This window comes from Ambystoma mexicanum, chromosome 5q (assembly GCF_040938575.1).
Source record: "Ambystoma mexicanum isolate Mex_15411 chromosome 5q, UKY_AmexF1_1, whole genome shotgun sequence".
Taxonomy (NCBI): domain Eukaryota; kingdom Metazoa; phylum Chordata; class Amphibia; order Caudata; family Ambystomatidae; genus Ambystoma; species Ambystoma mexicanum.
In genome coordinates, this window is record NC_090933.1 from 1033853129 (window position 1) to 1033997307 (window position 144179).

A 144179-nucleotide genomic window follows, 5' to 3' on the forward strand; every position below is an offset into this window, starting at 1 on the left:
AACACCACTAGTCAACATAGAACACGACACCATCCCAATATAGGTGGATAACACCGACCTAAAGAGTATCACTCTGGGCGCAGGCACCATTATTGGAATGGCGGTTGATGTCCGTTTTTCCATAGATTTAGGTAACAAACTGTTAGGACCAATCCCCAAGGACTGTTTTGACAGTGATAGCGACAATGACACAACACCAGACAAGTTCTTCACCCGGCATGGGGGAAATTTCCTGGTGTACTCCTCCTGCCCTTATGGTAAGGAAGATGTGACCTGTGACTTCAGGAGTTATGAGGTGATCTTTCAAGTCCATGAGGACTGCCTTCCCCACGTGAAGCCATCAGTCCAAATCAGTACTTTGACCAGGGACTTCTTAACCCAGCTGGAGGTGGCCGCTGAGATAGCAAAACCAGAAGTCTCTCCAGGCTTCAGGCAGATGGTTGAAGAGAGAGTCAACCTAGCTGATGCCTGTGAGACCCTGGAGGAAAAGGAAAAATTGAAACAAGTTTTCTTAGATTTTCAAGATCTCTTTGTGGTGGACTCATATGACTGTGGTCGCACCGACATCCACACAACAACAATTCCCACGGACCTTGGCATGACTCCAGTGTTTGTGAAACAATATTGCTTGCCTCTCGCATCAATGGAGTCCCTTACTGAAATAATTAAGAACCTTGAGTCCCTTGGGATAATTCGTCCAGTCCACAGCACTTTCAATAATCCAATGCTGTGGATTTTGAAACCAAACGGCCAGTGGAGACTCTGTGCTAACCTAAGGGAGCTCAACAAACGGGTCCATACTTCCCAATGGCCCAGATCCAAGGGTCAAAGGTATACACTGCCATTGACCTGACCAATGGGTACTGGACTGTACCTGTCAGTAGGGAGGACAAATATAAACTGGCCTTTACCTTCGGGGGCAGCAGTACACTTGGACCCGGACTCCCTTCGGATACATCAACTCCGGCAATTCATTTAACATCTTTCTGCATAAGGCCATGCCCGATTTGGGTGAAAGGGGCAACTGGCCTATGTATATGATGTTCTAATCAAAAGCTCAACTGTGGAGGAACACATAGCGGAGATCCGTTATGTTCTGACCCAGTTGAGGGCTGCCGGAGCACAACTCTCTTTCCAAAAGGCACAGTGGTGCAGGACCCATGCCAATTTCTTGGGGCATGACATAACTCCTGAAGGTCTCTGTCCCCAGGAAAAGAAAGTAGAAGCACTCCAGAAAATAAAAGACCCCACAACTCTGCGGGAATTAAGGAGCCTCCTTGGACTAACTAATTACAGCAGAAAGTTCATTGAGGATTATGCAGAGATCACGAGACCCCTGATCCATCTGTTGAAGGGGGGGGTCAAGTGGGAATGGGGTCCAGAACAAACTGAGGCAGTAAGACAACTCAAAAGAAGCCTCTCACAAGCAACGTGCCTAGCTTACCCTGTCAAAAACAAGGAGTCCTTCTTGGAGACAGGGTTCTCAAATGCATGCTTAACTGCAGTATTATATAAAAAGCATGACAAGGTCAATAAAGTAATCTCCTATGCGAGTAAGACTTTATCCTCTGTGGAGGAAAAATTCAACGATTGTGAGAAGGCACACCTGGTAACGGTGTGGGCATTGAAGAATTACCGCCCGTTTATCTAGGGGGAACACATCATAGTGGAGAATCCACACCAACCTTTGCAATATCTTCAAAGTGATAGAATCTGGGCCGGAAATGTGAGTAATTCCCGAATTACTTCCTGGATTATTTCAGTGCAAGGCTTTCCTGTGGAGGTCAGATATGGCCAAAACAAGAAGAGTCCCCTCACGCAAGGTCTGGCTGACTTGCATGATTGTGCCAGAGAAAACTGTCTCGAGGACGAAAGTCCTAAAATCAAGGACAACATGGAGGCATACCTTAATTCCCCACACAAGGTCTATGAAGAAGACAAGTGTGAGGGAATGCCCACGGTCTATGTGGATGGGTGCTCCTACCATGTTGACAACAACGGGGAAAAGGAACTTGTGGCCGGCGTGGGGAATGCATGGGTGAATGATGCCCCAGAACCCTCAGCTGGGTACAAAATCGGTCCCTGAAGTAGTCAAGTGGCAGAGCTGATGGCTGTGCATCAAGACATCCTCACTGCTGTCCAACACCAACTCCACAAACTGGTCATAATCACTGATTCAGATTATGTACGGAACGGGTTTGTGGAGCACCTGGTTAACTGGAAAACCAGAGGCATGCTATGTGCTAATAATAAACCTTTAAAACACGGAAAATTAATACAAAATATTGATGATCTGGTCACCTCGAACCGGATGACCATCTACTGGAAAAAGATCAAGGGTCATTCTAAGGTAGTGGGACCAGACAAAACTGGAAATTACCTAGCTGATCAGCTGGACAAAACCAGAGCCATCCAGGGGGATCTACTTGAAATCGAGTCCCTGTTGGGGGAATCCAGGTCACTGCTATCACTAGGTCCCAGGCAAATGCTCACAATTAACTCTCAACTGCACAGCGGAGTAAGGAGACGCCAGATGCTGATTTGATTATGGCTCAAAAAGGGGATCCAATAATTGGTAAGTTTTATCAACACATTGAGGACCCTGAGATCTTTCCCATAACGGATACCGATTACATTGGGAAAGAGGACCTCAGAGTGTTTATGAAATGTCCAAAAATGTTCCGAATCCAAGACGGTTTGTTGATGAGGAGACATAGCTGGCCATGACCAGTGGGTGGTCCCCACCTCATTCCAAAGCCTGATGCTAAGTCACGCCCATGATGCAGCCACAGCCGGTCATTGGGGGTTTCATATGACATTAGAAATCTTGCGAGAGGTTGCACACTGGCCACACATGGGGCAGGACCTTGACCAATACTTGAAGGGGTGTCTTGTGTGTGCACAATTTCAGCCAACATCACTCACACACCATGCTCCCCTCCAAAAGAGGGGGATGACACTGCCTTGGTCAGATTTACAAGTCGATTATATCGGGCCCGTGATTCGCTCCTCTAGGGGGAACAAGTACATGTTGACCGTAACATGTTTGTTCACTAAATGGGTGGAATGTCTCCCGGTCCCAAATTGCAAGGCAGAAACTGCAGCAGCCCTGATGATCAATCACATCTTCTCGTGTTTTGGACTACCCCAAAGGATTGAGTCAGACCGAGGTAGCCACTTCACCAGTGAAGTGATGACAAAGATGTGGGAGATACTTGGGGTCAAGAGGAAACTACACATTGCCTACCTCCAGTCCTCTAGTGGCGGAGTTGAGAGGTTCAATAAAACTACTGTGAGCATATTAAAAAGGTTTGTGGCAGATTCTGGCCAAGTTGGGACATTCGATTACCCCTTGTCCTGATGGCCATCAGATCTACCCCTTCTTATGCAACAAACATTTCTCCATTTGAGCTCATGACTGGACAAAGGATGGTGCTACCCCAGCATCTGCTCTACAGAACTCAAGAGCAGACCTTGATAAATGCCTCCACAACTCATGAGAATGTTGAGAATCTGTGAAATTACCTTCAACATGCTTTTGCCTACGCTCAGCAGAATCTAGAGAGATCTGTGGACAGTATGAAGACCCACTATGATCTCAAGACAACTAAAAAGGAATACCAAGTAGGGGACCAGGTCTACTTGTACAATTTCCAAAGGAACCAAGCCAAAGAGCGCAAATTCCTCCCAAATTGGCGGGCCCCTTTTGATTTTGTGGACAGAATCTCACCAGTCGCCTACAGAATCCGCATCCCCAAGGGCAGTTTGGCAGAAGGTGGTCCAAATAAACCAGATGAAGAGTTGCCATTCCAGGCATACTTTGCGGCAAATAGTGGAGCCAACCGGAAACCCAGAGGGGGAAAATCCAGACACATAGAAGAATCACTAAATGTTCACCGTGTAGGTGCAAGAAGAGTGTTAAGACCAGTAGTAAACATAGATGGGGAATATTGCCGATTATAACCAATGCGAGTGTCTTTCCCACTGCTGACATCCCCAGATGACGTGTGGACACAGTAGTGGGAAAATATCCATAACCATGCTCTGTTCTATCTTCTAGCATCTGGACTAAGAATCATCCAAAGGAGGACCACTCGGGGACCGGAAGGAAAGACCCAAGGAGCCCGGAATGCCGCTCCATACTCCCAACCAGAACCAGCAATACTCCTGACCAGAACCAGCAAGGAGAGCGGGTCGCCTCCAGCACTGACGGGAGAAGCAGCTGAATTTCACCACATGGACAAAAGAAAACAACATCCCAATCTCCCATCTTCCCCTTAACGGTAGGTCAAAACCAAGTCGGGAGGGGGGCTCTGTTGGATGTAATTACTCACTCTGCTATGCTATGCGGCATCACCCTGCCAGTTATGGCGAAAGAAACAGCAACAATGGCGGCAAAACCCTTTTGCGCATCAAAAAACGCCAAAAACCTACAAAAAACTATGTGCTTCAGCACACAAAAAGAGAGCTGCACAACCTACCACCTATGATGCAGGTGCGGGGAAATAGAGTACACCCTGCAGAAAAGGTGCCAGTGGGCTCCATGACCAACAAACAGAGTGCAGAGAGAGAGAAGCAACACTTTGCAAGTGAAACCCCAAAATGCGCTTACACATGACATTTGATTTGTTGATAAAAACTCCTAAATGCCGATACACAACTCCACATTCAAAATCTTGCCTGGTGCTAAAATTCATGTATCAAATGAAGCATTGTGGAACACACAAAGTCTGAAAACTGACAGCATCTATGCCAAAATCTGGGTGCAGTACCCCGGGCTACCGAAATGACAGCTTTCAGAGGAGTACTGAGGAAACTTTAAAATGACCTAAAACTAAAAAGTCTGTTGGATTAGCAAACATAAAAAAGATTGTTGCCAAAAAGGAATACAGATTGTAGTTGTGTTTTTCCCACACATTTTAAGGCCAAGAAAGAAATGTATTTATAGTTGATGTAACAAATTTGGTTTTTGCTGGGTTTAAAAAGTTAATTAGCTGGGCTGAAGCTGCAAGAACTGGAAAAGCATGTTTTTCTCCCAGAAGGAGGGCCTTCCTCTCAGCAGAAACTCACTGGGAGGTGCTAATTGCTGGTTAGCCCAGGACTGAACAATGGACATCCTTCAACCCAGGATATTGAAGGAGTGAAAGGTCATAAAACTGCTGCAGCACAGGAAACTCCTGGCTGACAGAAGAAAATTCCAAAGGAGGGGGTTACCACATGCTTCAAGGAGTGACAAATACTGACCATTTGGTGTTAATAGGATATGTAATGGACATTTTTAGAAGGTGTATAACTTATTATCAGAAGGGGTGAAAAATCTGAAAATGGCAGATTAATTAACCAAATTTTTAGCACTATCTTTGAACATGTAGTACAACCATGTAGCTTATTCTGGACAGGAAGGGAATTAAATGTGGGTTTAGGGGGACTGAATTTCTGCTAGAATGGTGAAACTTTATATACACATTCCCAGGGTAAACGTGCATATTTGTGGAAATTTACAGAAATATTTCAACATGTTCTCATTACAAAATGGACACAATTCTGCTGAAAGTCAAAACAAAGTCTCAGAGCTGTGGAATTTTGATGAGCAGATACTGCATAAAATATGCAATCTGTGTATGTGATTTTTATAGAGGTTGCACATGTGTAAATATGTATTTTTCCAAAGTTAGACTTTGTGTTCCAGTGGCTAGGGGTGGATTCTCAGCATCATAAAATTATACCATAAAGATGATACTCTGTTTCGCTCCTCCTATCAAGGCAGAGAGTAGACTCTGACCCAATCACCTTTCACAGGTGCAAGCTTAGCCCCCCTTTGTGATGTCATTTTAGAGGATACATAGAGACAGCTGACAACATATAGGGACTCACTGATCCAGCCACTTTCCTGATTCCGGCAAAGCACTCTGATCCAGCATCCTACATCCAGCTTTAATATTCTTCCAGATTCAGATGCCAAGACTCTTGCCAGCAATAGAGACTATTGATTTCAGCAAGGCCCAAATCCTCAAATTTATTCTCTCTACCCAGTAAAGCTCTGGGTGGTGTGAGAAGGCCTTTTGAACCAGTATCCTGAAATTCTCTGGGCTTGCCTGAGAAATTTGCCACCCAGCTGATTCAAATACCCCCAGACTAGGAGGACAGATCCTGTGCCAATCCTCCGACCGGCCTAGAGGATCCAGTCCCGTGCCTGATGTGCTGTCTTTCCTAGACCAGACCCAATCCATGACCAGAACTGATGGTCCAATTTAAAAACTGATCCTGTGAGTATTAATAGGTACAACTGTGGGCCATAGTATATTTAATGTGTCTTATCCCTATTTCCAACCCATCCTATCTTTCATTCAGAACTAGTATTGTTAGGAGTATCTTTGCATTGTCTTATCCCTATCTTAAACCCATCCTATCTTTCCTTCAGAACCAGTATTGTTATAATTATCTTTGCGCTGACCCTTTTCTAATCTGAAGAAGTCGAGTTTCTTTAGCAGGCAGGTCACCCTGATCAAGTGACTGTAAGAACCCTGTGTGGTATGCGCTTTTTCATAGTCATCCTCTAGTGAAAGCAAACCCATTTTTCATTTTCAAAAGTGCATTTCTGTTTTCCATTCTTGCGCCTATCTCGCAAAAACAACCTTTACTAAAACCTTTATAACTCCCTCAGTTCTTGTGATAGAAACGGAATTTCAACTCCTATTTGTACCTAACATCTATAGCTATCCATAGAACCCAATACAGTGTGATTCTCCTGTTATCAAAAATATCGCACAATGAAAGGATTGCTGCGATTTAAAAAATCTGAAAGGTTTACACGTGTGAAAGAGCTCTAAACTGCTTCCAACTTGGCCTTTAAGTTTTCAAATGCTTTCTTTGTACTAAATCATTGCTTGTGCTTGTATACAACTGTTCAAAGCGGCTCCCATAAGAATTTATAACAATGTAAGTATTTTTGACCACATTTGGTGTTTTTTCCTAGTCAATTCCAAAGATAATTTAAAAGCCATGCTGACAGCTAAAAAGTCAATTCCGTTTTTCTCTTGTGTTTGCTGGTGGAAAGTGGGACTGCTATTCTGTTGATTTGTGCTATTCCTGAATATCTGCTCTCTCCTCCCATCTCTTTACATTGTCTATTGGGGGTTGAGGGGTGTTGCAGGGGGAACCTCTAACCATAGTACTATCTGATCTGAACGAACACATAAGTATTATTTTCTGTGCTGCATTTGTTTTGCTCTTACTTATTCCTAGTGTATTAAAGATATTATTCAGTGTTCTGTCACCCCATTGGTGATTGTTGTGTACCTATTAAAATCTACTGTGATAAAATTTTAAATACATAAATAAATATTTACCTTTGCCAACTAGCCTGAATCCTGGTTCAGTGTGACCTGGGGGTTCCAGGAGAAGGGTGTGATATGAGTGGTATATCGTTCAGAATATTGAATTTATAGACAAAAATAAATAAGGGTTTCAGTTGTGCACTACATGCTGGGCTTTGACTTGGGTGTGTGCCGGATTGAAATCATTTACACCCACAAGCCTTTTACTTGGGGTGTACTCTCAGTCTCCTCTTCACCCCTTAATTCTTCTTCTCCCTGTCCCTCATCAAATGTGCCATTGTTGCCCTACCTCTCATCATTTCCCAAAACCTCATTCTCCTGTCCCAAGAGTATCCACTCACCCTTTCTTCCCTCCTTCTCAACACATACACTTCTTATTCCTTCATTATCCATTCTGAGCAAAATGTCCCCTGACTTCCATCCTCCTGATCCATTGTGTGACACCCTTACATCCCTCACTTCTCTTGGGGATGCCTGCATCTTGTTCAGCTCTGCTAGGAACTCTGCCAACCTTTCTTCGAACTCTCTTGAACTGACATCCGCGTTTGCTGATACTTCAGGCTGGTTCGTATATGGGGGTGTGGCTGCAGTACCTGTGGTGTTACTGATGCTGAAGGGGTCCCTATCATGGTAGGTTTATAGGTTGGATTTGTGTACTCGACTGCGGGACACGCTGTCAAGGGATATAATCCCTGCATTTTGCTGGTGCCCCACCCTCTCCTTCTCCCCTCCTGCACTTTCCATCTCTCTGTATCTGTGCGCCTGCTCCCTCCCCTTGGTCCTCTGTGTCCTCAAACATTCGCCAGATGTATAAAAATTATTTGATCTTCTCTAGCTGTTTCCCCTTATACATAGCTACTACAAATATGGACATATGTTCCAGGACGCTCTTATTGTGAGAGCCCTGTTCTGGCCATGGGCATTGCATAACCCCTCCTCCTGTCTCAAAGAGCAGAGAGGACTTCTCTTAAAATGGCTCCTGCTAAACCACTCGGAACACGAGAAGCGGCCCAAAGCCTCTGCAAATAAGTGGGGTGCTGTGATCACGTCAGTGTCTCCAATTGAAGGCACAACCCTGAATGCTCACACCAGGGAGAATACAAACCGCTAGGGAAGAAAGGCCCAAGTCGATCTTGTAAGAATAACACGTTTTAATCTCACACAAGGATGAGAGCAACAGCAAATAACTTTGCTGCTAAGAACCTTCTGCTGAAAAAAGGGTACAAACAGGAGCTTAATAGAAGACATCATCATCATGACGTTATACCATACAGAAATAACCCACGTGGCTGGTTGGTGTGCGCCTATACAGGATCCGCCTGCTCCCTAAGGGATGCCAGGTTATTAGCTCCAGCCCAGTCCATCCATCTTCCATCACGTGGGTGCTGCGAAGATCATCTTATTCTCACCAACGAAGGTCAAAGAACAAATTAATTACACTCCTAACACAATGCTACTTCATCATTATACTGTTCACCTGGCAGGGTTTAAGACTGGCACAACGGAGGTTCTGTGGCTCTCTGACCGCCACACACACACATTCACTCACTCCCTTTTGCGCCATCTGGCTCCAAGTTATCGACCCTCGTTTTGAACTATAATGTATCCCTCCCAGCACCTCGCAATACAAATCATATGATTGTAGCTCAAAGACATGCAATGTCCGTTCCCTTTGAACATTCAAGACTTGTTACTTTAGGGTTGATGGTCGAAGGTCACCTGGTGCCATGGAATTCAGGGATAATTATGATTATGATTGGTTATTTATAGCGCTGATCCAGGGATCGAACCTGTGTTGCTCCACGTCGTCTTGCTTCCAAGACGAGAGCTTTGCCCCCAAGCTATACTCCCGATGTCAAGCTATCCTCTCGATGTCTTGGATCTTGGGGCTTAGTCAGTTATATGGGCTATAACTCGTGGTTGCCTGGGGTTGGGCCGGGTCATGCTTTGGCCAGTGTGAGAAAACATGCACACCAGGCGCCGGTCTATGATCGTGGCCTTGTAGGGCACATTCTTTTCTTCTGAGTAGAAAAACATGTTTGCAACAATGTTAGAACAAGTAATGAGCTTTATGGCGGTAGGGGGGTGTGGGTTGTCCTCGTGGGAGCTCGGGTATAGCTGGAGGTTTTCCGCATTTCACACTCGGGACCTAGTACATGAAATGTCACATCCATGGAGGCCTTGTCTCCCAACTATAGTTACTAATATCTACGCAAAATGCACTAACATCTATGCAAAATGGCAGTCGTGCTTGTGCCCTAGACTACACTATGTGGGTTGATTATATTGGGGTAGGGCCCAACCACCATCCCCCCTGGTCTATCATAGTGCTTCAAATGCAGCTTGCCTTACTCTAAAGCGCTTAGGGGGGTGGGATGGGGTTGCCCCCTTCCCAACACTGACCCACATTGTCACACATGGTGTGGGGCTACCTACCAACTATGGAAGTGGGGGGACCAAGGACCAGAAGGGTGATGGACTCAAAAAGTCGAGGACCAAATGAGAGTGAAATGACCAGTTGGGTGATGGACCAGCATACATGCCAAACTCATATATGCCAACCGTCCCGATTAAGGCAGGAGACTCCTGCTTTTGAAGTGAAAAATATTGATATTTTTCAGTCTCCTCCCTAAAATAAATGTAGCCCCAATGCATTTCTATGGGAAAATGTAGGTCCCCCGATATGCCTGATGAAATCTCCCACCGAGGTGCATCCGAATGTTGGCATGTATGCAACCCTCACGATTTTAAGCTGCAGACTCCTGATTTTTCAATTAAAAATACTGCAATTTCTTTTACGTTCTCCTGTCTAACATAATTCAATCCCCAATGCAATCCTATGGCAAAATTCTGATCTCCCGATTTCTGTGGCACAATCTCCCTCCCAGGTGCCCGAGGATGTTGGCATTTAAGGGACCAGAGATGCCAATGATATACTTTTAAATGCTATATATACAAGAAATGGAAACAACAGGTACTAAATGTCCGAAAAATGGAATTATAATAACATATTTTTGTTCTAACACTCTATGCCCATCTCTCTATATTTATGCTACTGGGTTCTGTTTCTTGCTTTTGCGACCTATCCAAAACATTTTAGGGGTGCGCTTGTTTTTTCAACTTATTTGGAAGGGAGTCGGCTTGTTTTGGATGGGCATCAGGGTTGCCACGTCCGCTTATAATAAGCGACTTTGGGCTTGTTTTTGACCAAAGCCACGCATTTTTTCATCGCGGATTTTCTCCGCTTATAGTGTTAATTGGCTGCTTATTGTTGCGCTTGTTTCTTCATAAGCACAACAATAAAAACAGTTCAGTTCCCCCTGCAGCTAAGACCAGCCCGTCCAATCAAAATGTAGTACACAAAACTGCTAATGATGGGCCATTAGTCACTGAATGGTTTTGTGCCTGCATTCTGATCGGAGGGGAGGTGCAGTCGGTGGGGTGAGGGTAGTTGGCATGCATTGTAGGACAGCTTTTCCTCTCTGCAGGTGTGCGTGTGTCGTCTTTGACATAAGACTTGACACTCTCTGACTCACTTTGATACAGGTCACAGTTGCAGGAAAAGCAAACTGTAACTTCCACTGGAGACCCTGTGCAAATGGTCACAAGAGGAAGTTACAGTCCTCAGCCATGACCGGGTTTATTTATTTATTTATGCAATGTTTGTCGGATACATGGACCCGGATTATTTATTTTTTTATTTATGCAATGTTTGTCGGATACCTGTATTGTGGGATGTGTCAACCCACTAGTCCAAGCCCTGCAACATTACTGAGCATTGTTTGCAGCAGAAACATCATAATGGCCGCCGGAAGGCAAGCTGCTCGCTAAAAATTACCTAAAAGTGCACAGTAAAAATCTGCAAAAAATAGGCTGCCATCCACTTTTGCCTATCTTAGTGAGCACAGGAGATCACTGCCAAAACCCACCATTGGGCTACACACAAAGTAGCCGAATTCACTTGAAAAAGCAATGCTGATTGCCAAAAAGAAGCACAGATCTGTTTGGAAATCCGTTTTCTTGATTGTCAAAAATGTGCAAGAATCATGGCTCACAAACCACCTAAAAGATCCATCCTCTTTGTTGGGTGTTCCACATTATTCTACTGCAAGAATCCACATAAATACAATGTCCACAGGAGTACAGTTATCAAAGGAAAATCCACATTGAAGATTGCTTGCTGAAAGAAATCTGTCAAAAATGGGTGTAGTACCGTTACTCACCTCTGTCAAAAGCCAGCAATTTAAAACCTATCATGTGTAAAGTTGAACATTGAACTCAAACTATGCCAAAGAAGAGATTTCCATCAAGATGCCATATAAGAGTGCCACACATTGATTTTCATGTTGAAAAAAGGACTGGAAGTAAAGATGGGTTTGCTTATTTTAAATTTACAAATGTATTTTTTTCACAAGGAACTATGTTATAATTGACCAGAAGGTAACCTGATTCAGTTAAAACTTCCAAGAGGCCTTCTTCCCCTGGGAAACTCACACCTTGTTCATTCCCACCAAAAGGAGGATATCACATTGGCATGTTAATCAGGAGGGGAGGAGATTTCCCCTGCTGCCCAGACCAAGAAACAATGGATTCCTTGGGATGAATAGGAATGCTAATTCGGGTGTGACTGACAACAAACTGCTCTGGTAGAAAGGCAGGCCATGTGACCCTCTGACTCAGCCCAGCTCTGGAGGCGGGCCAGATTGAAATTGTTGATTTGACATTAGATTAAATGTATGTTTAGAAAAATGCTTATAGCAAAGTGTACTGAACTGACAAAAATATGAAACTTAGAGATTGTTAAAATGAAAAATTTGCTCACAGTTTAAGACTAAGTTGGAATCTGTGCGATGTTCTTAGACTGAACCGGAAATTATTCATATTGTAGCCATGGTGTTTATGTTAGGAACATGAAAAATTACAGGAATGTGCCCAGAGGGGGCGTGCATGCATGTGTAAAAATTGGTGCAGAACTAACATTGAGAAACCCACCAAAAGTGTGAAAAAGTTGTCATTTATGAACTGAAGCTCGCAGGAAGATGGGAGTTGAACAGAAATGTACCTTAGGTAATCTGTCATGTAATTACGTATTATGAACAACGTGTGTATCTTGGAAATATGTTTTTGGGGGGAAATAGATTTCCTAAGAAAAAGCAAAGGGGAGGGATTTCCTTTGGGCCATAAACACAGTATCACTCTGACACCTGATGACACACTGCTCCTGTCTCAAATCAGGAGAGGGGAAATTCTCTGACCTATCAGATCCTTAGAGGGATGGGCATAGATAATCAGCCTCCCTACCCACTTTGGAAATGGATAAATAGGGACTGCTGAGGAAAGACAGGACAGACCCACTTTCCATCCTCAACTGATTTCTTGGCGAAGCACCCTGCAGGAAGATCCAGGCTCCAGACATAGATCCAGAGACCAGACTCTAGAACCAAACTCTAGAACTTTGAAGCAGGAAGGCCTAACCCAAGAAGCTGAACCCTTTTTCAGCAGGCCTCAGAATCTTTTGCAACCTGGCTGAGCTGTTTTGCTATTCTAGCTAAGAACCCTGTGCTAGAACCAAGATCCAGACCCGCAGAGCAGAGCTGTAACCCAGAACCAACCCGTCAGATCCAGTCCAAGAGGCAGCGCAGACCAGAGGGCCTTGCTGAGAGCAGAACACAGTTCCTGAGACCTGTCCGGTGGCGAGAGAATCCCAGCCAAACCCTTGACCAGATCTGTGACGGGCCCATTCCATTCCAAAGCCATAGGAGTGAGTATTTAGTATAGAACCGTCCATAGCCATCTCTTATTTTAAAGTAATCCTATTCAATCCATTTCAACCTATCTAGAACTGCATTATAGAATTTTGTGTCCATCCTGAATTCTTCTCATTATATAGTCTGTGATAACTGTAGCGATAATCATCTGTGCGCTGATATTTCTGAAGAAAGTCAAGTGTCCTGGCGCACAGCAATCAGAGCGGAAGGCGCCCTGGTCTGGTGGTTGTCCCTTTGGGTATCTTGTACTTACCTAGCTCCTTAGTGTAAGTCCATCTTGGTTCCTAACTTTTAAAGCGCAATCTTTCATTTTTGAAATCTTGACTCTGTTTCTGAAAAATCTACCTTCACAAACACCTCTGTAACTTTTGAACCGTACGTCTTAGAAATGAAACGTAAATGTCATTTTGAAGCTAACATCCTCAGCTTTCAACCGAATCCAAAATGACATTCCAATTCCTTATAGTTTTTCTGCAATCTCGTTTCCCGCACGCAGAAAAGTTGCCACGATTTGCAATTTGGCTCAATTTCATTCTATGTAAAAATAGCTATTTATTGGTTTCAACTTCTGCATTTCGTTTTCCATCTGCTTATCATTCTACAATCATTGCTAGTGTTGACCTGACCCAATCTAAAGCAACTCTCACTAGTTCTGAATCCATTTAGTGAATTAAAATCATATTAGCATTTTCCCATTCATTACAAATCACATTCAAAAGCATTTTGACCTGTTTTTAAAGAATTCCTGTTTCTCTCTGCTTGCTGAGGGGAATTGGGATGGAACTGCATTCTTTCATATCAGTTATTCCTGAAACCTGTGTGCCCTCTTCCACCTCTTCATATTGCATACTGGGGGGAGTGAGTAATAACAGGGGGAAAGAGTGATCATATTGTCTTTTGATTGAAGTCATATCAAGTTTTATTTCTGTGTTGCATTTCTTCCTATCATTACAATCTCTTGAACCCATACAAAGTATATTCTGCTAGATTATTCTTCCTATTCCTATTCCTAATTGATTAAAGAAATTGTCGATATTGTAATATTACCCATTGCTGATCATTATTCGTATTCATAAGAGTGATATTCAGATATTATTCATATTCATAAAAGTATAATCTATATATTGTTCAATTTTTCAAATAAATCTTTTAATTTGCAAAACAAACCTATCTCTTGGTTCAGTGAGACCGGGGGATTCAAAGAGAGGGACGTTATATAAGGGTACATCATCCAGAATTAAACAAACTTTGACATAAAAATATATAAATAAGGGTTTCTGTTAGGCAGAATCCTGTGCAGTGCCCTTAGGGACCACTACGCCTGATTAAGACCACAGGTGGCAATACAAGTTTTACCTTTGGTACAAGCCTGTACTACTAAGTTATAGTGGTAGCAGTAGCAGAGCAGCCATGCTTATCTCAAGAGTATATGAGCAGTAGCAGAGATTACACAAAGGGACCACAATTATTTTGACTCAAGCAAACACTGACTCAAGGTTTCAGGTAAAAAATATAAGTACATTTATTTTTGAACCATCAGTTATAAACACAACACCTCTATTTAACTTTAAACAAAACCACACTTTAAATATACTACAACTAACCAATTCACTTTGTACAGTAAGTCTCAAGGTAAATACCCTGTGTTTGAATGAACCGGTGTTATGAACAAAACACAATACCGCGGATACGGTTGTGATCACTTTTTGACAGTTTGGTCTACTAAATAAACGCGTATCCGTGACATGAAATGCTACCGGGGCAAAAACACACTTAGCACCTGAGATACCCAGAGGGAGTTGGAGGCAAAAATCACAGGCAATATTTAGGTTAGGCAGACAGTATCGAGAAACATTCAGAAACAGGAGTTCAAAAGTCAAAGGGTCGGAGCCAGGTTTAGGTGACAACGGAGACCTGTGCCGAAGATCACACCGTTAGACAGTTCACAATTCAGTGTAGCCAAAAAGTACTTGGATATTGTCAATGTTCAGAAGCAAAAGTTATAAGAAGGAGGGAAGACAAGGACGAGCCTTGAGGATGAAGACAAGGGATTCACCCAGTTTCCTCGAGTAGAACACATTACCTTATTCCCACAATGCAGCTGGTGCCCTGGCAGTTGTTCCTCTTGGTTTCCCGCAGACCCACGATTCCTGGAGCTTCATTGTGAAGGAGGACATCTAAAAGGGGTCTGCACCACACATGGATGAAGCCGGCAGCAGCGACAATGCAAAGGTGTGCTCCTTAAAAACAGGAAAGGCTCAGCAGGTGGCTATGCGGACCACTACAGCAGTGTGCAGCGATTTTGACCACAGCAGAGATTTCTGGCTGAAGAAGATGAGCTGGTTATCCCCACCAGGCTCATGGGAAGAAGACTCCGAACTGGATCTTCTCTTATTCGTCGAAGGGAAGATAGCTCAGGACTGCAGCAGGGCTTCAACGGGACAGGGTAATTGCAGCAGCCGTCGTTCTCTCCACTTCTCTTCAGTTCCTTGTAGTTCCAGAGGCGACTCTGACTTCTAGCCCAAGAGACCTGCCTTTTATGAGCAAAACCCCCATTCACACAGCCTGGCTGTCAATCACGCAGCAGGGGGGTTGTCCAGCTGGGACATCCACCTCAGCCAATCATGGCAAAGTGCGACTTGGGTTTCCTAGGATACCCTGTGCAGGGGGTGACTACACCCCTTCCCCACATTCAGTCTACCTAGACACCCAGGCGCCAAGAGGAGGGCTTCTCTGCAGAAGCCCGCAAAAAGACGGTGAACAAAGAAGGCGAACCTAGTTTGCCGTGCAAAGTAAAACACAAGAAGGACTTTAACAAAAAGAAATGGTGAATAAACCCAACCAGAGCCAAAAGAAAGACGATTTGGCCAAGCGGGTTTATGTTCGAGGCTAATATAATAGCCAAGAACAGTACCACGTTTATCTTATATAATCGCGGTAGAAATGTTAGGGTAGATACCACTTCCACCAGCCAAGTCTAAAAGTTAAAAGAGCAAAACAATGCTCAGGGAGGTGAAGACAGAAGAGGGGTACAGATTAGCCCTTTCAAGTACTCCATGTAAAATGGGGTGTACTGGGTCTGTGGTAAAAATGACTATGTAAAGTAAATGGCAACTTTAACTTTCTCTGGGGGACAGTAGTCAGCCCCAGCGAAATGGAGTCAAAGGGAAGTCTAAAAGACAAACCTGGGTTACTACACTAAAGGTGCTGTGTAACCCATACAAGAACAGGGGCACTTGGAGTGGTGTGCTCCAGTGCCCAAGATCACACAATGAGTAACAACACATAGGCCAAAACACATGTAAGAGTGGAAAAAATAAACTCCAGAAATCCAGCAGAGCTGCTGGGGGACTCACTAGGTGAGGGAAATTAGCCCTAGAAGGAGAATTCTCCCTAACAGTTTCCTTTGGGCATCCCATACTAGGCATTGACTTAGTTGGAGTGCCAGATTGAAATCACTTACAGATTGGGGGCTCGTAGCGGGACTTCTGGATTGGGTCTACCACTTGTGCAGCTTAATACAATGTGCTAACTGACAGGATACATAAATCCTGTGGGGCTTCCATGCTGTGTTACGCTGTAAAAGCACCCCTCAAAAGGGAACGCTCTAAGGCAGGGGTGCACAACTGATTTTGACAGAGGGCCGAAAGTACCTTACATGAGGGCTATAGTGGGCCGAAAAGTAAATGTGGGCGGGGCGGTAGGCGGGGCGTGGCAGCAGGCTTTTTAAACCCCCAATTTGTACTAAACACATGGAAAAAGAATGTTTTTGAGGGGTAACGATTTTTATTTGCATTTCAAACTTACATTTTGTACTACACATTTTCCATTGTTATAATTTATTTCTATTTAGTTATTGTATCTCGCCTGTTTAATTAACTTATATATATTTTATTGACCCTAGATACACTATGCCCCATGGCCCCCCCTCACCCCAACCAAACACTATGCCCCATGTCCCTCACCCCCAACCAAACACTATGTCCCATGGCCCCCTCACCCCCAACCAAACATTATGCCCCATGGCTCCCTCACCCCAACCAAACACTATGCCCCATGGCCCCCTCACCCCCAACCAAACACTATGCCCCATGGCCCCCTCACCCCAACCAAACACTATGCCCCATGGCCCCCTCACCCCAACCAAACACTATGTCCCATGGCCCCCTCACCCCAACCAAACACTATGCCCCATGTCCCTCACCCCCAACCAAACACTATGCCCCATGTCCCTCACCCCCAACCAAACTCTATGCCCCATGGCACCCTCACCCCACCCAAACACTATGCCCCATGGCCCCCTCACCCCAACCAAACACTATGCCCCATGTCCCTCATCCCCAACCAAACATTATGCCCCATGTCCCTCACCCCCAACCAAACACTATGCCCCATGTCCCTCACCCCCAACCAAACGCTATGCCCCATGTCCCTCACCCCCAACCAAACACTATGCCCCATGGCCCCCTCACCCCAACCAAACACTATGCCCCATGTCCCTCAACCCCAACCAAACACTATGCCCAATGTCCCTCACCCCCAACCAAACACTATGCCCCATGGCCCCCTCACCCCCAACCAAACACTATGCCCCATGGCCCCCTCACCCCCAACCAAACCCTATGCCCCATGTCCCTCACCCCCAACCAAACACTATGCCCCATGGCCCCCTCACCCCCGACCAAACACTATGCCCCATGGCCCCCTCACCCCCAACCAAACCCCCCAACTCAGCACACACACAAACATGCACCAATACAGACCCGAACCCCCACCCCCCAACTCAGCACACACACAAACATGCACCCATACAGACCCGAACCCCCCACCCCTCAACTCAGCACACACACAAACATGCACCCATACAGGCCCGAACCCCCCACCCCCCAACTCAGCACACACACAAACATGCACCCATACAGACCTGAACCCCCCACCCCCCAACTCAGCACACACACAAACATGCACCCATACAGACCCGAACCCCCCACCCCCCAAATCAGCACACACACAAACATGCACCCATACAGACCCGAACCCCCCACCCCCCAAATCAGCACACACACAAACATGCACCCATACAGACCTGAACCTCCCACCCCCCCAACTCCAAACCCCCACCCCCAACTCAGCACACACACACTCAGGCATGCACCCTTACAGACCCGAACCCCCCACCCCCCCAACTCAGCACACACACAAACATGCACCCATACAGACCCGAACCCCCACCCCCCAAATCAGCAAACTCTCAAACAAGCACCCATACAGACCCGAACCCCCACCCCCCAACTCAGTACACAAAAAACATTCAAATCAAAACATTCATACACATCCGACACACATCCGACACCCCCTCACCCCCGCATCTCAACATACACACAAAATACATTCAAATACAAACATTCACACACATCCGACACCCCCCCCACCCCCGTATCTCAACATACACACAAAATACATTCAAATACAAACATTCATACACATCCGACACACCCCCTCACCCCTCCATCTCAACATACACACAAAATACATTCAAACACAAACATTCATACACATCCGACACACCTCCCCACCCCCGCATCTCAACATACACACAAAATACATTCAAACACAAACATTCATACACATCCGACACACACCCCCACCCCCGCATCTCAACATACACACAAAATACATTCAAACACAAACATTCATACACATCCGACACACCCCCCACCCCCGCATCTCAACATACACACAAAATACATTCAAACACAAACATTCATACACATCCGACACACCCCCCCACCCCCGCATCTCAACATACACACAAAATACATTCAAATACAAACATTCATACACATCCGACACACCCCCCCACCCCCGCAACATACACACACAAACATAAAACAAAACAAACCCGACACACAAACACAAACAGACCACTTACCGGAGACGTGCTGGAAGGCAGGGAGGCAGGCAGGTAAGCGGCAGGTAAGCTGGAACGCTGGAATCGCACTACGACTGGCGTGGTGGTCCAAGGCTGAAATGCCTTCCGGCATCAAGCCTTATGGACCATGCCAGCCGTAGTGCTGGCCCTCCATTGGTGCAGCACACACGCATTACGTGGCTCGTAGGAGCGACGTGATGCGTGTGTGTGCTGAGCCAATGGGGGCCAGTGTTTTCACCGGCCCGGAAGACAACAAAGACTTTCCTAGCCGCCCTCCATTAGGAAAGTCTTTGTGCCTCGCGGGCCGGTCAAAAGGGCATGGCGGGCCGCAACTGGCCCGCGGGCCGTATGTTGTGCACCCATGCTCTAAGGAAACGGTCTGTTTTGCAAAATAAAATAAAAAACTTCTGTAAGTCAGGAAGGAAATCAATATTTCCAAAATGGCGACATTGGTAGACATCAAGATAGCTAGAGAACATCTTTTACATAAGTTATTTGTGAGAGGTGAGTGGACTGAGCAGGATCAGAATGTGTGGTTGCAGGCAATCACACAACAGATCACTTCAACTGGGTTAGATATCTGGAGAGACCAGGGTCCCTTACAATTGGCCCTGAGTGAACTATATATGGCTCCTAAGGCCAAGGATGAGCAAAATAAGATTGCCAAGATAGCGGCATATTTATATTTATCTATGGGAGACATACAGGACAAATATGCTGAAGGCCAAGATTTGGCAAGTAGGCAACTAATGGCGTTAGAAAACGCCTAATCTGATCTAGACTCTTCTAAGCAGAGGCTGCAGAGGAGTCAGGAGTCAGAAAACGAAAGCAGGCAGTATGTAGTTAAAATAAAAGAGGATATGGGTATCCTGCAGCAGGAAAAGGCAGACCAGGATACCAGAATTCTGGCCTTGCAGAAGGAGTACCAAGAAGGTTTGGACTCTCTACTGCAGAGCCAGACAAAACTGGAGCAACAGATAGATTTCAACAGGGCATGCACAAAGCAGGTAGCCACCCTGCAAAGCCAATTAGATAGTGAAAAAGAGGAGAGCAATAAATTGATTTTGAAAGACCTGGATACCCAGGCAGAGTTGGATGAAGAGTGCCAGAAAGCTGGTGCCCTTCAAAGACAGAGGGACGACCTGGCGGCACAGAGGCAGACTCTTGCAAAGGAAAGGGACACCTTAGGCCAGGAAGTCTGTCAATTAAAAGGGAAACTGGAAGAAAATCACCTGGCCCTCCAGGGACTGGGTGACCTCCAAAAAGAGCATGATAGATTGTTAAGAGCACACCAGGAGGGTGGAGGATGCTCTGGCAAGAAAGGAGCAGGCCAGTAGGTACGGGACTCAGGAGGTAACCTTCCTGCAGCAAAGACTGGCCCAGTGCTCAAAAGCAACCCAGGAAGCACAGAGAGAAAATGAGGCTCTCTATGAGAATAATGACAAGCTCCACAGGCAGGTAGCCATGCAAGAGAGACTGATAGAGACTAGTAAGGCCTTGATTGAGGAACAGAAAGCTCAGGTTCTTGCATGGGAACAAGGAGCAGGGGCTGATAGAGATGAGGTTCGCTGGGAAAGGGAAACACCTGAGCATAACCTCAGGAACCCTAGTACCAGAGGCCTTCATCTCTCCCAGTCCCTGGACTCTGCCACCCCTATGTCCCCTGGCGCACATGAGCCCAGGGCCACGGGGATGGCAGATTACTATCTAGTCAGAAGTATGGGACTCATAGACCAGCACCTCCCAGGAAATGATGGACGGGCATCTGGGTATGGCTACCCAAGTACAGTGAAATTTAGTGGGGAACTCCAGGAGAGTAGGCCCACTAAGGGCATCCTGAAAACCTCTGCCCAGCTAGGACAGTGGGAGGGGGGGGTGTACCCATCAAATCCTGGGAGCAAGGAGGAATCAGAAGACTCCTCTGAGCGCCCCAGGACACAGGAGACTAGGTCTCCACATCCTGCCAGCCATTCTCAGGCTCGCAGAATCCGGGAGAACCTAGAAGATCAGACGGGCACCTTCGGGAGCAGTGCCTCTGAATCAGAGGATGAATGGACCAGGGTTACCCGAACGAAGAAGGCCAATAAGGCAAAAAGGCCCTTGCTTAAGGACCCCTTAAAACAGATCAAGGCAATAAGGAGCGTCATCACGCCTTATCATAAGAACACTAAGTATTCTGCTTGGGAACGCTTAGAGCTCTTTAGGCAAATGATGGAGACTTTCCATTTGAAAGACAGCGGTAGCTGCATGCAGTATGTGAAATAGACATTCTCCCCAAATACTCCAGTTTCTTTGCGGGGCTGGAGGACCAAAATCATTCAAGATGGTCCACATATAGGGTGGCCATCTTGAAGCATTTTTCTGTTCACAGAAATCCCCAAGAGGGTCAGAAGGCAGCCTACAACTTGCAATGTGGGGAGGATCAGGCCCCACAACAATTTGTGCAGGAGTTAAAGCGTGCCTTTGCGCAGACTACCAGAAAGGTGCGCACGGTCAGCAAAGAATGTGTTAATACGTTTTGCCATGCTCTACCAAAATACATCATGACCCAGCTAGTGAGAGATTTTCATGAGAAAAGATCACTAGACTGGGTCATTGAACAGGCGACCCGGATCTATGAGAAGCCCATAGAAAACAAAAATAATGCTAAAAGCCCCAAACCAACCAGCACCCCTGCTGCTGCTAAGGTGGCACAGGTAAAGGTTACCCCCATTTTGGATTTGGAGATGGGGGGGCCTAAAAACTTGCCTGCACTACAGAATAATTCCAAGCCCAGAAGGCCCTCATGCCAGTCACAGACAGGGAGCCAAGGAAGTAGTCCCACTAATGGGATCCTTCACTCCCCTGACTAAGTAAGTCCCCGCTACAAGGGGAATAGACCCATCCTGGGTTATATGTGGACTCCTCCTGCCCAAGGGGGGTTGGGGGGATCCAACCAAGCACCTAACCCAGGGAACTTCCCTCCTAACTTCCCACAGGAGGGCAGAAATTCACCAAATCCTGGGCAGAACTTCACCCAATTTCCAACCCCAAAATCATCCATCCTTCTTTCCCCACTTCCCTGAGCACAGACCACCTAAACCAGAAGAGGGGAGGCCAAGGGTGGAGGGGTACCCAAATCTTCCCAATCTGGGGTTTTACCAGAGAAGGGATAGCTACCCTTCCCGGGATCAGCCCAGGGGAGAAATGAGAACCCCGTATCAGCCTGAGCGGGTGTCACAGCTAGAGTGCCAGGTCCAAAATATGGCACAGGATCTGGTTCGCATGCTGAGGGCTCAGCAGAACCCCCAGATGAGCATGCCGGCGCAGAAAGCCCCAAACTCTGGAACTGGTGCTCCAGAACAATGATGGAGGCAGCACCCCAACAACCAACTGGTTCCCAGGGAGGAGGCACAAGGGGAAGGGGGGTGTAAAGCCTTGGAGGAAGCTTCCTTCCCCACTTGTAAACAGCCCCTGGAAACCCAGGAACCGGAAACGAAATCTCCTACCCCTGAAAGCCTGCCTCCCAAGGAGCAGAGGGGGGGTAGGAGAAACAAAGGACCCAAACAGACCCACTTTATGGAGGAGGTACAGATCTTCCAATTTGAGGGAGAGGGATCCTCAGAGGATTCTGGGAAAAGGATCTTCTCCTTTAGAGATGGGGGAACTCCTCCCAAAGAAAAATGGGTCCCAAAGGATTCAAATCCAGACTGGGTAGATGTGGGGACTGAGCTAGCGCCGCCCAATATCCAATCCCAGAACCAACAGCTTGAAAATCCCCTGGTTCAAACCCATCCTGGTGACTGCCTCCAAAAAGGGGGTGGGGAGGCGGCCCAGAACCAGAACCAGGGGAACTCAAAACTTCTCCTATCTCTAGTTGCCACCTTTTTCTTTCAGGTTCCCAAGACTCCCCACAGAATTCTGCACAAATCTCTTCTCTCTCAATGTCCAAAACTAAAAAACTAGCCAACCAGTTGTCCAAAAACGTGCATTATCTGTGCCCCCTTGTGGAGAAGGAGGGAAGATACTATGCCCCGGTTCAAGTACAGGGGCAGGGTACAATTTTGGCACTGGTGGACACTGGATCCCAAGCTACTCTTCTGTCCAAAAAGGCCTTTGATGAACTAAATTCGGGAAGGGGGAGAATTACCAAATTCCTCTCATCTCTCTTCCTGGACAACTTCAGAACTTTGACGGGAAGGAAATTCCCATCGATGGGACTGCGGATTTGGACATTAAAATTGGGCAACACAAGGTGAAGCACCCGGTCATAGTTGTGACTCCAGAGAGCACCCCGTGTTTACTGGGGAATGACCTCCTGAGAAGGTTGTCACCCCTAATAGATTGAGTAAACAAGGTCCTCTGGACCCAGACTAGCCGACCAATAAAATTGAAACAGAGCGTCAACCATGTTAGTTTAAACGGCACATGCCACATGGTTGAACAAAAATATGACCAAGTAGAATTTCACTTCCAGAACAACCAAATTCCAGACATGATAGTAATAGCAGTAGGACAACAGACTGGTGATGGGGGGTCTTCTCTATTTCTGAAAATCAACCTTCCTTCCAGTCTAAGGTGATATTCCACACTGGCAGGAAACACTCTGAAATTCTTTACCAATCCACAGTCAGACATTCCCACTCCTATAGTCCAGAAATATGAGAAATCAGCTCAGAGCCTGGCTGATATTCAGCAAATTGGAGAGCAGTTGTTCATCCCTGTTCAGTTAAATGAAGGGAAGGACTCTGTTCTCGCCCGAGTGTGTGTGAACGACGGTAAGAGCTTCATCAGCGAAGCCATGTTCTGCCAACTCCGAAAGATCCAGCCATTCCCACATTCAAACTGATAGACAAATGGGAAATGGATCTGGAAACACCCAACTCCAAACATCTCCTGCCATGCAGGTGTATGCTCAAAATCTCCATAGGCAACAAGAGCATAGTTCATAATTGGTAGGTCGTGCGAGACGTCACTGCCGCCTTTTACTTAGGCAGTGATATTCTCAATCACTTTGCCATTAATTTGGACCTAATAAACTTCATAGCTTGGTCCCGATTAGCGGATAATCCCATGAGCTTTGATGATCCAGAGAAAGCATTTAGGTCAGCTCAACTGCTGCCTCATGCAGTTGAAATTCAGATTGGAGAGGAAGTCACCATCCCAGAAAGCGCAGGCATCCATACGTAAAATCTTCCCGCAGAGAGTTTTTGCCGGGACTGGTCGTTACAGGGGTCGCTCGACCGGTCGCCAGCAAGGAGGCAGAAGACCCCATAATCACAGAGCCCAGTACTGGGAGAACAGACAACAAGACACGTTCTTCCCGGCCAGAGGTCGCAACACCAGAGGGCGACGAGGCAGAGGTTTCGGACGAGGCCAAGGGTTCACACAGGTAAGAGTTATAACCTACCCTCCAGTGGGAGGGAGAACGATTATGTTCTGGGGAAACTGGCGCGTGCTTTCCAGCTATGCCTGGATTTTGCAAACTGTCAGGGGTCTGCGGCTAGAGTTCATTCAAGACCCAGTGCAGACGAGATTACCCCATCGCCCGCGCCTAGCGAGAACGGAGCAAGCGGCCCTCAATACAGAGTTAGAGCATTTAGTGAGGAAAAGAGCCATAGAAAGATGCCCCGGGGCCCCGAGTTTCCTCAGCAACATGTTTCTCGTTCACAGGAAGGAGAAAGTATGCCCAGTAATAAATTTGAAGGAACTGAACGGATGGATAGTGTACCAACATTTTCAAGATGGAAGGGATCCATCAGCTCAGAGACTCTCTGAGAGTGGGAGACTGGCTGACCAGGTTAGATCTAAATGACGCCTACCTTACGGTCCCAGTACAGAAGGATTTCAGAAGATTCCTAGCTTTTCGCTGGAAGGGACTATTTTGGCAATTCAGGACGATGCCATTCGGGCTTGCGTCAGCGCCCTGGGCGTTCACAAAACTGATGAAACCAGTAGCCGCAGCCATCCGAGAAAAAGGTATTAGGCTGATTATATACTTGGATGATCTGTTGCTTCTAGCAGAAGATCGAGGGGCACTGGAATATCAGACGCAGTGGGTGCTAGACCTGTTACAGTCACTGGGGTTTCTAGTAAACACAGAGAAGTCGGATACAAAGCCAGCACAAAGGTTGGACTTTCTCGGCTTCATCCTGGACACACGGAAAGCCACCCTGGAGCTTCCTTTAAGGAAGATCCGAGACATCAAGAGAGAGATCAGAGCATGCTTAGGGAAGAGAGTGATTTCTCTGAGAGTTCTAGCGAGAATTGTGGGCCTCCTAGCAGCCTCCATACAAGCCATTTTTCCAGGTCCCTTACACTATCGAGCCTTGCAAAGATTGAACATCAAACACCTGCAACAAAGGTTAAGATATCATCAATCGATACCACTAGATCAGGAATCTATCACAGAACTAGAATGGTGGTTGCAGAATATGGATGCCTGGAATGGGCGTGCCATATTCGGGGACCGGCCGGACCTCGTGATAGAGTCAGATGCCAGTCGGCTAGGATGGGGAGCTCGATGCGGAGAGTTACAAACTGGAGGGAAATGGAGCGCAGAGGAGCTGAGCCTGCACATAAACTGCTTAGAGCTTCTAGCAGGATCCTTTGCGATAAAGACATTCACGAGAGACAGAGTGAAGTCTTGCGTCCCGCTAAAGATGGACAACATATCGGCTGTACGTTACATAAACAACTTAGGAGGGATGAAGTCCAGGATGCTAGCCGAGTTAGCGAAGGATTTCTGGCATTATTGCCTGAGGACAGGGACATCAGTGACAGCAGAGTATTTACCAGGGGCGCTGAATGTGATAGCAGATTGGAACTCCCGATATCTCACAGACTCCAGCGATTGGAGGCTAGATCCAGCAGTGTTTCAGATTCTGGATCAGAAATGGGGTCCATTTCACACAGATCTATTTGCGTCTCGCCTCAACGCTCAGATACCCAGCTTCTACAGCTGGAAGTTTGACCCAGACGCAAAAGGCACGGACGCATTCCTGCAAGACTGGGCAGGTCACACACATTACACCTTCCCCCCGTTCATGATGCTGAGCAGAGTGCTGGCGAAGTGTCGGAGGGAGAGAGCGGAGCTGGTGCTAGTAGTGCCATTGTGGAAATCCCAGGTGTAGTTCCCGACGCTGATAGAACGATTAATAGATCTGCCGAGGATCCTCCCAGAGGGGGAGCGATTGCTCACAGACCCAGTTGGGCAGTGTCATCCTCTGAGAGTGAGAGGGACACTCCCGCTCATCGCGTGCAGGGTATCAGGAGACGATGGGATCTGCCAGGCATTTTGATGCAGGCAGCAGAACTTATCGCCGAATCCTGGGCTCCATCAACTAGGAGGATCTACGACGCGGCTTGGGCCAGGTGGACGAATTGGTGTAGAGGGAGAGGTTTTCATCCCATTTCTGCACCTGTAGTGGCCATACTAAATTTTCTAGCACATCTGCTGCAAGATGGGAAAGCATTCCGCACTATTGGAGTGTACAGATCAGCGATTTCCGCCGGTCACGTACCAATTGAAGGAGTGCCAGCGGGTGAACACCCAGCGGCTCATTAGAGGAGCTAAGTTTAAGGCACCGCCGGTTCCCAGATATACAATACTTTGGGACGTCACGAGAGTACTGAAATTATTAGAAAGTTGGTCGGGTAACAGATATTTGTCTCTCAAGCAGTTATCGGGAAAATTAGCGATGCTGTTATGTCTCATATCCTGTAAGAGAGGATAAGATGTTAAAGCACTGGAGGTTAATAGAAGGGCGTTTGGCCCAGAAGGTGTGACCTTCTTGGTGGTACAAAGGACTAAATCAAGTACATCCACAGTGCACTATCCATATTTTCCGAATAATGCCAAATGGTGCGTAGCTAGTTGCATCAAGGAATACGAGGCCAGGACGGCAGAGAAAAGAGCGATGAGTACAAGTCAGTTGTTAATAGCGTGCAGGAAGCCTTTTCAGGCGGTAAAGACAGCTACCATAGCAAGATGGGTCAGAGAAGTAATGCTAGCGGCAGGGATTGATTTGCAGCGATATGGTGCGCTTTCAGTGAGAGGGGCCATGGCATCCAAAGCATATAGGACAGGGATTCCTTTGCAGGATATTATGGCAGCAGCATACTGGGCGAATGATCGTACATTTAGAGAATTTTATTTTAAACCAACAGAGAGCATAGCAAGTGCAGTGTTGGGACAGCTTTGAACAAGCATAATGCTTGTCTCCAGTCTGGTCATAGAATAAAGATTGCCCCTGCTAGCTGCGCAGGGAGTATTAATTCTATTAAAGACTAGGAGGCGAGCATTAGATCCCACCCACGAATGTTTGATAATCATATGATATGTGATTGCATAAGAATATGATGACAAACTGGATTCCACCCTGATATTATGTTTATGTTTTCCCTAGGGGAAGAACAGAAGAACAATTGAGGGAATGGCCCAGAAAGGCAGGCGAGCGTTCTGCCATCGTGAAGTTGTTATGTTGAGTTCAAGAAGTCCTTGCTCGGTTGGCGGGACGAGAAGTTTGGTTACAGGACAGTCAGAGCATGTAAAAGCAAGGAGGAGCTCAGGGACAGGATGTGGTCATTGCTGAGCTGGAGAGAGAGAAGGACTACAGAGACTTTGGGATTTGTAGTTTTAAAAGTGAAAAGTCATATGGACATTTCTTTGTTATTGATTGATATAGTTTGTTGAAACTGCTGAAGGGTAGTAAATAAAGAAGTTGAAGCATAATGCTCGCCTCCTAGTCTTTAATAGAATTAATACTCCCTGCGCAGTTAGCAGGGGTAATCTTTATTATTCTTCCTATTCCTACTCCTAATTGATTAAAGAGATTGTCGATATTGTAATATTACCCATTGCTGGTCATTGTTCATATTCATAAGTGTGATATTCAGATATTATTCATATTCATAAAAGTATAATCTATATATTGTTCAATTTTTCAAATAAATATTTTAATTTGCAAAACAAACCTATCTCTTGGTTCAGTGAGACCGGGGGGATTCAATGAGAGGGGCGTTATATATAAGGGTACATCATCCAGAATTAAACAAACTTTGACATAAAAATATATAAATAAGGCTTTCCCTTGGGCATCCCATACTAGGCATTGACTTAGTTGGAGTGCCGGATTGAAATCACTTACAGTATTCGACAAACATTACATACATAAATAAATATACAGGTATCCAACAAACATTGCATAAATAAATACCTCTATTAACATTGAAACTATCCCACACGATGCAACCATCCAAGTGCTTTCAGAGGGGAGCTGCAGGAGTTGTGCCGGGTGTGGTCAAGTAAAAGAAAACATTGCTTATGTCGAACATGAATCAGTAGGTTTTAAGAATGAGGTTCCCGGACAATGCCTCGATTTAAACCAGGATTTCCCCACAGATTATCTGCCCTTTCACCATCAGCTAGAGTTATTGCTCTTCTTAATGATTCTTGCACAGTGCAGAATAAATTGCTGTTGGTAGTTTAGGTGCACAGATGGCTGGTAAGGTTTGCTCCCGTGTACATGTGCCGATCATCCTGTGTATACAATTACTGAGCAGGGTCAGACTGGGGCATGCAATTGTCTCAGGCACCAATGAAAAAGTGGACCATAGTTGTAAATGGTAATTCGTTCCTTTTCTGACCCTGTTTGAATAGTATCCAAGGGGGAGTTTTTTTTAATAAAATGGGATGCAAATTGTGCTTTTTAAAGTATATTTACTCGCAATACTGGTCAAAACTATTACCTGCCTAGTGAAGTAACTCATCAAACTGCCCCACATGGGTTAAAAAATGTGGCCCACTTTGACCAAAAAATGGTCCCACATTAACATTTTGTGTTATTGGTTCGGCCATGTGCCTATTTCCCTATAGGCCAGTCTGAGCCTGTATGTGGATGAGTGTTTGTTTTAGAAAGAGGAGGTTTGGTGTGGTTTATGAATGTTCTGCCTTTAATTGCAGAGAAGGTGATGCGGCGTGGTTGCAGCCTGCAAGGCAAAGCTGTGTTTAAGGTGGCTCTCAGCCCCAACAGCCAGTGGGCAAGCGGCTCTGAAAGACTGAGCTGGGAGGTACTCAGGCTGACGTTGAGGCCCAGATACTGAAACTATGTGCCTAATAATGAGATAATTGTGGATCACAGGCATGACATGTACTCTTGTTCTGTCACCAGATCTCCAGTTCCCACAATGCCTAGTAAGGGGTACGGCCAGCCCTCATATGCCCAGTAGCATTTATTGCAGCTCCCATGGCCCGTACTGCTCTCCCTTGCCATACATTCTCCAGTGGATATCTTGTGTTCTTTGTTGGTTGTATATACTGCATCCTCTGCCATATTCATGGTCTCTTGGTGTGCCCAGTCCTCATTGCCTGCAGCCTAAGTGGGACTGGGGCATAAAATTGTCTTGGGCACCAATAAAAAAGTGGCCTACCGTTGCAAATGGCAATGCATTCCTTGAGTGACGGACTGGTTGAATAGTACAAAAGGTGGGTGGGGGGTCTGATAACATGTGATGCAAATTCTGCATTTTAAAAAAAATGCATTCAGTAAGACTGATCAAAACTACTATCCGCATGCTGAACTGATAAAACGAACCACGCATGCTACATACTTTTAGAGATCTGTTAAGTGATTTAGACGACAGCATTAATTTTACACACATCTGAATGCCCTATCACAACGTTTTCTTTTCTTACCCTTGGTGTATGTAGTGTTTAAAAGACTGGCTTGCATGCTTAAACCTCTTGTTGTACCTGGAGAGCCTGTGAGGCCAGATGACTAGATGAGCAGCGGACCAGAGAGATGACGTACCAGAGGACCATATTTACCGCGGACTAGAGAGGTGACAGACCAGACGAGCAGCGGACCAGAGAGGTGATGATCCAGATGACTAGATGAGCAGCAGACCAGAGAGGTGACGGGCCAGAGGACCAGATGAGTGGTGGACCAGTAGGGTGACCAGACATCCCAGTTTTGTCGGGACTGTCCCAGTATTTGGTGCTCCCCCTTTCTCAAGATTATGTTCCCATTGGACACTGCAGTGGTCCCTGTTTTTTGTAGTAGGTCTTCATCATAGCTCTCAACTCACCTGCTTTTGGCTGGTGTCACCCGCCTTGAAAGCAGCTGAATCCCCTGCAAAGTCCCTCATTCACCCATTCACTTCTATGGGCTCTCATCCGCCAAAAAGAAAATCGGGTGTTTTCACCCGCCTTAGTGACACAAAAGGTTGGGAGCTATGTCTTCATAGCTGGCAGGCAGGAATGCAAAATCTCGCCCAGAAGAAATGCTGAATTTTACAATTTAAGATAGTGTTAGTTTGTGATAAATTAATTATAATATGTTTTTCTTTGAACAGTAACACTTCACCCCCCTTCTCCTCCAAACGCTAATGAAGTGTAGTGGCTTGACAGCCATTTTCAAGAGTTAGTCCCACTTTTATGTTAGTTGCCCAGCATAGCTCTCAACCATTTGTGTCACAAAGGCGGGTGAAAACACCGGATTTTATTTTTGGTGGGTGAGAGCCCATTGAAACAAATGGGCGTGCAGGAGGCTTGGCGGGTGAGTCAGCTGTTTACATGGCGGGTGACACCCGCCAAAAGCGTGTAAGTTGAGAGCTATGTGCCGAGTCCTGGTTTTTTACTTTTTAAATCTGGTCACCCTATGGACCAGAGAGGTGGCGGGTCAGAGGACCAGAGACGTAACGGTCAGATGACTGACAGACCAGAGATTTGATGGGCCAAACAACTGCCAAAGGAGACGAGGATCACAGAACTGAACTCTAGACAATAATTCACAATAAAATGCCCAAAGAGGCGCAGATCTCAAGAACTGAATTTAAGACACTGATTGCCCATAAAATGCCAAAGTAGTGGCAGACTGCAAGGACAGAGGACATGAGGTAATGCCAAAAACATCAAGATTAAATAAAGTCTTTTTGTTGTTGTTGTAACATACTATGTCTATGTCCTTTCTGTATGTTTATAATTTAGTGCATAGCTCTCAACTCACCCGCTTTTGGCGGGTGTCACCCACCTTGTAAAAAGGGCTGACTAACCCGCCAAGTCTCCTGCACGCCCATTCATTCCAATGGGCGTCTCACCCGCCAGAAACAAAATCGGGTGATTTCACCCGCCTTTACCAGACAAATGGTTGAGAGCTATGTTAGTGTGACGATTCTGACATTTAATTTTGTGACTTATCCGTGGCATTTTAGGTGTGTGCTTGTTTTTTCAGCTGATTCATATGCGAGGCAGCTTGGTTTGGGCTTGTTTTGAAGGGACATTCTGCTTGTTTTTGTTCTTTCAACCTGGCAACACTGAAGGGCAAACAGATTATTTTTTAAATTCCGACTGCTGCAAACACTGCTTCCATCTCCCAGTCCCACTCTACCCTGCTACCCCCAAAATTGGTATTCATGAGCATTTTTTTCTCGATTTAATCGTAGCCGCTATCTGCCCGAAAGGAAGCGTTCTTAGATTTCAGGCAGTTGATTTACATATATATATATAGGAGAACAGTCCGTTTTTTGTTTCTTTGAATAGAACGAGCGTGGTGATCGTTTCACTTCCGGGTCATAGCTGTGCATACTTTGTAGTTGTTAGAGGTCCATAGTTTTGATTTGGAAGCATGAAGATCCGACGGCAAAAGCATGCCAAGAAAACATTGTCATTCTACAAACACAACTTTGGCCTGAGGCAGCCGTTCCAAGTGTTACTGGACGGAACTTTCTGCCAGGCTGCACTACGCGGCCAGATCCAGATCAAGGAGCAGCTACCCAAATACTTGATGGGCGAGGTGGCACTCTGCACGACAGGGTGAGAGTCTCCTCTATTTGAACACGGAGTATGCAACTGTTCGGTGGTGGTATTCAATCAGACATGTATGCCCCATTTAATTTGGAAGGTGGTAAAAAAGTTCTGGTTTAATTAAACTTTGCATTCTGGATTTTCCTATTGTAAACCCATGACTACATGTTCAAGGATGTAAAGTTAAAACCAAGACTGGATATTATCTTCTCGCTGGAATGGGGCATTTTTGGCACGTATGATCATGGGAGGCTGCGTGTTTGATCTCGGAGGCTGCTTTACTGAGTACCTCTGCTACACAAGGCTGGGCAGACATTGCTAAAAAAAAAGTATAATTGGGGAGCATGGATTTCCACACGAGGTGATATACAAAAATAGTATGGTGTGTGAAGTCCAGTTCGGACCAGATTATGGAAGCCGGGATATGATGGTACTAAATGCATAGGACAGTAATGGCATTGTTTACTTTTTGCTTTTACGTGTTTGTACGTTATGTGATTTGAGGGCAGGAAGATCGGCCGATTTGTGCAGAATCACATGTTTTTTGCTAACTTCCCTAGCTGGCAGTACAGTCTAGTTTTCCAGATTCCAAAGTTAGCATCTTGGCCACAACACTAGGTAAGTGTGGTGTTAGTGTTGGAGTTATGTCAGCTGGTCTAGTGGGTTTACATCACGTGTCCGTCCTGCACACCCACCTGTTACTCACTGGTAATTTGTTGGTGCCTTTTTGTTTTCAGCTATTTTGTTTCTACCTAACCAGTCTTTCAGGCTCTTTTCATATCAATTGGTCAGCTGGTGCAAGTGGAACTAGGTCAAGCAACCTCTGATGCACCACCTGCTTAGCCACGCCCCTTCCTTAACTGTCAGATCACCCTACATGTTTGCGTCGTCCTACCCCAGGGCTACAGCATACAACATACTGACCACACAGGAAAGACTAGAGGTGTGGTGGCAGATGGACTTTAAGTAGGCCATTCTCTACCCTGTCTAACTGCACTCCACAAGTGTTAAAGACCACACGCTCAACCTCGTCCTCACCTCTTCTCGTGCTCACTCCCTCTTGAATGAACCAACCCCCTTCTCATATCACACACAAAGGCCAGGTTGACCACTGTGTGAGTTAGTGCCACTAAATGAATAATTTTCCACTAGACACACTTGACGCAACCTTGCTGCATTCTCCAGTGAATGCCTCAGCCCTTCTGGATGCATTCAACCACTTTGCCAAAGAAATACTGGGTGCCACGCACCCCTAAAGTCTAGTCTCGACAGTCATCCATACGGACCATGGTACACACCCAAGCTTGCCCCCAGCCAACACTCAAGTTAGATCCCTTAAGAAGCAGTGGCCCAAGGACCACAGTCCAGATGTGCTCTCATACCTCAAATCGTTGTGCACTCAACACACACATGATCTCAGTGTCTAAACCGGCCACTAAATGTTTAAAGATGTGTTGTGGGCACCCCTCCTTCCTAAACACTGCTTGGAAGAATTCAATGATCTTACCCGACTACACCTTCACCATTGGGACAGCCTCTAACCGGAGCAAAACCTTAATGTAAGTAGTCGAGCACTGTACCAAGCCAACACCAATGTCTGAGTTGTTGGCTTCAAAAGAGAAATGCATTGGTATCAATTACTTCTTTAACAAAATTGATAAGATCAGTCATCTCATTGATGCCTCAAAACCAGAAAGAGGCGCAGTATCGTTCCCTCAACACTGCCATCCTGGATTGGCTTTACCTTCCTCTCTGCTAAGGATCTTTCAGACACATTCAGTTCCCTTAACCTTGCCTCTTGTTTAGAAAACTTTCCACCCAGCGCCCCTCATTAAACAACTTGCTGGCCCAGCGTTCAATGCACTCCTTGGTATTGTGAAATGCTCCTCTTGGCGAAGGTGCATTTCCAGACACACACATCCCTTGCGTGGCCCAGAGGACCTCTGCAACAGCAGACCCATGAGTAGTCTCCTTTTCATAGGGAAGCCTATCGAGAAAGTAGTTAAGACCCAACTACTTGCTGAAATCGATCAGCAGGGTCTCTCCTGCAATTGTCAATCTGGCTTCTACCCCAAATGCAGTATTTGGACCACAACCATCCAAGTGGTGGACAATGAATCACTGACAAGGTCCTCTTTTGACCTTTTGGCTGCCTTTGACACAGTCGATCGACCCCCTAACACTCCTCTGACGACAAGATGGGCTTCCCCCGGAAGCATCCTAAAATGTTTGCATCCTACCTATTCGACAGACAGTCATACAGATGGGCACATCCATATTCAACTGACTTCCATTCACTTGTGATGGTCCCCCAGGGTTTAGCCTTCTATAATTGTCTTCAATCTATACATGACCCCCCTTGGGAACTCTCCTAAATTACCCCAATATAGCCATCCATCAGTATGCTGATGACACTGAGCTGTACCTTGAAGTCAGTGTCCCCCAGAACATCTCTCTCGTCCACAATCGCATGGCTACCATCCAAAGAATGATGTTGCATGCCAGTAACAAACTGAACCCCACCATGCACTTGAAAGGATTCACCCCACAGCTGTACAACTCCGCCAAATCCCTGGACTTCAATGTTGACCGCAGCCTTCCTTTTCAAAAGCACATAAAAGGTGCAAACCATGTGGATACGTAGCAAAATACAGCACAAAATCAAACCCTGCATGCACTTCATGACTTCCACACGGTTGTTCAAGACCTCATGCTCTCTCAGATCAACAGGGGAAATGCCTTGCTTTCTGGGCCCACTCTAAGTAGCCCACCACTCTGCAGTCTGCCTCATTACAGGCATCTGCAAATTCAGCCGTTTATCTACTACACTGCATGATGCTGCATATATTACCTACAAACTAGTCTCAAACGGAACAACCAACAGACCTCTGGTGGTCCTCGCGCTTCACGTAGCAAAACTCTTAAAAGGTTATAGTCTAAGCTAGCACATAAAGAGAAGACGCACAGTACTTTTCATGCCAGGAGCTCAATGCGGCCAGAACCTCGAAATACATGCCCCTCCATCCCCAAGTTCTGCAAAACATGAAACTTGGCACTTTAAACAATACCTGCCAGATGAATAGAAATTCCTCCCGGCACCAACAGTACTGTGTTTTTTTATAAAATGTCAAGTCCAGCACAGGCACCATCCTGTGATAAAGCACTCTGCTGATCTCAAACTAGGTTCACGTTATAAGCAATAAAATAAATGGATGACTACAGCACTTGGGCAATATACAGGGCTGTTAGCTGAAGGTGGGTTTTTCATGCCACATTACAGGAATGGAATCTACCCGACCAAGCAATGTATTTGAACTTTGTAAGGGGAGGCAGAGACCCAGCACCACTAAGCAACGGGAACCACTTACTGTTGAGTTGGGACTATCGAATACTAGATAAAGGTGAAACAACCGTGCTACTGCAATATAGCATTATTAGCTAGTGGCTGAGGGGCAGAGGAAGGGAGTTGTGCTCAAATAGGCAAGCAGAGGCTTTACAAGCAGCAAAGTGAAGGAGAACTTTCCAGAGCCACCTCACCCATTTTTGTGACCGTGGCAGATTTGTCAGAGGTAGTTTTGCAATCACATAGAAGAAAATTGCCTAAAACCCTTGAAGAAAGGCAATTTGTTGCCACACAACATCAAAGGTCTTCAGCTTTCCTCCTCAGCATTTCACAAGCAGTTGACACCAAAGTGCTTCAGTGGCTCCATTCTAGAACCTAGGTTCTTGCCAGAGTGTCAACAGGAATAGGGATACCACATCTCTGTTCCTTTTCTATAACTGCCGTATCTCTTATGTGTTCTATGCTGAAGATAAAAAAAAAACTGTACAGAGAACATCTATACCTGCATTGTAAGTGTTATGTTAATTATAGTTATAAAACGCATGCTGAAGAATGATACAGACATTTTTAAAAACTAGCTGACAAAAAGAACCATTTTAAAACAGGTAGGTTTTTAAAAGCCAACGGAAGGTAAGGAGATTTTTGGTGGCCTGAAGTGATATAGGCAGAGAATTCCATAATTAAGCAACCGCCACGGAGAAAGGGCGGCCACCCGCATGCTCAAACTAATAGCAGGGGATCGAAAGAAGACTGTAGCTTTAGAGCGTAATTGGCGAGAAGGCACATACTCTTTGATATAGTTGAATTTTAAAACTGTGATTAATCTCACCCTGTGGTATAGTTGAACTTAGATTATGTGGATAATATCACCCTGTGGTTTAGTTAAACTTAGAAACTGTGAATAATCTCTCCCAGTAGTACAGTTGAACTTTGAAAGTGCAAATAATCGCTGTGGTACAGCCATAGTACAGTTAATAATAAAGAGTGAGTACAATTAACATCTGGTGGTATAGTTGAAGTGGGAAGGTGTGAACGAAATCATCCAACGCCAGCTATAACACAGTTTAAACTAAACCAAACCATGAGTCCACCCAACATTCCAAGATCTGCTGGAAATGAACCCCTTGCGCCCGCCCGCCTTACCTCCCATCCCCGCCTTCCCCCTACCCAAACACCAAGCCAGAGGGGCATGATGGTGAGCCAACCATCTTAAAACCACTGCTGCTCCCATCCCCTCCACCCACCGCCTATCATCTTAACCGCTCCCCAGACTAATGGCCCGCCTAGCCTCCCAAGCACACCCAGCCCCGCTACCATCCACCCCCCACTCACCTCATGAACTCCCACCATCATCCCCCCCCCCCCGACTCCCACTCCTTCCCCTCCCTAAAAATTGCACGCCTTTCCCCCCTCTGCATTATGAGTGATGGCATGTCCCACTCTTGGTTGGAACTGTGGAGGGCAGCATGCGCCACATTTGGACGGAGTTCCGAAGGATATCATATACCACATTTAGAAACAGTTGTGATAAATAATATGTGCCCTAATAGCATCACTGTGCTAATATTGTATCTAGAAGGTATTCCCAACATCATTGAGTGTGCTCGAATAGCGTCACTGTGTTAAAGCTGAACTTAGAAAGCGTGCCTAATAGTGTCACTGTGTTAATGTTGACTCTAGAAAGTACGCCTAATAATGTCACTGAGTTAATGTTGAATCTAGAAAATGTTTGTTTATTGAATTTATATAGCGCTTTAGGCCAAAGCGCTTTACAATATAACAACTGGTACAAAAGTGAGAGAAGCATATTTACAAAAATGAACAGGTCATTAGAACTATTTACAAGGAGGGACGGTGGGGGGAGGGTAGATGAGGGGATAGGTGAAGGGAGTTACGGTGGAGGATTTGAGGGAGGCGGAGGGAGGGGCTCAGGGTAAGCGGGAATGATCTGGTGTCCTCGTAGCCCTTAAGTAGTATTTGTTACCAATTTAAGGTCAGCCGGCATCATACCTAACAATCCTGGGTCCGCCCACTCCTTAAAAAAACCTAATCTAGATCCTGCCATCCCTACGAACTACCGTCCTATCACTACAGTGCCATTTCTCCTTAGAATTCTTGATAAAATAGCATACCAACAAATTCAACACTACCTCGAACTTAACCACCTTCTAGGAGTCCGACAGTCGGGTTTCAGACCTCAACATGGGACTGAGACTGCGCTTATAGGTCTAAAGGCGCAGATCGATGAGCTGAGAGACGAGGGCAAGACAGCACTTCTGTTACTCCTCGATCTCTTAGCTGCATTTGACCTAGTCAACCATGAGATCCTCTGCACACACACTTAGTCGGCAGCACATTTCTCCCAGGAGGCAACTGAATGGATCCAGTCCTTCCTCAATAACGCACGATGCGAGTCTTTTCACCATCAGCACCTGCTGACCCCATGCCCATCACATGTGGTGTGCCACAGGGTTCCTGCGTATCCCCTACACTGTACAACATCTTCACAAAGCCCCTTTTCGATGATCTAGATGGCCTGGGTATCACCTACACAAAATATGCCGATGATGCCCAGATCCTCATCCCGTTGACTGGGGATTAAGACAAGGATTTGGCCTTTGTAAATCATGTGTACCTCATCATCCAGGCATGGATGGCCTCTCATGGTCTATGCCTGAATGATGACAAGACTGAACTCCTCATTTTAGGCACTACACCTAACCTCAACAAATTGGGCCATTCCTCTTTTGTCATAGACAATAACATCATTACCGTAGCCAAGGAGGTCAAAACCTTAGGATTCTATTTAGACTCTACACTCACCTTCAAAAAACAAGTCAATGCCATGGCCTATGCTACATCGTATACTTGTAAACTCATTAGAGCACCTAAACCATTCCTCTCACCAAACAACTGCATCACTATAGCCAGAGCATTGATCCTATCCAAGCTGGATTATTGCAACACGCTCTATGTAGGCAGCAATAAATACATTACAAAAAAATCAAAATCCTGCAGAACAATGCCTTAAGAGCAGCCATAAGCCTCCCGAGGAAAGCACACATCTCAGAGACTAGAAGATCGTATAACTGGCTTTCTACAAAAGACAAAATCTTCCTTAAATCGGTCTCCCTGACCCATAAATGCTTACACCAAGCGGTCCCACAATATTTAATAACAAGATTTTCCAGACCGACTTCCTGCCGCCCCTCTAGAAGGGCTAACTCAAACCTCCTCCTCGTCCCAAGATTCAAACGCACTATGGCTGGAGGGAATATCTTTCCTGTTAAAGCAGCACAATTTTGGAATTCCTTACCACCACCGCTAAGAGAAGACCTTCCCTACCTACAATTCAGATCCAATACCATCTGCTGGATCAAGGAACACAATACCTAATGATAAGACATTTAACCACATCCACTGCGGCACCTATTGTAAAATGTATAAATCGTATATCTTCTCACCTTTATGCTTAGATATATCTATAAATTGTAAACTATATATATTCACATGCAAATTATACTTTGATGTATTGACCCAAATGTTCGATGCTCCCAACACTGTAACCCATTGGGATTCATCTACTGCATATTCTGTAACCTAAGCTGTACATTCCTCTTGTTGCTTGCGCCCTGCTACCCACGGGTTAGGTGCGCTTTACAAAAAATAAATACAAAATACAAATACAAGAGGGGAAGGAGAGAGGATGGGGGGATATGAGGGGAGGTAAGGGTAGGAGGGGAGGGGTAGGGAAGGGAAGTCAGGGGGGAGAGTGAAGAAGATGGGCTTTCAGGGAGTGGAGGAAGGATGAGTAGGTAGGGGTGGAGCGGATATGAATCGGAAGGGAGTTCCAGTGTAGGGGTCCAAGAGTTGGAAGTAGTGGAAGCGTGAGGATGCATATTGGGCTGGGGATACAGTGAGGAGGTAGAGGTTTGCTGAGCAGAGAGAGCGGGAGGGGGGAGTAAAATGAGAGGAGAGAGGAAAGGTAGGGGGGTGCCAGGTCATTGAGAGATTTGTAGATAAGACAGAGGAATTGAAATTTCAGTTGTGAGAGGAAGGGAAGCCAGGCAAGTTGAGGGAGAGAGAGAGAGGAGGAAATAGTCTTGAGAACTGAGGAGGCATAGAGTACGGATAGAGGAGTGGTAGATGGATTTTAGGGGAGTTAGGTGAGAGACAGGGAGTCCAAAGAGGAGAGAGATGGCATCCCCGTGATAAAGCTAACTTAGAAAGCGTGCCCTAATACCATCACTGTGCTAATGTTGAATCTAGACGGTATTCCCAACATAGTGTGCCCCAATAGCGTCACTGTGTTAAAGTTGAATTAAGATGGTATTCACAACAGCATCGAATATGCACTAATAGCTTCACTGTATTAAAACTCAAGTTGGAAGGTATTCCCAACATCATTGTGTCCCTGGTCGCATACACTTTACTGATTACCACAATTTCACACTACTACGCTTACTCTCTCCTATACACCACCATTCAACTAGAACACAGCGGTACTGTGACATACTCGGTAAAGCTGTTCTCATACTAACATGACTCATCAAACTACCCATCATCATAATAAAACACAGCTAGCTAGCACATACCGGCTAGCTTGGGCGTCTCCTCGGGCCTAACGCAGCCAAACCTCCGTCTAGATGTCCCCCTCCAGACTGAACACATTCAACTGATCTCCTCAGAACCACACCTACCGCTAAGAAGCAGCTACCGTGCAACAACCACACCAGCTGAACACATTCTCCCTCTCTACCCCCTCTCTCCCCCATGATACATAAGGCGCTATACAAATGCAAAATAACATAACATAAGGACATAACTTTTCCTGCAAGTATTCAGTGCTAGATCCATAAATCCTGGTGGGCTATCACCAGCGATTTAAAGCGAACCCGCTGAAGGATAGGAAGCCAATGTAAAGACTGAAGGATGGGAGAAATATGGGCACCATAAGGCGTACCTGTACAGATGCAGGCCGCATAGTTCTGAGCTGCAAGCGATGAAGAATATAGAGAGGTTTGGATTGGAAGAAAGGGTAAGACCTTACAAAGAACTCTGAGTTGAAAGAACCCAGCCTTACAGATAGCCCCAACTTGAGGGTCCGTAGGCGGAGAAGCTGAGATAATCACTTCAAGTTTTTGACCTCCGACACTGGTGAAGGGCACGGGCCAAGCTTAATGGGCCAAAAGGCCGAAGACCAGGTCGAAGAAGGGGAAGAAGCAACCGAGTGTGAGCCATACAGGGGGGGGGGGGGGTACACCACCGGGTCCTCCATCTTGTCCCCATTTAACTTCAGCCAATTGTCACCCATCCACTTACTCACGGCCAGCAGGCACCCCCTAAGCTGAGACGCTTGACCCGGTTGGGTAGAATCCAACTGGACAATTATTTGTGTATCATCAGCATAGGAATAGCACCTTAAACCGTGAGAGCAGATGAGCAAAACAAGAAGCCGAATATAGATGTTAAAAAGGGCCGGGGACAAGGCAGATCCCTGGGGAACCCCACACAGCAGGACAGAAGCGGCCGAGAAGAAAGAAGTGAGCGTCAATGTTTGTCCACAGTCAGCCAAGAAAGAGGCGAATCAAGCAAAGACCTGACAACCCAGCCACTGCAAGACGAACAAGTTATACGTGATGGTGAAATGTATCGAACGCATCCGATAAGTCTAACAAAATTAGGGCTCCCACCCCACCTCTGTCAGCCAGTAGACAAAGATCATCATGCACTGAAACCAAGATGCTCTACGTCCCTCGACCAGGACAGAAGCCAGATTGGAACGGATTCTAGAAAGGAATGCTCCAAGAAAGAGGTGAGATGAGAGATTCCAACAACTTCATAAAGAAGGGCAAAAGTGAGATGGGGTGAAAATCAGCTGGCAGGGAGGGATCCAATGAAGGTTTTTTCAAAAGAGGGATAACAATCGCCTGTTTAAGATCCTAAGTCTGATGCAGACTTAGGTTACCAATAGCGAGCTCCACCTCCTGAATTCAGAATATAGGAAATACCGACCAACTGTGGTCAGATAGGCAGGGGAGAATCTCCTGCTCAAGAGTGGCAGAGCAAGATAGGCGAATCTGGTAAATAAGGTTAACTTTGCTAATAAATAAAAAGCCACCAGCTCACCAGAGCGTTTGAGAGTGAATGACCTGGGACCCCAGTGTCAGAGGGGAGGAAAGTGACCGAACCACACAGTACAATTCTCAGGGCTGGTTCAGGGTATTTTGAACTTTGCGAGTATAGAAAGTGCTGTTAGCCACTCAAATTGCAAGATAAGAATTGCAGATCAGGGTAAAAGCAGATTTAGCACTGGCAGAATAGGTACGTCGTCATTTCTGCTCAGGCTGCTGTTTTTTAGTCTGTAATGCTTTGAACTCGTCCGTAAACCAGGAGTAGGAGGGGCGACCCCTCAACTTAACGCAGGGTGAGCAGAGCTAGAGTGTCTGCTAGATGGGTAAAAATGTCAGCATGAAGAAATTCATGGCACCTGATGCCATATAGTGTGCCTCAATAATGTCCTCATTAGAGGTTTTAAGCCAATTGCAGCATAACTGATATTTGCCTTCTGGAGAGGCACGGGAGACCTGAGCCTGGACGAGGAAAGGCACAACCAACTGGTCAGACCAGAGAATGGGGAAAGTAGAAACCAAGTGCATGGGTCTATTGTTGCCTTCCTACTGTAGGAATGCCCCTGAACACTCGCACCAGAAAAAAATACAACCTGCTAGGGAAAAAGGCCCAAGACACATCTTGCAAGGATCCAAAGTGTTTTATTCCTAAATAATAGGAATGCACCAGCAAAGAGCTCTGCTGCCGGCGAACGTTCTGCCAAAATCTGCACTAGCAGTACATTAAGAAGGTACATAGTTTCATCAGTGACATCACATTCAGTAGAATCCCACATGGCTGGTTGGTGAGACCCTAAACATGGGCCACCTGCTCCATAGGGAATGCCAGGTCATTGGTTCCAGCCCCTTCTCTCCACCTTCCATGTCGCCGATGCTGCATTTGTCATCAGTCATGAGGTGGCAGTTGATTATGGACAAAAGAAATATCTCTCCATATAGCAGTGCACCTGGTATGAGAAGACGTGGACCCAAAGGGAAAAGCTGAGGTCATGCTAACTCACAAAATTCTCACTCACAGACAGGCCGACACCTCTCCAAGGTCTTACACCCTCGTTCTGGGCTATAATTTGATCCCTCCCGGCACCTCGCAGCACAAATCACGTGACCCAAAAGTGAAGGTGAGAAAGCCCCACTTTCTGATCTTTCTTGATCGATCAGGGGTCGACCTTGGAATTCGGAGTTCTTAAGGCTAGGGCATTTGGGTGCTATAACGTAGAGTGGGAACTGGTGGTGGTTGGAGACCTGTGCCCTCCGCCTCGTGGGATTTTGTTGTATCGTACAGAGACACTCGGCGCTTCTGATGCAGCAAACATGTAGTCTAACCGTGTGTGTAGGTCCTGTGGGGCCGCATAATGAGAATATTGCCTGTCTTGTGGGTGGTGCATCCTCCATATATCTCTACTAGATGAAAACCTCTCAACAGGGTCTGCAGGGCTTTAGCCGCCGGGGTGGGTTTCACTATCTTCCTGTCTGATCTATCTACCTTGGGATCCAATGTGCAATTAAAGTCCCCTGCCCATATAACTGCCCCTCCCATGTATGGACTGATCCTGCTGTATAAAGTCCTGAAGTAGCCTACTGTATCCTGGTTCGGGGTATACGTGTTGATGATACTGAACTCTCTATTCTCCACCAAGCCCCTTATCAACACCATCCTCCCATCTGGCTCTATGGTAGACTGTAACAGTTTAACGGGATATGCAGCACTATCCACGTTATAACCCCTCTAGCGTACGCCGAGTATATTGCTCCTATTGTGGTACCTCTCCATTTCCTTCCCACTATTTCCTGTTTTTCTCTCATTAGGTGAGTTTCCTGCAGCAAGGCGATATCAATTCTCTGTCTCTTCAAAATCATGATGAACCTATTCCTTTCCAAATAACTGTTGAGGCCTCTGACATTCCAGGTGGCGATCTTCAGGTCTCTCCTCTTATCCATACCCAGTCCCACATCTATCCTCCCTTGTCTTCTGCTCCACGCACAGTGGTGTATAGGTGTAAGCTTGCACCCTAACTGTTAATCCCCCCTCAAACTCCACAACTCCCATCCCGTATCCTGCCCCCCACCCTACCCTTCCCCAACTGTCCAACATCCCTCCCAACTGTCACCCAGCTCCATCCCTGGATCTCAGGCTACCCCGCATCTAGTCCTTTCGCGGCCTCTGCCACTACTCGGGACGCAGCAGGGGGATACTGTACTACTAGTATCCCTACTAACTAACTATTGGGGTGAGAACTCCACTTCCTCCAGTCCCCCGCACAAATGCAGCATTTGTGGGTTTCCAGAACTTTAGCGCTTGCAGCTCAAAGAACCCATGTTATATTCTATATTCTAGTCCAAAGGTGCACATCAATATGTATGAAAAATACCTTCCTCGCTTAATGCAAGTCTGTGGTAATGCAACCCAATGTCACGTATCCAATCAGCACCCTCTTGATTCTCTGCATAAGGCATATCCTTCTCACTGTATTGCTTGATTGTAGTGGTCATAAGTTCACTTATCTCCATCGCCTTTCGTCTTCGCCGGGCAATTCTGCATATCCATCCATCTCGTCACTTCCTCCGGAGATTCGAGGACATATGTTGTCTTTATGTAGCACTTTGTCTTGCCGGGTATAGTAACATGTATTTAAAGCCTGACTCCCGTAATTGTCTCTTCATCGATACATAGGCCAGATGCTGCCGTTGTATCTGAAAGGTGTATACTGTTATGGTGGCTGATGCACTTTTGATGGTACCTCCTTTATGTAAGTATTCCAGGATCTTCTCCCTATCTTTGTAGTTTAGAATTTTAACAATAACTGGTCTGGGGGAGCACCCGGTGGTAGTTTTCTCATCGGGGCCCTGTGTGCTCTCTCCACTGCGAACCCTTGCGTGAGTGTACCAGCTCCAATTACCTTCAGTATCAAGTTCTAGACGTAATTGATCGGGTCTGAGCTCTCCGTTCCTTCAGGCAGCCCGACAATGCGGATATTATTTCTGCGTGCCCTTCCTTCTGTTCCACCCTGTTTTTCCAGATTGCATACTTGCTGTTGGATTGCAGAGATCTGTTCAGCATTGGTGGTGCAGCTGCTTGTATTGGCCTTCATGTCTTTCTCCAATGCTGCAGTGCGATCCGCCAAGCTCCTCACATCCTGCCTTAGCAGGTTAACATCCACACTAACTGCATCTATTTTGGCTTCTAGGTACATCTTCAGGTCTGCGATGGCAGATCCCAGCAGTGATTCCCACGCTACTTTCAGTTCTGCGATAGCGTCCAGGAACTGACGGTCACTCCTTGGTGATGAGGTGACCACCTCTTGTCTGCTGCGGTTGGTGGAGTTCGCTGCTTCTCCTTCTTGGGGTGATTTGGTAAATATATCCATCAGTGGCTGTTTCCTTTTGGGCTTGCCGGCTTTAGACGCCATGTCGTACTATCCACCTGAATCAAGGCTTCGACTGCCCTCGCTTGGGCGCAGTTTCCACTCTGGATCCTCCAGTGGGCGGACAATTTTTCAATCTCTTTTGGTTCTTGTAGTGAGGCCCGTTCCCTTTCCTGCGTAGGGCCAGAGATGATTCCCAAGTTCTGTGTGATAAATACGACAGTTATTTATTTAAATCAGACCAAGTCAGTAATTGCACTCAGGGGTCTGTATGTTCTTTGTACGCCAGTTGCTCTTTGTGCCACCAATCTGTTGTCGCTGTTCCAGTTCCCCAGGTGGTGTTACTGTATCCACGTGGCCTCCGGTCTCTGCCTCTGATAAATGGAGACACCGCTGTGGTGCTCGAGCTTCTGCATCTGCCTGGGCCGTCTCGCATCTAGGCCGTGTGATTGTTAGAGCAGTTTCTGCCAGTCCCTGTACTAGTGAGGGTCCTCATAAGCTTTTAATTGCTGTCTCGTTTAGGGTAACCTACGTGGGTGTCTGTGCTGTCACCTTTTTCCATAGGAGTACCATTGCATTATATAAGACACAGCATCTCTTGTCTTATTCTCCAGCGCGCCCTACGGCATCTGGTTCCCATACCGTGTGGTTTCCATGAGTCTGCTAGGTCCTTTCACGACCTGGCCTGCATTACGTGGAACATGGGCACCTGAGCTCTTGCAGAGCTCACCGATTCATATTTTCGTTTGTGACTGCCAGCTGTGTGCCACTTCATCAGATGGGCCTCCCGCATTTACATTGTTACGTTCCTTGAGGCAACTGTAACAGATGTCTCTGCTATGCTCTTTGTGCTGCCAGTGTGTCCATCTGGTCGGCGCGCAGGCTCGGCTTTAAGCACTCCGCGTTGTTGTCATCTGTAGGGACCGTTCACCTCATCAAACATCCTCCGCTATTGATATCCCGGCAATGTGTTTGCAGGTCTGCTGGGCCTCCCGGGCTCTGCGTTGCTCTCTCGATTCCGTGGTCCATCTTCCTTCCGCCACAGGTACGTGCCGGCTAGCCGTGTATTCTTTTTCTCATCGGCTCCCTCGCCTCAAGCTTTCAGTTCAGTTAGGACAGTTTTTCTGAAGTCCAGCTAAGGGCTTAGTAAAACCATTCAACTGAGACAGTACAAGACTCCACTCTTAGTATAAGGCTGTACCACCTGAGTTCAGGGTAACGTAGACGGAGCAGCCAGGCTTATCTTGGGAGGGAGATAGGGCTGTAGAATCAGTACTAAGAATGTATAATACAAATATGGTCCAAAGAAACACTTGTGTTGTAAAAATAAAGGGTTTATTCAAATACAAGCAGACCAAGGTAACTCTTGGGTAAGTAAGTACTATCACGTTATATATAAACAAATTATTAGAACACAACACCATGCTTGCATGTACAGACCTAAGCATATAACTGAATTTGGAATGCCTAACAGTTCTAGGGAAGTCAAAACCAATAGTTACTTTTGGATTACTTGCAGTAATATATGTTAGTAGACCCCAGTAGTTGTGCCGCTCAGCAAGAAATCACATAGTAATTCGACTGGACAATATACTTTTCTGATCTAGTGAAACGCAGAGTCTAAGAACAGTATCAACCTTTAACTTAATTTTGGATAACACAGTTATACCAGGTTAGTTAGACCCTTTTTCTGTAATATGTGCTTTTCAGTTCACAGACTAAGTAAGGGAAGCAATAACTTAACTTATGTTTGGATGGCACACAGGTATGCAAGGTAAGTAAAACCTATATACTTTTGACTTTTGTAAGGAGCTACCAGCAACCTAAAAGGTAAGTATGACTTAGGCAGACGTATTCTGGACAGGATAACAGCAAGTCAGGGGAAGCAAGACCCAATTTGGGGACACTCGTACAATTATCCTAACCGGAATAATAAAGTGAAACCAACAGCATTACTTTTGGAAAGAGGGGAACCTTCTAGTTACTCAGGATTCCCAATCACAGAAAACACTCCAAAACTACGCAGGAATCACAAGAGACGTAAGGTAAGTAAAAACCCATGGCAGCACAGTACCTCAGCACAGAGGATTTTGCAGCAGGAGGACTTCACGCTCTGTAGCCAAAAACCCAGGCACTGCATTCCTTGTCAGGAGGATGGATGACAGTACCCCGGATGGGCTTTTTCAGCAGGAATAGACATAGAAGGCTTCAGCCAAGTGTTTCTTCATGGCTGGACGCGGCTCTGTGGAGTTGGTGCGTTTATAGGAGCATACAAGGAGACAGAATATCGCCAGTCGGATTCTCGACATTTGCAAGGTCCAGCACTCTGGTGAGGGGACTATTCGGACTGGATTCATATCTCTGGAGATCAACAGGATGCTCGCAAAAGTTCAGCAGAATTCAGAAGACAGTGCACCACACAATGGCTTGAGGTCCCAGTGTATTGGGGTATTGCAGCCCTGCAAGGTCGCATCACGACGTGGGATGGCTTAAAATGCAGCATGTCTTGAGTCTAGTGGGTCTCACCAGGCTCTGCGTCGGAGTAGTCGATTTCGGGATCCCCAGATCCATTGGAAGGAAGGGTAACAGCAGGCTCTGTTTACACAGCAGGCTCTCTGGTCGCTGGAAAAAGTCTCAGCCCCATTTTCTTCATCATCCTCTTCAGTTCCAGTGGTCAACTACCTCTTGAGCCTCCAGGATCAGACCTTTATGCACAAAACCAGCCAATCAAACAGCCATGCAACATTCAAACTTGAGGGGGTGGGGGGTCGGCAGTCCTTTCACAACCGCCAGCCTCCCAGTTTGAACTGGATTCTTGCAGTCAGACTGGAAGGCAACGTTTTAGAGTCCTCCCTCGCTTCCTGCCTTCAGACACTCTGTAGCCTGGGCGGGGAAACCACAGGATTGCCAGCGAAGACAACATTGACACAAAGGAACAAAAAAGGACGAGGAACACTGAAATGGTGAATAAAGAAGACTGGCCATTTGGTAAAATGAGCACCCATGGGTGCCTTTACCAGGACAGTGGAAACCATCTGCAGTAAAAGTGCACCAAATTAATAAAATGGTTCAGTGCCATTAGCCATTAAAGGTAAGCTTGTCCCTGTAACATATGTTAGTTAATACACTTAAAAGGAGAAAAGGGATACATTGTATCCCCCCAGCACTCCACATAAGGTTGGGTGTGCTGGTTTCCCCTAATAAAATATCAAAGGGATCCAAAGATCCTTTCTACCCTTGGAAACTGTAGTTCTCGCAGAGTTATCCAGAGAAAGGTAAAAGGGGAGCCCTAAGGGAAACCCAGCAACAATAGGCAGTATGTGCAAAAGTTGTCAGAGTAAAAAAAAAGACACTATGGAGAGTCTTAAACATGACACCCATATAAAAAGAGTAAAAGATTGTGATTGTGGAAAAAGCTTCCCACTCACTGAGGTATAAGGACAAAAATAATCCACCAGTAAAGCAAAAAGTTATGGGGTTGACACAAGTCGGGAAGATTTATCATTGCTATGAAAATCTTACCTAACAATGTCTTTATGCTTCAACACGTAACCTTGCGTGTAACACTGTAGGTTTCCACAATCGCACACATCACAAACCGGGCTCTGCCTTTCTTTGAACTTACCGGCTGTGATTGCTTTCGCACATCCTTCTGTTTCAGCTCGTCTAGGTCAGGGTCTTGCACACCTGCCCATCAAACACTCCTGGGCAGCCTCAGGGCCCAGGGTAGGAAACGAGCAGTTTGCAGGCTTATGGAGGAAAGCGACTAGCCAGCCCCTCGACTCCCTTCTCTAAACTCTTCCAGCTTCTTGGAGACTCAGCTGCCTCACCGTGCTTTCTCCTGCCTCAACTCACGCTGCCTTGAGTTAGGTGGCCGGATCCACACTTTCCTATGCTCAATCTTCACCAAAACGCATCAGTCCGTTGCCAAGCGTTTAGACGGCAAACACCTTAAATTTCAGATCCCTCACACTGTATTGAGGATCAGAGTTGGTTCTTTGCAGGAGCTCGCACTGTAGACTTCCTCGCAGCATGGTCTCTGCCTCCCCACCCCCATTCTCCATAGGATAACATTGAAAACAAGTCTCTTTGTAACCTTCCATTCCACTGCATTATGGTCGTCCCAGCTGAGCAGTAAAACCCATCAAGATAAGAACAGATTTTTACTTACCAGTAACTTTTCCGCATCGCTTCTCTTGAACAATCACCAACACAACTGCATCAGGGTTCGAAGTACATTCTTCGACGGTTTTTTTTTCGCGGCACCTTTTTGCTGGGGAAAATATCATTGAATTTTTTTATTTTTTATTTGGGGCTGGCCCGCGTAAAGGGGGAGGGGGGAGAAACATGAGTGCATTGTGGCTCACACACTTCATGATATTAGCACTTTATAAAGCGCCAATGCCGCGGTTCTTAGCATTGTTATAATTTCCCACTTGAATGGTACTCCTTTTACTTTTGCAGGATGAAATACCGAGTGTGCCCAACACTTTCTCCACCGTGTCACCTTCAGGTTAAACACAGATCTCATCAGCAAGTGATTAACTGACACACTCATACTCCCATTCTTTCTCTCTCGGAGTGGGGGCTATCTAATCTTAGCACGGGCCTCCCACATCCCGAGGCACATTTGCTTAATGCACTAATTACAATTTTAATATGAAACAAACTGGTCAATTCCAAAATGAAAAACCGTTCCTAAACTTAAAGCAACAAGTGGATTTCTCTTAAATTATATTTATTGGTGCTATGCATGTTGCCTGTGGGAGAAGTGTGCACTGCTGCTGCTTTTTCTATAAGTGAGTAGCCTAGACTGTTTCTGTTAATTCTAAGCCTGTTGCCTGTGTGAGAGGGAAGCTTGCACTTCTGGTACCTGTTCTGTGGGCAAGTAACCTGGACTGTTGCAATTGTGTGTGTGTGTGTGTGTGTGTGTGTGAGGGAAGCTTGGAGTGTGTGTGCGGGAAGCCTGCAGTGTGTGTGAGAGAAGCTTGCACTGCCCCCAAGTGTTTTGTCCTCACTTTATATTAAGGTAAACTCAAACTCCTCTTGCTAAAGCGTTTCCTGTACTGCACATTGTGTGGGAGAAGCTTATACAGCTCTCTGTGGTGTACGTGATAATTTTGTTTAAGATCAACAGTCGCTGCTTCTGCCTACACTGCATCAGTATGCAGTGATAAAATCGCGGAAAAAATGTCGCCTGCACATAAAAGTGCGGCAAAAATGCAGTGGTTTGACCCGTTAACGGTGTACCCCATTTAAGGGGAGCGGGGATGTCCCCCGCTCTCCTTAAATGGTATAATGGGTCCAGGGGTTGTGGGGGGGGGGGGGGTGTGCGTCCCACATCTTTACATGGATTGCGGTGGGAAAACCACAGCCTTTTTGCAGCGATATTTTGTTTTCACAGCCATTTCTGCCGCAATTTTAACACATGGAACCACTGCATCTGATGTGGGTTAAGCCTGCATTACTGTATCCATGCTCTACCTGTTCTTTGTTCCTATGAAGCTTGCACCGTTGCTGCCTGTGTATCTGTTCTTTGTCACTGATGTTCTTAGTTGTTGTCACTGATGCTCATAGTTATGGACCTGTTTTGTGTTAGGTGAAGCTTGCACTGTTGCTGGCTGTAGTGCACATGTTCTTTGTCACTGATGCTCGTTGTTATGGACGTGTTTTGTATTCGGTAAAGTTTGCACAGTAACAGCAAGGTTGTGATGTACAAGGCCCGACTGTGTTATTTCTAACCAGTCTTCCGAGAGTTAATAATTTAATTGCAGCTGCAAATGTACTACTACTGTAATACATTTGTCTTGAGCATGTCTTCCTTCAGCTACTTGATTTATAAGAAGCAGTTGTGTCCTCAGATCTTTTCCTTGCACTGAAATTAATTGTTAAAAACAAACCATGGTAAAACCTACAGATTTGGCTTGTGTATAGGTATTCGATAAGCCTTTTCCAGGCACTGCTATCATTTGCCCAGGTTCACGTGCCATTTTCCATATGTTGCCATTATGGAAGTTCCTGGCAAATGCCTATCCTACGCCTACAAAAGAGCCAAAACGGTTGGCTTTGCCAATGCCTGTTTTGTGTTTTTTTTAGGCCTAGAATAAATGTAGTATTTGTATACGTTCTTGTCTACATTGAATTGTGTGCTTCACATTGTGGACCCCTGGCGCTACTCATTTTATCCTTAGAATAGTCTTGACTGCTCTGCATTGCTACTGTGGTTGGGTTTTGGCTGACCACTCATAATTCCCCTGTTCGCTATAACTTGGATGGCCCCCGTGCCAGATTCTTAAAAGGGAAGTGCACTCAAAAATATTATTGTCCTGATCGTTCCGGCAAGTTTTTTTTAAGCATACTGTAATCGGTCTTAACATTTTTTCCGATGCATGTTACCCTAGTTTTCCGCACTTTTACACATGCGAAAACCACGGGTTGGGTGCAGCCACCTTGTGCTAATTTCATCCGTTGAGGCATCGCTCTAAGTTCAAGTGCACTTGTGGCAAGAATACGGATCGCCCGCCCCTGAAGCTGACATCACTAGTCCATCCGATGAGCGCCACCTATTTCCGTGATGTTCACAGCCAGCGTAGCTAAACGTGCCCAGTCATCACCCATGCCATAACATTACCTAACGCAAAACCTGGAAGATAAACACACACACCTGCTTACAGCGCTTCACTTTTCCTTCTTGTCCCCGATCTGATAGGAAAACCTTATATTTCAAGTAAACCTCATTAGTCTGCAATGTAAACGCCCTTCCATGCACTTTTCCCCTCCCCCTCTCCCATGCACTTGCACGTTCTCAATGTCACTGGACCTAGTGAGATCGTTGTTTTGTTCTCCCCTGTTCCTCTCCCCTCCCTTGCCGCGCTCTGAAAAACTTGTGCATGAGCGTGATAGAAATAAAATATCAATATCAATTTATCAAAGAACGCTCACAAGATTTTTTTAGTCCACTGAAAGGACACACATTTTATTTTCCATAGAAGTAAGCACTAGCGACCATCGCATGATTCTAATGTTTTTTTTTATGTGGTCCTCGTAAAACGCTGATTGCGTTCAACCATCGATTAATTCCATTAATCCAATTGTTTTGTGACCATATGTTATATCTGCAATGTTTTCGCTTCATCGCGATTTTAAATCATGAACGCTGACAGGTTGCTCCTTGTTACTGGTAATGGCAAAGGGCAGATTGGTCCCTGTCGGTCGTCCCACATAACGGTGACACTATAAGCATCGCAGATGGTGATCCGCCGATGTCCGTTGAAGAATCCATCAGATGGTAGCTGGAAACTATGGCATACGCAGAATGGTACAATATAGCTGTGTGGTTAACAAAATAAAAATATATTTTAGTCACGGTTCTGTAATCTAATATAACAAGTTAACGTACAATTTAGACCCAGATGAAACCTATTAAAAAACACAAACCACACATAATTCACACATGACAAAATGTTGGAGTATGTCATACCGCGACACGCATGATAGGTTAGCGCTGTGAAGTGGCTATATAGCTCCCAATGGGATGTAGAAGCAGATGCATAACATAAGGACAAAGATGGTAACGTGTTTTCATCTTGAACCACAGCCAGGTGGCATTATAACATATCTGGTATGTTTAGTGATCAAAAAGTGAAACAAGTGCCCACGTCAAATGTCCATCCCCAGCCCGTCACCGCGCACCCCCACTTTATGCTTCTCAAGGATGCAACAAAGGATGCAACGGTGAAAGCACACCTGGGTATTCCACTCGTCAAAGAGCTTTAGATATCAGTAGCCTACATACAGGTTCTGGTTGTAGATCGATTGATGACTAATCATTCATGACTAATTGTCCCAATATGATCAAGCGATCAACCCATATCAAGGCCGGTAAGCAATACTGCCAAAATAATAATCTCGATTCAGCCCTCTTTAAATTCTACATAAATATCAGTCAATACTAGACAAATAAACAATCTGTGAGTTAAGCACTCAGTTTCTTAAAGAACGCGGTATAAATATAAATTGGTATAACACATGGTACTGTGTCAATTATTTTGGTTTTATCGCACATTCGCATGTCAGTGAATTAGTTATTATGCATCGAACGTATGTGCCATTTTTAATCGCAAAAACATTGTTGAGTTGAACTCGCATAATTTTGATATATTGCATAATATGGACATAATAGTAAATGTTATCATTTTATGTGGCTAGTCGACAACTTGTTTCCTTCGAGCAGTTGCTTACTTTTGCCCAAAGACAAATAACAATGCCTGCTTGTTTTCATAAATGGAAGACCGTGAATAGTAGGTTTTGATTTTGTTAAAGAATGCTAAAAAAAATGAATGTAAAAAAAAAGCCTGAGTTCAGAATGCAAAGTACAGTTATAAACAGCTATGTAAAATTTGTTTGACAAAAGGAACGTATGAACAATTGTGAAAGGTATGTGTTGTTAGTACATCCATGGATATATCATATCTGTAATCAAATTAAATTGGAACCCACCCTCTCCCATCTCCTGCTCTCTTTCATGGGACAAAGCGCAGAATGTGTTGGTCAGTTTGAGTATTTCTTCCACCCAACACCCATGCAACATCCGACGAACATTCAGGGTGCATTCTGCAGTGAGATAGTAATAGGCTTAGCATATCATTGTGCTTTTCAAAATGTAACTTGTGACAGACATGACAATCACTTCGTGGATATGTGCCCAGCTGACCCACGTGTTAATTTACAGTCAGCTGAGAAACAAACCAGTTGTGGCCTGGCATCCCCTATGGAGCAGGATCATGTGTACTGTCTAACCAATCAACCGTGCGGGTTCAGACCCTATGTGTGATGTAAATAATAACCCTGTGGCCTCGCGAAAGGCACCAACATTCACTGTCGAGTCCTAACCTTATAGAGCAGCAGAGACCTTTGCTGTTTTTTAAAATAATTTGTATTCTGTACAATTGTTTGTTTTTTATGTTTTATTGGTTTCATAGTCAAGAACAAATACATTGTTAACCGGACAAAAAGAAAAAACCTTTAACATTATGAAGTAAGGAGGGGCAAATTAGAAAGGTTTATATAATATATTATTTTATGCTAATATTATAAATAAACAGGGGACACGGAATGTGCGTCTTCACTGCTTCGCTTCTCCTCCGACTGTCCTTTCTCCACGTTCCATCTCGTCACTACCATTCTCCTGCACGAGCATACTCTCGTGCAGATGCACGCTATTTCACATGTGAAGATACTACACATCTCCCTTCTTTATATAGGAGACTCTTCGGCATAATAGTTCTCATTATCCTACATAGTCACAAAGATATCTTGGTGGTCTGCATTCTCTTCCCGTCCTGGATCTTATCCTGTTACTTCGTTCTTGATACTCATCTGAATCTGTTGCCAAGGAAGGAACTCTCTTAAAGATTCTGCTCGACACTTCACTCTCACCTCACACATTCTTATCATCAATGTCAACAGATGTACTTACTCTGCTTCTCTCACTATCCATTTCACCCAAGCCATCAGACTTACTCCCCCAACATTGATCACTTATACCCATTACCCTTTCATTGTTCCATACTCTGCCATCCTGGGTCCTAATAGCATGGGAATATATCTCTACCACTCTCACGGGCTTGGACCATTTGCAACCATCTCTTCTCAAATTCACAGGTAGTTTTATCCTCACCCAACCACCCACTTGAAATTCAGGTAATTTCCTAAAACGTTTTTTATCATGCATTTTTTTGTTGTCAATTTGCCTGTGTCTAATATTCTCCTTTGCTACCTCCTATTTTATTCTCACTTCTCACAAGGTCATTCATCCACCCTGGAGACATGTTTGTATTGGCTTTCCTGCCTCTATTAAGTTCAAATGGCGTGACTCCAGTGGAACTTGAGGGGTGAACCTGTGGGCTAACAGGGTCTCTTTGACTGCTACCTTCCATTCCTTCCCATTGGCCCATGCCAGTTTAATAGTCTTTTATTACTCTGTTGAACCTCTCCACAATACCATTGGTTTGTGGATGGTAAATGGCGCACAATTTATGGTTGATGGCTTTGCCTTTCAAATATGTTTCCATTTCCTCAGATTTAAATTGTGAGCCATTATCTGTGAGAACTATTTTGGGATAACCCTCTCTTTCACACACTTCTTCCATGAACTTTATAACATCGCGTGTGGTAACTTGAGGTAAGAATTTAATTTCAACCCACCTGGTTAACATGTCAATTATCACTAAACAATACGTAGCACACCCATCACTCCAAACGGGACCAATCACATCCATAGCTAATTCACTCCACGGACTCTCAGGTACTTCTCTCAAAACCATTGGATAGTCCGCACCCTTGCACACTTTATCACTCTTGGAGCAAAGGATACATTTTCTAAATTGGTCTTCGATCAGCCTATCACAACCGGGCCACCAATATGTGCTTCTGATTCTTCTTTTAGTCTTTACAATGCCCTGATGTCCTTCATGAGCCATTGTTATAATCTTTTCTCTTAGGTTGGTAGGGGGTATTATTTTGTCTCCTTTCATGAGATAATCACTTTGAAGATATAATTCTTCTCGTACGTCCCAAAAAGTTTTTACTTCTGGAGAAAGTACTTCATTCTTCTTCCATCTTCCCTCTTTGACCATCTTCACAACTTCTAATAGAGTGTCATCCTTCACCATGCCATCGCTCCAATCTTCCTCGGATACAGCTTGACTCGATATTTCACACACAACTTCTTGATCTCCAAGATCCTCTTCAACATCCTTAAGATTGGTCAAACGAGACAAACAATCCGCTGTAATGTTCTTTGAACCTGGAATGTATATAACTTTGAAATTGAACTCTTGAAGTCTTGTAACCCATCTCCTAATCCTGCTGGATACTCTATCCAGGCCTTTGGTACTGAATATTTCCACTAAAGGTTTATGATCTGTGTGTATGGTGAATTGTACCCCCCAAACAAAAGATCAGAATTTCTCAATGGCCCACTTGATTGCCAAAGCCTCTTTCTCAATTGTGGCGTAATTCTTTTCTTATCCTTTAAGTAACCTTGATGCAAAAGCAATTACTCATTCTTGTCCATTATAATATTGCGATAGGGATGCGCCTAAACCCACATCGCTTGCATCAGTGGTTATTACAGTCTTCCTGCCTCTAACATAACTTTGCAGTGCCAGGGCTTGGGTTAAAGCCTTTTTTATGAACTGGAATTCTTTCTCACTCTTCTTATTCCAGACGAATCTCTTATTCATTTTCATTAGACTCCTCATTTCAACTGTGTGGTCTGAAAAATTCTCTAAACTTGGTGTAATATTCTGCCATTCCGAGAAAGGTTCTTAGTTGATCTTTGTTGTCTGGAGTATTCATGGATCTGATAGATTCTTCCAAGTCTTTCTTGGGTCTAATGCCATCACCAGATATTACGTGTCCTAAATATTCAATCTCTTTTCTATTGATTTTCGATTTGGCTTCACTCAACACCATTCCAGCCTGGTGTAGTTTGTGCAAAACTCTGTTCAACCTCATATCATGTTTGTCTTGATCATCTGCAAAAACCAATACATCGTCTTGAAAAAAAACTACACCTTCCATATCACCAAGTATATTCTGCATTATTCTTTGAAAAACTGAAGCTGCTGATATTAACCCAAATGGCATCCTGCGAAATTGATAGAGCCCCTCTGGCGTGATAAAAGCCGTCAAAGGTTTAGAATCTTCATGTAGTTTAATTTGGTGGTATGCTGCTGTGAGATCTAGTGTTGAAAAAACCCTTGCAGGGCCCAAAGTGGATATTAGTTCTTGTATGTATGTTGGGTAATGGGTGTCTGTCGGGGATCACACATTTATTCAACTCTCTCATGTCGACACATATTCTTATTTTTCCTGTAGTTTTCCTAACAATGACCAATGGTGAAACCCATTCCGCTGCATCAATTTTCTCAATAACTCCTTGCATTTCCGATTTGGTTAGTTCCTCTTTGACTTCCCTCTTGAGAGCCAACGGAATATTTCTGAGCTTCTGGGCCACAGGTCTTGAATCCCTTTTTAGCAATATGCGATGTGAGAACCCTTTTAAACATCCTATTACATCATCTCTAAATATTTCATTCTTTATCTTCTGAATGTTACCAATGTATGATCCATCGATTTGGTAAACCATTTCATCAGCATTAGGGTCTAAACGGACCTTGAGTAATTTCTGGTGTGTCCAACTGAGTAGTGCAGACTCTCCGCTTTTAGATACATAAATGCGACCACTTGCTTTCCTCCCTTTGAAATCTAAGTTTGCAACAAACCACCCAAGCAATTCTATGCTGACTCCACCGTATGCTTTGGGTTTTACATCAACTTCATGTAAATACTCTGGGCCACATTTCCTCCACATCTCTTCTGGTATCAGCGTATACTTCGCTCCAGAGTCAACCATCATATTGACTGGAAATCCATTCACAACAATTTCAGTTCTGGGGCTCTCTATGTGTGTGTCTTCGTCAGTAACCATGAATACACATTCCTCTTCTTCGTCATCATCTCCAATCCAGTTAGATGATTGTTCTTGTTCACCATTTGGGTTGGTCCTACAGCACTTTGCTATGTGACCTTTTCCCCCACACCTTCTGCAAATCATCTTAAGAGCAGGGCATTCCTTATTGTCAGCCCAGTGACTTGGGCTACCACATCGGTAGCATCCTCTTTGTCTGGTCCCCCCTCTACCATCCTGGGGAAACATGCTCCTGTTTTGACGTTCTCCTCCTGACGTAGACGTCCTTATCATGTCGGGTCTATTCCCTCTCCTAGATTCGACTCTGCCAGGCCTTCTAGTATTGGCTAGATTGTTGTACGTATCTCTACTCTCAAAGGATCTTCGCCGTAAATTGCTGGTGTTGGGTATTGTTCCGTCTCTTTGCGATCTCATCTTCTTTTTCTTGTTGCCTCTAATTATTCCAATTTCTTCATCTTGGTCTGATTGTACAAGACTGATCGATGATTTGATTGATATGTCCTTCATTCTATTTTCTAAAGTAGAAACACACGTGTGGCTAATCTAAGTACAACATCGAGTGTGGGATCATCTTCAGACCAAAGTCTCTCCCTGACCTTACTGCTCCTGCACTCAAGCATAAATTGGTCTCTGATCCTTTCATCGAGTTGTTGGTTGAAGTTGCAATTCCGGGCCATTTTCCTCAGGGCAGTAACATATTGTTCTACAGATTCTTCTTTCTCTTGAACTCGCTTTCCGAATTTGTATCTTTCTAGAATGGTGCTCATTTTCTTGCCGTAATGTTTGAGTTTGGCAATGGCAATTTCATACATATTCATGTCCCCTGTTTCATCCTCTGTGAGATCAGGCAAATCCTCAAATTTCTCTTGGCCCGCTGGTCCTAAACAATGTAATAGTAGAGACTTCTTCCTTTCTATACTGTAGTTCACTCCACAGACTACATGTGCGTAATGTTCAAAAGCTTTAAGCCATCGTTTCCAGGGAAGTATAGGTTCACCAATTTCCGGTAAAAACATGTGTGGTGGCTGCACTCCTTGCATGGCCATTTTTGATTGTATTTAATTGGTTCAAGGATTACGTCTAAAGTCTGTATCTTGTACAATATCAAACTCTTTATTTTTTTTTCTGTGAAGAGGTAGAGTGTGAGGAGTAATGAGGATTGCTGAAGATTGTAGCGTGGAAAACTTTGTGAGGTTATTTTTGCTTAATTTTAAATTTCCACTGTGAAGAGGAAGATCACGAGGAGTGATGAGGATTACAGATTACTCGAAGTGGAGTAATGCGTAATGACGATGGAGTCTGATATTAGCAGCCAGGGTCTGGTTTCACCGGGAACACACAACGTAGTGTGCGTAGATTAAGGCAGACAAAGGGTGGGCACACGGCAGAGAGCGGTGAATAAATTAACTGGGTCAACAGTTGGGCCCGCCTCCTCAGAGAGCACGTAACGCGGTGTGCGTAGGATGCGGCGGTGAATGAGATCAAAAGTCAACAGCTGGGCCCGCCCCCTCTGAGAGCGCGTAACGCAGTGTGCGTAGGACGCGGCGGTGGATGGGGCCGAAAGCAGTGAATAAATGATCTCGACCGTCAGTCTGGAAGTGTGCGCTGCAGGCGATCGCGGCTGAGATGCGAACCGCGTTCCTACCTGCAGTGCGGCCGGAGATCCTTCTCAACGGCCACTATTGTTTCTTCCATCCCATCCTCGTCTTCATTGAAGTAAGGAGGGGCAAATTAGAAAGGTTTATTTAATTTATTATTTTATGCTAATATTATAAATAAACAGGGGACACAGAATGTGCGTCTTCACTGCTTCGCTTCTCCTCCAACTGTCCTTTCGCCACGTTCCATCTCGTCACTACCATTCTCCTGCACGAGCATACTCTCGTGCAGATGCATGCTATTTCACATGTGAAGATACTACACATTAACACATTAACTCCATTAACACATTAACTCCATCCTCCAATCACTCATTTACAATCATCTAAACAATGCTGCAGTTGAGCAGAAAAAAGAAAGAATACGTTTTCTAACATTTTAACACTGCTTCCAACGTTTTCATCACCGCAGTTACCAAGGCTGTATGTTTATCCATTTCGACTTATCCATTGCACTTAGGGTTTCCCCCCCAATTCTTAACCAGCAGCTGTAATCTTTTTGATTGATTTTGCAACGTGCCATACATCCTATTGATGCCGAATTTGTGGAAACTGCTCACATATGGCCTCGGCTATGGAAACGTGCCTGTCAGCGGCTCTCGGGTCTATTTGAATTCCCCTGGACTGCAGATGTTTGATGGATTTGATGAAACCATGTTTCTCCATGGCCACAGACTATGTACATTCAGACACCTGCACGATCAACGAACTTACTATTTTTTTACTTTCCATTTCTTGAAAGTGGTGTGTGCAGTACTTGGCGGGAAACCCTGGACTGTCACACTGTCCGTTTTGCCAGAGAATGTACTGTCCATTGAACTCTGTTCCATTTTCCAGGCTTGACTATAGCAGGGAATAAGAATTTCCTTTTATATTTGTAGTATTGGCTTTTAGCAAGGAACTCAAGTCCCACGAATTGACAGAAACTGGAATCCTTACTGAAAGTCAATCCGCTGAAGAGTAACGCTGCTGAACAAAGTAGATTTCCAGCGGCACTTGAAAATGTATTATGGAGGTGGACACACCTGGCATGGATTTTCAGGTTGGTGCCTTGTAATAGACGAGACACATTCACCAATGGCTGCCCGTGTATGTTGCCTCTTAATGTATGATCACAATTAAGCATTTGTACAATCTCTAGCAGGCAGCTGTCAAATACAATATATTTTTGCTTTTTTAAAAGCCAATTGTCTGTCAGTAGTGTGTTTTTTAAGTCGACAGTGGTGGACAAATCCCCCCGCCCCCAAAACTAGGCAAACTGTAGTCAAAATCTTGAGCCAATTCATCGGTCAATTGCGTTGAAGCTTGTTAGGGAGATTTATCAGAAATGTGCTAATTCCCTTCTCCCTTAGAGCCCCCCAGCTCTTTTTGTTGGACTTTAATTTCTTACTTGTAGAGAGAGTCCTTTTTACCCCACTCTCTCATGTATTTTTCTGTGATTTATTCTGTAGGTTTCTTTTTAACTTTGGAGTCTGAGAAACTCCATTGGCATTATCTTTTACATCGTGACACACAGCACCTTCAGTGCAGTAACACATGGAAGTCCCTTGGATTTCCCAAAGGTTTAAATAAATTCTCTTGGTAAAACTTCTGTTTCCAAGAGCAGTGAGACTTTAATTACAATTGTAACTTTCTAGACCCAGCACATCCTATCTTACTATAGGGTGCTGGAGGGGTTACTTGGTATCCCCTTCGTCTAATTTCTCATGTAACATTTTTATGTTACCCTTTCTACAATTAATGGCTGGTGGCAGTGGTTTACTTTTTACTGCCATTGTGTGTTTTTACTGCAGGCTGCAATTGCAGCCTTGATAAAGCACACATGGGTGCCCATTTCGTCAAAATGTCCCCGGTCTTCTTTTTTCGTCATTTCTTTGTGGAAAGGTCCTTCCTGAGATTTACTCTGCGTGCCAAACCAGGTTTGGTCTCTTTGTTCATTTTGTCTTTGGCGGGATTCACGAGTGAAGCCCGCCTCTGGCTTCATAGTGTCTGGTAGGGGCAGGAAGTGAGAGGTGCCCGAAACTCCCTGTGCTTAGTCTCCTAGGAGACAGGAATGCACTCTGTGATGATTGGCTGGCTGACTGTCCGGCAAGGACAGCCACCTTGCTGGGTGACTGACAGCTGGCCTGGAATGAATGGGAGAAACCTGCATAAAAGGCAAGGCATTTGGCTTGGAAGGCAGAGTTGACCACTGGAACGAAGGAATCCGAAGAACTTGAAGACTCCTGATGCAACTCCTGGACCGTTGGTTTCCCCGGTCAAGCCCTGCTGCTGTGCTGAAACTGCATTTTCTTCTTGACTAGAGAAGCCCTGCAAGGACAACTTATCCCCTTGAGTTGGTGGGACCAATCCACTCCAAAGTAAGCCACCTGGACATCCTCTCGGAGCTGGTTGAAATTCCACTGCAGCTGCCAGGGAGAGGAACACCAGACGGTGTGCGTTGCTTTTAAGTTGGCCAAGAGCTCCAGGAAGATCCTCCAGACTCCCAGGAAGCAGGACTGAGCCACCTCAACAGAGTGCTGGATCCCAGATGTGAGGAAAGACCATCTCGACAGCCAAGAGTCCGCGCTGGTGCTATTTGCTTAGACGCGAGCAGCTGAAACCGCGAAGTGCCACTCAATCGAAGTTGGCCCATTACTGACACTGGCCGTCCAGATCGTAATGCAGGATTCCCCCGACGACGTCCTTCTTGTCCCCATGACTGAAGCACCGGCACAAGAGATCTGCAGGGCTACTCTCAAACAGAAGTGCAGCCGAGCCTACTTTCTTCATTCTAAAGGTACTGTAAACCTAAGAGGACTTGCCTCTTGTTGTCTATCCGTGCTTGTCCTCACTGGAGGCCTGCTCTGGCTGCTGTGCAGATTTGCTCACCTCTCTGCTTCACAAGCCTGACGGTTTGTGGCCCTTTTGCAAGTGTTCTTATTGCTCCAAACTCTTTTGAAAACTTTGTGCCAGACTTTTATCTACTCGGCTGAAGAAACTCCCAGCTTTCCTAAACTGTGCTCAATTAACATTGGCTTGCCTAGTTCCCTGAAAGACTATTCTACCTCTGATTCTGTGCCTTAACTTTGCCCTGGAAAGGGTTGATTTACTTTGCATTGGAGAGTTGTGAAAGTACTTACCAGTTTGAGTGTTGTTTAATCTATGTTTTATTTACACATCTAATCTTTACACCCCAACAGTCTTGATCTAAATGTACCAGTGATAAATCAATGTCCACAGTTCCCTAGAAATTTAAGTCACCTGAGGGTGTAGGAAGTGCCCCAATGGGTATCAACTAATTTAAATCCACTGCCAGTGTGTTTTAAAGTGTACTTAGAAGTTACATGTGATTTGCTCCCTTCTGAAGAAGGCTTACATAACTGATTATTTTTTTTGACAAATTTTTATTTTGTTATTTAAGCTCTATAACATACCATTTACCAACAAACTTTACATATAAACAACAAACAACAAAGGCATCATGATTTGACCGCAGAATTGGTTACAACTCAACATCCCATGATTAAACCATCCTTTCCATATGATTACCACATAGCAAGTACCCCTGCACTCTAATTTAAACTACCCGGTTTGTTCCCATCTCTGCCATATTTTTTGAGCTTTGTTAGGGCAGTCTCTAGCTGTGTATATTCGACGCTCCATTGCTATGCAGGCTTCCACATCCGTCGCCCATTGTTCACACTGGGGTGTGATCTCCGAGCCCCCCCACCCCCCTCTTCCTCAATACCTAGCAGCAATAGTTTGGGTTCATTGGGGATTAGTCGGCCCATGGCTCTTGACAGTCTATCACAACATTTTTTTCCAGAAGTGTTGTATGTGTGCACATTGCCACAGGATGTGGTAGAAGGTACCCTACTCTCATTTACAGTGCAGGCATTTGGCATCTGTGATTCTGCCCCAGCGGTACAATAACACTTGTGGATAATATATTCTGTTTAACACTTTCAATTGTATTAGCAATATCTGCTCGAATCAGTCTATCTCCCTGGTCTACATCAGGGTCGAAGTCCAGTCCTCAGATAGCAATGGACCTACATCCCTCTCCCATTTTGCCTTCAGACTGCATAGTTCTTTCGTGGAAAAAGAAGAGATTGCATTGTTCATGACAGATGTAGTTCTGATATTTACACTATCCAAGACAATGTTCCTCTCTAATGGTGTACATTCTGGCAGGTTAGCTAGATTTGCCATATGTTTCATAAGTGCATGGGAAAGTTGTGTGTGATGATATTGTCCAGTTGGTAAAAGACTGTGGTTGGTGGAGAGTTCAGGAAAAGGTATAATTCTACAATCTTTGATCACTTCTTTGATTGTTACTATGCCTGCGGTTTCCCAACTTGGCTATTTAGGTAGTTTGTGAAGTTCAGGAAGCAGAGCATTATTCCAGAGGAGCTGTACCAGGGTGATTTTATTTTCCCAACCAATATGTCTCTGAGACTCCACCCAGATCTGAGCCGTGTGGGCTGTTATTGTGCGAGGGGGAGGGCAGCCCACTATGCGGTATAGGCTTTCGAGTGGGGGCATGCCGTGTCTTGCCGCTGTCTCTGCTCGTATGTGTGGTATTGCTGGGTCTCCGTGCAATATCTAATTTATGGCCGCCATCTGACTTGCCCAGTAGTATGTTTAAATATGTGGGTGTCCAATCCCTCCCTCCCATACCAAGCTTTGAAGGGTGTTCAGCGCTATCCTTGGATGTTTATCCCCCCACAATAGCTTCCGCAGTGCCTTGTCTATTTTGCGAAATTCGAGTGTGGGGATGTGTAAGGGGGCATTTTGTAGTATATATAGGAAGTGGGGCAGTGCCAACATCTTGAAGAGGGCTGCTCTTCCCAATAGGGTCAGTGGCAGCGATACCCAGTGATTCACATCTTGCTCGAACCGCTTCAGAATTGGGTATAGGTTATGGGATACATATTCTTCCAAATTGTTTGAGATCAGGATGCCCAGATACGGGAATTGTGCCGTCTCGACTCTATATGGGGAGCTCTCAGAGGGGGGGGGGGTATGCAATCTGTTCCTTTATTGGGAACAGTATCGCTTTTATCCCAGTTCACTTTCAGGCCACTAAACCTGCTGTACCATATCAGTAACTGTGTGACAATGGGGCAGGAGGCCAACGGGTTACCCAGGTAGATCAGTAGATCATCAACATAAAGCGAGACCCTATCTTCCCAGGCTGGGTCCCATCGGAATCCCGACCACATCGGTGTACTTCTCAGTATTATTGCTAGGGGCTCAATTATTAATGCAAATAGCATGGCGGATAGGGGGAATCCCTGCCTGGTACCCTTTCCCAACTGGATGTTAAGTGAGGGACAGCCGTTCACTCTTACTGCTGCTATAGGGGCGTTGTACAGGAGTTTAACCTAGCTTATGAATTGTTCTCCAAAGGCCATTTTACTCATGATTACCCACAGCGCCTCTCAGTGGACTGAATCAAAGGCTTTCTCAAAATCAATCGCCAACAACGCCATTGATTCCTGTAGGACTGGCGCTCTTTCAAGCGCCAGGTGGAGTCTACATGTATTCATCCTTGTGGATCTTCTTGGCATAAATCCACACTGGTCCGGGTGTATCCGGGATGAGATTACCTTCTGAAGTCTGTTGGTGAGTACCTTTTGCTAGTATCTTAGTTTCACTATTTAACAGGGAGATGGGCCTATAGGAGCTACATTCTTCTTGTGGCTTCCCTTCCTTTGGTATCACTATTATGGTGGCTTTGCGTAAGTCCATCGGAAGGATCCCTGCTGTTCTGGAGTGTTCGAACATATTAAGCAGATGCGGTACAATATCGTCACTATTCAATTTCTTCCAAACGTCCACTGGGAATCCATTCAGGCCCGGAGTTTTACCTGTTTGGAGTTGGGAGATGGCTGCCGATATTTCTTCTTTTGTAATGTTACCTTCCAGTATGTCTACCTGTTTAGTGTCTAGTGTGGGGAGAGTATCCCCTCCAGCGATGTGGTGTCTATCGGGGCAGTTGGGGAGCTGTAGAGCTCCTCATAATAGGATGCAAAGCAATCAGCTATTGCTTTGTCTGTTGACGCAATTTCGGCGTTCACAGTTTGATATTTCTGCTTTGTTGATGGCCATCATCTCTTTTTTCCAACCAGGCTAATAATTTACCCGCTTTCTCCCCTGTTTCATACAGTCAGGCTCTTATAGCTATGTATGCCTTCTTGGCGCAGTCTAATGAGATATTATGCAATATCTTTCTGTGCCATTGTTAGTTCTCTGTTCGTCTCTGTTGTGTTTGTGCTTACATGTTGCGCCTCTCGGCTCGTCACTTCTTGTTCAGCTTCTTCCACTTTTTCCCTGTGTGCCTTTTTTTTGTGTGGCTGTCCATGTAAGGCTCTCCCACCTAAGTACTGGTTTATAGGCGTCCCACAGTACACTTGGATTGTCTACGGAGCCCGTGTTCAGTTCAAAATATGTAGAGGTGGTATTGTGCATTTTCTCCACTAGGTCAGGAAACCCCAAGTAATAGTTGTTTAGACGCCAGGCAGGTGGTGGACATGGCCTCTCTGTCTCAATTTCTATCAGTAATGGGGAGTGGTCGGATATGCTCTGCGGGAGTAGGGAAGCGCTACATGTGTTGTGGATATTCTGAGAGGGTAGAAAAAAATAATCTATTCTAGAGAGTGAGGCATGCACACCTGAATGAAAGGAGTATTCACGTGCATCTGCATGTAGGTCCCGCCACACATCCCTCAGCTCTAGCGCGGTTGCAAAGGTTGCTAGTTTCGTAGTGAACGTAGGATTTCTCCCCCCTTATGTGTGCAGTCTTTTGTATTGTCCATGACCTCCTTGAAGTCACCACTTAATACCCAGATATCTGCCTCATTTGTGGCGATGATGGGCATGACCCCTCCCAGAAGTGTAGATATAAGCGCTGGTGGGAAGTATATTGCCATTAACGCAAGAGTTTGGTTCCAAATTGTTGCGTTTATGTGTACGTATCTCCCCCCGATGTTATGGGTCACCTTCGTTATTGTTAGTGGCAGCCTCTTGTGGTTTAGAATTAACACTCCTCATGCACCCATTGAAAAACCTGCATGCACCGCAGTGCGGTAGTTGGTTCTTTTAAAGAGGTTGTATATCGATCCTGCCAAGTGGGTTTCTGTCAGCACTATATCGGGTGTTTCCCTATTTATGAATTGCGTCACCAGGCGCCGCTTAATGCTAGACCCCAGTCCATTGACATTCCATGTCAGGAGTTTCAGGTGTTTGTTGATTGACCCAATTGGTGGTCCCCTTGGATTTGTAGTCGGTGTGGTCTGTTAGTATGTGCTTGTGGAAGTGACTGTGCCTCAGTCACTACCATGTACACTGTTGCTATCTTGTTTGTTTGGTGTGGTCACAATGCCTCTCTGCGTGAAACAATAACCAAATAACTCATACCCAACTCCCCCCTCCCTATACTCCAACCCCAACTGAAGCACCTGTCGCCCCTTCATCAGCCTAAAAACTAATAACACTTATGCATTAATACCTGACATTTCGGCTCCTCAGAACTACACTGGCGTCAGTACACTGCTGTCGTGTACATTAACTGGGCAGGGGGGTGGTGGAGGCGGCGTTTCTTATGCCGCCAGCTGTCTTGTAAGTTGTGTTCTACAATCCTATCTTGGAATTGAGATGAGGCAGTGTAACAGTTATTCACATTCAACGGGTATACTTGCATGTCTGTCCATTGTACATGTTCATTGATTATCTCTTTGCGGCACTGTCCCCTCTTGTTGCTGTTGCCTCTCGTCCGGTGGCCTGTCTGGGCGAGGTCTATTCCTTCGGTTTTCTAGCCTTCTCCATGGGCCCCAGTCTCCTTCCAGGTGACGTGCTGCCCATGCCCACGCCTCATTTGGGTCAGTGAAGTGTACGCATGTGCTGCCATGATAAATCTTCAGCTGTGCCATGAACAGAAGGCCATACTTAACCTTCAGTATCTGTAAATGTTTCTTAAGAGGGTCAAACAATTGTCTTACTTTTTGAACTTCTTGTAACGCTCACCTGATTGTCGCAGAGGCGCCGGTCTTGACTGGGCGACTACCGTATCTTCAAAGGTGATGTGTAGCACCCGGTTGGCTCTTTGGGCTGGACCTCTGTGCACTGTATGCCTGAGGTGTAGAGTAAGATGTCTGCAGATAGAAAATATGGGGTTAATGAACTGGGGTTATTGGGGTGTCCCTATCTCTTTCCTCTTCTCCTCTCCTGTAGACCCCAAAGGTTAACGCTCTCACCTTAGGTAAGTGAATGCCGAGCTCTCCATCTGCCTCGGGGCAGGGTGCTGTAGCCAGTTTCTTCACTGGATAGGTAGCGCAGGCCTCTTGACTTCAGAGGACTGCTGTCCGTCGTTTACTGCACGAACGGTAAGTTTCGAGTCATTCAAATGTCTTTAGTAATGATGTCTCTTGTTTTGCAGGGTTCCGGCGATGGCGGATGACGGGCTGAAGTGAGTTGAAGATGGAGCCCGTGTGATGAATAGAAGCGCTTGGAAGCACGTGAGTAAGCGCTTGTTGCCTGCTTCACGATGCACTCTAACTGTCTTTTTATTTTGCAGGTACGAGTTCGGAGCGGCTGCAGGGTGCCGGAATACCCACTGGATTAGATGTGGAAAGGAGTAATGGCACGTGAGTATTAAAGTTCCCCAATGTCTTTAAACGCACCTTGTTTTGTCTTTCAGATGCGGATGCAGCGCCGAAGGCCTCCGGAGCGTGCGAAGAGTTGGTAAGCTTTTGTCTTTCAGATGCCGGAATGCAGTATGAAGACCTCCGGAGCGCACGAAGAGTAGGTAAGCCTTTGCCTTTCCGATGCCGGAATGCTAACCTGTTCTTTCTTGTCTTTATAGGTGTTGCTGAAGACTGGATTCAGGATGGTAAGCCTTTTTCCTTAGGCCCAGGACTGGATGCAGAAGACACGATGAGCGTCCTGCTGCAGAGAGTGCAGAATAACGCAAAGCAAGATTCATCCACCGGGTGTGGTTTAAATAGCCTCCTGTAGTGCTTAGGTGTCTCCTTCCACAGCCACGCCTAAGTAAGAAAAGAGTTCCTGGTAAGAAAAGAGTTCCTGCCTTCCAGAAGAGTTCCAGTGTTCTAAATCTAGGGAGTGGCTCCAGCCGCACCCAACAGGAAAAGTAGTTCCAAACAGAAGAGGATCAGAGGCTCAACTGGCAGGCAAGTAAGCAGCATGGTCTGCTGCAGGTAAGTCCACCCAAGCATTATGAGCCCGGCGCTTCCAGCGCTGGGACTGGGCATGTTTATGAGCCTGGTGCCACTGGCGCCAGGACTGGGTCCAAAAGGTCCCAATTGGGACTGGTTGGCACTCGGAACCTGGGTTATGGATCTGCTTCCTAGGGAGTTGGGAAAACCCTGACCTTTTGGAAGCAGAGATCATGACACTTCTCTGGTGAAGTCGGGGGGGGGGAAAGGCTATTTTGGAGCCATTACATGTTCTAGAGCCTTTTGTTCTGGCCATTTGGAGCACCGCATCGAGGTCCCTATAATTCAATATCTTGGCGATCACAGCGCGTGGTTGTGCACCTGGGATCGTGATGCCTGAAGGTATCCGGTGAGCACGCTTAACGGAGAAGAATTTTGACAGGGTCTTTGGAGCAAATAGATTGGCTAGCCATTGTTCTAAGAAGAGTTCCATGCTTTGGCCTTCCTTTTTTCAGGTAGGCCAAGGATGCCAATAATTTTCCTTCTTGATCGTCCCTCTCCCTCTTCCACACGCTCCTCGAGTCATTTGATGTGTTCCAATACATTGCTCATTTGATGACCCATGCCCCGTATTTCATCTTGAGCCACAGATTTACGCATCTCTGCCTCCCCGGTGCGGGATGATAGCTTCTGAAGATCGTGGCACAGAAGGGACACTTCTTTGCTGATGCTGTCCATTTTCACTTCCATGGAAGCGCGTGAGCTGGAGATGGCATTCATCACATCCCTGAGAGATATGTTGTCTTCCGGGCCCTGTGGGTCATCTGGTTTATTTTGTTCTGTCGGGGGGGGCCGTGGTAGATGTTGTGTACTATTCCATTGTGCTTTGCGTGGCAGCTTTTTTGGCTTTCTCTTTGCCCATTTCAGAGGTAATGCTCCATCGCGGTATGTATTACTGCTAATTGATTGCTCTCAGAAAGGACCACCAGGTGCCGTATGATTGTGTGCTTTCGTGATGTGTCTGTGCTGAGGCCAACTCCGTGGCCCAGTCACGCAATGTGTCTGTGCAGCAGAGCCTCTACACGGCTCTGGTGGTACGTTGCACGTTTAGAGCATATATGCCGTCTATATGTGGATTTTTGAATGTTTGGTCTTATACACCGCCCTGGTTGTCACACGGGCACCCTGCTCTGACAACGCACACAGGATGGGGGCATATGCTCAAGGGTGCCATTTTTGCACCGGGAGCACACACTGTTTGGCCGGTGTCTATTCACACAGTGGGATCAGCTCCGTTGCAGGGTGGGGGTACTTTCCAACACATGCACCTCTTGCTACCACAACCTTCCTCTTTGCGCAGCCTGGCAGGTGCAACTCTGCCACCTTTTGTTAGCAGTATGGGCTCTCTCCCACTTTCTGGTCTCGTGGGGGAATAGATGGGGGGGGGAATGTGGCGGCAAGCATAAACGTGGAGCCGGAGCTGCAGGTTGGGTTTGAACTGTTCGCTTCCGTGGAGCGCTCTGTGCTACGCGCCTCCATGAATGCACCCCTCAGTCACACAGCCATACAGGGGTGGAGGCCCAGCACGCCCTGGTGCACCTGGTGCCCTTCACTTTGTTTCACAGGGCTCACCCCACACAGCCGGATCAGAGCCCCCGTTCTCCCGGCCTGGCTGCACGGGGCCCCTCCCCCCAGGGGGCAGCTCACCCTTGGTCTCCGCCGCCTACCCCCCGGGCGGTTTGGGCGTATTTCCCTCGTTGGAGCCACCACTGAGTCGGGCGCCCTGTCTGTCGCCCCACTGTCTCCGTCTGCACGCAGCTCCCATACGCACTCGCCGGCACGTTTCCTTTCCTTCTGGTAGTGGATGCGCAAAGTATGGGAGCTGCAATCTTCCACGGATAGCCCTGCACCATAGATCCAGGTGCAGGGGTGACTCTCCCTCTCGCTGGGGCCCCGTCACAGCTTAGGAGGCCGCTCCAGCTGTTTGCGTGGGACGGGGGCAGGCAGCAGCGCCAGGGTCCCACCTCGTCACTGGACGGCGGGGTCAGCCCAGCCAGCCAGGCAGCGGCGTCCGGACCGGGGACATCCGGGTCTCGGGCCTTTCCAGCAGCTCTGAGTCGGTGGGCTATCACACCAGGAGGGAGCCACGGCACCTCCGCCAACGGGCCCCAGCGGGCTCTACCGCCTCTTACTCCCCCTGTACTCTGCTGTAACGATGCAGTCTTTCAGGATTTCTGCATGATTTGGCTGGCGGCCACGGAGCACCGAGGAATCATGTCCTCATTGTGTGCTGATTGGCCACGCCCCCAACTGACTGACAAATATATAATTGTTTAATCAAGAAACCTTGATAGCGTTTAGTATAAGTGTATAAGTGTTTATTTGGATAACTGTGTGTGAAACCCCACCACAAACGCACTGCTCACATTGACCCCTCTTGAGAAAAACCTGGCTGCCTGTCGGCTCTACCAACCTGTGTAGTTCAGACTTCTACCAAAGGTTGGGGTCCCTATTGCCAGGAGGTCAAGGTTATTGTAGTGCACCCAAAGGGTACTGCATACAATCTTGCCTAACAAAGCTTCAGCCTCTGTCACTTCAGGCTGTGATATTTCCGCATGAATTGCAGAAACGGGTAACATTGAATGCTTGTTCGTTGGAACATTTTTGGAATGTAAATTGTTGTCAAAGTTTCTGCAAGCAATTGCAATGCTTTTTCATTGTTTTCAGTTTCATCTGTGCTAGGTTGCACAGAGTAGCAATGGTCCATGGTAACTTTTGTACGGCTCGCAGGTGAGATTCCATTCATTTTCTGGCCACTGGACAAATGCATCACAAGTCTGAATATTGACCTGACAACGCTGCACCTCAAATAGTATTTCCTCCGTTGTTAAATCAGTTTGGCAAGAGACATCTTTGGTTTCAGTTGTTGTCTGAGTCTTTACTCCCCTTCCTTCTGGGCCTCTAGCAGATTTATAGAAAAAGATGATCAATGTATAGCACACATGCATCAATAAGATTTCCCTACAAAAAATATAATATTACTAAAAAATCAACTTTAAAAATTCTCCACAACACATTTTTCTTCTTTACCCTTGATTTCTTAATTGGCTTTGTGACCATGGCCTTCTCTTTCCAGACTGCAACATCAAGCTGAAAAGTTACAGACAGAACTCACTTGACGGACTGAAGAACATTACTATATCATAAAAATGCATTCTTAATGTGATGTTAAATTGTATTTCAGATTAGGTTATATATACCTCTGGTCCTTGTGCCTCTTCTAATTCCACATCTTGAGTACATTCCTTGAATAGAATATCATTATAAAAAATAAAAAAAATGTAATTCATGCTGAAAATTACAATCTTTCATTGCACAGAGCACTTCCGCACAAATAACTCTACAATCATTTGATTGTTGTTGCTACACAAATCTTACATTTGTTTGAACATGCCCTTGAAAAATGTGTATGTGATTTGGTCATAATAAAGATTTCACATATCACCTGATAACCTTCAGAGATGACACATGGACTTGATCTGAGATCACCCTGTAAAACATAGTGATTATAATGTTGCATTCAAAAGTAGTTTGCTTTGTAATTGTTTCCTTTGGAACCAGTTCTGCGTTATGGAGGAAGTGTAACATTAGAACAAAAATTAGAAAAGTTTGAAACCGTGCAAGGTTACATGCATTTCAGTCTCAAAGTATATCCTTTGTAGGGTTCACTTTCGTTCTAGCAAGTGAAGTCTAAGTACACATACCGCATACTCTGGACCTGTTGCAAAGGAGGAAGTGATTGTAGTCGAAGTTCCAGCATCCCCCATAACACAGTATTTGTTTTAATACGAATGAAAAAGCTAAATTAAATTGAACAAATTAGATGCAGACAATGGTACATACAGAGAGACACCACTAACATACTACTTTCTTTTGTAAATAAACAATAATATACATAATAATTTTCCACATGTTGAAAATCCAAGCATAACACATGAACGTAGTTGAATCGCATTTAATGGACTAGTAGAATATAAATACTTGATAGCCGAGTGAGGTTGATGTTGACTCCGGAAAGGAAATTGATTCAGAATGTTGCGCCTTCATTTTCAGCACATTGTCAGGAAATAGTACAATGGAAAATGTAAATTAGTATTGGAAATGTGGCCACAACCAACAATCTAAAATATCACTTTGTGCAAGTTAGAACGGCTCACCGTTGGAATACTAGATGTGTTGGTAGTTTCGTCACTGGTTAGGGTCTGTGCTTCCATCAATGTGCACTATGTAAAGGATATGTCAACCCACAGATTGCGAACCGATTATGAGACTTTATAGTTCAGTATGGAAGTTTTTACTAAGGGTCACATTTCAGTGAATTATTTGAGACTCTCAAAAGCATAGATAGATGAAGTAGTCTGAAGTAAAACATTTGTAAATTCCTTTGCATCTGGTAACTATGGAAACTTGAGTAATGCAACTTTCATGTAAATAAACACAGAAATCTGTAAACAGTCCATGAAGTTACCTTGTCAATCCACTACTTTAAATAAAATGAGCAGATAAGAATAGTACTTTGAATTTATAGAGAATACTCATTTATGTCGACCATCGTCATACATACCAACAAAGATGACAAATTTATCGTCCACTACCTACATGAGCCGTAGTGTGCCGAAACCTTGTAAGAATTGCATTTGGAAGCAATTTACGAAGGATTCTGGGTCAATGCTTTTTTTGTGAACTTTGATTGTTCATACATATCGTCAGTAAAGTGCAGGCTGCAGATGCGGAATCGATTGGCCCTCACGTCTCGTAGGACATCCTGGACTCTACTTTCAATCTCGTCTGCTGCAAAACCGCAATTTGTAATCCATCTTCTTAATAAATCAATATCCTTCGGGACTTTATGCAGGGCTGTGCCCAGAGTTTTGACATGGCTCACAGAAGTACATGAAGGCATTTAAAAGTCCATAAGATTTGTATAAACAATTCAATTAATTTATTCTCATTCATACAGTATTTTTTAATTATCTGCTCATTTTATTTAAATTGTTGATGGCACAAACAAACTACACATTGTATACTTGAGGTTGCAGCACAGTTTGTGAAAATCCCCTGTTTTGTCCACTGTCACTGAGGAATTTTGCGCAACAGGTCCAACTACACAGGCGGGTATTACTCATTGAATGTGGAATTCAAGCCTCCCATAAAGCCACTGTGTAAAACAACGGTAGGCCACCAGCCTGTACCACCTGTGAAAGAAAAACATACATCTTGTTATTGAATAAACCGGATAAGGTACCACCTTACCTGAAAGTGCATCCTAAATTCTATGGCATAGTTGTCCTTCAAAAAGTAACTTTCTGGAAAATTGACATTGGTTTTTGAAGTCTTGACACATTACAAAAGTGAACACTGATTCAGGTTGCGAAGTTCGTGCATAAGCACCATCATAATCCTAAACACGGACCTTGTGAGGCAGGCTGCCCTGAAGTCATGCAGCTCGGTAACTCATATCGGTGGTGGGGCTTTGTCGGCTATGTAGGACATGCATCCAGAGTTTTCTCGGCAGCAGCAGTTCTCTGCCTCGGTTGGCATGATTTTGCAATGATTGCAGGTATACCAGGTTGAAACATCGCCCATGTTACTAGGCTCAGGCTCATGCTCCGGTGATTCATCTTCCAAACTGTCATCCAATTCGCCATCATTTCCGCATCTCTCTTTCCCTTAGTTCCTCTTCAGAATACTCAGACTCCTACTGGTAAGGCTGTATTGTTGCCATTATACGTCACAAGTATAATCAGTTATGCTAGTGTAAGTACCTGTTCGCCGGGGCTTCGTACTAGGATGATAGCTGAACAGAGCGTAAATGAGTCACAGGCGATTTAAACTAAATACAGTGAAATGATTGACAAAGCAGCTCCAATGTTGTCTGATCGGAGGGGTCTGTTTACACTAGTTGAGGAAAGACACGTCAATAGCTTGCGCTCAGAGAACATTGACACGAGACGTGCTTTGGCGTTGTGAAAAGGGCTGCATGGGTCGAGTGATGTCAGGTTCAGGGGTAGGCGATCTGTACTCTTGCCACGAGCGCACTTGAACTTAGAGCGATGCCTCAACAGATGAGGTTAGCACAAGATGGACGCGCCCAACCCGTGGTTCTCGCACGTTTAAAAGTGCAGAAATCTAAGGTAAAATGCATACGAAACTTTTTAAGGACCGGTTACAGTATGCTTAAAAAAAACTTGCTGGAACGATCGGGACAATAATATTTTTGAGCGCACACAGTTGACTAATCAGAAAGGTATTAGCAGTACCAAGGGGAGTATGTCCTGCTGTGCCGGAAACCAGTGACATTTTCTGTAGGCTAGTACATGCAGATGTCCCTCAAAGTGTCCATGTATAACAGTAATTATTCTTGCAGTTGGCAAGATGTTGGCAGAATTTGTACATTTAGAGATTGTGGATTTCTAGAAAATGAAAATACCGAAGACCTATTTTTGCCTTCGCATTTGTTGAAAAGGAGTTCAGTGATTATTTTTGAAATGGCACTAATTTATTGGTTTAAACAGCCTGTCTCCCAAGCTCTTCTTTGGTCCGGAAGAGGGGGATCTGGAAGGCTATTATTCTGTCCTAAAGGCAAGTGATTTTCTAGTCTGTTTGGGCAGTGATGTACTAATGTCACGGAGGTGCAGTCCGTGTCAGTGAAGCAGTTTATAGCTCATAATCCACTCGTGACAATTCTCGAATAATGACTGCTCAAGTATATGTATCTGGAGAAGGGTTTCTGATAAGCATGTCGACTGGCGCTACTAAGAGGACATAGCAATGCAGTTTATGGTCACGTTTGCCGCTATGACAAGAAAGCGCAGCAGACTTGGTGCGTTGGCACAGAAACAAGTTCACAGTATATTGGCATCTGTCAGATGAGTGGCATCACAACTTAAGTCTTTCCTACGTGATAGCCTGCAGCTGTGTTGGCTGCAGCTCTCTTAGACCTGCTATGTTTAATGTACAATAACAAACATTTGTATATAATAAAGTACCCCTACCATACGTTATTAGGTTATTGCAAGTCACTAAGGAGTTCTGTGGCCAAACCTAACACAGCCTTCCTTTATTAGGTCACAGACGTTCGAGGTGACTTGCAATATCCTTCTATATTTTAATAGGTATTATGTTCATTATATGCATTGCAACACAGTGCCATCCAGTTTAAGGCCTGGCCTTCTGTTTAATCTAATGGAAGAGATTGTCTAGTTCATCTGGTTGGCTCAAGTCAAAAATACTACTGTGCCATTTCTAATCTGTTGCAGAAAAATAGTTCAAGCAGTTTTATAAAATGCATCTAAAAACTTTTTTTGCCATAACAGAACACTTATCAAAGAATGGCTGTAAAGTGTCATAAGGATGTTTTACAAGAAAGTAATTTGAAAAGCTGGTCACTGCTCAAGCAGCAGGTATTGTGACGCCCTGCCCCACCTGTAATACTGATTAAAGTGCAGAGTTGATGTAATTATTTTTTCATTGCAGGTCAATGTCAATAGTGATATCACAACTAGCCTGTAATGAGAATAATATTTCTAGTATTTTATACAACTATTACAGGCTGTCGTGCATTAGAAAATCACACCTGCTGGCATTTTCATCCAGAGAAACTAAACCATGAAGGGCGGTGTGGTCTTCCTTTCGACTTAAAGGCATGGTCTAGTAAAATTTGTTATTGTCCCTACGGGTCGGCCATGTTTTTTTTAAGCCTAAGTGGCTCGATTTTAGAAAACTTTCCTATGGACCTTACCCGAGTTTTCGTCCATTAAACGCACGCGAAAACAAGCACCAGGGAGCCGCCATTTTCTGATAATCCTATCTTTTCCCTGATCACCCTGGCTGACCTGCTTTTGCGGCACTAAATCAATTCCCCCGCCCCTGACATTATCAAAACATTCATATTCCCCGCCTCTCTCTGTGACATTACTGTGCTGCGTAGGCAAACGCGCCCAGTCGTCTTCTGCGCGACTCCACACAGAACCCGGAAACCAACACAGACCATCTCACAACACAGCGCGCCACAATTCGGAATATGAAACTGTACTTTAAAATGAAACAGCAACACAGTACATTTGGTAAAGTACATTTGACATTAAATGTTTAGAGAATATTCAGCAATTGCCATATGAACTCCGGAAGCCATTTATTTTCTTTTATCTGTATCCGCAATAACTGTTCCGTTTCATCTTGAGTCACGCGCTGTTCTTTTATGGTACACAGGGTGTTCATTTTCGTAAAAAGAATCACTTTGGAAGCACGGTGAACCGCAAGGCTGTTCCATCAACTACGCACTAGTCCAGCCTAAAGGTTGATATGTTGCTTCTAGCCACTAGTACAGCGTAAGGGCATGTGGGCCCTTGGCGATCGTCCCATAATATGGTGATCGTGCTCCAGTTATTGACACAAAGCTGCAGGTGTCTGCTGAAGAATCCATCCACCGGTGTCTCAAACAGATGGCAGTGGCAGAAAGGGATCAAATACCTGTTATGAAAACAAAAAAATGATAATTAGTCTCGCTAGCCGAACTTCATTAATATTACTCATTTTATTTATTACGGCCTATCGGAAACTATTTGCTTGCAAGGATAGTTCAATGGAGTATGTTTGTCTCTAAAATCAATGCGAAAAGTAACGAGATAAATCGAGGCCAACACACAATGATAAACGACAGTCTACATGCGTGAGGAATGATCTGATATATGATATGGCATTTGTAACACGCCTATACTCAAGTGTTTCTAGGCGTGACGAGGCAGGTGGGGAACAAGGGCAGACAGACAACGATCCTACTAGGCCAAGTGTCTTTCTGATCGCTTTTGGGGAAGGGCTGTACATGGTTAGTTGAATATAAATTAAATAATAGGGCCAGCTGGTGGCAAGTGCAAGGTAATTGCCGGGAGAAGGGGCTGAAGGATACAGAGACAGTCCCGTAGTGCAGGTAGGCAGTGCAGGGAAAAGTGGCTGGGCCAAGGACCGAGATCGGTGAGACCAGTGGACCTGCATGTCCATGTGCCCACTACGAACAGTTTTACTTGCTTTTCCTAGCTCTTCATTCATTCATGCATCCATTAATTAAATCTTCATTCCGGTATAAAAGCGTGTAAAGATTTACTTACATTATATTTGAAATTTCCATTGTGTCTTTTCATAATGCAGTCTGTAAAACGGACCGTGCTCTTGACAATGATTTTTCGTATACTGACCTAAAACTGAAACTCGGTCTAGTTTCTGAATTTTCTGCCTTATCGTCTCTTACGTTATTGCGCACTCCCTTCAAATGTAGTTCTTTCGGCATGGTCCCTGTCTCAAGGTCAAAAAACAATAGACCCTTATACTTCCAGTGCGACTTGTGGGCCTCATCTGGGCGCTGTCCTTCGCATTCTTTATTTGCAACATCACGTAGTATAGGCATCTGTGAGAACTTGAAGTTTAGAATCCGTCTATGTAGTGCGCCTCAATGTGCAAATGCGTACTGGCTTCTCTCCCAAATGCCACGGCCCGCTTGGCTGGCGCGTTCTAAGTGCCCCAATTTTGTCCCCGTTGTCTGTGAGCTTTGCAGCCCAAATTGAGACATTTCATTTTTGGCGGAAGGTCAGGGAAAGTATAAAGTACCACAGGAGTTGAGTTAAAAGTGAGATTTATTGTTTGTTTTATTATTTGCAATACGCAAGCCTTCCCTCCATTAACAGTGCGCAGCATTTACATTTACATGAGATGAGACATGAGAAAAATATATACATACACATATGTGAGGTGAATAGAGAGAATTCAAAGATGACACCCAGCTTGTTCGCCACCCATGACCGTGAAGGTAGGGGTTAGGTTTACAGGTACAGTGGACAATAACATTTATTTACAAAAAGACAATCGTATTGCAATTATTTAAACCGGGATTTGTACTTCACAATCAGCTGTGCTTTGGGTGGGCATGGCACAGTCGCAATGTTCGGTGGCAATGGATCACTGCTCTGCACAGAAACGTCCAAAATTCCATATCTGTGCTTCTCTAACACAGCAACAATTAGGCCTTTCACAAAGTCGAACTGCATTTCATCATAGACTGGTTTGATCACCCATTGCTTACTTTGTTTTGAAAACACCTTAGTGTAGCGAGGCATCCTTACTTTACCCCTAGTCCTAGATTGTTCACGTCCGACATTGCTGTTATGGGCCAAGACCGCTAGTAGAGTGCGATGTTTCATGCCCCGAAAGCTAAAATGCAAGCGCTTTGGCCTGTACTTTAGGCACATATTGTGGAACACCTCCAAATCTCCTGTGTGACAGAATTCTGTCAGTCCTCTCAAATCTCTTGATAGAGTTTTGTCGAAAACAATCTTCTCGATGGCTTTGTGTGTCGGTGAAGATGGAATCAACCACTTCTTCTTCCGTGCCTCCTCTGGGGACAAAGGGCCATGTTCACATTGGTGGAAATGTTCATTTGCTGTCCAGCGGTGAACATTGTTACAGTGGTGCATCAGTGACCGCCATTTTTCAAGTAGTATTCCCACTGACCCCTCACAAGTTTTTGAGCTCCACCAAAGATGGTTGGTGATAGAATGTGACCACTGCAAAATACTTTCAAAACCTTTTTTTTCCCTGCAGCCGAGATTTTCTTATTGATTGATTTAGCAAGATGCCATACGTCAAATTGATGTTTAATATGTGGGAACTGCTCTCTCATTGTCTTGGCAATTGAAACGTGTCTATCCGTGGCTATGAGGTCGATGTGCATTCCCCTCGATTGTAGATATTCCACTGATTTTATAAAACCTAGTTTCTCCATGGCTACTGAGGATGTACGTGTTACCTGCACGACCACTGAACTCACAATTTTCTTACTATCCATGTCCTGAAAGTGGTAGGTGTAGTACTTGGCAGAAAATCCAGGGCTGTCGCACTGTCCATCGCCGGCTAGCCTGAATCGTTTGCCTTCGAATGTACTTGCTAGAGACAATTGTTCAATTTTCCAAGCATCACTAATAGCCGGAAACCGATAATCCCGTTGCTATATGTAGTACAGCGCTTTAGAAATGAAATGGAGTCCCAGAAACTGAAAGAAAGCTTCTAACTTTCTAAAACTGGAGCCACTAAAAAGTGATGGAGCTGCACACAGTAGATTGCCTGCTGGCAGTTTCCCCAGCATCGGTTGTGCAGACCATGAGAACCTATGATTTAATCTACAGGCGGCATTTATTTTGACGTTACTGCCTTTTATTTGACGAGTCACATTAATCAATGGCTTCCCACATACTTTCCCACTAATGGAATGCACACATTTCAGCATACTTATAATTTCCGTCAAACAACTGTCGAATACAATGTATTTGCTCTCTTTCATTAGATTGTCATCCTGCATCAACGTTGTTTCGGCCTCTTGACGTTGTGGAGATTTTAACACATTGGAAAGTAATATCGCTGATATCAAGTTCTGATGCGTCTATGGATGCTGCGGCTGGTTCATTCTCTGTCATTTCGACATCTATTACTTCAACATTGATGGGAGAACACAACAATGTCGACAGGTTTTTGGTTGGCAAATTTTTGGCGGGTGTAGATTGTGTGAATTGATCAGCAACTACTTCAGAGCTATCTTCAATACATTCAATAACATCTTCTTGTGGTGGTGCGGTCGTACTGTAGCTATGGTCCAATGCAACTTTGCTGTAGTCTCCAAACACAGTTAATTCATGTTCTGGCCATTGGACATGAGCATTTCGAGCCTGAACACGCCTCGCCTCAATTAATAGTTCCTCCATTGTGTACAAGGTCTGGCAAGCCACATCTCTCATTCGCTTCACTGTCTGTGTGTGCATAGTTCTGACACCCACGGGTAACTGGAGGAGAGATTGGAAAAGGGATGTTCAATTTAAACACAAGATGGAGTGTAGTAGAATTGACTGGAAAAAAACATAAAATAGTCCCCAGCACAAACATTTTTTTAAAGTTATGAACTGTTTGTAACTAACTTTTTTTTGTTTTTTTAATCTTTGCAATTTTTTAGACTCGACCTTCAACATCTGCACGCTGTAGCTCCGATTCGTTTCTGCATGTCCTCCCTTCCTCTTGCGCTGCAACGACTATATTTTCTGTATCCGCATAGACAGCACGGAATGAGGCTCCATCGTCTCCCTTAAACATAGTACTTTCATTACTATGTATCAAAATATTGTTAGCATAAAACACACGTGAGGACGAACACACAGGTACATCTCAATAGCCAAACACGATTTAAACATTGTGTGCAACAATCAAACAACAAGTATTCGACCAGTGATACCTCTGGCTCTGCATGGACTGCCATGAATGGTTGTATTGGAGAGGAGGCATCCGCATCTCCCTGAAACACAATACCTGCATTAGTATGCTTTTCAATATTGGAAACACAACACACACTTGGGGTCGACGGCACAGGTACAAATAAAGAGATAACCGCAAATGATGCATTGTCCAAAAGAATCAAGGAAAATCTAAATATGATCACATTTCATCGACCTTTTTTAAACGATTCCTTTACATCTGCATCATCTAAATGAGATGTTGTGATTGTGGTGGAAGCTTCGTCGTCTCCCTGAAACACAGCACTTGCGTTAATAGAGAAGAAAGTATAGCAAATAGAATCACGTTATATGATCACGCATGATGGAGCTATCATTATCCATACCGCGTGCTGCTGAAGAATATCTATGGATGTTGCAAATGTAGTGCGCACTTCCGAAAGCTGTTGCGCCGATTTGTATACTTGAATGTCAGGCTCTGCATCAAGTGCAGGAGTTGACGCTCCATCAACTGCCTGAAACATAGTACTTGCATTAGTGAGGATTAAAATTGTGAAAACATAACACACACCTGGGGTCGACAGCACAGGTACATATCAACGGCTAACCACGAATGAAACATTGTGTAGAACAATCAAGCAACAAGAATTCCAGCTCTGATGATGACGCTCGATGGAGCTGTCAGTATCCATACCTCCTGCTGTTGAAGAACATCTAGAAATGTTGTAGATGTGGCGGACGCTTCAGCATCTCCCTGAAAGACAGTACTTGCATTAGTATGGATAACACTAATTATAACTGAAAACAAACACCAGTGGACGATAACTAAGGTGTATATCAATTGGAAAGCAGTAACCAAACATTCGGTAAAGTAATTACACAATAGGATAAAACTATTACTTGACATGCATAAAACAAGTATGTAGCGAATTAGCCTAGTAAGATTACCTGATAGAAGAAGTGGTTGATAACTGCGACCACGTCAAGGATGTAGAATGTTCTTGCTTCAGATTTGAAGGGATAGTCAAGAAGTTGTAAAGGTCAATTAATGATTGATAATGAAATTCCAATATTAAAAATAGCCATGTAAGCCGACAGAATAATTGAAAATGCTCAATACAGCAGAGTTCCCTGTCCCCATATATATATATATATATATATATATATATATATATATATATATATATATATATTGCGTTTGTGGGTTATGAAATCGAAAAAGAATATATTGATAAATGTCATTATTCAAAAAACTATACTCATATCAATATCGAAATCATTAAAAGGGATAGAACACCTACAATATCAATTAATCCATTCGGCTACCTACACACTACCGCAAGGCCTAAAGCTAAATCCGGACACTTGACTCACCGGTGGCGGAATGTGGACGAATAGAGTGGGAATAGCGTTTTCGCGCAATTTCCGTGTCGTTCGCCGTTTATTCTTCTTTGTTACCCAAGAAGTTGTGTCCATGTCCAAGGAAAAGTGCCGGCTGCAGATGCGGTATCGATCACCCCTCTTGTCCTGTAAGACTTGTTGGACTCTACTTTCCAGCTCATCCAGTGGATATCCGCAATGTCTGACCCATTCTCTTATTCGATCAACAGTTTTCGGGAATACATGCATTGTAGTGCCTTCAGATTTCGCATGGGTCTTCGAAGGGCAACCGCTAATCGAACAGGCAGGCATTGTTGATAAATCTGAAAAGTAAATATCAACATTATTATACAATCTTCAAGAATAAAGATTTGATACAAAAGTAAATGAATCATACAATGATCAATGCAAGGTTTGTTTTGGTCGCAGGAACTATACCAGTTCATTATGTGCGGCTTAGTATTTGCATAAGTTGCAGAAATGTATAATTGATGTGACTGAAATCTGAACATGTGACTCGTCCCTTGGATGTTCTGTCTTGCACGAGAAGGAAACATGCTTACATTATAGACTGGACCCCCGAAGGATGCAATTCAATGACAATAGACAAAGATGAAAATAAATTGATAGCATAGCAATGGAAATTCAAGTCAATAGCAATGAGACCAATGAACATAGCACTATTGGGTACTCTACTCGCAAATAGATAGAAATTTAAAAATCTGCGAAATATGACCAGGATACATGGCCTTGCCTTGACCAGCAAACAGTTGGATTCAGCAAGCAGAACAGTATGTTGCGGGAGAATAGGTGGCTGGCCACAGGTAGTGCACTGATGGGTATGCTCGAAGCGGTCACAGAAGTTCACGGATAGCACGACGAAGAGCAGATTAGCATAGATCACAGTGGTTCCCAGGTAGCACGTTCAGGAGTTGACTTGCAAAGCACAAAGATGTTCTCATGAGACATATCGAGTGGTTTTTAAAGTATTAGAAACTGGGGTGTGTTTGTGAATGAATGACGTATGTATGTCGTGGTATTAGGGGGGCGGCCTGCTTCAAGGGGAGGCCTGGCTGGAGACACGGGGTCTGAGGAGGCCATGTGACCGATGGCCCCTGGGTGTGGGACACCTTTTGAAGTGTACGTGTAGTTTGGCACCTTGGCCTTTCGCGCCCCTGACAGCCCCCCATGACAGCGCGCATCCACCGGCGCGAACCGCCTTTGATACAGGGGGGTGGGATGGATGGGCCTGGGGCGTGCAGATAAGGCACAGGAAGACTGCTGAATGGAGACACACTTATGTGGATTGCAAGGGGCGGCCTGCCCCAGGGGAGGCCTACCTGGAGACACGGGGTCTGAGGAGGCCATGTGACCGATGGCCCCTGGGTGTGGGACACCTTTTGAAGTGTACATGTAGTTTGGCACCTTGGCTTTCGCGCCCCTGACAGCCCCCATGCCAGCGCGCATCCACCGGCGCGAACCGCCTTTATATCAATATACAGTATATCGCCTTTATATCAATGATAGTACATCGTTGCTTATCAATAACAAATGCCACATACCGGAGATTCTTGTGAGCACAGACCCATACTTCAACCGGTGTATTATAGTGGTCAAGACCCTAAGGCCTGTATAATCCAATGGTAATTGTTAGTATAGATATATGTGTGACTTTTATAGAGACATAACCTACTGAAAGACTTTGAACAAGTGTTATTTAGTGCATGCATTATCGAGAATATGTTATTTTAGCTTAGATAGATAGTGACCAACCTGCTTCACAGCGACCAGACCTTCACCCATTCGGAGCGCAGATGTCTGGCGTCCATCCTTGAATGGAGACACACTTGATTCATTTAAAAAATCGACACAACTGTTGTTAAAATATATGTGGTGTTTTATTTTGTATCTTATTTTCATGACACAAAAATACAAGACTTTAAAGATTATACAGGTCAGGTTGCAGCACAGCGAGAGAAAATCCGCTGTCACTCGGGAACGTTTCTCTAATGGCACGAACGGCACAGGCGGGTATCACTCTTCGAACGCGGCGTCCAAGCCTCCCGTGAAGCCACCATGTAAAGGAACATTAGGCCACCAGCCTGTACCACCTGTGAAAAGGAATGAAACAAACTGTTTTAAATGACCAAGATAAGTTTAATAAACGTTTGTTGTCAATGACAATTCTTTTAACTAATGGCATTTTACACGGACAAATGCTATCTAGACAATGCACACTATTGAACGACTTACATGCGTTACAATGATATGTAGATGTAATTTTGGATATAGTAGAAGAACATGAAATAGGAGTGGCATGATAAGCAGAGTATACTTACTCGTTACTCGGATTACGAGGACTAACAGTTGCTCGAAGTTCGTGCATAAGCACCATCGTTATTCTCAATACGGCCCGTGTGAGGCAGGCTGCCCTGAAGTCTGGCAGCTCGGTGATGCATTGCGGTCGTGGCTCGCCTTCCGAAATGTAGGCCAGGCATCCCGAGTTTTCTCGGCAGCAGCAGTTCTCGTCCTCAGTTGGCATTAGCTCACACCGATTGCATGTACACCAGGTGGAGACGCCGTCCATTCGACTAGGCCCAGGCTCTTCATCTGTTGATTCGTCCTGCCAACTGCCGTCCGAATCCCCATCGTTTTCGCGTGCTTCCCTTTCCAGTAGTTCCTCCTCGGTATACTCGGGCTCGTACATGTAGGGCATTATTGTAGCCATTGTGTGTTAAACAAACTAAAATAATTTATAGCGGTGGTACTAGTATCTGTTCACACGGGCTACAAGCGGCGAAGGTAGCTGACCAGAGTACTGAAACGAGTCACAGAATACTCAAAGTAACACAGAGAGAGGAATGGAATCGAAAATCTGCTGCTGTGTGTTGTGAAACAGTCTGTTTATACTTATTGAGGAGAGAGGCGTCCTGCCATTTCCATGGCGACACGTCATTAGCTGAAGCGCAGCGAATGTTGACACGAGACGTGCTTTGGCATTGGGAAATGGGCGGTACGAGTCTGCTGATGACAGGCTCAGGGGCGGGGGAATTGCTTTAGTGCCGCAAAAGCAGGTCAGCCAGGGCGATCGGGGAAAAGATAGGATTATCAGAAAATGGCGGCTCCCTGGTGCTTGTTTTCGCGTGCGTTTAATGGACGAAAACTCGGGTAAGGTCCATAGGAAAGTTTTCTAAAATCGAGCCACTTAGGCTTAAGAAAACATGGCCGACCCGTAGGGACAAAAAAAATTTTTACTAGACCATGACTTTAATTTTCTTGTGTAAATGTGCTAGAACAAATTATTTGTAGACATCCTGCTGCAACTCGTGGGACTAATAGCTAGGACAAACTTGCAATTCGTTGCAAGTAACACCTCCCGAGATTCAAATAATAACCATAATGTAGTAACCTCCTGGAGCATTGATAGTAGTCCAGACACAGACCAGTTTAAGCCTCTTAAAAAGTCTGGGTAAGTGTTTGTATAGAGTATATACGGGCGGGTTCCAGTTATGCTTAAGTATATTACAGAGAGAGACCACTGTGACGATTCTGGAGTATTCACCCCTTCTAACCCAGGGGGAGCCACCCCCTGTGAGGCTAGGGAGGTGAGCCCACTACCCAAGACCCTCCCTAACGGTTTGGGCAAGTGGGGCTTGACTGGCAGTGACTCCCCCTTAGAGCAACCAAGTTATGGATTCTGGGTAATTGTAGAATGGGTTCCACTACATGGAATGGAGGTGCGGGCAGGATGCTGCCTGTATGGTTAATTGGGGACTTGAATGTAGCCACTTAATGATAGCTGGATGCATGCACCACCGACATTTTCAATTCGGATGTTTCAGAATTTGCCAAATGTACCATTTCTAGGCTTTCACTTGATTATAACTAATGCATTCATTCCCCTCACACTCTGTGCTTTGGAATTGGACAAAGGTGCCGCCACACTCATTCCTGCATCTGCTTTCACATACAACTCGAATGACACTTTGCACAACACTTCTGCCGTAAGAATGTAGCTACCTTTCACGAAATAAAATTCAAACTATAGCTACACACATAATTGACTATCCTCTTAGACACCCCTTCCCAGCAGCGTATATCCCCTAGTGTACCCATTTCCATCCATACTCAAGCCAATTAGACATGGGTGGCTAGGAGGTACTCGGCCAAGCACCCATAACCTTTAATGCTACTATGCACACATGCATACTCTAGCACCTCCTAACTTTCCCATACTTTGGACTTCGGTCCCTTTGATGGCGTTCAACCTACAGCGCGTTGAGACCAAACTCGTGGTGAAAGGTGCTATACAAATGACTAAATTAAATTCCCCTGCGGAACTCCCTTTAGAAGATGTTTTTTGCATATGAGACTGCCTTATATCATAAACAATGTGTCCCATTTTGGTGAGGACAATGCTGGCTCAAACAAGCCATGGGACGAAGAGGGGCATACCCCTTTAAGAACAAATCGATATGAAATTAGGACGAGGAAGCTCGAAAGTAGGCGAGAACAGTGTGCAGGGAAAGCCCTCTTGCATCAGAGCACCTTGGAGATGTGGAGCCAACCTGCAGCACTCTGGGAAGTTGAATAACCCCATCAGAGACACCACTGGGCTGAAGAGGCAGGTAGCGGGGAAACCGCTGTCCAAGCGGATGAGCAAGCAGCGTTCGAAGTGGTGGAGTTACCAGATGTCTTGTGGTGGGCTGGGCACCCTTAAAATGCCGAGACCAGCAGGGCTGAGAGCAGCAGCCGCTCTCGACGACTGCCGTACAGTGAAGTTGAGGCAAGCGAGAAACCACACTTGATAAACCAAAGTGAATGGTCTGTCGAGCAAGCGCTGAGCCCTGCAAGCGTAATCTGGGGAATGCAGATACCGGAGTATACTGGAGTGGCGAGAAGCCACCGGGAAGACTCATACTACTGAGTTAGTCATAGGTGTGATAAAGGAAGAGAAACCCAAGTCATTGAGACATCCGAGAAAATATTCAAGAATCATGAGTGATATGATGATATGGTAAGTCATTTATAACGCGCCTGTACACAAGTGTTTCTAGGCACGACAAGACAAGGAGTGGGAAACAGAAGGACAAACAACGATCTTACTTGTGTCATTCAGATCGCACAAGTGCAGAGAAGAGGGCAGAAGTGCCAAGGGGGGGGAGGGTGAGGAGAAGTGCAGGTGACTCAATAAGTGCTGCCAGACGGTGGCTCTTAAGTGCAAAGAGAAGGGACTGTAGGGTTACAGATACAGACCCTTAAGTGCTGAGGGAGCCCGGAGGAAGTGCAAGGGCAACTGGACATCAGGAGCCTGGGCCCGAGTTCAGGTCTGACCAGTGTGCGGAGCTATCGGGGACATTAGCAGGGGGGAGGAAGAAATAAAGTGAAAGCGAAAAGGAAGGTCTTGAGTTGCTTCCGGAACCAGAAGTGGTTCTGCTCAAGTTTGAGAGAGGCCAGGAGACTGTTCTAGAGGGAAGCTCCTGCTGAGGAAAGAGATCTGCTCCCCATTCTCTGCTTGGAAAAGTGAATTCAGAGAATTGGAGGTGGATGAGCGGAGAGAGCTCGAGAAGGAGGATGTTTAGGAAGGGAAAGTTGGAGGTAGTGCGGTCCCAGGCCCCAGAAAGCCTTGTGGACGATGCAAATGGTCTTGAATTTGATCCTTGCAGCCACAGGGAGCCAGTGCAGAGATTTCAGAGCTGGAGAGATGCGATCCCTGGGCTTGAGTCCAAGTACAATTCTTGCAGTCAGTTGTAAAGGTTGAAGAGTAGAGACAGAGATATTTAGAAAGAGGCTGTTGCAATAGTCCAGCCTGGAGAGGGCCAGGGCTCTAGACACATTGAGCTTCTGGGTTGGGGGGGGGGTTGTATTAACGCAGAGGAAAAATACTTTTGGGGTTAGAAGCACTACAGAAAGAACGCAAAGGAAGTTACTTGAAGACAAGCGGATAAGCCACTTAATAAAGAGTGATCAGGCCCATTGTGCAATAAAATTGAGTGAATTAAAACAAGACAAATAGGATATTTTAAAGCTTTCCCAAGAGTGGAAAAACCAAGTTTTATCAAAAGCTTGAACCATATATAATAAGAAGAGAAAGAAGGTGGAAAGCATATGTAGAAAACATTGAGAAGAGTCCTTTGAATTGGAGTCGAAGATATAGTGACTGTTGGAAGGAGTTACAGGAGCGTATAGATCAGATGTGTATTTCAAGAGATCACTCTAAAGCAGAGGTCTACAAACTGTGGGGCGCAGCCGCATTCCCGCGGGGACACGAGTCCCCAGCCTGAAATGTTAAAAATGGGCTGAGACAGCTATTAGTGGTAGAGATAGACGGAGGACATTTTCCTTATTGACTTCCTGACGACAGAGAAGCACCTTTTTAGTTTTGTTGGTGAGGCAGGGAACTACCCTATAGCGATCAGGAGAGTTGGGTCTGTTTTTTTTCCTTATTTAAATAATGCGTAAACATGTCCACCTTGTGTCCATATCCTTTTCTAACACACCACACCACCCATCGCCATCCTCAAGCGCTCCAGCTCTGGCCCTCATCCGACACATTCACGTTCAAGCACTCGTTCACATTTTCCTGAGCGGTCAGTCGCATCATGTACCAACATTCTGTCAGCATTCACAGAGGGCCAGCAGGACAGCACATCATTCATCAAGTTGCTACAAAATTTGCTACCTTGGAATGTACTGCTTAATCCGGCATTCTTGCATTTACTGCCACTCTGTCATCCTCGGAGGATAGCCCATGTCATCAGTGCTGTTGAGCATTGTGGATGGAAATCATGAACGTTTATTTTCTTGTGTAATAATCGGACAGGATGTGCCCTATTTCAGCTCTTTTCCCCCTAAGGTGTGGTGCTATTTTGTGTACATATTTCAGGTTTGGCTTCTGCAACAGACTTAAGACAGCCTTAGCAGAACAATCCAAAACGTAAAACACGAGTGATTTGGTCTGGTGGAGATTTATGAAGGGCAACTATACCCGTTTTCCTTCATAGAGGGGACTATTTGACTGGTTTTGGGTACAGAATACATTTCTTGGAAGGCTGTAAATATATGGTGTTGTATATTTGTAAAAGATGCATTTTAGCTTGTTAATGCTCTAATATATCTTATTTGCTTTATTTTAAATTTTTATGCTTAGTTTATAAAAAGTGATATGACTAATATGCAATTTGAAAAACAAAACACGAGTGAAACTGCTTTCTGTAGACCGGTGGGCAATATTTCAGGTTGGATGCAAATACTGAGGCATACAAAGTAATTTGACACCTCAATTCCACACATACACACCGCACACAATTTCTTAGTCGCCAAAAGTCAGTTATCACTAGACAAAGACTAGTTGAGAGTGTAAAGTTGGAGACCTGCATAGATGACTGAAGTCGGCCTTGTTAGTATTAATGAAAATCTGGTAAAACGATTTATTCTGAATGGCCTATTAGTGAGCCATTAAATATCTGTCCCTCAATTAAGCATTCTGTAGATGCGAGGCCACAGCCTGGGCCTAGCACTGTGTAATCACGATTACTAATCTGCAGCAGCCTGAGGCAGGCAATGACAAGTAGTGAATGGAGGGAAGTGGTGGTTCAGAGACCTGCCTCGAAATGCTCTTTTCAGTTATGCAGACTCGCATCCCTGAATCTCACAATCCAGCTTTCTGTAAATGTTTGCAGGCATGCCACTAGGGGATTTTTATTTTAAATTGTCAAATCCAATGAAAACTCTGTTAACTGTCAGACAAAATGAACTACAAACAGAAGGAAGATGGTGAATGAAGTAATCATTCTTGTTTTATTTTTTAGTTGTGTTCTGAAAGAGTTGGAGTCGTTGGGGAAAGAACTCTATGGAGCAAAAATAATCGCTCAGCGATTTCAAGTTCGACATTGTTCTCATTTTAAGAGTCCAGTTGGCGGATCGGCATGTCTTTTGTCAATGGTTGGAGATGGCAACCCCCATCATTACTTTGTTGCCACGCAGGTATTTTCTGAAGTATGCTTTACCCATCCACCACACATTTTGGGACACCAGCCTTCTATGTCGAATAACATTATAGGGATTTAAATTGGAATGCACAAGAGCAATATTTAGGTTTCCAGTCCATATGTATAAGGGATAGACTAAAACGCAAAGTAGAAATCTGTATTTACAGCAGAAGGATCTGTATTGAAAATGTCCATACGAATGATTCATGAATCTTAAGCATTAGAGAGATACAAGAGCAGGAAATTGTGATGTATTAAATTGTAGCCCACAGACTTTTACACTGCCAATTAATATTTATTTTGCCTGAATAAACCAGAGAAGTCCATCGTACTCATGAATTTGATATTTTCAAAGACCATTTATTTTCCAGAAGAGTATTATAGAATAATGGATAATGCAACATAAAGGACCAGGTTGGCAATCAAGAATAAGGCGTTTAAACAAACGGTTAAGCCAAATGATGACGCAACATAATTGTTGGATAAGATGTTTAAATGTATGATACATCTTCCTGACCTGTGTCAACCCCAGAACATTTTGCTTGGACTTGTAAGTATTTTACCTTGTCCCTAGGTGAAGGGGAATCTCCCCCCCCCCCCCCCCCTCACCTGGTCTTTTACTCTTTTTATGGGTGACCTTTTTATGTCTCTCCATAGTGAATGGTTGGAGTTATAGCTTCCTATAACCTTTGGGCTTAGGCTGGAGTGCCCCTTTGGGCGGGCCCCCCCTGTTATTTTCTCTTTCATGTACTTGTGTGAACTACAGTTACCAAGTAGTAAAGATGTATTTTCATCCCCTTTACATTTTGTATAAGTGAGTCAGCACCCACCCAACCCTTATGTGGCATGCTGGAGGGATACAATGTATCCCTTTTCTTACTAACCTGGTAACATTTTGTTACAATTGCGAGTTTACATGAATGGCTGGTAGCAGTGGTTTTACCTTTTGACTTTTAGTATTTATTACTCGCAGTATGTTAATTCAGCCTGTTAAGCACAGAAGGGCCACCATTTTGCTAAAATGGTGAGCTCATTCTTATTTCGCAATTTCTTGCATTCTTGCTGTTTCTGAGGTCCTCCCCTGCCATTCTAGGTGGGGACCACCTCAGTGGAAGTTTTCTCTTCAGCGGGAATCCTTTGGATTCCCTGCCCAGGTTCAAGAGTTCCTGAGAAGGCAGCAAGCGAGGGAGGAGTCCAAAATTCTGCAGCCCTTTGTCTTTCACCTTGCCTGATAGGAACCCAACTCCCGTGGGGATCGGGGGGCGGGGGTTTGGCTTTCCTGATTGGACAGCCAGACCGTACCTTGCTGCAAAATGCAGGGAGAGAATGGGGAAGTTGTGCTGTAGTTCCTGTTAAATACTCCGAACCTAGAAGCTGCTGACAAGTCGACCACTGGAGTTGAAACCCAAGCGGAAGATGAATAAACTAAGGCCGTAGCAATATCCAGCGACCAAAGAGCCTGTGTACCTGGAGCCTGCTGTTACCCTTCCTTCCAATCGACCTGGGCGGGCCGAACGCAATGGCTCCTACCAGGAGGCTGATGAAATCCACCAGTCTATAGAAGACCTGCATTTTGAGCCATCCAGCGACGTGCTGCGACCTTGCTGGGCTCCAATACCCCAATACCCTGGGACCTCGAGCCATTGCGCAGTGCATGGTCTTCGAAGTCCGAATCCATCCAAAAACCTGGTGGCCTCCTCCTGGCACTCCAGAGACATGATGTGAATCCCTGAAGTACCCTCATCAGAATGCAGGACTGAGAGAGACACGAGAATCCGACTGGCGAAATGTGTTCTTCATTTGGCTGCTGAAAAGGGTGCCAAAATCACAGAGCCGCATCCAACCAGGAATAAACCCTTGCCTGGTGTCTTCCCTATTGATACCTGCTGCAAATTTCCTTCCAGTGTCCTGTCTTCAGTTTTCACAACACGGAAGTCATTGACTGGGTATTTGGCTGCAGATCCCGAAGACGTCATGCTGCAAACTCTTCTTTCGTGCTGAGTTACTGTATTGGCTGGGGTATTACTCACCTTCAGCCTTTTGTGAATCCTGTGTAGCATTGGGGCGTTTCATGTGATTGGGAGTCCTCTCATCCAGTTCACCCAGGCCCACTGCTGGAATCCTCCTGGGTTTTACCTACCTTGAATAACATTGGGTCGTTCTCAAAGTGTACCATTGGGTTTTGCTTTCCCTGGTCTGCTTTATACAGATTATAAAACAGTATTGGGTTTATACATACCTTTACGTTGCTGGTAGCTCCTTTAAAATGTATATAGTTCTTAATACCCTTGAATAGCTGTGTGCTATTTTGAATAAGTGTCTGTGGTTTAGCTGATGTTGGTCTGGCTGGTGCAATCCTAAAATAGTATAAAGAGTTTTTGCTTACCTTAGTCTCTGTTCTACTGATTTAAAAAGCAACTGTAATAGTTTATTACAATATGAGCCATTACTCACCTAGTATAACTGAGGGTTATCCTGAATGTAGTTATAGGTTCATACTGTTCCATCAATTTGTGTTCCGCTATTCAGAAATGTATCCTGGTAACCGAGTTGGTTTACTAGGTGATTCTTTAAGTGTCACTGCATGACTGACTGGGTCTACTACTCTTGTATTACTAACTTTATTCAAAAAGTATATGGAAACTGGTTTTAGTCCCCAAGAATAGCTGATTGCATTCTGAATGTGTTAAAGGTTTACCTAACCTTAAACTGCTGACTGCCATTCTTAACAAGGTAATACTTTGGAATGTATCCCTTAAGTATTGAGTTGGTTTGTAAAACTGTGTTTATATATAATGTTGAGGGTACTTATTTTCCCAAGATTCCTCTTGGCTGACTTGTATTTAAATAAACCATTTATTTGTACAATACATAGTGTTTGTGTTTCTTTGGACCATATGTATGCTACAATGTCTTTGTACCAAGCTACAGCCCTCTCTCCCTCCTAAGATCAGCCTGGCTGCTCTGTCTACGCTACCAAATACTCAGGTGGTACTGCTTTATAAGAAGTGTGGAGTTTTGTACTGTCTCAGTGGTTTTGTTTTACTAAACGTTTTACTGCCCTAACAATAAATAAAGGCCTTTTCCAGTGGAGGAGTTCGCACCATGGTCTAGTTATCACATTGGTTATCAGGAGCCCCAACACCCCCTCTTTTTTCAGGACCTAAAAGGATCCCCCTTGGCAACAAGATGAGCTGGGGCAAAGCTCTGTTAATGTTTAGCTCGGAGGACTGCCTAGAGGTTATGGGAAAACTTAAGATTGCAAATACCTAAGCAAAACAGTGCAAGGTCCTGGGATAAAGTCTAAGTAGCTTTCTTAATCTAAAGGACCAGAGGTCTTCAGTCTGTCTCTAAATTAAAACCTATCTTAAAGCGATGGAGTTGGGACGTGCATCTCTGCTTTGTAAACAAACCCTGGTTCCCAAGCGTCGACACGGGATGATTGGGCGACTTGAGCATAAAAGTGCCCCTGCACAGTCCTTTTCCTAGATGTCTGTGAGACGTGATGTCTGTAGTTCAGGCTTGTCCTGGTGATTGGTTTATCACGAAGGACGTGGCAACCGCATCCAATGAAGCCTTCCACAGCCTTGCCTCGGTGGTGTTTACTGGTCTGTCGGCTGTATTAATTCAGACCCTTACACTTGTTCATCTGGTTAGAATTTAAGTGCTCTCTACCTAGCTAATCGCTCTCTCGCTTTTCTGATCTAATAAGCCTTCTTTAATTAGCTGGTGGTTTTGCTGTTCCACCAGTGTCTGCATGATTGCTTTCAGCTACCTTACTTTTTCTGTCAAGTTACTTTCCACAGTAGTTCATTGTTTGTGAGCACTGAAGCAAATGTTTGCACACGTATTTTACACCTCAGCCCCAGCCTCCCTCCAGCTATGGCTCCACTTATCTATCACTCTTCCTGTAACAGGCTCATAGCTTGGCCCTTTTCGCAAGCGTGCACTGCTGCACCTTTCTTTGTAGGCTGCAATAGCATTCACCCGCTTGAATTCCTAAAGCACTGTTCTATCACTACTAGAGTGCCACACAGAGGTTTTCCTCCCTTCCTTTATAAGCTAGTTGACCGATTGGATTAAGTCAGGCCCCAATGGGCTAGGTCCATTTCTTGCCCGGTATTGTCGTTCTTCATTGGTCCATCCTATGCAGGTCTACCTCCTCCCCAATTTTACCTTTTTCTTTGCACAGATGTGGCCCCTTTCTCCAATCAAGTTTCATGCCTGACATAGCATTTGCTGCAAACCCACAAGCTGAGGCTACAAATAGGGGAGCCACCATCTTGGGAGTCTGGTCCCAATATGACATCTACCTGGTCACTTGCGACTTCCCTGTTAATTTTCAGGGCACACTAAATTGGCGATTCGTGGCTCCCAAACAAGCGCCACTGAAATCTCTTTGCTACCTCCAGTCTGCGAGGTAGTGGTGTGGATAGTGCCTTCGGCTGTGGACATCTTTTCACAGAGGGCTTGGATAGGCTCCTCCTTCCTCTCTCAGCGACCTCTTGGGTGTCCGATTCTGGCCTCCTGGGAGTCTCTTCCCACTGGGTACCATATCCAGCAGTGGCATTACTGAGCGGGTGTCTCTTCTGGGCCCGCAAAGCACCCAAATCCTCTCTCATTGCCATAAAACAGGTGACATCACGCTTAATGGAGCAACCCCCAACTTGCTGTGCCTCACCAGAGCTGCCGAAGCCCAATTCCAGGGATCCTGTGACCACTGACGAGTGTGTTATCTTGCAAAGTCCGAATCCGGCCGAATCTTCGTGGGCATCCAGAGGACCCTGTAGCAGCAGGAAATCTTGATCCAGAGTCCCCTCGCCAGAGTCAAGGACCAGAGCTTCATTGGTGCCAAAACACTGAGGTGTGGCTGAAACAAAGGAAATCCATTGCTGGGGAGTCTCTCTCCCGAGTACTGCTGCAGGAGTCCGCCATATGTCCTCCCTTTCGTCACCACGACCAAGGTCCAGGAACAAGGGTCTGGCAAGCTGTAGCAAGGAGGAATCCAGCTGGAACATTTTTTCTTCGAATCACTGTACTGTGGTGCTTGGGGTATTCACCTTTTTGCCATAGGTTTTGCCTCCTGCATTGGGAAGTGCTTTTTGGAGTTATCTCAACCCTCCTGCACTGACCGAACAGCTTGTGCTCTCTACAAAGTAGCTCACTTGAGTTACAGGGATTTCTTCTGAACTTACTAACTTTGTCAAGACTTTATCTAAGAAGAAGTGCATCAGAACTATTGACTTTGGCTGTCCTGGCTACCTAAAAGCACTCTTCTGAACCTACTAGCTTAGGTCATACTTGTTCCCTCATAGGTTTTAATTGTTGATACTATTATTGCTGGGATACATGCTTGCCTGGCTCCCTTTGGGAGATTGTAATTTTTTACAAACTGTTGAAGTATGTTCTAAATCTTATTCTAACCTTTTGTTCCTTTAACAACTCAATAACTGAATTGGTAAGTGCAATACTGACCTTTACTGAAGTCACTCTGTGTGTTGGAACATGTGTTAGCATAGGAAAAGACTTTAACAACTTTTATTGTCTTTTAAACACGGAATCCTAACTTTGAATGATATATGAATTTAATGTTACTAGTAGAGAAAGCTTTTTCAAGTGCTGATTTAAACCTTGTGTGTATTATAAATATGTATATATGTGTAAGTGTTACTTGGCTACTTGTACTTACTGATTTCAATTTTACGGCTCACATTACCCCTCTTAGAATAAGCCTGGCTGCTCAGTCACACTACCAACGTGCGTTAAAAGCCTGTATTTAAAAAGTGGGTTACCTAATACCAAGCAGATAAGCCTTGTGTAGTCCCACACCCTCCTTCTGTTCCTTTCCTCCTTTCTCCCCTGATGAGGTCGCTAGACAAGTCCGATCTATGAAAGCCTCGTCAAAACAGATTCATCCCTGTTCCTCTAAAACCGTCAAGGACCACATTGACATCCTCGCTCCAGCCCTTGCCGATTTTTGCAACCATTCCTTTGCCTCAGGATCCTTCCCTTCCCCTCTGAAGCACTCCCTTGTGCATCCTCTTCTCAAGAAACCCACAGCTGATCCTTCTTGTCCAGCTAACTTTCGTCCAATCTCCATTACTGCCTGTCTGGGCAAACCTCTGGAAAAGCTGGCTGTCACGGTTCCAAAGTCCAGGTGTAGGAGTGGCATGAACCAACTACCCCCACTACAGTCTGGGTACCTGCAAGTCTATGCTCACACAGGCCTCCGAGACCCCAGCAGGGAAAGAGGGTTAGGATATCGTTGGTTGGATGGGTCTCGAACAGTGGGTAACCGTATAGAGGGTTAGGAAAGGGAAAGTGGACAGGCAAGGGAACACATGGGGGAAAAACAAAAGTCACAACAATATATTTACATACTATTCCCCCACATACACACAGTGCAGTACAATAACTTTTGATGCAAAAGGCACTTAGCTCTGTGGTTGAGTGCTGGCCTCCTGCCTGCGCACTCTCAGGTCCGGAACTCTGAGCAGTTCGAATGCTGCAAGAGAGTTTAGTATTAGTGGCCTGTGTTAACTAACAAAGGCGAAATACAACCTACACAAAACCACCTTGAGTTTGGTTAGTGCTAGCACATGCACATTACACCTAGCTGGTTAATCTGCTCTCTGAGCTTAATGGTGCCCAACTAAAGGGTTGTTCAGAACATGCGGCTCAAGTTCGCAGCACGTGGCTTAAGGGAATAAGATCCTTCGTGCCCTAATATCAAGCACTACGTGCTGCCAAAGTGTGCCGCACGTGGCTATGGGCTCCCCGTGCTGCCAAAGTGTGCCGCACGTGGCTGAAGACTGGTTGGTAACCAAGCGCTGCGCGCATTAGTCAGTGAAGCATGCGAGCCTAAATCACGTTGGTTAAATGCTATGGAGCCGATAGGCACTTAGCTTTTCCCTTTAGCAGGGGACGTAGAATAGACGGGCGGTGCTCCCTGCGCGTGCCCCATAGAGGAGTGGTAGTTCCTATGCGTCCCCGCTTCTTCCGCGCTTTCCCCCGTAGCTGCGTTTGTAATTCCCAAGTTGGGTTGGGTCGCTAGGGCTTTGCTGTACTTATCTTGTATATGCGAGGGGCCGGAATGGTGATTCCTTGGAGCGTGGCCCCTCGCGTGATCCCCGTCAGCAGGAGCTCTGGAGGATGCATCCATTCTGGTCGGGAGCTTTAGCACAAGCCCCGAGCCTTCGTTCTTCACGCGTGCGCGAGCCCCTCCCAACTTGGGAGTGGAAAAGTAGTTCCCGGCCCGGAGGCTGCTGGGAGTTGTGGTCCGGAGGGCCTTTTGTCTGCAAAGGGGACAGATAAGTCTCCTATAAGGCTGGATGCTGTTCCCTTGGGTTTGTCTTGTTTTGTGGTTGATCTTTCTACGTCTGGGGCCCCTCTTTGAGCCCTGGTTCCCCCTTCTAACGCCCTGCACCCTGACACTGGCCATCTCTCAGCTTAACCTTCATTCTGATTCTGTTGGCTGTCTCCATGATCACCAGTCTGGCTTCAGAGTGGCCAGAAGCATGGAAACTGCTCTCCTGAACATCTGTGAAGATCTGCTCTCCAACCTTGACTATAGCATTCCCTCCGTCCTCATCCTACTCGATCTCTCTTCTGCCTTTGACACGGTCAACCATACCATCCTGCTCAACTATCTCTGTGATAACCTGAGTATCACTGATCAGGCTCTGGCGTGGCTGACCACCTTCCTCTCCGATCTACCCTCCCAGGTTCAACTGGGGTCTTTCCTATCATCTATCTTCCTCTCTACATGTGGTGTTCCCCAGGGGTCTAACCTCTCTCCCTGGATTTTCAACCAATACCTGGCAACTCTCGCCCACTGCATTGCCATTTTCTGCTCAAATTTCCAGTGCTACGCTGACGACACTCGACTCATTTTCAGGTTGCCCTCGGCCACCTCCTCGCCCTCTCCCATCTCTGATTGCCTAACTGCCATTCAAGATTGGTGTGCCACCAATGATCTTTGTCTGAATGCCAGCAAGACAGAGATCCTCCTCACTGGCACACCTTCACCATCCTTTCCCCTCTCTCTCTCTGTCCAGCCTCTTAGCCCTCCTCCTACCCCCGCCTGCAAGGCTAAGAACCTCAGGGTCATCTTTGACTCCACACTTTCCTTCTCTGCCCACATCTCTGAGGTCTCTAAAAAGTCAAACTTTCTACTTCACCTCCTCAGAGGTACTCTGCCTTTCCTCTCCTTCCCCCAGAAGCTCACTGTCTCCCAAGCTCTGGTTCTCTCTAAGTTTGACTATTGGAACAGCCTCTTTTTCAAATCTACCTCCCTTTATTCTCCGCCCTCTGCAACTAATCCAGAACAGGACTGTGAGACTTATCCTTGGCCTGGGATTGTATCTCTGCAGCTCTGAAATCTCTCAATTGTCTCCCAGTGGATGCAAGGATTAAATTCAAAACCCCCTGCTTTGTCCACAAGGCTTTCTGGGCCCTGGGTCCAAAATACCTTCAGCTATCCCTCCGCAAATACCTCCCCTCTCGAGCTCTTCGCTCCTGTACCTCTAACTCCCTCAGGGTCAGTTGTTTTTCAAAGAAACAAGCTGGGGGTAGAACTGTTTTTGGCTGGGGCCTCCCTCTGGAACAGCCTCCCTGCCACTCTAAAACTTGAGGAGAACCAGAGTCCGAAAGCACCTCAAGACCTTCCTCTTTGCTTCTGCCTTTGCTCCCCCTCTCCCCTGCTGATCTGCTCTCTTGGCACTATGCACCTGGCCACCCTCTGTCCCCTGGGCCCAGGTAACTGCTCACCCTGCCACCCTCCTGTACAGCCTCCTGGCCAACCCTTGCACTGTGGACTGTATCTGTACCCATAGAGGCCCCGCAACCCCCTTTTTCTTCTTTTTCTGCACTTATCAGATTTACTCAGTTGTTTACCACTGTTTATTGCCTCCATTATCTATTTATTTGTTTATTATTATTTATCAGTTCTCCTCTGCTCCGCACTTTCCACGTTCCCTCTTTCCTTTTCCCATGCATTTGCACATTCTCAATGAAACTGGGCCTAATAAGATTGCTATTTGTTCTCCCCTGTTCCCCTCCCTTGCTGCGCTCTGAAACACTTGTGTACGAGCGCAATACAAATAAACTGTCATATCAGTTGGACTGCATTAATTCGTACCCAACACAGGCTAACAGCAAGTCAGGGGAAGCAAGACCCAATTGGGGACACTCATATATTTGTGTATCCTAACAGGAATAGTACAGCGGAACCAACCACATTACTTTTGGGAAGAGGGGGACCCAATTCACAGGCGAGTAAATTAACCTATCTATTTTCTTTTAGAATGGCGGGACAGTTTTAAGGAAAGTAAGACTTTGGGTACACTTATTCAGAATGGCACACATCTATTCCAGGTAGGTGAAACCTATATATGATTTTCAGAATGGTAGAACATATCTTGGGTAAATAAGTGACAGAAGGCATTCAAGGTAATTAAGAACTTTTGTAACTGTTCACTCTCAGAGATAGTTACCAGATACAGTTTCCAACTAACTCTTTTACAAGTAAGTAAACCTTTCAACAGTTGTTTTACTTTTCAAGGAAGACCCCTTTTAAGTATCCAGCCCTTCCCAATTCTATGACGCGAGTTCTCGGAGGCAGAAGAGGGACCGTAGTGTTCTAGGGGTCAACTGTAGGCAGGGCGAGATAGGGCTCTGTTGCAGGTAGTGTCAGGCTTCCATAGGAAGACTGTTCAAACAAGTAGGTATTCTACTTTCAAAGTGAGTTGAAGGTCCAGGGACTTCAGAGATGACACCCTAGGAGGATTCCAGCAGGGGCCTGGGTGAACTGGACGGGGGGGACTACCAATCACAGGAAACGCCATGCCTCAAAGCTGCACAGGCATCACAAGAGACTTATGGGAAGTAATACCCAAGCCAACCAAGTACCTCGACACAGAAGAAGAGTTTTCAGCAGAAGGACATCAGGATCTGCAGCCAAAAACCCAGGTGCTGAATGCCTTGTCATGAAGACAGAAGACTGGACCCTGGATGGCCTTTTTCAGCAAGGATCGATGCAGAAGGCTCCAGGCAAGAGTTTCTTCGTGTCTGGATGTGGTTCTGTGGTTTTGGTGCCCTTTTCAGGAGCCATAAGAAGACTATCCCATCGCTGGTCGGATTGTCGTTGCTGGCAAGATCCAGCACTCTGGTGAGGGGACTTTTCAGACTCGATTCATGTCTCTGGAGGTCCAGCAGGATGCCCACAAAGTATCAGCAAGATTCAGAAGACTGTGCACCGCACAGTGGTCCGAGGTCCCAGGGTAATGCAGCCCACAAGGTCACAGAACGACGTGGGATGGCTCAAAATGCAGGTCTTCTTGAATCTAGTGGGTATCACCAGGCTCTGGATCAGGGCTGTTGTTTTCGGAGTCCCTCCCCGGGTCGATCGGAAGAAAGGGTATCAGCAGGCTATGGGGACACAGCAGGCTCTCCGGTCATTGGAAATCGTCTCGGCCGTGTTTTCTTAATCATCCTCTTCGGTTTTGGTGGTCGACTACTTCTTCAGTTTCCAGGATCAGACTTTTATGCAAGAACCCAGCCGCAAACAGACTTGCAAAATCAAACATGGAGGGGGGGGGCGAATAGGGGGATAGAGGGGGGTTGGCAGTCCTGTCAGGACAGCCAGCCTTGCAGTTTGAACTGGATTCTTGCAATCAGGCTGCAGAGTTTTGTACTCCTCCCTCTCTTCCTGTTTTCAGACACTCTGGAGCCTGGGCGGGGAATCCACAAAATTCCTGCCGAAGACAAAATTTACACACAGGATTTTCCCACCCTGGATGTCAGGGGAAGGAATAAGGAACACTGAAATGGTGAAAAAAGAAGACCGGGCCATTTTGATGAAATGAGCAACCATTGGTTCCTTTTTGGCAACAGCCCGCGGTAAAGGTGCACCGAATTAGTTAAAGGTTCACTGCCACCAGCCATTAAAGGTAAGTTTGTCCTTGTAACATGAATGTTACATTTAGAATGAGAAAGGGGATACGCAGTATCTCCCCAGCACTCCACATAAGGTGGAGGGTGCTGGTCATACCCAATAAAATGTAAAAGGGATCCAAAGATCCTGCCTACCCATGAGAGCTGTAGTTCACACAAGGTTAGCCAGAGAAAGAAAGGGAGCGCCAAGGGCAATCCAGCAACAATAGGCCGTATGTGCCAAAAGTTGTCAAAGACGATCAAATTAAAAAAACTATGGAGATTCATAAAACATTGACTGAGTGTGGAAAAAGTTTCCACTCACTGAGGTGTACGGAAATGTAGTCCATTAGTCAAGCAAAAAGTTCTGGGGTTGACACAGGTCGGGAAGCTTTCATTGCTATGAAAATCTTACCTAACATTCCTCTCGTCACAAAAGCAAAGTTAAATATAAAAAAATCTCTTGAAACAAATAAAAAGTTTAGGGGACTAACAAAGGGGGTCTTTGCAATCCCAAGAATGGAATTCTGTCGCAACAATCCAGCTTTTAATCCGTGTCTGTTTCTTGCTCTTTTGAGTTTGACCCAAGTGCCTGGTCCTGTGAAGACCCACATGTAAAATCACTATAGTAATCTCAATCGGATCGGTAAGGTTTTTAACATTTTGTTTGAGGCTTTTAAAAAAAACCTTTTTTTATTAGTAAGGCTCTTTAAAGGCAAGGAATATACCTAGGATGAGAACTATTACATAGAAGTAACTGTCCTTATTACACAGTGACCCCGAGTTGATGGAAGAGAAGAAATGTTCCACGCTCAAATCTAAGATGGTTACTTTCACTGGGGTAGGCTTGAATTAAAAAGCAAATGTTACATAGTTCTAAATACATTCAACGTTTGCAGTGTGCAAAGGGGCCCACTAGCTACTGCATCCGTGACAAATCTTCAGAAAATATCCTTGCTGTTGTCGTTTGAACTTGATGCTGTTGCCATAGATGCCAAAGTGCACCATCAAAGGACATGAACTTGAGGTCTAGCTTTTATGTCTTAATCAGATGGTGGCTAGAACCTGGTTTCTACTAGATCAGCAAATGTTCCTAGATTTCTCAGACTAGGAAATAGTGTTTATTCTCATTGTTGTACCTGTGGATAAACAGAACCCTACTTAACGGCACAAACCCTGGGAGAATAACTTTTAATTTTGTGCTAAACTGCAATCTGGCAACACCCTTAATTTACTTTCTGAAAGCAAATTCTCTTTCGTGGGACAAACCATTTTGTTTCTCTGATTGTGATATCTCTTAAATGTAGTTCGCTTTGAAATGTAGACATTGTACCACCTGGGAAGAATACTGATTCTTGTCATTTCTGTTTTTAACAGGATCAAGAGCTGGCAGAAAAAACAAAAAAAAAGGCTGGTATTCCCCTTCTCTTCATCATTCAGAACACTATTGTGCTAGACAAACCTTCTCCTAAGTCCCTGGCTTTCGTTGTATCAATGCAGATGAATCAGCTTGTCCCTGTGCACCAGCAAAAAAGCATTAAAATGCTCAAAGAAGAACAGGGGCTATCGACAGACTCGACCCGCAGGGGGAAAAAACGCAAGCAAATGAGTGGTCCTAATCCTCTTAGCTGCCAGAAGAAGAAAAAGAAAAAAGGACCAACCGCGCCAAAACCCATAACACCACCCCTTGATGGAAAGCAAAAGCGGAAACGCAAACGGTCCAGATCCGCTGGGAATACTATTTCTACACAGTTAATGAGGACTACTGTCAGTTTGAACTGAGCAGAAAACCGTTTCTAATTATTGTTTTTTGTTGTTGAAAATTCTCTTTTAATTAAAGTAGCAATCATATTTTGGACACTTTTTTTAAACATCCAAAATACATTGTTCTGGCTTGGTATGGAAAAACATTGAGAGGGAGAAAACACCCTGTATTCATGCACATTTATAATGTGTGGTATTTTTGTATTGCCATCATTGCAAAAAATATGGCGTTAATGCAATATCCTGGAATTAAATAGACTTTATAGAGGCATTCATACTTTTTAATGTACCAGTGACAGTAGCACGCTGATGTCTGCTTCTTTGCTTAAGCTTTCTTTTTTTCTTTAAATAGAGGGCGGTATTCTAGCTACTAATTAACTAAATTAGCTATAAGATTGGCGTGTGCTTTCAATTGATCCAGTAAAATGTATCCCCATCTGTGCAGAATGTTCCCATTGGAAACGTTTGTGACTTTGTATATTAATTTGCGACCTCTACCTATCAAAACAAAGATTTATTTATATACCTATGGGTGTTGCTTGTATTTTGGATTATTTGAGTTAGATGAGATTCCATGGTTTATTGTACCCATTTTTATAATTCTTATAACGTTAATTCTTCCCCTATTCCTTATTCATTTACCAATGTCATGTCTAAATTGTTGTCACAGCTAATATATTTTTGTTTGTGAATGAAAAGGTTGAGGGGATGGAGTTTGGAATCAGCCTTCCGCAATTTTCAATACTGGCAGCCAAACTAGAAATGTTACTTGGAGAGAGGCTCAAACAAGCTGGAGATATCTCTGTGTGATTAACTGAATGTCTGAGATGGATGTGATTAGAGCAGATGTGCAGGTCTTCAGAATGTGCACCCACCTGGAAACCAGGTTTGTGGACAATTTCATTCTATAGTTCTCGCTGGTCAATCCTTGAGTCCAAATGAGAACAGGCCCCCCATGAGGGAAACGCATCATACGATCGATTTTAATGAAATGCACAAATCACAGTTAGCCTAGCTGTCCCATTTTCAATAATCAAACTCAAACAGCAAGTGTCCGACTCTGCTCCAAGACATTAATCTATGAGAACGCTCGGCTGTCTCCCCATGACAAATGTAATATTTAGGGATGTTACTATTGACAGTTAATTAGTGCTGAGGCATTTGATTTTTATATTGTTTTTACTATCTAACCTCTTACCACTTTGGTCAACAAGGAAGCCTACATTAGGATTCTGGTCTTCTGATCCCAAAGCCAGCAACTTGGCGCTTCCCAACATGAACTCCATTTTCTCTCCCTGTCTTTTTTCACATAGAACTTCATACTGGCATGTGAGTGGTAGAATCCTAAGCATACCCATAATTTTCAGATAAGAACGCTCACTTTGATGGAGAAAGATATTTGCCCAAAATTACGCATTTTTGGTTAAGTATATAAACCAATATTGGAATTGGTCCTATTCAAACTTATTGTGGTCAGGTAAGAGACTTTGCACAAGTGACTCCTCACAGGAAGACGCATCAAATGATCTTCGGCTAGAATGACGGGCAAGTGTTTGCTTTAAAAAAATGTATTTATTAGAAACCCTACCAAAGACTACACCATGTTTCTAAACAATGTATGATAATGGGCATCAAACCACAGCTATAAAAACAAAAAAAAGAAAGTCATCATAAAGTAACCAGATTTGTTAAATTGGGTGGGAAACTGTCTTGTAGCGTTGTTTGACTGCAAGGATGAGTGCAGATGTTTCCATTTTAAAGACTGATTGCTCTGGGTTTGTACTAACTTTAGGATGTGTCCCCTGGTTATGTTAGTCTTGACTAAATAGGAGGTGCACCCTAGAGACTATATTTACAGTTTTCTGGAAATGTAATAACTTGTTAAATGTTTGTTTAACATTTACATACTATGCCCGTGTGTGTAATACTTCCACTTATGCCAGTCTTGTGTGATAAGAGTTTTTCAGTGTGATTACCTTCAAAAAGCCAACCACATATGGTTAGCAGGGTTATTCACAACCACAGTTGAACAAACCACTCTTTTGTGGTCTTTACCAAGAAACAAGGCTACACTAATGAGAAAGAGTGCACTGTTGTGTAGTATAGTGAACATTTAGCAGAAATAGCCAGTAAAAAGGACCACATAGGCAAGTATAAAAATAACACTATTTGAAAACTACACTAAGGCACACTTTAAATATTAACATTTTTACTTGCAAATGTTGACAATTGAAAACCTTCTGAGCGTCGGAAGAGGCCAAATCCTGGTGCGGTTTGATGCTAGTTTGTGTGTTCTAGGTCCTTGCCTCTAGCGAGGCTGAGCAGAAGGTTGCTGTCTGCTGGTGTGCAGCGTGGGATGTTCAGAGCCTGGATCGACGGCATCCTCGGGCCGTGGCCCTGATGGGCCCCAACTTGCCAAACCGGGTTATTGGGTTGGTGCGCGTAGTCTTCATTGTGCGGCTGGAGACAAGGCTCCAGTGACGCTGGGTTGGGCTCAGGATCGGCCCCCTGCCTCCACAGGTATTGCACTGCACACTGAGGTTGAACCAGCAGAAGTGTCTATAGAAATGAGGAGTGTAGATCTTATAAGAACATCATTGAGCAAACGGTTAGGGTTACCCTGGCATTTGCCTTTACTTTCCATAGAACGTGTGCAGTTATCTAACTGGCTCTTTTGTTTATGCTATCTTTGCTGATCCGAGTGTTGGAAATGGCTCTAGGTGCAGCCGTGGCTGCACTGTGGTAGCGCTGCAGTAGTGTAGTAGCCCTCTACACTCAGCACACTTAATCCTACCCAGCTTCCTCAGGGGTGGAGGTATAGTGCTTGTGGCTGTGCTATTCTCTCTTTGCTGGCTAGCTGGTCAGCCGCTACCTTATCTGGGTGACCTATTCTGTGGTGAGTGCATCTTGCACCCCACGGTTATTTGACTATGATATCTAAACTCGATTAAGCCAAAAGTTGGTATCAAGTCAGGCAGTCGGAAGCACTGAATGCTGAATCTTGGAGTTTGGTACCGCTGGGTGTTTGTGGACACACTGTGCTCTTAAGCAATATCCCCTTCAAAAGGAGACCCCTTGGTGTGAAGATTGCCAGCAAGTTTGGGCAGTTACATGGCAGGCAACCAAAGGAAGAGGGAGAAGAGCTGGTGAGTTTTCTGAAATTGACATTAAGTTATGACATCCATTTATGCGCTGAGAAGGAAAGTGCCTGTAACTACTGAAATGTCTCTTGCGAATGCTACTGGGTTAACTGACAACGTGGAGGTGGGAAACCTTTTCGGGAATATGGATTCAAATCTCCCCATTTCGAAAACTGGAGAACCCAGTGTTATGATCTCCACACCGAGAGTTGGGGCGTTAAGTGTTTGTAAAACAAGGATTCAGACACTGCTGACCTCGCTGCAAGGAGGTGTGTTGAGTGGTGGGAGGTCAGGAGTGAAAAAATCAAGTCCTTTTTCCAGAAAGCTTTGGATGCCACAGAAGCTTACCTCCTAGTAACAATGGGTAGGAGATTTGGGATGAGGCTTTTTTGGATATAATGAACAATCGAAGAGCTCATTTTATTGTCCACTTCACTGGGCGTAATAAATCTAGAGCTCTTGGATAAGGACCCAGATATATCTGTAGTGGTACTTGGGACTATGCATACTGTGGCAAATGAAAAAGAATGCCTGGAAATAACAAATATACCAACGGCTGTTTCTAGAAATTTGCCGGGCATTAATATGATCAGAGGCAGTAAGATACTCTGACAATCTGAGATTATAGGGAAACTGATTATACTTGCAGAGGCTGTTGTACAAAAGCGGGCAGAAATGGAGAGTTGAACAGTTAATCATCTGCCTCGCCTGTTTTTATATCCAGATTCTTCTGATTCTTCTATGGCTACTTCATCAATGAGTCATTCACATGGACACTCATTTTAAAGACCTTCTTTAATCGCTCCTTCCACATTGCCAGACCTGACAAAGATACCAGCTTGTAGCTTTTCATTGATGACTTTGTTAAAACTCTATGAAGCCATACATTTCAACTTCAGTGAACATACTTTCATATTATCGACTCTTGTAGCTAAGGTTTCTTTTGTGGAAGGCTATTTGAAAGCCTTAGAAGCACAGCCAAATAAGCATGTAATGAATGATAATAAAAAAGGAGAAGATATGGAGGTTAATGTGAGTGGGAAATCTCCAAAATACAGTGAACCAGTGTACTTAACGGGATCATTATATATGCAACAAGTTAATGGCCCAGGACAGATTATCCCTGTAGGATCACAAGTTAGTCTTTAAGCTCTTAGGACCTTCATTTATTATCAGAAGCAGTAGTATCTCTTGATATGTTAACTGAGTTAATAGGTGAAGCACAGCCCCCATAGTCAAATTACCCAATATTCCAGCAGCAGAAGAAAAAGAAACAAAAGCGGGGAGAAGGGAGCCCAAGCAAAATAATCAAAAAGCCCCTGTACAATCGAGAAATGAAGGCTCCCAGAAGTTTTCTGAGAAATCTAATTGAGTCAATTGCCATAGAGGAAGAAGAAGTTGGAATGTCTATGTAAAGGTCCATCCCCGTCTTAACATGTGCAGTACAAATAAATAGTCTCATTCCCCGTTGGGGTGTATCTAAGCGCACCGGTTGCGAGAGTTAGTCTTTTTTTTTAATCAAGAATTGGCATCCAGAGAACTCTGCTGCTCGAGAGTGCTCTGGCAAACAATGCACTTAAAATTGATTATAAGGGCAGAAAAGGTCATAAGTGATGTCAGACAGGAATGTTACAAAGTTCATTGTGGTTGGACACAAGCTCGTGTTGTATAGGCGCATATAGGTGCTGCTCCTGTGTGTTTGGCTGGTGGGCTGGCGGGAGGGTGAGCGTCGCAAGGTCCATCTGTCTGTGTCCAAGCAGGGGTGAGGATCAGGTCGCTGTGAGGCAGGGTGGCTGCTAACTAAGCTAACATAATACACTACAATAAAACATGCACTAAATAATAGTCATTGCAAGTCCTTTGAACAAATCATCATGAACCTATAAATTGTATTTGTGTAATCGCACCATTACTTATTGGGACTTATATGGGATACCAGGTTAAGGGTCTTGACCAATATGATAACATTGATTGCGGGGTGGGTCTGGACTTATCAAAGAGGCTGGGGGGGAGTTGGTGTTTGTTAGTTGTAGGAGGCAATATACTATGACAGAGGTCTGATTTTAACAAAGGGCATGCTGGGGTGGGCTTCATGGCAGGGTCACATATCTGGTACATCAAGAGAATACCTTGCAGGGACACAGGGTTATACTGGCAGTAATTTTCCAACAGCGAGGGTGAGGGGGCACGGGCAGGTTTGTGGAGATGGATGAGCTGTAAGGCCTGGCTCAGGCCGGTTCACACACGGGACAGTGATCTCAGAGGAAGAGCGAGATGTTACATTTGTTTTTTGTTGCAATTGCCTCCGGCTCGAGCATGAAAATGGAGCTGCGAAACCTTCAGACAGAGTGAGAAAAGGTGGGGGCCCTGTGCGCGGTGTGTGCGGCGCTGCTAAGGGGAGAGAAGCCTTTTCATATCGCAGTGAGGCCTAGTTAAAAAGATGGAGTCGAGGGTGCACAAAATGGATGCCACATGTCTTGCGCAACAGCCCCATCTATGCCAATGCCAGCATAAGGCCGATATTAACAAAAGGGCGATGGAGGCGTCCCCCACCATTGGAAGAGCACATGGGCCAAGCAGTACTGAATGTATGGCGGGGGCCCAAACAACCCCTCACTCCCACACAACTATAAGACCAAAGAAAAGAAGTTTAAAGAACCAAATAGAGGGAGAAATCAGTCACTACAAAGTGAGGCTCTGCTACGTATCTAATTGGAAGAAGTAAACGAGGTGGAAGAGGATTTATTACATTTCTCTAATTATTCAGATGATTGCTCAATGGTAGTCCTACAGGACATTTTCCTACAGGTAAAAGAGAATCCGGACCCTACTCCTACTATTATACAACAGGTAGTTAATACCCATCGGGCGAATGAGATCGACAAACCTGTATCAGTTAGAAGAAATTAAAAGAAGGGAGGGGTTCTCTGTGTTTTTCTTTTATTCATATTTATATAGCGCACAACAGCCCGAGAACATAGTGGTACTTGTTACAGTACAAAGTTACTTGGTTACATGGTCATTAGCAATATATATACAGGTTACAATATTGATATATTACATTTGTGTTATATTACAATATACATGGCAGAAGAGGAGGAGGCAGTCCTCCACTTGCTAGTTGAGGAGAGTGGCCTTGAGGTTGTTGCGGAAGACAGAGATGGAAGTTTCAGCTCTAAGGGTGGCAGGGAGTGTGTTCCAGAGTTTCGGTGCAATATAGGAGAAGCCTAGACCTCCAGCTTTGGCTCTCTTTATGCGTGGTATGTGTTGCTAGTTGGTCTACTGAGCTCTGGTGGGGCGAGTGGATGTGGTCCTTGCTATTGCTTCAGAAAGGTATGCTGGAGCGGTTTTGTTTATGCATCTGTGAGTGATGGTGAGGATTTTCCGAGTAATATACAGTCTTTGACCTGGAGCCACAGTGCTTCATGTCTGGCGTGGGATATATGGTCTCTTCTAGGGATGCTCAGAGCAGCTCTGAGGTCATTGTTTTGTGTGGTTTGCAGTCTGAATGTTCTTGGCGGAGGTGCCAGCTAGGAGGACGTTGCAATAATCGAGTTTGGCTACTATAGTTGCTCTAGCTATTGCCAAGCGGTTGGGGGTGGATAGGTAGGGTTTAATGGCATTGATGAGTTTGGTGCTGATGCAGAGGCTATGGCGCTGACTTGTTTGTTCATCGATAGATTTGCGTCAATGTGAACACCTAGAGTCTTGACAGAGGATGATACGGAGATGGTTGAGTTGTCTATATTGAAGTTGTTGTATTAGGGGCATAGTTTCGATAATGTGTTTGTCTGGCCCAGGATGAGAATTTGTCTTCTCCCCGTTAAGATAGAGGCCATTGATTGCCATCCAAGCTTGGATAGTGGCATAGATGTGGTGAAGGGCCGTGGCGTCTTGGTGATAGTCCAGATAGGGGTATAAGTACTTCAGTGTCATCTGCATAGTTTGTATATGCAACACCCATGGAGTCAAGTAGGTCGAAGAGGGGTTTTGTGAAGAGGTTATAGACGGTGGGGGCTGTACAAGATCTTTGGGAGACACCGCAGTTTTTAGTGGTAGGATCTGCGTTTGCTGTGTCGAAGTAGACCTTCATGGCTCTTTCTTCAAGGAAGGAAGTGATCCAGGATGCTGCTTGATTAGAGAAATGGGCTGCATGGGTGAGGTGGGTGGTGAGTGTTTGGTGATCTACCAGGTCAAAAGCAGCTGATAGATCGAGAAAGAGGGGCACGGCAGGTTTGCCTTTGTCCATGATCTGTGAGATTTGATTTTTTAGGTCTAATAAGGCAGATTCTGTTCCATGCCCGACACAGAAGCCAGATTGTCTTTTGCCTAGTATGGAGTTAGCTTCTATGTATGATTGGCTCTGGATGTGAGCTGCTTTGTCCAGGATTTGTAGGAAGAACGGGACTGTCGTTATCAGTCTTTAGTTGTTGGGTTGTGCTGGGTGAAGTGTGGCCTTTTTTTAGAAGTGGCCGCACCCAGGCTTCCTTGAGATTGTTTGGGACAGTTCCGGTTTGGAAAGAAGAATTAATGAAGGCAGTAATCGGGGGTGCTAGGTCATTAGTGCATTCCTTGATGATTTTGGGAGGGCAAATGTCTGCTTTGCAGAGGGATGGTTTGAGGTGTTTGATGAGATTAAGGACCTTAGGTTCACTGACGTCTCTGAAAGAGAATTGAGCGTGATTGAAATTACTACGCTTGTCTTGTGTAGGGCGGTTGATTTTTTTTTTTTGGTTTGGGAGGGCTATGCAGTGGTTTTGGATTTTGTTCTGGAGGAGTTTTATTTTGAGCGTGGCGGACTGAATGCTAGCACACCAGGCTTTGTCTTTTTAGTAATCTCATCAGCGGTAGGCGGAGGAGTGACTAATTTATTAAAGATTGCGAATAGTTCTTTAGCTTGGGAATTGGCCTTTGAAATCCTATCATTGAAGGAGTTGGATTTTGCTGCTAAAATGGCTTTTTTATATTGGAGGGCTATTTGTTTGAAGAGGCTCTTATTTAGGTCACTCGGATCAGTTTGCCAGTTTTTAAGCGACTGACGCTTTTGAGCTCGGAGGGTTTGGAGTTCTTCCGAGAACCAAGAGTTGCAGTGAAATTATTTTTTTTTCCTTCTTGCTTTCAAGTGGGGCTATAGAGTTTATGGCATTGGTGAGAGTATCATTGAAGATAGCTGATAGTATATTTGGGTCCTGAGAGAAAGGTGGTGCTAGGCAAGGGCTTTTAAGGTGGGGACGCAAGTTTTCTGCGTTGAGTTTTTTTTTAGAGCTTCTTATTGTGGCAGGTGGTGTGTGGGTGAGAGTCTTAGGTTTGGGGTTGGTGGGGATGAGGAATTCGATGCACGTGTGGTCAGTCCATGGAAGGGCGGTGTTTGAGGTAATGTTGGATACACAGTTGTGATCCATGACCCAGTCATGGGTGTGGCCTTTGGAGTGAGTGGGGGTGAGGACTCCTTGGGAGAAATCTAAGTCTGCGAGTTCTTTAGCTTGGGTTGTGGCGGATTTATCCTTGGGATCGTTGTATCCTAAATTTAAGTCTCCTAATAGAAGGATTTTGGAGGACTTTTTAATGTTGTTGCTGAGCCGATGGGAGAGGTGCTCTTGGAAGTCAGCTGGGAGTCCGGGAGGTCTGTATAGGATGTGGATATTGATTAGATTATTGGGGGAGAGCGTAAGCTTGGCTGATAGGATATCAGCATGACCACCCCATGTACTATGGTCTGCTAGTCTAATGGACAGCGAGTCTTTGTGGATAAGGGCGACTCCCACTCCAATCTTATCACATCTATCTTGCCCAAGGATGGTATAGCCTGTAGGTAGGGCTAGTGTGATGGCTCGGCAGGAGGCATCATTGAGCCAGGATTCGGTGATGCATAGTAATCTCGAGGGCATGTGCAGGTAGGGAGCGTAAATTCAGTAGTGCACATTTAAGAGGTGGGTGTTGTGTGCCTTTGATGTTTTTGTTTGTACCAGTATGGGGTGAAGTGTGCTTGTTGTGTGGTAGTGAGGGGCTTAGTGAGAGGTAGTGTAGAGGCAGGTTGGGGTGGTGGGGGAGAGGGGCAGTGCCTTTGCTCATTTTAGTGTGGGGTAGTGGTGCACTGCGGGTGCCTAATCTGGTGTTTCTAGTCGTGATGGTGTGGGTGAGCACAGTAAATACCTAGGAAGTGATCGATTTCTGAGATTGCGGAGTCTCGTGGCTAAGCTAGGTGGCCGAGAGTGTGTGATGTTATAGTCTGGTGCTGCGGCATGTGAATTTAATGCCGGGCGCTGAGTGAGGTGTGCTGGGTATATGTGGGGAGGCGTAGAGGCCATTATAGTGAGGGCTGTTAGGCTGGCTGAGCGGAGTGTGGCAGGAAGAGTGCGGGAGAGTGAAACTATGCTATGATTGGGAGGTGCACTCTTGGGCATCATGATAGTGGAGAGGCTGTGTGTGTGCAGCTGGTATGTGACAAGAAATGACGGGGGAATAATGCTAGGTGCGACTAGTGCTAGGTAGTTCAGAGGCAGGTCTCAATTCAACAAAATACAGTGTCTAGATTCGATTTTATAAGTGGGGCAGGCAGAGGCTGAATGGTGGCAGGGCACAATAGGTAGCAGGTCAACCAAATACAATGCCTAGATTCGATTTTCTAAGTGGGGCAGGCAGAGGCTAAATGGTGGCAGGGCACAATAGGTAGCAGTTCAACAAAATACAATGCCTAGATTCGATTTTTCTAGTGGGGCAGGCATAGGCTAAATGGTGGCAGGCCACAATAGGTAGCAGTTCAACAAAATGCAATGCCTAGATTCGATTTTTCTAGTGGGGCAGGCAGTGGCTAAATGGTGGCAGGGCACAATAGGTTTGTTTGTAGTTTGGCTGAAACAATAAGCCAGATACAAGAAGAAAGGAATTGGGAAGGGGCCTGGAAGACCTGGAGCAAGGGATAAAGAACATGGATACATATTTACAATTGGAAAGTTTACCAGTGTCAAATGATGTAGTGGTATGAAATAGGACAAATGACGTAATTCCCCCTCTAAGAGTGATTCAGTCGCGGGACATAGAGGAGGTGGTGGTGGTCTGTCAAGCTGACAGAGTGGATCAAGCCCTATATTCCATCATCGATAGTGAGACATATCCTGGAAACTGCTCTTGTTCTACAGCCCATGGGATACGATTAGCGGAAGTCTGTAGATCTAGGCCGGTCAAACCCAAAGTGGTCGAAATGGGTAATATTGGAAAGATTGGACTTTGTTAGTTATTTCCGGCTTTGAAAATGACTTGCTCCTTTGCAGAGACAGGACACAGAAAAAGTACGGAAGATCCATCATCTTTATTAAGAAGAGGAAAGGGAACTGATTGGACATGCTACCAGGAGCCTTGGCAGAAGCAAATACTCATAACTACTGACCTGCGATAAAGAGCCAAAGGGGAAGGTCGATGTCAGGTTTGATGATTCTGGTTCGTAATGGAATGGGTTAGAACTATATGACTAGAAATCGAGAAGTGCATTTATCCAAGCTACTAAACTAGTGTGTGATGCTGAAATATAACTGAGATTGGGAACTTTTTCCCTAGTTAATGTGTCCTGGAATCTACAGCATGTGGAGGCTACACCAGTGGAGGCGACCTCAGGACCCAGAGTCTCCCTGCCACCACGGAGGGAGTCGTCTTTCAGGCCCATTGAGAAGACCCCCACGAAGTCCTCGTTGGAAAAGGTGGGGGAGGGGCTGGTGGCCATCGTGGATACGGACACGACCTCTGAAGAAGAGCTCATCGAAGTCGTGGAAGAGGCCCAGCCCATCGGGAGGGATCCCGACGAGGGCGACGACGAGAGCGACGGTGTCGCCTACGAGGCTCCTCAAGAGCCCTCGCGCCCGTCGTTTCCGGCGCCGCAGGACACTTCGGCAGCCATTTTGTCAGCGATTCAGGCCTTCTGCTCGGAGATAAGGACAAGGTTGGCCCTCCCCCCGACAGGGGAACCGGAGCCAGGACCTTCGGAAAGTCCACCACATAAGAGGAGGAGGACGCATCCTACGCCACCTCTCCCACCTCTGCGGCCTGCTCTGCCTTCCCCCCGGTCTACTACCCATGGGGATGATACAGGCACGGACACGGCTACGACAGGTACAGATGACGACGGAGGCGACGATGGGACGTGTCCCCCGTCACCCCCTGCTCGGGCGTCCCCGCCCGACCAGATTGGATCCTTTCATGCCATGATTTCCAGGGCATCCGAGCTCTTCCAGCTCTGCCCAGAAGAGAAGAAGGAAGGGTTACTTTACCAACGGCGCAAGGCTAAAAGGAAGACGGTCCTCGCCGTACCGCTTCTGGATGACATCTGGGATGAGGGGCTCGCTGTAACGCTCACCTGATTCCTGCAGAGGCGCCGGTCTTGACTGGGCGTATACCGTATCTTCAAAGGTGATGTGTAACACACGGTTGGCTCTTTGGGCTGGACCTCTGTGCACCGTATGTCTGACTTGAAGAGTAAGATGTCTGCAGATAGAAAATATGGGATTAATGAACTGGGGTTATTGGGTGCCTCTCTCCTCTTCCCTTTCTCTTCTCCTGTAGAACCCCAAAGGTTAACACCCTCACCTTAGGTAAGTGAACGCCGAGCTCTCCATCTGCCTCGGGGCAGGGTGCCGTAACCAGTTTCTTCACTGGATAAGGGTGCAGGCCTCTTGACCTCAGAGGACTGCTGTCCGTCGTGAACTGCACGAACGGTAAGTTCTGGGCACTTCAAATGTCTTAAAAGTCTTTTGTAATGATATCTCTTGTTTTGCAGGGTTCCGGCGATGGCGGATGGCGGGCTGATGAGAGTTGAGGATCGAACCCGCGTGAGGAATAGAAGCGCCTGGAAGCACGTAAGTAAGTGCTTGTAGCCTGCTTCACGATGCGCACTAACTGTCCCTTTTATCTTGCAGGTACAAGTTCGGAGCTTTAGAGAAGCTGAAGGGTGCTGGAATACCCACTGGATTCGGCGTGGGAAGGAGTAATGGCACGTGAGTAATAAAGTTGCCCAATGTCTTTAAACGCACCTTCTTTTGTCTTTCAGATGCGGGATGCAGCGCCGAAGGCCTCCGGAGCGTGCGAAGAGCTGGTAAGCTTTTGTCTTTCAGATGCCGGAATGCAGTGCGAAGACCTCCGGAGCATGCGAAGAGTAGGTAAGCCTTTGTCTTTCAGATGCCGGAATGCAGCGCGAGGCGTTGGTGACAGCCGATGGACCAGGTAAGAGATGCGCTGCCACTGAAGACCGTAGTGCTAACCTGTTCTTTCTTTGTCTTTACAGGTGCTGCTGAAGATTGGATTCCAGGATGGTAAGCCTTTGTTCCCTTAGGCCCAGGATCAGAAGCAGAAGACACGATGAGCGTTCTGCTGCAGAGAATGCAGAATAACGCAAAGCAAGATTCATCCATCGGGTATGGTTTAAATAGCCTCCTGTAGTGCTTAGGTGTCTCCTTCCACAGCCACGCCTAGGTAAGAAAAGAGTTCCTGCTTTCCAGAAGAGTTCCAGTGTTCTGAACCTAGGGAGTGGCTCCTGCCCCACCCAACAGGAAAAGTAGTCCCAAACAGAAGAGGATCAGGGGTTCAACTGGCAGGTAAGTAACCAGCATGGTCTGCTGCAGGTAAGTCCACCCAAGCATTATGAGCCCGGCGCTTCCAGCGCTGGGACTGGACATCTTTATGAGCCTGGTGCCACTAGCGCCAGGACAGGGTCCAAAAGGTCCCAATTGGGACTGGCTGGCACTCGGAACCGGGGTTATGGGTCTGCTTCCGAGGGAGTCGGGCAAGTCCTGATCTTTTGGAAGCAGAGATCATGACAGCACCCCCCCCCCCCCCTCAAGGCCCCTCCCAAACCGGGCTTCTCCGGGGGTTTGGGCTTGTTAGGAAATGTTCGATGAAATCTTTTGATTAGACGAGGCGCGCGGACATATTCTGCAGGTTCCCAGGATCTTTCTTGGGGACCGTAGCCTTTCCAGTCAATCAGGTAAAATAGTTTAGATTTGGAGATCTTGGAATCCAGGATGCTTTTGACTTCAAACTCGAGTTCTCCGTCAACTAGAATAGTTTTTGGAGATGTAGTTAGCCGGGTTTGAGGTTGCACGGGTTTTAATAGAGAGACGTGGAAGACCGGATGTATCTTCATGTGAGGGGGCAAGTCCAACTTGACCGCTACTGGATTTACTAAGGTAGTGATGGAATATGGACCAAGGTATCTTGGGTTGAATGTGCGTGGTCCTTTTAGAGGTAGCTATTTGGTGGATAACCAGACTTGATCTCCTACTTGATATTGGGGGGCTTCCTTCCGATGTTGGTCTGCTCCTTTCTTGTATTGTTCTTTAGCCCTTTGAAGGTGAGAAACGGCTTCCTTAAAGGCTTGGGTGATTGTAGAATGCAGGTGGTCTACTGCTGGTGTTCCAAGATCTTGGAGTGGATCCAACTCCGAGGTTCGAGGGTGACTACCATATAAAAGAAAAAACGGGGTCTTCCCAGTTCCCGAGTGGACAGAGTTATTGTAGGCATATTCGGCTATCCAAAGGATATCTTTCCAAGTTTTTTCAGTTTGTTGTAGAATGCAGCGCAAATACTGTTCCAGAGTTTGATTGGTCCTCTCGGTTTGTCTGTCGGTTTGAGGGTGGTGGCTGGTCGATAGTCTCACATCAATTTGAGCCGACCGACAGCAACTTCGCCAAAAATGAGAAATAAATTGACTACCTCGATCCGAAATTAGAACTGAAGGAAAACCGTGCAGTCGGACGATGTTTTCGAGAAATTCTCGGGCCAGAGTTGCTGCTGTTGGTAAGCCTTTGAGTGGAATGAAATGCGCCATCTTGGAGAATAGGTCCACGATTACTAGGATCGTATTGTATCCGGAGCATGGAGGTAGATCGGTGATGAAGTCCATAGAAAGCGTATGCCAAGAGCGAGGCGGGATGTCAATAGGGCGTAAGAGGTCGGCTGGTTTTTCCTTTTGACTCTTGTTTTGGGCGCATACTTCACAGGACATTATAAAGTCTCTGATATCTTTTTTCCAAGACGGCCACCAGAAGTAGCGCTTGATCTTGTCCGAGGTCTTCATCATACCGGGATGTCCTTCCATTAAAGAATCGTGATAAGAGATTACCTTTTTATGTAAATCTGTGCTGGGCAGGTATAACCGTTCTTGGAAATATAATAGGTTGTACTTCACCGTAAAGTCCTTTCCCTGCAGATGCCAATTCTGTATGTCTGCTGGAGTTACCAGTAGCCTGGCTTTATCCTTAACTTACTCTATGGATTGTGTGCGATTACACCTAGAATTCTTTGTTCGGGAATGATAGGTACAGGTTTAGGATTGATCAAATGTTCTTCCACTCCCATCCGAGAAAGGGCATCAGCTTTACGGTTTTTTGTACCAGGTCGATAGGTAATTATGAAGTCAAACTCGGCAAAGAATAGTGCCCAACGGAGTTGCCTAGAGGATTGAGCTTTTGCGGTTTTCAAATATTGCAGGTTTCGGTGATCTGTAATCACAGTAACGGTGTGTCGGGCCCCCAGAAGATAATGCCGCCAAGCCTTAAAGGCGGACTTGATAGCTAGAAGTTCCTTATCAGTAATAGTGTAATTGATTTCAGGAGGTGAGAATTTGCGGGACCAAAATGCCACGGGATGCAACTGATTGGTTACTGGGTCCTTTTGTGATAGAACTGCCCCCATGGCAAGGCTCGAAGCATCAGTTTCAACGATGTAGGGGAGTTCTGGGCGAGGATGTTTTAAGATCGGTGCAGAGATAAATCTAGTCTTCAAATACTGGAAAGCTTGTTCCGCCTCGGTAGACCATTCAAAACGTTTGTTTTTCTTTAACAAGGCGGTGATGGGCTGGACTATTCGAGAGAATTCGGGGATAAACCTGCGGTAAAAGTTAGCGAAGCCTAACATGCTTTGAACACCTTTTACGGAGGATGGCGATGGCCATTTGAGAATTGCATCGACCTTCTTTGAATCCATACGCACTCCGCTAGGTGATAATATGAATCCCAAGAATTCAACTTCAGTCACGTTGAAAACACATTTTTCCAACTTAGCGAAAAGTTTGTGTTGACGCAATCTCTCGAGGACCATTTTCACGTGTTTCTGATGTTCAGTTTCCGATGAAGAATAAACGAGGATGTCGTCAATGTAAACAACAACACACACATCTATGAGCTCTCTGAGGACATCGTTCATAAAATATTGAAAGGCGGCCGGGGCATTGCAAAGTCCGAAGGGCATGACCTGATATTCAAATAGCCCATACTTGGTGCGGAAGGCCGTCTTCCATTCATCGCCCTCTTTTACTCGTACCAAGTGGTAGGCTCCTCTAAGATCCAGCTTTGTATATATGCATGCTTTTCTGACTTGGTCCAGGAGTTCAGGGATCAAAGGTAACGGATATCTATTCTTAACAGTGATCTGGTTCAGGGCGCGATAATCTATACAAGTTCTAAGGTCCCCTTCTTTTTTTGGAACGAAAAACAAAGCTGAGGAAGCAGGGGACTTGGAAGGACGAATAAACCCATTCGCTAGGTATTGATCCAGGTATTGTCGGAGGTGAAGATTCTCAGGCTCGGTGAGGGCATAAATTCTACTACAAGGAGGAGTAGATCCAGGTATCAGGTCTATCTGGCAGTCATAAGACCTATGAGGAGGTAGAGAGTTAGCCTGATCCTTCTGGAAAACATCTTGGAATTCTAGGTATTCAGGAGGTAACTGAGTAGCCTCCGAGGAAATTGCTGCCAGTGCAACACCAGGTCGAGGGTGACAAGTAAAGACACATTCTGGAAACTGAACCGTTCTTGCTCGCCAATCGATCTGAGGATTGTGCTTCTCTAACCAAGGAATTCCTAGAATAATCTGGAACTGAGGGGCCTTGATCACATCGTACACGATCTTCTCATGGTGTCCATCTTGACTTACTAGCGTCACTTCTTGGGTGGTATGCGTTACTGGTCCGGAGGCTATCTCCGTACCATCCACCGTAGTAATGACGTCCTTTACAGCCTTTGGACAAAGAGTCAGATTCATCCTCAAAACCATTTCATGATCCACATAATTGCCGATGGCACCGCTGTCGACGTAAGCTTCAATCGCATGTAATCGATCCGGATGTTCAGGGCTAATGAGGACCATAGGTATCACGAAATGCGAGGTCACGGAACTGGTTTTAACGCTCGGCAAGAGGATCTCTATTCTTGTCGGGCGAGGTTGTTTCCCTGCTCAGAGTTTGTGACCCTGGTAACTGCAGCTCCTACTGCCTTCTTGGCTGGTTTCACCGGACAGTCTCGAAGAAAGTGCCCCGAGTTTCCGCAATAGAGGCATAATTGCAGCTGTTTTCTCCTTTCCCGCTCCTTTTGTGTTAGTGGTCCTTTCAGGCCCCCTATTTGCATGGGTTCCCCGGAGTCTACTCCTTTGGTAGGAGTTGGTGGTTTGGAAAATACTCGAGCATCAAACTTGGAACGATCGGCCTTCCTGTTCTGCAGTCTGTGGTCAATTTGAACGACTAAGTCAATATAGTCCGAACAGTTTTGCGGGGGATTCACTACTTGGGCTAACACATCTTTGAGCTCTCCACGTAGACCTCTATAAAACAGCGTAATCCTTTTGTCCTCAGGCCATCGAGTTTCCACTATCAGTCTGTTGAAAGACGCAATATAAGCCAAAAGGTCTTGATTACCCTATCGCAATGAAAGGAGCTCATTGTCCAAGGCCTGCCCCTGTGAATGTCTTGCAAACAGTTTTTCCATACTGAGCTGAAAAGCTTGAAAATCATGGAGAACCGGATCATCTTGATTAACTAGAGGGATCGACCAGTCTGCCGCATTGCCACTAAGGTACGAAAGCACGAAAGCTACCTTAGCTTGATCAGTTGGAAAGGCTGCTGGCCGGCATAAGAAGTGCAACCGGCACTGATTAATAAATACTGCAAACCTCTTTGGGTCACCAGAAAATCGTTCGGGCGGAGCCAGAGGTACATTCCCAGGTAGGTTGATCTGCACTGGGTTCGTAGAGGATGTTGAAGGAAGATTTGCCCCTGATGCGGGTAACGGAGTTTGTCCGGCTTGTGACTGTAGCAATTGCCTAGCGAGATCGTCTGTTCGCTCCTTGGAAATATTCAGTTCCCTTCTTAGAGCATTCGTTTCCTGACGGGCTGCATGCACTTCTGCTCTTAGTTCCCCAAGTAACTGGGCTAGCTGGTCGGTATCCGAGGTTTCCATAGCGCCTGGGTGGGAGTTTTGCGATAGGCTTTGCGTTCTGTAACGCTCACCTGATTCCCGCAGAGGCGCCGGTCTTGACTGGGTGAATGCCGTATCTTCAAAGGTGATGTGTAACACACGGTTGGCTCTTTGGGCTGGACCTCTGTGCACTGTATGTCTGACTCTAAGAGTAAGATGTCTGCATATAGAAAATATGGGATTAATGAACTGGGGTTATTGGGTGCCTCTCTCCTCTTCCCTTTCTCTTCTCCTGTAGAACCCCAAAGGTTAACACCCTCACCTTAGGTAAGTGAACGCCGAGCTCTCCATCTGCCTCGGGGCAGGGTGCCGTAACCAGTTTCTTCACTGGATAAGGGTGCAGGCCTCTTGACCTCAGAGGACTGCTGTCCGTCGTTAACTGCACGAACGGTAAGTTCTGGGCACTTCAAATGTCTTAAAAGTCTTTTGTAATGATATCTCTTGTTTTGCAGGGTTCCGGCGATGGCGGATGGCGGGCTGATGAGAGTTGAGGATCGAACCCGCGTGAGGAATAGAAGCGCCTGGAAGCACGTAAGCAAGCGCTTGTAGCCTGCTTCACGATGCGCACTAACTGTCCCTTTTATCTTGCAGGTACAAGTTCGGAGCTTTAGAGAAGCTGAAGGGTGCTGGAATACCCACTGGATTCGGCGTGGGAAGGAGTAATGGCACGTGAGTAATAAAGTTGCCCAATGTCTTTAAACGCACCTTCTTTTGTCTTTCAGATGCGGGATGCAGCGCCGAAGGCCTCCGCAGCGTGCGAAGAGCTGGTAAGCTTTTGTCTTTCAGATGCCGGAATGCAGTGCGAAGACCTCCGGAGCATGCGAAGAGTAGGTAAGCCTTTGTCTTTCAGATGCCGGAATGCAGCGCGAGGCGTTGGTGACAGCCGATGGACCAGGTAAGAGATGCGCTGCCACTGAAGACCGTAGTGCTAACCTGTTCTTTCTTTGTCTTTACAGGTGCTGCTGAAGATTGGATTCCAGGATGGTAAGCCTTTGTTCCCTTAGGCCCAGGATCAGAAGCAGAAGACACGATGAGCGTTCTGCTGCAGAGAATGCAGAATAACGCAAAGCAAGATTCATCCATCGGGTGTGGTTTTAAATAGCCTCCTGTAGTGCTTAGGTGTCTCCTTCCACAGCCACGGCTAGGTAAGAAAAGAGTTCCTGCTTTCCAGAAGAGTTCCAGTGTTCTGAACCTAGGGAGTGGCTCCTGCCCCACCCAACAGGAAAAGTAGTCCCAAACAGAAGAGGATCAGGGGTTCAACTGGCAGGTAAGTAAGCAGCATGGTCTGCTGCAGGTAAGTCCACCCAAGCATTATGAGCCCGGCGCTTCCAGCGCTGGGACTGGGCATCTTTATGAGCCTGGTGCCACTGGCGCCAGGACAGGGTCCAAAAGGTCCCAATTGGGACTGGCTGGCACTCGGAACCGGGGTTATGGATCTGCTTCCAAGGGAGTCGGGCAAGTCCTGATCTTTTGGAAGCAGAGATCATGACACTCGCTCTCCTCAAGAACCCTCCCACGGCGCCGACAAAGAGGGACCGGTATGATAAGTAGTACCGGGTCCCCGACGCTGCCCCCTTGTGCCTTCGGGCGAAACCTACCCCGGATTCGGTCGTCTCGGCGGCGGCAAAGAAGAAAGTTGGGGGGGCATCGGCCTCAACATCAACTTCCCCGCCGGACGGCGAGGGCAGGAAGCTGGACACGATGGGACGACGGATCATCTCATCCGCAGCGATGACTCAAGGCCGCCAACGCCCTTGCTCTCGTAGCCCGCTACGACAGGGAGTTGTGGTTCAAAATCGCCCCTCTGTTGGACTTCCTTCCGGACACCAAAAGGGCTGAGGCCCTTGAAATCCTACAGGAAGGTGAGATTGCTTCGGACCACGCCATCACGGTGGCAACGGACATCGCCGACACTGGTTTCCGTCAGTTGGGCAACAGCGTTTGCTTGAGACGACGAGGATGGCTCAAGGCCATGGATTTCCGCCAGGACGTACAAACCAAGGTTTTGGACATGCCCTTCGACAGGAACAACCTGTTTGGGAAGGCGGTTGATGAGTCCCTTCAGGCCATCAAGACAGACACAGAGACTGCCCGAGCACTGGGAGTGCTCCAACAACGACGGCTGCCTTTCGGAGCTCCGGAGGCAGACCAGGTGCCTCCAAGGGATCCGGCAGTGGCTTCTCCACATACCGCCAAGCGGCAAGATCTTCGTCCCAGGAAGCCTACAGGGGACGCGGCAAGTCAGGTGGTGCCCGTCGTCGTCGACGGGGAGGTCAAGGAGGCAAGGCGGCCTCCAAACAAGATTGAACCGACCGTGGGGTCGGGCCCCTGCCGAAGCGCCCCAGTGGGAGGCCGGCTGGCGAGGTTCGTCAGCGTGTGGGAGTCCATCTCCACCGACCGTGGGTGCTGGACGCCCTGGCCCAAGGGCACGCCCTCGAGTTTCAGAAGAAGTGCCCTCGCATTCCACCCGTGGCCAGGAAGGAAAATCACGTCCCTCAACTACTGTTGGAAGTAAGGGCGATGCTCAAGAAGGGTGCCATCGAGCTCGTCCCAAAGAGGCTTCAGGGCTCCGGAGTTTACTCAAGGTACTTCCTCGTAAAAAGGAAGACAGGAGGATGGTGCCCCATCCTGGACCTGCGACGACTGAACAAGTACATCAAGGCACAGAAGTTCCCTATGGCCACTCTCCAGCACGTGCTGGGACAGCTGGAGGAGGGCAATTTCCTGTCGTCGTTGGACTTGGAGGATGCGTACTTCCACATCCCCATTCTAAAAAGACACCGAAAGTTCCTCAGGTTGGTGGTCCAAGGGCGGCACTACCAGTTCAAGGCCCTCCCGTTCGGATTGAAGTCGGCACCCAGGGTGTTCACCAAGTGCCTCGCACCAGTGGCGGCGCAGCTGCGCCTACAGGGGATCCACGTCTACCCCTATCTGGACGACTGGCTCATCCTGGCAAGGACAAGGGAGCTCGCCGTGGAGCACACTGCGAAGACCGTCCAGCTGCTCACAGACCTGGGATTCTCCATCAACTTTCCAAAATCCCACCTGGTTCCGTCGCAAGTTGCCCTGTTTCTGGGAGCCAAGCTCGACACAGTGGCGCGGCTGGCCTCGCCGTCGGAGGAAAGGACCAGGACCATTCTGGGCAAGGTGCAGCGTCTGCTGGCCACGGACATGGCCAGGGTAAGATCTATCAAGTCCCTCCTCGGGATGATGTCTTCCTGCATTTATCTGGTGCGCCTTTGCAGGCTTCGGATGCGCCCCTTACAAGAGTTCCTCGACGCCCGCTGAGTCCAGTCGACGGGCAGCTTCGAGGACAGGATCCCTCTCAACGAGACATTCCGTCAGGCTATCTGGTGGTGGGGTACTCGCTCCCATCTGTCGGCGGGCACGGACTTTCAGACCCCAGCTCACCAGGGGACGGTGACGACGGACGCCTCCCTGGAAGGTTGGGGAGCGCACTCCGGAGATCTTCACGCAAGAGGCCTTTGGCTCCCGGAGGAGAAGTCACTCCACATCAACATCTTGGAGCTCCGCGCAGTGTTATAGGCCCTCAGTTCCTTTCTTCCGTCCCTCAAGGGCAAGGTGGTGAGGATCTTCACCGACAACACCACCACGATGTTCTAAATCCGGAAGCAGGGCGGAACCAGGTCCCCGGCCCTATCCAAGGAAGCCCAGGATCTGTGGCATTGGGCTGTCGCCCAACGGATGTTTCTGGTGCCCCTTCATCTGGCAGGAATAAAAAACACGATCGCTGACTCACTCAACAGGGAGCTGCGCTCGTGCCACGAGTGGGAACTACACCAGGATCAAGTGGATCGACTCTTCCGACGATGGGGCGGACTCCAAATCGATCTCTTCGCGATGGCGACGAATTCCAAGTGCCGGAGGTTCGCCAGCAGGTTCCCCCAGCCGATGAGCATGGGCTTTGCTTTCTAGTTCCCCTGGGATGGCCTATTTCTTTATGTGTTCCCTCCGCTGCCATTGCTGCTCCGGCTCATCAACCAGCTCAAGAGATCCCGGTGCAGGATGATCCTCGTCGCACCGGCATGGCCGAGACAGATCTGGTTCCCGGACCTTCTGGACTTGTCAACGTCCACACCAGTCAAGCTGCCGACGGACGCAGACCTTCTCTCCAGAGAAGGAGGCGCCATTCTTCACCACAACCCAGAGTCGCTGAACTTGCAGGCCTGGCTCCTGCAGCACTAGAGTTAAGAGGGTACGCATCCCGGCCGACTGCAGAGAAGTTCTTGCAAAGCCAGGGCGTCCTCAACTCTCAAGTGCTATGGTCATAAATGGAAGAGGTTCTCTGTCTGGTGCCGTGCACAGATTATTAACCCTCTGCGGATTACGGCCCCTCAAGTACTGCCGTACCTACTGTCACTAGCCAAAGCTGGACTCGCTCACACCTCCATCAAAATACATCTGGCTGCAATCTCCCGATATACCAGGACTACGGGACGGGCGTCCTTGTGGTCTCATCGCCTGGTGAAAGAATTCATGAAGGGACTATTCCGATCATTCCCGCCGGTGAAGACTCCTGCCCCGGCGTGGGAGCTTAATGTGGTGCATCTTGCAAGCCTCCATGCTTGACTTTTCATGACACGAGGGTGGTGCTGAGGACGCACCCCTCCTTTATGCCCAAGGTGCCGTCGGACTTCCACCTCAACGAGCCCTTGGTGGTGCCAGTTTTCTTCCCGTCGCCGGCCGAGAGGACTTTGCACTCGCTGGATGTAGCTACAGCGCTGAACTTCTACGTGGACCGCACAAAGAGTTTTCGGAAGACGTCACAGCTGTTTGTGAACTTTGGGACTGTGAATCAAGGGAAGGCTCTCTCGAAGACTTCCATTTCCAGATGGCTCTCCGGCTGCATCATGCACTGTCACCGGTTGGCAAACCGACCGCTGCCCGGCCGTCCGAGAGCCCATTCGACCAGAGCGATCGCTGCTACTACGGCGTTCCTGTCTGGTGTGCCCCTGCTGGACATCTGCAGGGCTGCGATGTGGAGGTTGACGCACACCTTCACAAGATTCTACTGCGTCGATCGGGACTCCAGGGAGGAGTCCAGGGTCGGCCAAGCAGTGCTGTGCAACCTGTTCGCCTAAGGTGAGCCTGGTGAGGAGGTAAGAGATGTTTAATGTTGAGTTGTTGTATTGCTTAATGTTGAGCCTGTTGCCACCTCCCGTGGTTGTGCATGTGTGTACTGCTATGTATTCTCTTATTCATGAGCATGTGAATCCATGCCAGACCCCATGCTGGAGAAGGAACAAGTTACTTACCTGTAACTGTTGTTCTCCAGCATGGGTCTGGCATGGATTCACATGCGAACCCTCCCGCCTACCCCTCTGCGGCTCTTCACTTGGTCATACTGCCACTTTACGTGCTACCAAATCTGAGGATGGCTGCCAGAGGCGGGGTTTAGGGAGAGGGCAGTCATTGGCTGGGGGCAGTATGACCCAGAGACCAGTGATTGGTTACTACTAAGAAAGACAGATCAGAAACGAAACTGATACTGATTTTTTTCTATACCGAGGATTCCCGGCCTGACGACGGGGAATATTCATGAGCATGTGAATCCATGCCAGACCCATGCTGGAGAACAGTTACAGGTAAGTAACTTGTTGTTTCCGAGGACCCGGACACGGATGTGATTTCGGCAGCAGCCATGCCGCCAATAGCGGTATGGTACCGGCTGAACTTGTAATGAGGGCCTATGTATTACTGGTGGTATTTGTCTTCTGTGTTTTAAGATAATAATTGCATTGGATGTTTTGTGCATATGTGTTAGCGAAAGATTTGTTCACAAGTTACGCTGAATTAAAAAAATAAAACATATTCCAAGTCACAGTTGGGTAACACTACTTTAGAATTGCAAGCACTTATTCAAACAATAATTGAATTTACCAAAGCAGGGAGAAAAGCTTTTATGAACACACACATCAGAACACATGTCTTATAATTATAATGCACTTGGCACTGTGTACTGAAACTTAAGATGACCAGCCCTAGCCAGTACCAAATATCTGATAAGACTACCAGACTACTGAAAAAACCTTCGGTTTCCGAAAAGGTTGCTGGGGGGGTGTAGCCCAGAAGGCCCCACTCAGCTAATACAGGTGAAGTACTGAAGTTAACACAGAGCTGATGCAACAAACTAAATCGGGACTGGAGTAAGTTTGTAATGAACGGTGAATCGGGTACCACCCCCCCATAGGTCCAGAAATGATGATCACCAGAAGTACTGACGTGGACACCACTGCCCTGGCCCCTTCCTGGGCCAGGGAACCAACATCCAAGCCCCTAGAGCAATGTGGATTATGAGTAAACCGCCCCCTCCCCAATTCTTGCTTGATCGCACACAGAGGAGAGACTTTGAAAGCTTCTTGCAAGAAGCCAGCCAAGGAGCATGAAGGGGATCCTACCTACCCACCCACCAACTGTCAAGGTAGGATAGAAAACAAGGAACAGGCCTTCTTGAAATGGACATAATGTGCGTGGTGCTGCCATAAGAAAATCAGAACTGCCAAAACCAAATGGAGATTTCTTTCCTCACTGGAACCTTAAAAAGAGGGCCCAGACTTCCCAAATCAAAAGTGAATACAGGGAGTGATTAAGGTACACACCCACCTTCAAAGTCAATAAAAGAAATCCCAGTGAGTCCAGCAGTAGTGCTTGGAGACTCAGGACAGAGAAGGTAATATTTGAAAAAGGAAAATATTCCAACACTTGAACTGAAACAAATCCTAGAGAATTGAATTTTTCGTGAGGAAGCAGTCATGTGAGCTGATAGATATCCTTGTGAGAATTCAGACCGTGATGTGCAGATAAGCAACCTGGGCATTAACTCTGAAAGGCCTGATGGGCTGGTCACAACCAGAAAGAATTCGAATACACAATACATGTAGGTTCAATACCAATTTTCATAATAAATAAAATGTGTTAAGAATGCATAAAGACAATGCACTGCAATTCCCAGATCGTTTTACACCAGGAAATGATGTTGAACATTAGAAAGTTCAGAATTCGTTTTCTAAATCTGTTCCCTTAACCTTGGGCGAACTGTCACGGTTCATCTTTCCAACTGACATAGAATAAAGTTATTTTCTGTGTTATAGTCTGAAAGCCAGTACCACATACAAAACATGTGAACCCTGCACTATCCTCGCAATTTGCAAGAAAAGACATGCTTTTGGTGACAGATTATCCATTTCTCCTGCCCCAAAACACCAGAATGTGTTGGATTATAATGACTGGCCAGATTCTGCAGAAATAAGATTACCTATATGCAACCTGGTTTCCAATTGCTGTCTGCGTAATTTAATACTATGCCGGACACATGTTTGAAGCCACCCCCACCCCTATATGTGCCTACAATGTCAACCAGACATGCATAGCCCACATCTCTTTCAGCTCAAATTGCTCCTTGGAAGTGTTTTGTGTGTGAAGTGCCATACTGCCTTCACCATTAAGCAATAACCTGGACGGAGACCCTTTTGGAATGCACATACCAACTTGCATGAACTATGTACAGATCTGTACACTTGACGCATAAAGGACTCTGCCCATGTTTATGATTCAAGCTCCAGTGCGAGTACGTGCCACCCACAGAAATCTAGGTCCAGTTGAGGAGATACATTGGAAATGGGGCAATCTCAACAAACTTCAGACTACCCAAAACAATGCCATTAGAGCGGCCCTTAATATCCCTCGATCTGCCCACATCTCAGAAACAAGGAAGAACCTCAACTGGCTCTCCGTCGCCCAAAGGATCTCACTGAAAGCACTCACTCTTACATACAAATGTGTTAACCACCAGGCCCCCTCATATCTAGCCTCTCGATTCACTCAACATATACCAACGCGAGTACTCAGATCTGCACAGTCCCACGGTCTTGCAATCCCTAGATTCAAGCTTCACACAGCTGGTGGTGCCAGCTTCCCTGTCCTGGCAGCCAAGCTTTGGAACACTGTACCACTCACCATCAGAACCTTACCATCATTCAACCTATTCAAACACAAAGCCAAGCTTTGGCTAGTTACATCTCACTGACTCTGACGGACCATCCGGCTTTGCTTTGCTCCGACATTACTGTCCCGCTCATTGCTTTGCTTTGTAAACGTCAATTGTATATTCTGTATATTCTGATCGCAATCTGTTGGTACCAGTGCGATGATTTGTCATACCTGTAACTTTCTGTCAAGATATGCGCCCGGTTGCCTTTGGGCCTGGTCTGCGCTATATAAATAAAATAAATAAATAAATACATAAATCCCACACCCCTGTGGATCCCAGCACCATGTTAGAATCCACAAAACCATCCAACTCCATGCTGGGCACACTTTCTCCAGAAGAACTAATGGAGACACACACAAAAAAGTTCATAGAAGCACTTGAAATCTGTAGCACCACAGACACTTGTCCCCCTCACGCCCCCAGAAGAAAGAGGCTGCATGATGATTTAGCCCCCAGCTCAGAGCTTTGAAGAAAATAAACTGGAAACTACTACAAGCATGGAGGAAAAATGATCAGAAAGACAAAATTGCCTAACGAAAGCAGATATGGCTGTATAAAGCAGAAATCCTAAAATTGCTCTATGCCAAATGAATCGGGAAAGCAAACCTTGCACAGGAAGAGATGTTCAACATTGAGATAAAAACAATCATCCTCATGTAAGAACACTCCCTCGGAAAATGTGACAACCTCCCAAAGCACTTAAGAAAAACAGCCCATACCATCCAGCAAGCAGTTGGTGTTTTGCCCAAGGATATGACTAACAGGCAACTTCAAGACTGAACCGCTTTGCAGCGATCACCTCAGAAGACTTTACTAAACTAGTGAAGAGAAATAAGGCAGAACATCTTTTTCCAGCATCTCGTATAAACTCGGGAACTCGCTCCACAAAGGAATATGCATAATAGAGGAACACTTGACCTTCAGAAAAACAATAAAAACAAACGTGGCTCTTTAAAATGCCAATCTAACTTAACATTGGGCCATTGGTGAAGAGCAGCCGAACATCGTTGACCCAAGGCGTAATGGGTTTGGTTACTCAACGAGCTAACTGGCAACTGTAATCTAGCTCTGCCATGAGGATTGACCCCATTCCTCCACAAACCCAAACTAAAATTCCATACTTCTGGAAGCACACCTCAGGAAACCAACCATGCCACGCACAAACGGCATTGACAACACCCCTCTATCTGGCACCCAACAGCAGCACTGAAAGCCCATTCCACTAACTTAAAAAATACCAACTTGCCCAATGCATCATTGCACCATGGGCACACAAGGCCTCCCATATATATCCAATCACTTGCACGCCCACCAACCCATACCACCGAGATGCAAACACACACATTCAACAGTTTTTCTGAACTGCAACCACCAATAATACAGAAAAAGAACTCTTGGGCTCTACCTTCTGCTAACAAAACCCACCCATCCTCTTCCTTTCAGATCCACCAGAGACCATGCAAATTGCAGAAATCCCAGTAACATAACAGAACACTTATATCGCAGAACGTTTCATTCACCAGCATGGGATCTGGCATGGATTCACATGCTCATGAATATTCCCCGTTGTCAGGCCGGCAATCCTCAGTTGAAAGAAAAACAGTTTCAGTTACAAACTGTTGCTATTCAAGGGTGTTTTCCATGGAAAATTTTGCAACTAAATAATTAGCATTCAATGCATTTTTTTAACCCCCATTTTTTTAGCCTTAAAACCCCATCCCTCCAAAAATTAACCTTTTACCCCACAAAAATATGTATTTGATGCATATTTTTTAATTGGAAAACCATTTGATGGAAAACTATTCGATGAAAACACCAGATACCTGCTATTTATGTTCCAAAAGAGCCTGGGTGCACTTCTCTCCATCTGCTGACAGCGGGGATCCGTTTGTCGGTGAATTTCAGCACCCCTCAAGTTTGAAGATCGTCCATGTTTTCTTTGAAGTTTCCAGAAGGCCATCGGGCCTATTCAACACCTTCGACCATGATGGAGGAGAAGGAAGGAAGGTCCCTCTTCAAGCACTGCACCAAGTGTGGGCTACGAAAAGTGTTTGTGGAGGACAAGCACCTCCAGTGCTTCTGTCTTCACCTGGACCACAAGGAAGGAGAATGCAAGATCTGCATCGGCTTCTCCAAGAAGACAACGAAGGATCGACACAGTAGACTGGCAGTGTGGCTGAAAGCCAAGATCTCGGCCCTGTGCTCCGAGCAGGGTCATGCCTCCCCCAGGACCGGCCTTGTCCGAGGAGCGGGCTTTTAAGTCCTTTTCAGGGTGCCTCACCTGTGGGGGCCCAAGACGAGGCCAGGCACTGCAAGTCCAGTTCCACTGGGGTCGTGCGCTAGTGGGTCCCGCGTTGGGCAGGACACGCTCAACATCACATCCGCCTCCATCACCAGCCAACGATGGAGCTCCTTCTCCAAGAGGAAGTTGCCCAACCTGACTAAGCTGTGGGAGAGGCCCGAGAAGCCAGGGACGGAGGAGAAAGCGTCCGGACTGCCCAGTCGGCTCAGGAGCGGTCTTCATCGATGATAGAGCTGGTGCTGGGGCTGACCCCGTAAAGGGAGACCCTGCACCACAGAACATGTTCTTCCGAGTTGAGAAACCACTGCAGTGAGTTTGGTGAAGTCTGCCGGCACACCTGAGAAGAGGATGCCGTTGCTGAGCTCAGCCCGACTTCTCAGGATGGAAAAAGGGTGATGGGGGGGGCAAGGAGGCCCTGGCTCAACCCCAGGCCGTGCCACAGGCCATGGAAGTTTCACACACAGTGCACGAGTATGTGGAGGATGAGGACAATGACTGCAGCAATGACAGTGCAGGGCCTAGTGCTCCGATCATGCCAATTCAGCTGAGAGATGTATCGCTAGACATCCTTTTGACCCTACACACTTTGTGGGAGATCCAGAAGAGGATGCCGCAAGGCCCGGTTCCCACTCCCCCCCCCACCTGTGAACTTGGACACAGGTACAGATACAGCCATGGGGACAACAGACAACCACGCTATCGTGATGGCAACAGGGTCTCCTCAGCCGAGGGCATCCCCACCAGATGAGGCATTCCATGGTCACAAAAGCCTCTGAACGTTCCCAGCTGACGCCCGAGGAAACCAAGAAGGAGGACTTCCTGTACCAGAGGCGTGAAGCCAAGAGGAAGACCATCATGGCGGTGCCCCTTCTGGATGACGTGTGGGAGAAGGGCCTAGCCCTCTTGAAGAACGCCTGCACAGCTCCATCCAAGCGGGATAGGCTGGAGAAGAAGTACCGGGTGCCAGAGTCCTCACCCAAGTGCCTGGGGTCATAACCATCGCTGGACTCGATGGGGGACGGGGGTATCGGTGGCTGTGAGGAAGTGATCCGCGAACCCTTACTCGTCTTCCTCGGTCCCACCGGACAGCGAGGGAAAGAAAATGGACGCCATGGGAAATAAGGTCATTTACACCATGGCATCCACCATCAAGGCAGCCAACTCACTGGTGATCCTAGCCAGGTACAACAGGGAGCTGTGGTACAAGCTGGTCCTGATGCTGGAGTTCCTACCCGACGATAAGAGGATGAGGCGATCGTCCTCTTCCAGGAGGGAGAGGTGGCTTCGGACTACGCGATCATGGTGGCACTGAACATCACCGACAAAGGGTTCCAGCAGATGGGGAACGGTGTCTGCCTTAGTCTTCAAGGTTGGAGTAGGCCACAAATTTCTGCCAGGAGGTTCAGATGAGGGTAAAGGACGTGCCATTCGACAGAGATAACCTCTTTGGGAAGGCCATTGACGAGTCACTACAGGCCATCAAGGCGGATATGGAGACGGCCCGTTCCCTGGTCACGCTCCAGCAGCACTGCTCTTCCTTTTGCTCCTCCAGGGGGAAGTCTAGCAGATCGTCGAAAGGTTTCTCCTCGTCATACCTCCAGCCCTACGACCCAGGAAGCCCACATAGGCTGTTCCCAGGCCTACGGTGGAGGCGGTCGGTGCAGCCGTTGCCCGCAAGGCAGGACACCGTCAACAAAGTAAGCCTGAACCGGCCAGGGCATCGGGCCCCCAACCGTGCACCCCGCTGGGAGGCTGGCTGATATGATTTGTCAGCGAGTGGGAGAAGATCACCACCGACAGATGGTTGCGGATGCTCTCGCACATGGACATACCCTGGCGGTTCAGCACAGGTGTCCGCAGATCCCTTCCGGTGGCCTGGCAGGAGCAGCACATCCCTTAGCTCTTGGAGGAGGTATGGGCCATTCTACCAAAAGGGGTGATGGAGCTGGTTCACCAATGACTCTGAGGATCCAGAGTCCATTCCAGATACTTTAAAGTCAAAATGAAAACCGGGGGCTGGAGGCCCATTCTAGACCTGCAATGTCTGAACAAGTAACAAAAATTCAGGATGCTCATGTTGCAGCACGTGCTCGGCCAACTGGAAGGAGAAGACTTCTTGACGTTGCTGGATCTGGAAGACGCCTACTTCCACCTCCCCATCCACAAGAAGCACTGAAAGTTCCTATGCTTTGTAGTGCAGGGGCGGCACTACCAGCACTACCAATTCAAATCCCTCCCCTTCAGCCTGCATTCGGCCCCAGGGTGTCCACAGTGTGCCTGGCACCGGTCACTGCCCATCTACGACTATGAGGGATACACGTGTACCCGTACCTCGATGACTGGCTCATCCGGGCCTGTTCACTAGAGTTGGCTGTTGGAGACAGAAACGACCGTCCAGCTGCCGATGGATCTGGGATTCTCCATCAGTTATCCAAAGTCTTGCTTGATGCCATCGCAGAACGCTCTGTTCCTGGGAGCCAGGCTCAATACAGTCTCCTGCCTAGCGTCTCCCTCTGAGAACAGGGTAGCGGGCATGCTGGGGAAAGTGCAACGGCTGTTGTCATTGGAGACCGCCATGGTACGGACCATCGAGTAGATGCTCGACATGATGTCATCCTGCATCTGCCTTATCCAGCTCTGCAGGTTACAGATGCAACCTCTTCAGGAGTTCCTGGACGCTCGCTGGATACAGTTGTCCGGAAGCTTCACGGACAAGGTCCTGCTCAGCGCAGAGTTCCATCAGGCAATAAGGTGGTGGGGTGTTCCCTCCAACGTCGCCCGGGGCACATGTTTCAAAATGCCCCATACCAGGAAACGGTCGCTACGGACATTTCCCTGGAAGGCTGGGGAGCCCACACTGGACATCTGCATGCCAGAGGCCTGTGGCTGCTGGAGGAGAAGGATCTCCACATTAATATCCTGGAGCTTTGGGCAGTGTTCTGGGCCCTAAAGTCATTCCTTCCATCTCTGAAGGGCAAGGTGGTGGGGATCTTCACGGACGACACCACCACAATGTTGTACATCAGGAAGCAGGGGGGCACTCAATCCCCAGCGCTCTCCAAAGAGGTGCAGGACTTGTGGCACTGAGCTGTCGGACAAGAGATGTTCCTCGTCCCCTTTCACCTGGCGGGAGTCAAGAACACCATTGCCGACTTGCGCTCCTGCCATGAGTGGGATATTCGGCTGGACCAAGTGGACCGCATCTTCAACAAGTGGGGCAGCCCCCAGATGTATCTGTTTGCGACGGCGTCAAACTCCAAATGCCAGACGTTTGCAAGCAGGTTCCACCTACTGAGGACCATGGGTGACACGTTCTCCTTCTTGTGGGATGGCCTGTTTCTGTACGCGTCCCCTCAGTTCCCTCTCCTGCTACGAGTCATCAACGCACTCGAACCGTGCCGATGCCGGATGATACTCATCGCCCCAGCGTGGCCGAGGCAGATTTGGTACCCGGACCTTCTCAGCCTGCCAACGTCGCCTCCAATCAAACTGCCCATAGTCCCAGATCTTCCCACCAGAGAAGGAGGCACAATCTTGCATCACGACTCGGGATCGCTGAATCTGAGGGCTTGGCTCCTGCAGTCCTAGACTTTGGAGGATACAAGTTGCCAGCGGACTGCAGGGAGGTTCTTGCCAAGGCCAGAATTTCGTCGACTTTAAAGTGCTACAGTCACAGGTGGAAGCATTTCGCTATGTGGTGCCGGTCACAGATCACCCCATCTGAGCATCACAGGCCTGCAGATTCTTCTTTACTTGTTATCCTTGACCAAGGCCGGACTGCCGCATGCCTGTATCAAGGTGCACCTGGCGGCTATCTCCTGCTACACCAGGTCTCCAGGAAGATCTTATCTTTGGTCTCACCGTCTCGTCAAGGAGTTCCTCAAAGGACAGGTTCGATCTTTCCTGCCAGTGAAGGCTCCTGCCCCGGCGTCGGAGCTCAACGTGGTGCTGCCAGGGTCATGGGGGCCTCCTTCGAGCCCAGGCATCAGCCCCCTCTCCTTCCTCTCGTGGAAGACGGCTTTCCTTGTGGCCATCACCTTTGCCAGGAGGGTGGGTGAGATCTAGGCCCTATCCATATCTGACTTTCCACGAGCCAAGGGTGGTGCTGCGGAGGCGCTCCTCTTTCGTGCGGAAGGTTCTGTTGGAATTCCACCTCAATGAGCCTTTGTTGTTGCCTGTGTTTTTCCCCAAAGCCTTCGTCACCGTATGAAAGAGCCTTGCACTCGCTGGATGCTGCTCGTGCCCTGAAGTTCTACGTGACACACAGTTTTCGGATGACTTCTGAACTGTTTGTGAACTTCGGTCCTGTGAGCCATTGTGAGCTTTGTCCCTGGCTTCTATCTCAAGGTGGCTCTCCAGTTGCATCATGCACTGTCATCGGTTGGCGAACCGACCACTGCCCAGCCGTCCGAGAGCCCACTCCACCAGAGCGATTGCTGCGACGATGGCATTCCTGTCTGGTGTGCCCCTGCTGGGCATCTTCTGGGCTGCTACGTGGAGGTTCATGCACACCTTCACGAAGTTCTACTGCGTCGACAGGAATTCCAGAGTCGGCCAAGCAGTGCTACGCAACCTGTTCATGTGAGGTGTGTCTGTTCAGAAGTAAGAGTAATTGCTTCTGTTGAGCCTTGCCACCTCCAATGGTTGTGTGATATTGTATTGCTATTTATTCGTTATTCATGAACATGTGAATCCATGCCAGACCCCATGCTGGAGAAAGAGCAAGTTACTTACCTGTAGCTATTGTTCTCCAGCATGGGTCTGCCACGGATTCACATGCAAACCCTCCCTCCTACCTCTCTGCAGCTCTTCATAGTCATACTGCCACTTTTACATGCTTACCAAATCTGAAGATGGCTGCAATCGGAGGGGCTTAGGGAGAGGACTGTCATTGGCTGGGGGCAGTATGACCAAGAGTACAGTGATTGGTTTAGAGGAGAAATACAGTTTGAAAGTGAAACTGCTTTTCTTTTTACCGAGGATTCCGGGCTGGACGACGGGGAATATTCTGAATCCATGCCAGACCCATGCTGGAGAAAAATTAGTTACAGGTAAGTAACTTGTTCCTTACCTTACATTTGCTTTCACTTAAATTACTAGTTTTCATTGCGCTTCTCCTCGCCTTACAAAATACACTACCTGGATCTCTGGGAAAAAAAGACAAATCACAAAAAGTTAACCTTTATTTGTAGACTGGAGATGCTTTGAATGTCTGTGGGATACACATCTTGCAGTTGGGATGGGTAAGCCACTGTCACATTTCAACCACTCTGGGTGAACTAAGTATTAGCCCTGGGGGTTACCCATGCCTCTTAATTCCAATCTCCATTTCCTCTCCTCCTACTTTATCTCCCCTTTGTTTCTTCAGGTTATTCTGCAAGTCTCACTAAGCTGATGGTCAAGCAGGCTATTACCTCTCAATTAGTCTTCGATCTAGTCATGTGCCAAGTCTTCTTCAGTGGCTAATGCCTTGCCAAAACCTGTCTCTCGCACATGGTCAGCTCTGTAGAAAAAGTGAGCCTACACTGTTAATGATAGAATGAGAAACCATAGTGCTGGTTCACCTCTCAGCATAGCAGAAGGGGCTGTGGTACTCCAGACGTCTGAGTTCCCGCCTGTCCAAGGTTGTGCATCGTTTCTTACCTTCACACCCTTTGCATTTGTCAAATGTGATTATTGCTACATTCCTCTCTTGCCTGCCTAACTAATTCCCTCCTTTATTTCTTCTGGGCTTTAGCACACCCAGTTTCTAGAACAGCTGCACTAATTCATGAATTCCCCTGAAGACCCCTCCTCTCTTCCCTAAAGGCTAAAAACACGAGAGATGCAGTTTAGATGGACATGCAAGCAGTGCAGACCACCCATAGGAGAATCCGGGTCTTGTAAAGAGAAATAAATGTAATAAACACATTCTTCATCACATCCAATACACTTGGTAACTCCCCCAACGAGCGGGTTAGGTGAGTTTTCCTAAAGTCTACCTTTATAAAACTATCACTTGGTATACAGGCCCCAACTTTTCATTCAAGTCTATACTAATCAAGGTGAGCTATAGGTAAGTACAGTGAACTCAGCAAATACACAGGCCCAAAGAATTTCATACACGCTTGTAGTTATAGTAAAATAGTTATTTATCTTATATACACCAGGTTAAATTGATCTCAGGTAAGTAAGTACTATTTCAAACTAAGCAACACAATATCAAATCAAAGCAATACTTCAAGTGAGTAAACTATAAGTTCAGAATTATGCATGCAATTGAACACAGTTCAATGGCGAGTAAAATCACTTGTTCTAGCAACTCAAAAAATGTTCTGTTGTAGGATTAAAAAAAAGTTAGGTAACACCAACAATAGCTGGTCAGTACTTTTAAAGACATGTATTACTTTTCAGAGGCTTTAAGGCTTTAGCAGTCCATCTCTATCTAGGTAAGAGTTTGTCTAAGTAAAATTGGAGGTAAAGCAGACAAGGTACAAATGCAGAAAAAAAAAGTTCCAGAGGATTCTTCAGTTACATGTAAGCAAAGGACTTTTGTTGATTAAAAAGGTTTCAGGGGCCTTTGGAAAGACTCCCTGTCGGCGCAAAAGCATTAGGCCAGATGAACGGTATGGGCGAACACCCAAACACTGGAATCAGCACTCCAGCAACAAAGGAGCGACAGAATAACTCAAGGTATGTACTACCACAGTGCCTGAGGAGCTATGAAGAAAATGCAGCTGGATTCTTTCACGGTGCAGCAGTGGTAGGCTTGGTCTCCTGTTCCTTGGTCATGGTGAAGAAAGGAGGGACTCTGGAAGGGATGTCGCAGCAGCAGTTGAGAGAAAGGACTCCCAGCAAAAGATTCTTTGTGCTCCAACGTTGGTCTGTAGTTCTGGTGCCTTTTGACTTTCTTCCAAGGTTAACTTTTACCACCCAGTCAATACACCTCGAATCTTCGGTTCTGCATTCTGGTGAGGGGACTTTGAGGAGGGGGATCTTGCCTCTGGCGGTCCAGCGGGAGTCGGCCAAAGTTTGGAGGGGGATTCATTCACGGGAAGGTGATGCCCTGCAAGAAGGTTGAAGGTCCCTCGGTTTGCAGCTCAGGAAGGTTGCAGCACATCGTGGGATGGCTAAGTTTGCAGGTTGTTTTATGACTGATTGGTCCCACCAGCCAAAGGGTTGGAGTTGTCCTCTTCTGAGCACCTTTGTCGATTTAGAAAACTGGGTCAGGACAGCACTAGTCTCTTTGCGGTTGCTGTAAGGTGCTGCAGGCGTCTCTGATCGTGTGGTTGACTCGTCTTTTGCCTCAGGATCCTCGTCTTTTGTCAGGAACCCACACTCATGTATTTTATTGAGCATTTGTAAGGCTCTTTACACAACAGAATTGTGTTTCAAAAGTGCCAAACTCATCCTTTGCAAACTCTCACTGCAGTTTACAGAAAGAGGCAGGTGGCTGTCCAATTGGCACATCCAGCCACCCAGTGGGAACTGGTTTCTCTCAGCAAAACAAAAGAGGTGATGGCTGGAAGGTTTAGAATGAATCTTAACCTCTGGCATCGCTCTGGGCAACCCTCCAGACCATCGTTCTTCGCCTGCCAAGCCATTACAAAAGGGGAAAGACCATATTCAAATCAGGCTTGGTCCCACCCCCAAAGCGGTAGTCCGGCCCGAACTGCTAGGTCACATCCCTTCTGCACGAGACCACAAGCATTCCCAGACATGTTTCAGCCTTGTTGGGCGTCATCAGTGAGGAGTAGCTTGGGTCTCTAGGCCCAGCAGGCACGGGACCCACGTCTGGGCATACCCGTCCCACTCGGGGTGACAATAGCAAAACAAAAGAGGTGATGGCTGGAAGGTTTAGAATGAATCTTAACCTCTGGCATCGCTCTGGGCAACCCTCCAGACCATCGTTCTTCGCCTGCCAAGCCATTACAAAAGGGGAAAGACCATATTCAAATCAGGCTTGGTCCCACCCCCAAAGCGGTAGTCCGGCCCGAACTGCTAGGTCACATCCCTTCTGCACGAGACCACAAGCATCCCCAGACATGTTTCAGCCTTGTTGGGCGTCATCAGTGAGGAGTAGCTTGGGTCTCTAGGCCCAGCAGGCACGGGACCCACGTCTGGGCATACCCGTCCCACTCGGGGTGACAATAGCAAAACAAAAGAGGTGATGGCTGGAAGGTTTAGAATGAATCTTAACCTCTGGCATCGCTCTGGGCAACCCTCCAGACCATCGTTCTTCGCCTGCCAAGCCATTACAAAAGGGGAAAGACCATATTCAAATCAGGCTTGGTCCCACCCCCAAAGCGGTAGTCCGGCCCGAACTGCTAGGTCACATCCCTTCTGCACGAGACCACAAGCATCCCCAGACATGTTTCAGCCTTGTTGGGCGTCATCAGTGAGGAGTAGCTTGGGTCTCTAGGCCCAGCAGGCACGGGACCCACGTCTGGGCATACCCGTCCCACTCGGGGTGACAATAGCAAAACAAAAGAGGTGATGGCTGGAAGGTTTAGAATGAATCTTAACCTCTGGCATCGCTCTGGGCAACCCTCCAGACCATCGTTCTTCGCCTGCCAAGCCATTACAGAAGGGGAAACTGGTTTCTCTCAGGCATACTAGAAAACAAAGGACAGCAGAGTTTCGGGATTCTCCCCTGTTTCCTGTCCTCGCAGACACACTGGAGCCTTGGCGTGCTTCACAAAGGATTCCCTCTGAAGACGAAACTCAGACCAGGACCTGCACCTCCTGGATGGCAGAAGGACCAAGAAAGGACAAGCACACAAAAAATGGCGATGAAAGAAGCCACCATTTTGGGTCAATGGTGTCCCTTCTGTGCATAACCGGAGCTGTGAAAACAGCCTGCAAGTAAAAATTGCACAAAAGTCATTAGAACACGTCCACTGCCACCAGCCATGCATACATACATGCATGCCTGTCACTGTAACAAATGTTACAGGAGCAGTGAGAAAGGGGATACAAGGTAATCCCTCAGCACTCCACGTAGGGTGGTGTGTGCTGATCTCACAAAAGGAAAAGCTAAGAAGGATAACACGTATCCCTCTAACCTTGAGGACAGAATAATTTAAAAAGGAGAGCTCAAAGTGCCCCCAGCAACACTGCACAAAAGGTGCTGTGTGCTGCAAAAGTGAAACACAGATCCCTTTAAAATGTATGGAGGTTAGCAAGACTCCATAAGACAAAGTAAAAACATAATGAACACGGTTCTCATGGACAGAGTTAAAAGTATGAATGATGGGGTGCGGGGGGGGGGCATTCAGGAGAACAGGAAAAAGGTCCAAGAGTCCAGCAAAAAGTGCTGAGGGGTCTCACAGGTAGAGGGGATTTGGCATACAAAGGAGAAACCTCCCTAAAACAGTGTGGTTCCATCTGCAAACCTTGCACCATTTTGTTTTGGTCGATGGGAGGGAGAAAGGACAGACGTGATGCTCTTATGTTATGTGCATTTAGAAATAGATGTCATTACATGTTTGTAGTACAACATGTCTGATTTTTTTTATAGTTTTACTTTCAAAGTTCCAGGAACATTGGTATTGCCAGGTAATAGGGAATGTTTTTAATTAAATTATAAGTTTCACGCAAGAGGAAACTTTGATATAGGTGTCTCAGTGAGGAATAATCCATATACATAGATGAGGCCACAATCGAAACAGTCTTGTGGATCTTGGGTAAAAAATGCAGTCTAGTTTCTGAAAGATCAGCATTTAGGCCCCATTATGTGAAAACCACAAGATTTGTGACCACCTGTAAAGACAGTGTGCATCCAAAAGTTAAAAACATTCCACAGTAGTTATGAAAGCAACTCTTAAAGCTGCAAGACTCTCCCTCCCAGTTCCATCCCTTTCGGTAGGACTAACAAACAACATATTTTGAGTTAAAAAAACAATGTTGGCTTTCAATGTACAGTTGAGAGGTATTCAACATCTCTGTGATTGTGATCAATAGGGCATGGTATCTGTTATGAGGACAGTGGTACTAGTGACCACCAAGCTGTAGCTACCTTGAAATGCGTCATGTGGGGCTGCATATTGTGGAAAGGCGGCTAGAATTTTTTTTGGGCCCAGATGGGGGAAACTTCGCAGACCCCAAATGTGTACGATGTTCATTAAGCCAGTGAGTTCAGTCCCCCCTCAAGGTATTGCTCCCAGACCTTTGTACGGCTATGCAAAATTAGTGATGGTAGCTAGCTTTCTTCCATACAACATCTAAACGAGCCCTGGCTGCTAGCAGCCTGTAATGCACCATCAGAAGAGAGGTTAAAAGTGTGATCTTTAAGGGTCTTGGAAGGCCGAATCACTGCCTCATCATCTTGTGACTTCTTTCTATCCCAACACCACTCTAATCCCTGGCTGTATGCTAGCCAGTCTAGTTTGGGGAAGCTACCATGCAGTTTGGATTGATTTGTTATTAAAAGTCCAAAGGCGTTTAACAGATCACAGTCCACAGGCTATTAGAGAGGTCAGTGTCCCATTTTCTTTATGCTGTAATTTGTTTCCATACCATACAGTAAAACAATCTTGTATATTTTCAATATTTGACTTTATTTTTGTATGTGCCTATATAGGAGCAGCTCACTATCGGTCCTTTCTAATGAGACCTTAACGTTCCATTTGTTTTGCAAGAGAACACCTTCCCATGTGTAGGTAAAGTATTGCTGATAGCCTCTAAAATAGCAATATTACAAATTCTTCTTCACTCCCCATTTGACCCACTCTAGGTCTACCTCATCGATGAAAATTGGTTGCATCTTGATGATCTTCCAGGAATGGGGAGGAGGGGCAAGTCCCAAATGCAATTAAAGAGAGAAGGCTAGGTCATATGAGAATGCCTGTGATCTCCTCAGTCCCCCAGTAGTAGATGATCTCGAACCGCTGGGAATAGCTGTTCTTGGGACAAAAAACATTCTCTTACTGTTGCTCTAAGGTTTATTACGTTTCTAATAGCTACCCACTTTGTGTTAATGATTCTCAAGTGGTCTGGTAGCATCCTTAGATGGACCACCCTGTAATAAGCTTCCACAACAGAGAAATGTACTGCCCCCTGTCTAGATGGTGGCCGAGAACAGGAGTCTCATAAGCAATCCTTTGACACCTCTTTCACAAGAACCTAAGGAGAGGTACTTTAATTCCCTCCTGCAAAGAGCTCTTTGGGTATAGGATGATAAAAAAAAGACCTGGAGCCCAGGAAAAACACAGTTTGTAATGCGATAAACCGATAGATCCAGGAGAGACCAAGAGTATCCCATCTCTTAAATTCAAATTCATCCCATAATGGAGAGTCCTCAACCTGATAAGAGTTGGATTAATCTGTAGTGAGTCATACACCTAGGTATTTTATATAGTCCGTACACAGTCTGCAGCATAAGACTGTTATGTTATTGAGCATTTGTATAGCGTTTTGCACCATTTGTATGATCTCAAAGCGCTGTGGGTTAACAGTAGTCCAGGTCAATGGAGAGAGTAGGGTAGTATGTAGTGCTTGTGTGCACTCAGTAGGTTTGCAGCCAGGCCACATTTTCATGATGTGTGGCTGCATTCTAATGCTAGGAGTGGTGTCAAGTGTGTGGGATCAGTAGACTGTGTGCAGCAAGGCCGATTGACTTGGGGTTAGCTGCATTCTGGTGGAGGAGGTGCTTGTATGTGAGATTGTGTGTAGCAAGGCAGATTTGTTTTTCGTGGGGGATAGCTGCGTTCAAAAGATTGTTGAGTGTTCATGGCGGTATATATTTATGTGCAGCTAGGCCAAATTAATCGAGGGGTATAGCTGCATTCTATTATTGTTGGTGCAAAGAAGAGAGTCAGCAAATTGGTGTGTGTTTGAGCATCTCTGCAATTGGAAGGTGTCCCTTGTTCCTGCTTACCTTCTAATGCCTGCTGAGGTAGATATTCCCTCTATTTTAGAGGTTTGGTGCTTTAGTTCTTCTGGAAACAGTTTTGGCCTAGTGTGGAGTTATTTCTGTTTACCAAGCTTGGCTGTATTGTCCAGCTTAACAGTATTTTCAGTGTTGAATTGGCCAATTCCAAATCTTTACTGTGCCAAGTGAATTGCAGGTCTGTGGTCCACTGTGTCTAATTGAGTCGGTAATTGCTTATTGGTTTACACCTTATCAATGTGCAGTTACATCCAGTTCTGTTCTATCGGACTTACAAATGCTGGATAATAAGGGCTGTTACTCAAGTGATCCTGATGGTCCAGCATCAAGCCAGGCCATGATGTTGGTGCTGTTCCTGTCTGACAAGGTGCGGAGAGCTCTTTCCCCTCTGTGATTTGGGTAAAAAGGATGAGGTTCGATAGACTGGTTAACATGACATTTTGATAAGAACTGGTGAGATGCATGGTGGTGTGTGAAGCACTACTTTGTTCCTGTGTATGGTGACAAAAGGCTCAGTCACGGATGGGGTTTGCAGTTCACCAACATCTTCTAGATATTACTGCTATGAGCAAAGTCCCTTTTCTAAGAAATCCCAAAATGTAGCCTTGTGCGTAGGCACAAAAGGTGCTCCCATGAGTCTTTGGAGTACAATGAAGTCCCAACCTGGGAGCAGGTAAGCAACATGAGAATGTAACCTCTTGACTCCTTCCATGAAGGCCTTAACCACTGGTACTTTCCACTGCAATACCTTCTGTTTTCCGCTGTACCTTCAGTGAGCTGTAAACTAGAGCAGAGTCTAGAACATAAAGCGGGTAAGTAGCCGTGTGTAGGTGTGCATTCAGTGGGGTTAACGGTCCCACTTGCACCAGACTACAAAACACTACCACTTATACAGTGTCTTGTGTTCTGTTTTTAGGCCTCCTTACATACTTTTCTAGCACCTCTGTGTATCCCAAATCTAGGCTGTTTTGCATTGACTGTTGTGTCCCCAATTTAGACTTTTCACCCACCTTCATGTATCCCAAACCTAGGTGGTTTTGCATTTACTATGTCATTTGGCAGTTGGTGGGGCTTTGGTCCGAGTGGGAGTAAGAAGGATTTCGGTATATGCAGATAATTCTCAAAATGGCTGCAGTCCAGTTTGGAATTCTACAATGGACGTTAAAAGGCTGGTCAAATCTTTTAATACAGCTCCAGCAAAAAGTAAAAATGCATACTCGTGTGAGTCTACCTTAATGTCCGTCATAGTTTCCCTCTGATGACTGCTGCCATCACTCAATCGGGGCAAACAGGAGTGGTGACAGGGTGCAGCCCTGCAGAGTTCCCTTCCAGAGACTCGAAAGAAAACTTTCAGCCTTACTGTGGCCACAGGCATTGAGTAGATTTCCCAAAATCATTGTAGTCAAGTGCATCTGAAACTAAATACCTGTTCTGTTTACACTAAGAAACTCCTAGCTGACTCAGTCAAATGCCTTAGTAAGAGTAGGACCAGGGCAGTATGGAGTTGGTATGCAGCATAAATCAGAGTAAATGTTTTTTTTTGCTATCTGGGGCCACCCCCCGGCCTTCCCTAAGGAAACCTGCATGGTCCGAATAGATCTGCACCAGGGGATATTTCTCCTAGAGGTCTAGGGTGACCAGACGTCTTGGTTTTCCCAGGACAGTCCCGGGAAATCACCCTCTGGCCCGGGGTCATGGGAGGGAGTTTTTTTTATTTCATAAACCCTGTGCCAGGATTGGAACGGTGGGTGGCTACAGTCTTGGTTTTGAAATCCCAAAAGCGGGCCTGGTGTGACCCTTGCTGCGTGTGAATGGGGGCCTGAATGCTTTTCACCCCGCACCCATTTCCTCCCCTTCCCTGGCCGCTCTCCTCCAATGAGAGGAGTGTGCCTGTGAGCACACGCCCCCCCCTCCACAACAGGCCAGCAACATAGAAGTAGGACTATGGTTTTCTGTGTTTGCTTTAGTCCTACTTCTATGTCTATGGTTTGTCCCTTCCCCCCCTTAATCTGATCACCCTATAGAAATGAATACCATAGTCAAAATCTCTGTGTCATTCTCCCTTAATTCCTACCCCCTCTTGCTGCCCTCCTTAATTAGTAACCTCTTAAAGGAAGCCTTAGCTGTGTTGCAGACATTGCCTGAGATAATTTTCCCCCATCAATTTCTCAAAGTAATGCACCCCCTGTTAGGGGAGTTTTCCTAAAGTCCGCTTGAGGTAAGATTTCATAAAGCCATCCCTGGCTACACAGGCCCCTAAC

General features: G+C 46.0%; 1 protein-coding gene across 2 annotated transcripts; it reads left to right on the forward strand.

Moving 5' to 3' along the window:
• Nucleotides 1-31358: 31358 nt before the first annotated feature.
• UTP23 (UTP23 small subunit processome component) lies at nucleotides 31359-102891 on the forward strand. Of its 2 annotated transcripts, none has more exons than XM_069621536.1 (3): nucleotides 31359-31830; nucleotides 89487-89673; nucleotides 101976-102891. In XM_069621536.1, exons 1-3 carry the CDS (start codon nucleotides 31643-31645, stop codon nucleotides 102378-102380), a joined length of 780 nt encoding a protein of 259 aa, XP_069477637.1. In that variant the 5' UTR covers nucleotides 31359-31642; the 3' UTR covers nucleotides 102381-102891. The 2 variants fall into 2 exon arrangements, with proteins under 2 accessions (XP_069477637.1, XP_069477638.1); XM_069621537.1 differs by having other exon boundaries at nucleotides 31373-31830; nucleotides 89487-89661.
• Nucleotides 102892-144179: the final 41288 nt, after the last annotated feature.

What these genes read in the sequence shown, in the direction of transcription:
- UTP23 (XM_069621536.1), top strand. Translation starts at nt 31,643, where the DNA reads ATGAAGATCCGACGGCAAAAGCATGCCAAGAAAACATTGTCATTCTAC. An exon ending in GTGGCACTCTGCACGACAGG is followed by an intron (nt 31,831 to 89,486) that starts GTGAGAGTCTCC and finishes TTTATTTTTTAG; the next exon opens with TTGTGTTCTGAAAGAGTTGG. An exon ending in CCACGCAGGTATTTTCTGAA is followed by an intron (nt 89,674 to 101,975) that starts GTATGCTTTACC and finishes TGTTTTTAACAG; the next exon opens with GATCAAGAGCTGGCAGAAAA.